This window comes from Cnephaeus nilssonii (genome assembly GCF_951640355.1).
Source record: "Cnephaeus nilssonii genome assembly, chromosome: 21".
NCBI classification, from domain to species: domain Eukaryota; kingdom Metazoa; phylum Chordata; class Mammalia; order Chiroptera; family Vespertilionidae; genus Cnephaeus; species Cnephaeus nilssonii.
In genome coordinates, this window is record NC_137092.1 from 13,289,919 (window position 1) to 13,412,659 (window position 122,741).

Below are 122,741 nucleotides of genomic sequence, written 5' to 3' on the forward strand. Positions count from 1 at the left end.
GCATAGGGCCCAGCTGGCATGGCTCAGTGGTTGAGCGTTGACCTATGAACCAGGAGCTCACAGTTCGATTCCCAGTCAAGGCACATGCCCGGGCTGCGGGCTCAATACCCAGTGTGGGGCGTGCAGGAGGCAGCCCATCAATGATTCTCTCTCATCATTGATGTTTCTATCTCTCGCTCCCTCTTCCTTCCTCTCTAAAGTCAATAAAAAATATATTAAAAAAAAAAAAAAAGGCAGAGGGCCCTGGCCAGTGTGGCTCGGTTGTAGCGTCAGCCTGTGTATCAAAAGGTTGTGGGTTTAATTCCCTGTCAGAGCATGTAAGGAAGGCGACCAATCGATGTTCTCTCACATCTGTTTCTCTTCCTTCCCTCTAAAATCAGTAAGCATATCCTTGGGTGAGGATTTAAAAAAAAAAAAAAGGCATAGGTATGTGGCAAGGAAATATTCTAGCTCTTAAATTTGAGTGGCTTCAGAGATGTTCAGTTTGTTCTTATGTTTCATGATTTATCCCTAAGTATTTCATGTGTCAAATACTATTTACCGCTTTAATAAAATACAGTGGGGTGGGGGTAATTTGAATCCTGCATTCTTTCTCCTACCTTACAAAAAACTTTCCTCTAAACGTGGTGCTCCGAGCTTCACAGACCCCTGTGTGAGTCAGGCCTGAAGGACCCTGATCTTTGGTGCTGGCTGCTGCCTACTTCTCCATCTCTGTCCCTGCCACTCACCCAACCAGTCCTGAGCTCCTCAATTCCTCCAAAGCACCTCTGCAGCATCAGCACATACTGGAAACACCCCCATGTTCCTCGAGGAAGAAAAACGTTTCCCCGTTAGAGGGCTCAAATGATACCTCAGGAGCCTTCCCAGAGGCTGCAAGAGTTTGGCCCTTTCTTCTTGCTGACTCCAGAGTGCCTTGCTCCGCGCTTTGGGTACACGGCGGGCGTGTCTAATCGCTCATTTCTGCGCCAGCCCTGCCCTAGACTCAGAGTCCCCAAAGGCCAGTCCTGTTTTCTGTTCACCTCTGCGGCCCTAGGGCCTAACACAGCGACTCTCAGCAAAGCTTCTCCTAACGCACGTAAAACAGTCCCAGGGCAGGAGGAATGTGAGGAGACGGTCAAGGACGGAGATGGGAAGGGGAGCAAGTCAGGATTTAGAGACCCCATATTGAAGACACAAGAGAACGCAACAGGGAACGCGCTCCTTCATGCCATATACTCCTCTCTCACACTCAGAGAACCACTATTTGAAGCGAAAAAAAAAAAGTTGCCAAGCTTTATTTAGGTTGTATTGGTTAACATATCTAGCCCTATATCCCACCCACCCTGTGCAGCCCCCGAGTAAACTCAGCTACCCTCCCCTCCAGTCTCATTTCTTGTCCTCCTCCTTCTTTTCCTTCTTGCCGTCCTTGGTGGCCTGGGAGGCCAGGGAGCCCATGGCATTTCGAATGGCCTCATTGTTGGGGTCCACACCTGGAAGGTTCTCTAGGACACTCTGCAGGAATTCAGGGTCCTGCATCACGTCGTAATCATCCTCCTCCTGAAAAAGGGCAGTGTCAGCTTGGGGCGGGGGTGGCGGGGAGCACGCTGCTGCCTGTGCCCGTCTCTCCACAGTCTGGGGGTGGGGGCCACCTCTGGCCGAAGGTAGGAGGGAGGATTCAGGAAAACACCCAGTATCTACATATAGTATGAACGCAAACACATGTCACCGGCCAAACAGAGGAGAAACCTGAGAGCTTTGCTTCCTGAGCTCGAAGGGTAAAAACATGCAATCACTTTTAGGTTTCCTGCTACCACACACCCATTCCTCCATTTTCTTTTTCCTAGACCTTCTTTTCACTCTCCTGGGAAGATAACATCCTAGAGAACTGTCCGGCCTGCTCCCACCAGCAGGGAGGAAAATTACAGAGTGCTAGGACCCTTCTCCAACCCCGACCACTAGCATGCCTTAGCAAGGTTACACGCAAGAAATGCTTATCCATGTATTTGTTTCCGTGTGCTCCTCAAAGAGCTCACCTCTAAGCCCAAAAAGAGGAACTGTCCCAGGCCTAGAGAGCCGAGGATCTGAGCACGGGGGGTGTTCAACGTGATGAGCTCACCTTGGCGGGCTCAGATGTGTCCATGGCTGAACTGGCATCAATGTCAGATGATTCTGCCTGGCCAAACTCTGAGGAAAAGAGGTCAGTCTGTTCAGTTCCATTTCCCCACCCCAACCTCTCCATCCGAAAACCACCGCCCAGGCCTGGCTCACCTGCGCCCTGCAGGGACATCTGCATGGCATAAGCGATCTGCTCTTCCTCAGTCATGCTGCTTAGGTCAGGGAGCCCGGTGCGGCTGAACTCCTGCTGGCCGATGGTCATTTTCAGCAGGGCGTCGTCTGAGTCTGGGAAGGGAAGACAGTGGCAGGATGGAACTGGTGCCATATACCACACAGACCCACCCCCAAAGCACTCCCTCAGCCCACATATTCCCATATGGCCCGACCCCTCACTCCCATGGGGCACCCCGCAGTCCCGGGACTTCAGATTCCACCTCTTTCACCTTCAGTCCCAGTCGGAGTAATCCCAGCCTCAGCAGCGGAGGCTGCGGCTGCCCGACGGGCCTCCTCCTCCTGCCGTTGCCGCTGCTCTTCCATAGACACGCGAAGGGCCTGGCGGAGGACAGGGCAAGGTCAGATGTCCTCCCACCTCCCTCCCTCGTGGGGAAGTCAGCTGAGGGGGGGCAAAGGAGCACGAGGGGCACCTTCTGGTTTATGCCTATGGAAAAGCCGGAGAGGTGATACAGGAAACAAGGGCTTGGGAGAAGCCTGGGTGTGATCAGGAGAAGCGAACACAGTCTGACACTGTTGCCCTTAGAGGTCAGACAGAATTATGCAGCAGAGGGACAAAAAGGGGGTCTGGGAAAAGGAGCAGGTGCTTAGGACTGTTAGCCCTCCAGGAGCTATGTGGCGTGTGGGTGTGTCAGTAGAGGACAAAGGAGGACCCCTGGGCTCTACCTGAGGTCAACGTTTGCTCACCAGGGCCAGCTCAGGATCAGCACTGGGATCCACTCCAAATTCAAAGTCACTGGCACCAAGACCCAGCATGGCACCGCCTTCCCCAGCCAGAATCGGAGAACTGATGAGGGCATCAGCAAGGCTGGGCCCAGGGGGCACTGTCACCAGGTGAGAACCAGTTCCATCTTTGCCATTCAACGTGTTCACAAAGGCTGTCAGCTTTTCCGTGTTCACTTCCTGGGGAGGAGAGAACAGGAGACTCTCCTTGCTGCCCGCTTGCTCCCCATTCCCCGCCATCTCAGTCCTCGTCTGCAGCTACTCTCCCACAGCACAGGCACCCTCTGGGGAAGACTCTTCTCAGTCTACAACCAAATCAAGTCGATGCCCCCCAACTAGTCCTTACTCACCTCTTCCCCAAAATTGATAATGTCGACATTTACTTTCTCCTTCTTGAGGCGTTTTGCCAGTTTCACCAGCTGGGAAGAAGGGGAGATACATGAGGAAATCCGTCCCGCACCAAGAGGGGAAGTGACACCCCTCACAAAAGCACACAGAACTCTGCTGACCTCCCCAAGGCCCCCAGTAGAAACACTGAATTCTGCATATCCACCTTTCCCCCAAGTGATGAGCCCACCGCCTCTCCAGGCTCCAAAGGCTGAAAGACCCATTCCAAACACTGTCCACCCAATCCCCCCTGCCACTTGGACTCACATCCTTCTCGTTGTCCTCCACAGGGCTCCCCACAAAGGCAATGATGCGCATCTTGTGATTCTTGCCCTGTCGGTGCTTCAAAGCCAACTTGTAAAGGAAGAGGAAGTTCTGTCAGCCAGAGCAATCACGGAGCTCTGTCCTCTGTCACTCGGTTGTTTTTTTCTTACGGTTCCTACGTACCTCAAGTTTACCATCATGCTCCCACAAGGTCTACACCCTTTCCTTCACTCTCCCATTCTTGTGATTCATCCCACCATATCCTTCCTACTCCTTTCTCTAGGCCAGCTCTCTTCCCCTGCTCTGATTCTGGCTCAAGCTTCCAGGGGCGAAGTGAACAACGCTGGAGGCAGAACCTCAGAGCAAGGAGGAAATCAAAGGGATCCAGGACTCACATGGGCCACTCGGATGCCAGTGCAGAAGGTGATCTTGCCCTTGGGTTGGACAGTATGAAGCTTGGACAGGATGCGGCCGGTGTCAGGGGTGAGTGTGGTCAGTACTTCACAGTCACTGGGATATGGGGAAAGCATTTCCATGATTTCAGGTCAAAACAAGTGTCTCTAAACTATGTTTGACCCCTCTTTTCTTTAGAGAACTTGAAAAATAACTGTAATCTCTATTTTTCTTTAACATCTAAAAGTTGTCAAGGCAAGGAATAACAAGTTATAATTATATGAGATGTGAATGTTATCTTATTGCTACAAAAGGGTAGCAACCTGGACACCATAGTGGGTGACATGTGGGAACTCCCACCCACCTGCCAAACCCCCCCCTCCTCTGTCCACGTACTTGGCCAGTGTGATGAGGCCCACGTTGTTCTCAGGGTTGCTGCGGGTCTTGGAATGACATACTATGTTGACAGCGTCCTGTTGGGCCTGCAGCCGGGTGGGTAAGAAGTCCCCATTCCGCATATACTCGCTGTTGTCCACGCTACCGATTAGGAGTGAAGGAGAGAAAAGACATTGTATAGGATCCCAGGCATCCTCTCCAGTTTCCGGGACCTCCACCTCCTCCCTCCTTCAATACATCTCCTGTGAGAGGAATTGTGGGGTATAAGAGTAGCTCTCAGTCTCTGTGGAACTCAAAATCACCTCCAGCCTTTTCTTTTAATATATAGCTGACCCGGCCAAAACTCAAACTTAATGACTCAAAATGAGAAAAAAAGGGAGAAAAAAAATTTAAATCTATACTCCACAAGTGATTCTGATAAGCACCAAAGGTTGCAATCTACTGATATATCACAATCGCCTTTTTATAAGGTGCACGTTAAGTGTTATTGAATATTGTCAAGAATGAATATTCTAAGTCTGCCATTAAAATGGGAGTATTCTAAAGGTAAGAAATGAAGAAGGCAACTTAAAAATACTTATAAAATAACACACTCGGCAGCACTGAGTGCAGGAAAGTACAATGTAGTCATATGATTCGATGTGTAACACCTGGACTGAACTGCAAAAATGACGTCTCATGAATTTGGAGTGTCACCTCTTTTATCCCAACAACTTTTCATAATCTACCAGAATCCAGATCATATGAACTACAAGCTCCAACTTCCTAGAGACCAGGGGTCCTCAAACATTTTAAACAGGGGGGCCAGTTCACTGTCCCTCAGACCGTTGGAGGGCCGGACTATAGTTTAAAAAAAACTATGAACAAATTTCTATGCACACTGCACATATCTTATTTTGAAGTAAAAAAACAAAACGGCAAAAACACCCGCATGTGGCCCGCGGGCCATAGTTTGAGGATGCCTGCTAGAGACCAAAAGAAGGCAGATAAGGGAAGCAAGCCCCAGAACAGCATCAATTCTTAGAACTCTAACAATCGCCCGGGTGGAGTGGCTCAGTGGTTGAGCATCGACCTACGAACCAGCAGATTACAGTTCGATTCCCAGTAGGGGCATATGCCTGGATTATGGGCTCGATCCCCAGTATGGGGTGTGCAGGAGGCAGCTGATCCATGATTCTCATCATTGATGTTTCTATCTCTCTCTCCCTTCCTCTCTGAAATCAATAAAATTAAAAATAAAATAACTCTAACAATCAACGATCCCATCCGTGTTAATGAAGGAAGCTGTGTCCTAGATAAGACACCTCATTTCTATTGCTGAGCAAAATATGGACTAGGCAATTTTCTTCTTTAGTATCCTTTGCCTGGCAATATATACAAACAAAAAATGATGAAGAGAGGTAATTAAGTAGCTACTGGAAGGTTAAGTGGAACAGAAGTAAAGGGCAGTCAGTGTTCTTCAGGCACAGGTTCAAATCCCCATTCTGCTACTTGCTAATTCTGTGATCCTGAAGAAGTTACTTAATTTCTCTAAGGTCCACTTATTTCATGTATAAAATGGGTTTTATTGTACCAACCCTATAGGACTGCTATGAGGATTAAATGCATGGAAAGAATTAGCACAATACCCAACAGTAAGCATGAAACACAGACTCAATCTTATACTGGAAACTCAATCTATATAAAGGACGTCAAGGGCTGACTCTACTGACCATGTATTATTATTCCTTTTATTATTCCCCAATACACTGTTTCTGGTTATTCCCCCAACAGGGAAGTAACTGCCTCTCTAGCTTAAAGTACAGTGATGAGTCCAAATATAAAATAAAAAAACCATGCCAAAACCGGTTTGGCTCAGTGGATAGAGCGTTGGCCTGCGGACTCAAGGGTCCCAGGTTCGATTCCGGTCAAGGGCATCTACCTTGGTTGCGGGCACATACCCAGTGCGGGGTGTGCAAGAGGCAGCTGATCGATGTTTCTCATCGATGTTTCTAACTCTCTATCCCTCTCTCTTCCTCTCTGTAAAAAATCAATAAAATATAAAAAAATAATAATAATAATAAAATAAAATAAAAAAAGCAAACAAACAATGAAGGCTTTGAGGATCATCCAGATGGAATAGTTACTAAGTATAAGGACTGTGGGCAAGACCAACAAATGGATGAAAGCTGGAAGAAAGGCGTCAAAATAAGAAAAGGGCGTTTGAGGGGTAGTGAAGAACATGGTAGCAGTTCTCACACTTTGTTGTGTATCAGAACCACTGGAAGGGTGATGGCAGTGGGGTGGTGTTAAAAACACAGATGCCTTAACATCTAGCTATGTATGCATTCCAAAAAATCACATTGCTTAGTTTTCCCAATTTTGAACTTTATATGAATGGGATAATATATGTGCTTCTTGTGACTACTTTTGCTCAACAGTAATTTTTCCCATCAAAAATTCATATCAAAATAGTATTATCCAGCTATTCCATAAAAGTTTTCAAAAAAAAAAAAAAAAAGAATACACATGCCTGGACTTTCCTGGCAGATTGAGAATAGAGTCAAACAGTAGCAATTTTAAATAAACTCCTCCTGAGAATTCTTAGAAAGCAAAGCATGAGGGGCCCCCCCACACACACACAAACAAAAGGAGTAGGGGTGGCTCTCATCATTATTCTGTGACTGAGCTATTTCAATGGGCCACCAATAAGCCAAATCTTTTCTCCTGTACCAAACCGGGTCATTATTAAATGACATTTTGTGTACTTCTCTGCCTCCACCATCCTCAGAACTCTTCCAACAGTCCTCTATGGAAGGGTACAGGACAGAGTTCAAGCACCCTCAATCTGACATTTGTGGTCTTCTACGTGGGCCCAGCTACCTTTCAAAAAGAAAAGGAGCTACTTCACACCAACAACCTGATAAGGAAGTCACACTAGTCAATTTCCTAATCCCTAAACCAGGAGCATTTACATCTCTGCAGCTTTATGCCCTGCCCCCCTCTTCTTCCCAGCATTTATCTAAGTCCCTTCAGGGTCCCTCTTCCTTAAGGACTCCTCAAGTACCAGTGCTTTACTTTTTACAGAAAACCAGCACCTACATTTTACCTAACTGTGCTCTATTATCCCCATTTTATAGATAGATTTACTACATTCTCAAGAACATGCAGCTTGTAAATAACAAAGCAGCTTGTAAATAACATCCACCTTTTTTTTTTTTTTTAACACTGAGAAGTACTATTGATCTGAAATTCTACTTTAACTGGGCATCCTACATTTTATCTGGCAATGCTATCCTCTCCCCCAAAAGAAAACCCTGTCTCATCCAAGTGACGATCTGTGCGTGTTTATGTGCTATTCTGTATTCTATTCTATGCTCACACTTAGGAGAAACTCTTGAAACCTTGCAAAAGTGTGTCCTGGCTTCTAATCCAACGCAATACATACTGGGACTGGCTCACCTTTAAATCTTGGCTGCACCACTAAGTTAGCTGCGTGACTGTGGGTAAATCATTCAAAAGTGCTGAGACTGAGTCTCCTCACCTGTAACTCCAAGTGTTTGAGGTGTAAGTGAGATAAAGTCTGTTAATGCCTGCCACATAGAAAGCACTCTACCAACAGCACCCCTGAAGACGACACAGGGGAAGGTCACGGAGTTACAGACGCGTGAACGGGCCGGGGAAGGGACCTATCACCTCTTCCTCACATCTGCCAGGAGGAGAAGGGGAGAGGAGGGCAGAAGACGACCACGAAGAGTCTGAGCAGCATGACTCTGACCAGAGACAGACCAGGGGCTGGTCTAGAGACGACGACGCTGGGATAGAGAAAGGCAGCAGGGACCGGGCGGTCAATGGCTCTCCGCGGGGTGAGGGTTAGCCTGGGGTACCCAGGCCCGTCCTCCTTTCCGGGGCCCGGGATGACTCAGGGAGTCCATGAGCGCCTTCCCTCCCGGCCCACGGTCGCGTCTCGCCCACCAGCCCCGCGCCCCTATCCCCGGCCCCCCCGGCCTCCACGCGCCCCGACCCAGCCCCGCCCCTCGCGAAGCCCCTAAGTTGTTACTCACCAAACCATAGTGCTTTCCAACACCATCTTGCCACCTTCCTCCCTCCCAGACCCGGTCTCCTGGACCTCCTAGCACCGACTCCTCCAATTGGCCCAGCACTCACAACCAATCCCAGACCGCGGCTCGGCCAGCTGGTTCCGCCTCCACCCCGCGCGGCGTTCTGGGAGTTGTAGGCGCAGCCAAAATAAAAGGGATGTGAGCGAGGCGGGGTGGCTGAAGTAACACAGAAAAGGTTACTACCCACCATTCGAGTTCTCTGGTGGAGTTCCCTGCTGGGGGGAGTCTAAGAGAAGCTGTGGAGGAACCTTTGAAAGTGCTCGTGGATGTGTAGGCTCCAGCGCCCGTCATTTTCAAAAAGGGGTGGGATCACTTTTTTTCAGCTTCCACTGTTTCCCACAGCACTTTGTTCATCTAACTATTAAACCCTTATCCCTCTGAATTGCATTTATTTGTGATTTCTCTCTCTCCCATTTTAAGATAACTCTTTTTTTAAAAAATATACGTTATTGATTTTTTACAGAGAGGAATAGAGAGTTAGAAACATCAATCAGCTGCCTCCTGCACACCCCCTACTGGGGATGTGCCCCCAACCAAGGTACATGCCCTTGACTGGAATCCCCCAGGCCGACGCTCTAACCACTGAGCCAAATCAGTCAGGAAATCTGTCTCTCCCATTTTATTAGGGCAGGAAACATGTCAATCATTGCAATCTCTGAGCCCAGTACAGAGCCTGACACATGGTAGGAGCCCAGGAAAAGTTTGACAAATCAGTAATTTTAACAAATCTCCCAAAGAATAGGAGACAAAACCAGTAAACCATTTTGATTTGTTAATCAAGAGTAACATTTAAAAATGTTTTGGATTGCCTTCCACCACTCACACACGTCTGGAAATCCCAGGTGTCTATCTCGGAGGGAAGAGGGAAAGAAGGAAGGGACCAATCATGGCAACAGAACACCAAACTTGGAAACAGGCGAGAGGAGTGTTGTAGATATTACCTAGATATTGGTAAAGTTTCAATGGATATGTTCAAAAGTTTACTGGTAACCATCACAGATTGTATAAGAGTAAAATCTCCATATCACTAGAGGAGGGGAAAGACAGACAGTAAACTAATAAGTAAATATAGTTAAATAATGGTAAGCACTGCAGAGAAAAATAAACTGGGGTGGTTCTAAGCGTATAAATAGGATATTAGGGAGCCTTACATTTGAATAGACACCTGAAGGGTACCTGGGAGAAAGCGCAAGTGCAAATGCCCTGAATCAGGAGTGTCCTTTAAGCTCAAGGAGACCAGTAGAGGCTGGAGGAGAGGGAGAGGCAGAACGAGGATAAATAAAGCCAGAAAATATAGGGAGTTCAGAGGCTAGCTCACGTATAGCCTCATGGATCAAGGACTCTGAGCTAAGGAGCTGTTGGAAAGTTTTCAGCAGAGGATTGATAGACTCTGACTTAATGTTTTAACAGGACAGCTGTGGCTGTTAATGCATTGAGAAAAGATTACAGAAGGAGATAGATCAGTTAGGAGACTACAATAATCTGATGATATGATGGTGGCTTATTGGGATGTGGAAATTGTGACATATAGTTGGAGTTGGAGTATATTGTGAGATACAAAACTGATAGAATTTCCCAATGGGTTTGATGAAGGATATAAGGGAAGGGATTATCAAGTAAGACACCAGAATTGTTTCTAAGCATGTTATTGTACAAAACAACATGAGATTAAATCAAGCGTAAGAAAAAATGGTGCAATCAAAAGACTCAGTAAACAGGAGATGTATGAGGCTGCTGCTAGCATAACACAGAATACTGTTTTATTTTATTTTTATTTTTAAACATATTTTTATTGATTTCAGAGAAGAAGGGAGAGGGAGAGAGAGATAGAAACATCAATGATAAGAATCATTGATCGGCTGCCTCCTGCACACCCCCTACTAGGGATCGAGCCTGCAACCCAGGCATATGCCCTTGACCGGGATGGAACCTGGGACCCTTTAGTCCATAGGCTGTCACTCTATCCCCTGAGCCAAACAGCCAGGGCCAGAATACTGTTTTATAGCAAACTTTTTTTTTTTATATAATTCTGGCAATTTCTTTTTTTTTAAATATATTTTTATTGATTTTTTTTACAGAGAGGAAGGGAGAGGGATATAGTGTTAGAAACATCAATGAGAAACATTGATCAGCTGCCTCCTGCACACCCCCTACTGGGGATGTGCCTACAACCAAGGTATATGCACTTGACCGGAATTGAACCTGGGACCCTTCAGTCTGCAGGCCAATGCTCTATCCACTGAGCCAAACCTGTTAGGGCTATAGCAAACTTTTTGTTGTTGTTAATCCTCACCCAAGGATATTTTTTCCATTAATTTTTTAAAAAGAGAGTGGAAGGGAGTGGGAGAGTTGGGAGAGAAAGAGAAACATTAATGAGAGAGAGAGAGAGAGAGAGAGAGAGAGAGAGAGAGAGAGAGAGAAAGAGATTGATTGCCTCCCTCACATAGCCTACCAAGGCTGGGTATCAAACCTGCAACCCTTCAGTGCTCGGGCTGATGCTCTAACCACTTAGCAACACAAGCCAGGGCTATCTCAAACTTTTTTGAATAAGTACAGTACACTCTAAAATAACAATACAAAGTATACTAAGTACATAAGCCAATAACAGCTGTTTATCACTATCCAACATTATGGAATGTACATAATTGTATGTGCTATACTTTTACCCGACAGCACAGGTTTGTTTATACCAGCATCACCACAAACATGTGAGTAATGTGTTGCACTATGGCATTATGATGGCTATGATGTCACTAGGCAATAGGAATTTTTAGCTCCATTATAATCCATCCCATGGGGCCACCTTTATTTATGCAGTCTGTCATTGACTGAAAATGTTATGTGGCACAGGACTGTATTTATAAAAATTCATTTGTAAGACCACTGGCTAACTTTGACCACTAACTGGATATTTTTATTAAGAAGTTATTAATATTTTAAGGTGTAATAATGTTGTTTTTAAAAAGTCCTTATCTCTTGAGTTATATGTTGAAATATTTATGGATGAAAATATATGATGTCTTGGATTTATTTTTAACTTAGTTCTTTGGAGTTGCAGAGATAAAGTTGGGAAGGGCTAGGTGGAAAGTATAGATGAGACAGATTGGTCTTATACCGATATTGATGGAAGTTGGGTGATGGGAACATGATAGTTCATCATCATTTTTATTTGGAAATTTCCATAATAAAAATAATTGTACAGCCCTAGCCAGTTTGGCTCAATGGACAAAGCGTTGGCCTGTGGACTGAAGGGTCCCAGGTTCAATTTTGGTCAAGGGCACATGCCTGGGTTGTGGGTTCGATTGACTCCCAGTGTGGAGCGTGCAGGAGGCAGCCGATCAAATATTCTCTCTCGTCATTGATGTGTGTTTCTCTCTCTCTCCCTCTCCCTTCCTCTCTGAAATCAATAAAAAGGTATTTTAAAAAATAAAAAATAATAATTTTACAGGAGATATTGACCTGCTTCTTGTGTCCTTGAAAAACTAAAGGATAAACAGTTTAATTTGGAATCTATTTTAACTGGCAAATCTTTTACTTAAAAAAAGTGAATGAGCCCTAGCCTGTTTGGCTCACTGGATAGAGCATCGGCCTGCAGACTGAAGGGTCCCAAGATCGATTCTGATCAAGGACACATGCCCGGGTTGCGGGCTCGATCCCCAGTAGGGGGGCGTTCAGGAGGCAGTCAAGCAATAATTCCCTCTCATCATTGATGTTTCTATCTCTCCCTCGCCCTTCCTCTCTGAATGAGACTACTCCGGTGAATAGTTTTCAGAATAGCTGAGATAGTTTAAGAGTAAAACATTAGACCATGATTTCGTGTTTTTTTATATACATATTTTATTGATTTTTACAGAGAGGAAGGGAGAGGGATAGAGTCAGAAACATCGATGAGAGAGAAACATCGATCAGCTGCCTCCTGCACACTCCCTACTGGAGATGTGCCCGCAACCAAGGTACATGCCCTTGACCGGAATCGAACCTGGGACCTTTCAGTCCGCAGGCCGACGCTCTATCCACTGAGCCAAACCGATTTCGGCTGATTTCGTTTTTTATTTCCCTTTTAGTTGTAGACGTTTTAATTAGTAGGCCCTGCTTGAATCTGAATAGATTGCAGCGGACAGCTATAGAATTAGTAGTAGCTGCCGCTCACCACTAGAGGCACATGCTGATCATAAGAGGGTTCCTTCTGCACTCACCAGCTGCATGAACATGAGGAGGAGGGAATGGCAAGGCTAGCAGAAAGACCATTTGTGCCTAAAATATGTTCGGATTCAATTCCTATTAGGGAAAGTTTTCTCCTTATCCAGCTTAAAGGAGGGCTCAGTCTGGGGCTTAGACTCCAAGAATCCCACCGCCCAGCCTCACAGGCACAGCAGGTCAATGAGTTTGGGGGTCCTGAGTTGACTTGACAGTAATCTCAACTTTCTGCATCCTAAATATAGATAAGCCTGGCCGGTGTGGCTCAGTGGTTGAGCCTCGACCTATGAACCAGGAGGTCATGATTTCATTCCTATCAGGGCATATGCTGGGGTTGCAGGCACCACGGGCTCTACCTTGTTCTCTAAAACAGACCCTTCTCATACCTTCAGGCCCTTGTGTTCCAGTGAACCTTGCCCAACACTTCTAGCCCACAGTAACCTCTAATTGTCTCCCATCTTTATGCTCTGTATCATTCAGAGTACTGAAACCCTTAACTAGATCATATCTAACATGTTTTGGTGTACGTGTGTGTGCGCTCTCCTCCTGGACACTGTCAACTCTTGAAGGTCAATTACTTCTTTTGACTTCCAACTGCCCATGCATTGCTCAATAGCTGCATAAATATTTGTAGAATAAGATAGATTGTGGTATGAAAAAGAGCAATATTTAGTTAACTTGATTTTCTCTAAAACTACGCCACCAATATGCCCTGGAATGAACACTCCCCCTTTTTGTCTAGTTCCCATGACAGTAAAAGAGCCTGGCCTGGCTAACATGGCTCAGTGGTTGAGCGTCAACCTATGAACCAGGTCACAGTTGAATTACCAGGTTACAGGTGATCCCATGTGGGGCGTGCAGGAGGCAGCCAATCAATGATTCTCTCTCATTGATATTTCTCTCTCCCTCTTTGAAATCAATAAAAATATATTTTAAAACAAGCTTAAGCACAACAGGAAAACAGAGGTGAGGGAAGCAGTCTTTATGTTTTTCTAAGACTGACAACCTAAGGCAGTGATTTTTTTCAACTGGTGTGCTGCAAGAATTTTTAAAACATGCCCTGGCTGGTGTTGCACGGTGGTTAGAGCACCACCGAAGGGTCATGGGTTGATTCCCAGTCAAGGGCATGTCCCGAGATTGCAGGTTCCCAGGCCCCAATAGGAGCCCATAGGGAAAGGCACCAATTGATGTCTCTCTCATCGATGTTTCTCTCTCCACCCCGCCTCCCTTTCATTCTCTAAAAAAAAATAAAAAATAATAATAAATGGAAAATTATCCTTTGAAGATTAACAAAAAAAAAAAAAAAGAATTTTTAAAACATGTAGTACCTGACTAGTCAGGGCACTGACCTCTTTTCCCTTAGATTGTCAAATAAAAAAATGACAACAGCCAACACAATAGTCACCCAGTGTGAATGCCCTGTCTTGAACTATATATATAGGCCTTATAATAGAGTTGCATCGTATTGGTCATATCACATAATAAGGCTGTGTCTGATTGGTTAGTTCTTGGTACCATAAACCCTGCTTATATACAAGTAAGTATAAGCACCTGATTTTTTAAAGTCACTTTGGAGCAAAAAGGGTAGGTAAATAATATTTTTTTGTGTGTAAATCAATAAAAATTATTCCTAATTTTTGTCAGATCAGCAAAAAAAGTAGAATGTATTTTTGATATGCCACAGATTTTAGTAATTAACTTATATGTGCCAGGAGATGAAAAGGTTGAAAATTGCTGCTCTAGGGCCATGTCGAGGGAAAGGGGGGAATCCTAGGACCAACCAATCTCAAGCTGGCTTTTCCCAATGTCCCTCTTATTTCCTCGGAAACCTGAGGAAGATTTTGAGCTTTGGATTCCCAATTCCCTCAGTTAAAGTGGGTTGCAAACAAGGCAACAGACCTACATAATTCCCTTCAGATTCATTCACAGCTTTTCCTTGTCAAGTTTAAATTAAGATGAAGGGGGCTCTAACTGGTCTGGCTCAGTGGATAGAGCGTTGGCCTTCGGACTGAAGAGTCCCGGGTTCAATCCTGGTCAAGGGCACATGCCTGGGTTGTGGGCTCGATCCCCAGTGGGGGGTGTGCAGGAGGCAGCCAATCAATGATTCTCTCATCATAGATGTTTCTCTCTTTCCTTCTCCCTTCCTCTCTGAAATCAATAAAAATATATTTATATTTAAAGGAAAAAGATGAAGGGGTGGCTGGAAGGGAGTGAAGCCATTTCTCTCAGCCTGAGTTAGACTGAGGCTGGAAAGGATGCAGCATTTGTTCAAGGCAACATGAACAGAACTTGAGCTTGCGTGGGGGGCTCAAGTTTTGAGCAGATGGTATACAAAGAAGAAACAACAGATCTAAATAAGTGTTGAAAGTTTAATACATTAAAACCATAGTTATCACTTACATTGCATTTGCCATTTCTGAACAATACAAAGTAGAGGCAAATAGTGACACTTCATAAAAATGTTCATTCCCATTCCCTTCCCTAAGACTCAGCCTCCCTTGAATATTCCCTCCCACCCCCTACAGAACTTTGTCCTGAATAAAACATTTAAATACATCATAAATAGTAAATTATGAAAAAACAAACAAACAGGAAGAATTCTTTCTTTCCTTCTTGTAAAAAAGAACATGGCAGCAAAGAGAGGCAGCCAGAATCTGGCTGAGGGTGTCTAATATAGACAGTTATTCGGGGTGTGGGCTAACCTACTATCAAGGTGGGGTGGGATGAAGAGGATAGTCTGGGAATTCAACAATCTGCCTGAGATGCCAGGCCCCTTCTCCTCACAGGAGTAGGAGGATCAGATGGAGAACTGCAACTCTTGGAGATGGGGAGGAGAGGGATTACACAGCCCCCATTCCCAACTTTTCTGCATGAAGAGAGGGGCAGGCCACGTGGCACAGCAGTGGCCTCACCGAGGCAAGAATCTGCTGGCTCCCATGAGTTTGAGATATTCCCTAGCTTCATAGATATGGGCTGCCTGTTACACAGACACAGGTGACCCTCTCTCCACCTCAGCCCCACAAACAGCATAATACTGTGAGAAAAGGTGGGAAGAATAAGGAAGAAATCTCCTTTGGAGAAGGATCTAAAATTCATTTGATGTCTTCATATTTAGAAAAAACAACCAGAATACATTTCAAATTACAAAACAGTAATAATCATTATGGCCCGGCAGTGAGTAGGATCATGCCTAAGAAGAGCCCTGATCTCCTAGCCCATGACTGCCCCACTGTTTTAACAAAAGGGGTAAAGATTACCCCAGGCCCCACTCTCTCCATTCCTTTAGCCTTAAGAAATTCATCAAGAGAGGAGGAGTTAAAGAGGAGCTGCTCCAGGCAGAGCAATCACCACTCTTCTGTTTCTCAAACACCAAGGCTCTCCAGAGGGAACCCTATGAATAGGCATCTCTCCAACACTTTTGGAGTTTTGATCTGAACTGTCTGGCTAAAAATTGTGTGCTGTGCGTTATTTTTTCTTTCCCTTTTTAAGGAAAAAAAAGAAGGTTGGAAGGTGGTTAAACATCCTCACTCCCCCAAAAACCTTTACAAAGCTTACAGGGGTCTCCTTATAGAGAGAAGGAGCTATGATAAGGATAATGTGCCAGCCAGTCTGTCCTGAGGAAATTGCGAGTCCAGCTCCTGGTGAAAGGTAGATGAGAGGGAAGAAAACCACCAAGTCCAGCAACCCCACCTGCAGCAGGAAGAACGGGTGTTTGAAAACAATTCAATTGTAGAAGCCAAAGTTGGCCAGCTAAAAACTCGTGCCACCCAACTCGGGAGTGGAGAGGAAGCTGGTTCCTCAATTGTCCAAGGCAATAATGCCCATTCATGAGGAAGGGGAAGGAGAAGCTGTTCTTCAGAAAGGAGCTGGAGAGCTACCCTGGCCTCCATTATACTCCTTTTTTGATGACCAAGAAGAAAACTCAGCATTACTGGGGCAATGGCTGACATCTTGATATCAGAGAGACAGAATCTTGTTCCAGGTCTTCTGAGGTTTTCTGCTCACTGAAAGAGAAAGGATGTCAAGTTAAGAATGAGGAGTATGAAATAAGGAGGAAGGAAAGAAACTCAAGATAAGTTCAACCTGCCTGGCAGAGTTAGTAAGTTTTCTTCTATTTCAGCCTCCATTTCCAAGTACAGGGTACCAAAATCAAAATTTTAAAAAGCAAGGTTTAGGGGGCACCCAGTCCTTCTAACTTTGCCAATTAACACCTTGCTCCACACTCCATCAGTACATCCTCTTTATACCCTTCAAAGCATTCACCTCCCCCACATCCCAGACACTCACATGGGTGAACTCTGACTCTTCAATTTCAAGCTTTTCCAAGAGGGTTGCACTAACAGGTGGGGAAAAAACAGAGGTAGAGAGGAGAAGAATTAGAAGATAAAAAAGAAAAAGAACTGTCCTCTCAAGCCTATTCTCCATAATGTACTTCACAATTAATTCAGGATTCAGAAAGAAGGGGCTAAAAAGCTACTAGATTTAGAAACATTATTTTAATTAACTATTTAGTTTCTGGAAACTATGAAATATTTCCTAATACCCTCTTCTTCTGTCTTCAATACCCAGGTATGGTAGGCACCCAAAGATCACTGCTGCCTGATATTCATGCCATTGTGTAACTCTCTCCTCTTGAGTGTGGGCTGGATTTGGTGATTTTCTCCTAGTGAACAGAATCTAGCACAGGTGATAGGATGCCGATTCGGAGGTTAGGTTACAAAAAGTCTATATAGCTTCCTTTTGGGTACATGCTCTCTGACTTGTTTGCTCTGGGGAAAACCAGTTGCCATGCTGTGGAGCTGTCCTATGAAGAGGACCATGTGATAAGATACTGAATCCTGCAAACAACTACATAAGCTTGGAAACTGATCCTCCCCTGAGTAAGCCTTCAGATGAGACCACTGCCCTGGCTAACAGCTTGACTATAACATCCTGAGAGACCTTAAGCCAGACACCCAGCCAAGCCACACCTAGATTCTTAAGCTACATAAGATATGAGACAATAAATCTTTGTTGTTTTTAGCTGCTAAGTTTTGGGGTAATTTGTCATACAACAATAGATAATAATACACCTAGAAATGAAGTGCTGCTGTAAGAAAAATCTAAAATGTGGAAGTGGTTTTGGAAGAAGGAAGTGAGCTTCAAGGAGAGTTTTAGTGAAAGTTTAAAAGTGCCCTAAATATACTATAGAATTTTGGATTTTAAGTGAGTTGCCAGTGACAGCTGAAAGGAAAGTGAGAAAAAATACTCGTATTAGAAAATGAAAGGGGATCCTTATAATATAATGTAACCAAGTTTAGCAACAATGTCATCTGCAGTTATATGGAAAGTAGAATATGTGCCTAATACTGGATGATCTTGTTATGAGATTTCTAAAGCATAGTGCTACCTGATTTCTACTCTTTTGTTGTTGTTTTTTTGTTAATCCTCACTCGAGGAATTTTTCCATTGCTTTTTAGAGACAGTGGAAGGGAGGGAGGGAAAGAGGGAGACATGGATTGGAGACACAAGCCTTGAGTCCCAACGGGGCAAGGGATCAAACCTGCAACCCAGGTACATGCGTTTGACCGGGAATCAAACCTGAGACCCTTCCACGTGCGGCTGATGCTCTAACCCAGGGCCTGATTTCTTCTCAATGCTTATAGTAAAATCTGAGAGAATAATAATAAATTAAGGGAAGGATTATTAAACAAAAAGCCAGGACTTGACGATCGTTTTGAAAAGTCTGAGCCTCTCTAGATAGTAAACACTGCTAAAATTAAGATGCGTCTACAGCCCTGGACGGTGTGATCAGTGGTTAGAGTGTCAGCCTGTGCATGGAAGGGTTACAGGTTCAATCCCCAGCCCCTGGTCACCTGGGGAGCATGGAGGAGGCAACCAACTGATCGGTGTCTCTCTCTCTCTCTCTCCCCTTTTCCCTTTCTCCCTTATACTGTCTCTAAAAATCAATGGAAAAAATACCCTCCAGAGAGGATTAAAAAAAAAAAAGAAATGGTTTCAGAGTAAAGCTAAAATCCAAGGCAATATCAGGAAAAAGTGGTCTAAAGTTGAAGCCAAGGGTATGGACTACAAAATAATTTTTTAAATTAATTTATTTTTAATCCTCACCCAGTGATATGTTTTTATTGATTTCGGAGGGAGGGAGAGGGAAGGAGAGGGAGAGAGATAATGAAAAACACTGATGTGAAAAACAGTGACTGGTTGCCTCCGATACAGGCCCCAACCAGGTATGTGCCCTGACCGGAAATTGAACCTGTGACCCCTGCAGTGCACGGGATGCTCCAACCAACTGAACCACAGTGGGCAGGGTTGTAAAATGTTTTTTTAAGGCCACAGAAAAATCAAAGTTGATGCTTCAGAGCACTATTCAGTCATAAATAAAAGGCCATTCAAAACATTCAAAAAGATTAAGGGTATACCTTACAGATCCTCTCAACAACAAGATCTCTAAGAAGCAAAGGGGTTATCTCAGTTCATTTATTTGTAGCCTGGCTGATGTGGCTCAGTGGTTGAGCGTTGACCTATGAACCAGGAAGTTGTGGTTCAATTCCCAGTCAGGGCACATACCCAGGTTGCGGGCTAGATCCCCAGTACGGGGCATGCAGAGGCAGCTGATCAATGATTTTTTTTTCTCTTCATCACTGATGTTTCTCCCTCCCCCCACCCCCCCTCTCTCCCCCCTCCTTCCTCTCTGAAATCAATAAATATATGTATATAAAAGAAGGTACTTATAGGTGAGGTTTTTGTCTAATGGAGTAAACCCAAATGACATTCACAGGAAGCCCACATAATCTTTGAGAGAATTATCAGTAGAAACATCACCAGCTGAGACTGAAAACAACAAAAAGCAATGCAAAATGGAAAAGGACCACTGGATCCCCCAAATTCTACTGGCAAGGAGGAGGCTGAGAAAACTAACTCAGCTGCAAACACATTCTAGTGTTTAGGAACACTCAGAAGGCAAAACCGAGAGTCCAAAAGATAGAGCCGAAAATCATGGAGGATTATTCCCAAGCTTTGAGACCTGACAAAGAAACTCCAATATTTGCTGTATTTTAGGTAGCTATGAATCAGTGATTCCTCTGTGCCTCAAATCCTCAATCTGTTTGTACAGGAATGTGTATATGGGTCACCTAACATCTGTCTCACCACTGTACACTGGGTGGGTGGTGAGATGATAGCTTGTCTCTTAATTTCACAGGTCCACAGATTGGGAGGGTCAGCACACAAGGAGCAATACCTGGGAAGCTCATTCAAACATGGAGCGAATTTAGATAACAAAATTCTGGACTTTGAGCTGATGCTATAATGGGATGAAACTTTTGGAGACCAGGAGGGGTAATGAATTTTGCACTGGAGGGATTTGAGTCACTAGAGATCAGAGGGTGGACTGTAATAGGTGACTTTTTTTTTTTTTAAATATGTTTTATTGATTTTTTTACAGAGAGGAAAGGAGAGGGATAGAGAGTTAGAAACATCGATGAGAGAGAAACATCGATCAGCTGCCTCCTGCACACCCTCTACTGGGGATGTGCCTGCAACCAAGGTACATGCCCTTAACTGGAATCAAACCTGGGACCCTTCAGTCCGCAGGCCGACACTCTATCCACTGAGCCAAACCGGTTAGGGCAATAGGTGACTCTTAAGATGGCTCCCAGTGAGTCCTGCCTTCCTGGTATTCACGCTCTTGTGTTATTCTTTCCTCGAGTACGGGTTAGATTTAGTGAACAGAATGGAGTGCAGGTAGGAGGATGTCAATTCTGAGATTAGATGACAGAAAGAATGTGGCTTCTGCTTAGGTGCATGCACTCTGAGGGAAGCCAGATATCTGAGTTGTCCTATGAAGAAGCCCATGTGATCAAGAACCGAGGGAGGCCCTAGCCAACAGCCAACAACTAAGGCTCTCAGTCCAGCAACCCACAAAGAACTGAATCCTGCCCCAAACCATATAAATGAACTTAGAAGTGAGCCTTCAGAAGAGACCCTAGCCCTAGCCAACAGCTTGACCACCACCTCATGAAAAACCTATAGCCAGAGGACACAGCTAAGCTGCACCTAAATTCCAGACCCCCAGAAACTGTAACATACATTTTTTTATTTTAAGCCACTAAGTTTTGGGATAATTTATTATGTTGTAACAGATAATTAACACACCAGGTAACAAAATTGAATGACAATCTTTACACTGGATTATTCTGAAAGATTGTTCACCGTCTTCACTGTCCAGGAATCTCTCCAACCTTACATCCTACGCGGAGAACTCACTTATCTCACCAGGAGATGCAGGGCTCGCTGGGGTATTCTTACTGATTATCAGAAAAGCCTGCACACAGCTTTCCCCGCCCACAAAGATACAGAGATGTTGGCACACGTTTCCAAATCCTAACGATGAACACTAAGGAAGGTGAACCTGAAAAAACCTAGTGAAGAGCAAAAGACAATGATCTTTGTAAAAAACAGTTATGGAAGTTCCCAAGGACCTGAAGAGAGAGATAAGATTACAGAGAAAGGGGCCAAGGAACCAACCTTGTAGATAACATTTGCAAAGTCTCTCCAACTACAGGTGAAAAGCAGGGGTCAGGAATAGTCGAGACCTCACTGATTTTCTCCAAAGGTGGAGTCTGAGGTAAAACATCAGGACGACCGAAGTGGACGCCTGGAAAAAAGAAAGGGGAAGAAAATCAATAAATAAAAAAGAAGAAAAAATGGGGTGGGGGAAATACAGGGAAAATTATGTAGCAACTTGGCTTTTCCTGGACAGGAATAGGAAGCAAAGGTCCTAAGCAAACAAGGACTCGGAAGGAAGGGAAGGAGTGCCCAATCACATGGGAACCCCAGCCCTGGCGCTGACCTGGCTCCACTTCCGCCTTTGTTGTCACTTGTGCCTTGTGTTCCCCAGAGACCGATGGCTGGTAAGTAACGCAGGAGTTGCCGCTGGGGCCTCCTCGCCGAGAGAAAGATGAGCCAGATCGAAACTTTTTGGAAGGAGAGGGCTTCACTTCAAAAGGGAAAGAGAGAGCCTACTTAGCACCCCCCCTCAGAAACCATCACCAAGACATAGGCACAAATTGCTAGCATCCCCAACACAAACACAAAGTTGTTTTTCTGCAAAGCAGGAAGAAGGGTTAATATCAACAAAGATGGGCTCCATGAACTACTTTTTAGAGGAAGGGGCATCTCAGTTCACTTCACTTTGGAAACAAGAGGGGAACCTAGAAAAAGGAGACACATACATCTCTCACCCCCTCCTACAAGTGACCTCAATGGCTTAGCTTTCACCTGATGAGATGTTCTTTATTCCAGCGGTCGCCAACTGGTGGTCCATGGACCACTGGTGATCCGTGAGGTCTGAAAGGTTGGCGACCGCTGCTGTATTCTGTAACACCATTCTTTAATAGTATCCTTCAGTTAAAGCTGGCAAAGATGACCCTTCACTCTATATCCTTGAAGTACTTATGCACACGGCACTATGATCACACTCGACACTTGTTTATGCATCCCTTTGAAAAGACTGTAAAAGGATTTCCCCATATTTCTTAAGCTCTGACTCACTGAGGGATGCCTGTGATGAGGAGGTGGGAAGGAGGAGCTGGAATTTACCAGTGGCAGCAGCATGAAAGGTTTGAAAAGAACATTGGTACTTCCCTATCAAAAAAGTTGAGGGAAGAAAGTAAGAACACCCGTTAAGCGACATCAGTAAATGCTTCTCCAACCATTTGAATTCAGTCTGAGAACTCCGTGGCATTGGATTTATAAACAGAAAATAGAACACTGGTAATATCCTTGCCTACCTCTGTGCCATAGAAGTCTGACTCTGCCTAGCTCGGCCTGTGACATGGACCCTACACCCACACTACATATTTTTTGAAATCCCGCCAATTTCCAAAAAAATGCCCCTCACCTCAATGACACATGTAGGGAGAGCCAGGGGGAAAGCAGCGAGCAACTTGGAAACGACTGGAACAGACAGAGTGACTGACATAAAGACAGGCAGCAGCTATCATGGAATGTGGGAAGAGCAGGAGGCCTCTGGCTTTGGCAGTTCCCTGACAGAAGTGTCCTGCCCCTCATCTCTTGAAGGGAGCCACTGGGGGTTCATCTGGTAGAAGCCACTTACAGGGGATCTTCTTGAACACTGTGTTGCACATGAAGCGCTGGAACCGTTCAGCGTAGAAGCCTGGGCGATGCACCGATACGGTGTCCTGCAGAGCAGAAGAGATGGCTGCAGAGTTAAGAGACGGAGGAGGTCCAGAAAAAGAACCTCTAGTCCAAGGGCCACTTTCCCTAGGCTCAGACCCTAGTAGAAGGGTAAAACCCACAAATAAAATGAGATAAGAAACTGAGGGGGGTGAATCAGAAATGAGGGAGGCAGAAGGAGAGCCTTTAGCTAATTGCTACTCACCCCATCATGTACCAGTGCTTTCCAAGAGTGCTCCAATTTCTTAACAAACCTGCCAAAGAAAATGTGTATTATGTATACATGACCTTATACTTTTTTATTTTAGGGAGTTCGAGTCAATGGTAATAGAAAAACTTAAAAAGACAGAGGCTGGGAAAGCAGTCCCACTAATATACTGGCTTTCCAAAAACATAGACACAGTAGTACTTATTCAGTATGGAGATCAAAGATGTTTCTAGGTGGTCAATTATCCCAAGAGAAAGGGTAGCTAATATGTCTCTGGCAAGTCAGGGACAAGAATATTTATTGTAAAAGAACAGCTAGAAAAATAAATGGGCAAGCCTTTGAGAGGGGTTAAAATTGGATAATATTCTGAATCTGTAAAGCAAGCACTGTCCAGTCCTTACTAGTACCTGAAACCTTACAGAAGCAAAATTGGGGTATCATACAGGGTGTCCCAAAAAGACGTATGTACACTTTAACAGCTGATAGCTCAATTTTGAAAATGAAATATCCTATCTAATAAAATAGTAATATGCAAATTAACCATCACTCTGCTATACCCACAAGCCACGCCCACCAGCCAATCAGGAGCGAATATGCAAATTAACACAACCAAGATGGCTGCGGCCATGGAGAGAGCAGGAGGGAGGCTTGGGTTTCCCCGGCAAAGGAGGAAGCCAAGCTTTCCGCACACCCTGGTCGGCCCAGGCCTCCACTTAAGGCTACAAAGTTTTAATTATAGAAGATAAATAAATCCCAACAGAAATGGCTGCTGCCACGGAGCGAGCAGAAGGCTTGGTTCCGCTCCAGGCTACAAAGTTTCAATTGTAGAAGATAAATAAATCCCAGATACCAGGGCCTCTGCTTGGGTCGCTGGGGGGCGTGGCTGGCCTGCAAACCACCACAGGCCCCTCACCCAAGCCTCCCCACGCCCCAAGGGAACCCCCACCCTGATCCGGGACACCCTTCAGGGAAAACCAGCTGGGCCCCACCCATGCACCAGGCCTCTATCCTATCTAATAAAAGAGTAATATGCAGATTGACCATCACTCCAACACACAAAATGGCTGCCCCCATGTGGTCAAAGATCCTGCCCCCATGTGGACACAAGATGACCACCACAAGATGGCCAGCAAGGGAGGGCAGTTGGGAGGGACCAGGCCTGCAAGGGAGGGCAGTTGGGGGTGATCAAGCCTGCAGGGGAGGGCAGTTAGGGGTGACCAGGCCGGCAGAGGAGGGAAGTTGGGGGCAAACAGGCTGGCAGGGGAGCAGTTAGACATCAATCAGGCTGGCAGGGGAGTGGTTAGGGGGTGATCAGGCTGGCAGGCAGAAGCGGTTAGGGGCAATCAGGAAGGCAGGCAGGCGAGCAGTTGGGAGCCAGCAGTCCTGGATTGTGAGAGGGATGTCCGACTGCCCGTTTAGGCCCGATCCCAGTGGGCAGTCGGACATCCCTCGAGGGGTCCCAGATTGGAGAGGGTGCAGGCTGGGCTGAGGGACACCCCCCCATGCACGAATTTCGTGCACCGGGCCTCTAGTATTTTAATAAACACTGTCTTTGTAATTCAAAATATGTGTATATATATATATATTTTTGGACACACTGTATTTCTAGCATTTCCCTCTCCATCACTTCACTGCCTCTTAGTTCCACAGACCAATTAATAGTTTTCACAGAACACAGTGACCCTCTTGTTATTCCTCCATGGAAAGGGGGAACATGTTTCCTGCTGTAACCCAATGTGGAGCATGACTCACCTCACAGGTTTTTCACAGAGTCAGACAAATGGTATATTTTACCCTGGTGCTTCCCAGAACTGACTCAGCTTTCCACAGAGGTGGTGGGTAAAGAAGCCAAAAAGACAGGCAAAAATCAAGAAAATAAATCACTACTTGACACCCAATGAGATAAGCAGCCAGATTATAACTCGATGCTCTTGTGTCAGGAAGAATTTAGTGAAAAACCCATCTTCAAAAGAAATGAGGGGTTATCTGCATCCACTTTGCCCCCTAATTTGGAATTCTTGTGTTTCTCACCTGTAAGACTGCAGAATGTCAATGATCCCGATATAAAGCAGCAGCCTTTCCCCTTTACTATTCCGGGCAGGGATGCCACCCATACTGAGGAAGACAAAAGGGAAAGAGAAAGAAAATCCTTTGGCTAGCAGGTAACTAAACATAACTGTCCTATCTTCCACAAACTGGGAAAGAGTAAGAGATTTCCTCTGACCCGACCTCTGGAGTATGTATTGTAACCTCATCCTCTCCAAATCTCGCTAGCCTGCCTCTCCCACCCCAATTCTACCAAAGAGAATCTAAAATCACCTACAATTTTGGAAATATTTACCCAATTAACTCTAAACTCCTTCCATCAGTACTTTCATAGTTACTAGTAAATCTATGCCCACTGAGACACTCTTCTTGAATGATATAAAAGGATACCTCAAAACCAAAACCAACTAAAAAACATCTCTGGTCCCTTCAGTAACTACACATCCTTGACAGATACATTATGGTAAGAAGATGGAAATAAGTCTAATAAATTGCTTTTTATGAAATTCCAGTATCATTTGCAGATGTGTCTAAGACTCTGAATGAACTTTTAAAAAAGAAGTCTTTTAATTTTGAATAGCTTTCCTTCCCAAGTGTACTACAAATCCCAAATTCAAGATATCATCCTTTCCTTATAGATTCTTAAGAAAGCTCATTGTAGGCCCTGGCTAGGTAGCACAGTTGGTTAAAGCATCATCCCAATACGCCAAGGTTCGATCCCTGGTAGGGCACATATAAGAATCAAACAATGAATACATGAATAAGTGGAACAACAAATTGATGTCCTTCTCTTTTCTTTCTTTAAAATCAATAAATTTAAAATATATTTTTATTGATTTTAGACAGAGAAGAAGGAAGAGGGAGGGAGGGAAGGAGAAGGAGAAAGAGAGAGAGAGAGAGAAACACTGATTCGGCTGCCTCTTGCATACCCCCTACAGAAGATTGCAACCCAGGCACATGCTCTGACCAGGAATCGAACCAGCAACCACTTGGTGCATAGGACAACACCCAACCAACTTCGCCACGGGGCCAGGGCTAAAATCAGTAAATTAAAAAAAAAAAAGCCGTAGCTGGTTTTGCTCAGTGGATAGAGCAATGGCCTTCGGACTGGAGGGTCCAGGTTCGATTCTCAGTTAAGGGCCCATGCCTAGGTTGCAGGACGGATCCACAGTTGGGGTGTGCAGGAGGTAGCCAACCAGTGATTCTCTCTCATCATCGATGTTTCTCTCTCTCTCCCCCTCTCCAAAATCAATAAAAATATATTTTACAAAATTTAAAACAAAAAGAAAGCTCATTCTATAGTCTGTAAACATTAACGTTGTTGGCTTAACTGCTGAATCAAGGCTACTCCTTCGCAGAAGCTGCATCCCTTCCTGAAGAAGAAATGCTATTAGCCTATGCTCTCCTTCCTGATGACCCTGAGCCCACTCACTGGTCTTCAGTCTCCATGGTGCCGCCTCGCCGAGCCTCGCCCTGGATAGATTCCATGGCTGTGGAATAGAGAGCCTTTTGGGGAGCTGGTTTGCGTGTATCAATTGAGTATAGTGTTTCATGGCCTGAGGGTTCTCGTTGTGCGTGATCTATGTTATGGATTGACATCAGGAGGCTATAATCCATTATCTTGAAACTCTGCAGCACCTAATGGAAGGAAATAACATGATCTGAGCCTTGGGTGGCATGAGAAGTTTTTTCAGGATCTCACAGCTTTTCTGGTCCAATTATTCTTGATAGTGAACCTCTAGGGCTAACCATAGAATTATTCTTTCCTTCTCCTCATCCTTGGAGAAAAGCATATCAGCCTCCTCTTGGTTGCTCTTCATTTGTATCCCCTCAGCTTTCTTTCATTTGAGTAAACACAAAACAGGCAACTGCCTAGCTCACAAGACACTCTTTCTTCTTTCCTTTTTTCTCTTCACACAAACAACATTATATTCTCAAGGGAATAAGAAATACATATTTTTGCTGTAAAGAATCCACAAGGAGGGTCTGGTAAAAGTATACTTTGTGAAAGAGCAGATCTGTTGCAGGACCTAATACAGTCAGCTTCAATTCAGTTCAATATTTACTGAATACCTACCATCTGTAGGCACTGTGCTTGCTTATGGGGAATACAAAGATACTTAAGAGAATTTCTGTCCTCTAGAATATTATAATTTAGGAAGAGAAACAAAAGTGAAAATAAATACAATACAGTCTAATGTGTACAATGGAAGTGCTTACAAGATTGAGGAGCAGTCTACAGGACAGGAAGTAATACATACATAGGGCTATGAAAGATAAATTACAGAGAAAATAAGTCTAAGTACATAAAGGAAATACTGCGAGGCATGAAACAGCATGTTATGTACAGGGATGTATAGTTTGGCATTTCTAAAACATAAAATACAAAGGCTAGGTGAGGCAGATTAGAGAGGCTGGCAGGGGTAAGACAATGACAGGTCTGATATGTCACATTAAGGGGCTGGGATCATATCCTATAGTTCTCATCCCTCTTTCCCCACCAGAACAGGGTGGAAAAGGGTTTATTCACACCTGTCCAGGAGCTCACTTTGGTGCTGCACCTCAACCACTTAGGTAGGTGAATGCAGTAAGGGATGAAGAGAACAGGACTGACGCTTATGTAGAGTTTGAAAAAAAAACAAAAAAACACATTTGTTTCACATGTTTCTAGTCCTTACAACAAAAGAAGTCAAACTAAAATAGGTATTACCCTGAAACAGATGCAGAATAAGCAAAGCCAGTTCGAGAAAAAACTACCATAGATGTAGAAAAATCAACAGGGAAAGATGTCACCAAAATCAAAAGAAAATATGTTTAAAAAGTGGAAATAGTTAACTGTCAAATGCTTCAGAAAATTCAACAAAGGACCGAGAAGTCCTTTCTATTTGGCATTTCTGTAGTCAATGGGGAGAGTGGTTCAACTGAAGTGATGAGAACAAAAGCCAGGACACAGTGAGTTGAGGCAGAAATAGGAAGAGAAAGAAAAAGAAGAAATATAAGCATCATTAAATGGAGACATTGAAAAAAACCCTCCTCACTTTAACAGAAGAGGTAAGCTTGTTTGTGTATAGAAAGAAAATAGTCAGTAGAGGCTGAAGCCAGAGGTGGAAAAAGGAAGCAAGTTATGAAGCATGATCTTAAATAGGAGGAAATGGATCTAGAGGACAAAAGGGGTTGACCTGGAATAAGCCACCAAGTTGGTTAAGAAAGAAGATTAAGGATGGTTTATAAATTAGTGATGGGGCAGGACAAAGGGATGGAATGGAATAGAAAGTTGAGGTGGTTTGTTGAGAAACAAGGCTGGGAAATGGAAGTTAAAAAGTGGTTTGACAGCCCTGGCCGGTTTCGCTCAGTGGATAGAGCATCAGCCTTCGGACTCAAGGGTCCCAGGTTCGATTGCGGTCAAGGGCATGTACCTTGGTTGCAGGCACCTCCCCAGTAGGGGGTGTGCATGAGGCAGCTGATTGATGTTTCTCTCTCATCCATGTTTCTAACTCTCTATGCCTCTCCCTTCCTCTCTGTAAAAAATCAATAAAATATACTTTTAAAAAAAGTGGTTTGACAAAATAAACATACAACAAAAACAAACTCATAGATACAGCATGGTGGTTACCAGCGGGAAAGGGGGTTCGGGGGGAGAGCAAAGTAGGGAAAGGGGGTCAGATACACGGTGACAGGAGACTAGACTTCAGGTGGTATGCACATAATAGACTGTATAGATGTCGTATTATAAAGTTATACATCTGAAATTTACATACTATTAACTGTTACCTCAATAAATTTAATTTTAATTCGTTTTAAATTACAAAAAAAGTGGTTTAGTCTGGCTGATGTGGCTCAGTAGTTGAGCATCGACCTATGAACCAAGTTCTCATGGTTTGATTCCTGGTTTCCGGCTAGATCCCCAGTAGGGGACCTGCTGGAGGCAGCCAATCTATGATTCTCTCTTATCATTGATGTTTCTATCTCTCTCTCTCCCTCTCACTTCCTCTCTGAAATCAAAAAAATATATATATATTTGTAAAGGTGGTTTGAAGAGAGTGCCAATTTTCTGAACTCTCTGCTGAGAGAAACAGAAAATGGATTGATGAGGGAAACTGAAGGCCCAGGTGGAGATGGATAGCATACATCTAGAGAGATGCCAGTACACACAGTTGTGTGATAGTAGCCAGCTTCCAAGATATAAATTTAGATTTGGCAGACAGGACCTGAGGAATGATGGTGCTGGTATGAAAATAAGACTGTATAATTATGAAGCCCAGGGTAGGCAGAGAAGGAAATAAAGCGAGGTGGGGAGGATACACAGAAAGGAAGTAAAAATGTAAAGTGGTTAACAATGAGGCAGGTAAAAATTATTTTAAATGAAGTCTAGGAAATATGAAGAGAAGGAACAGTCAAATCTCCCACAGATTTGAAGCCCAAGGACAACCGAGCTGTTTTAGTGATAGAGATTTTTGGTGTCTGTGAGAGAAGGAAATCTGACAAACTCACCAAACAGTCACGCTGCAGGGTCTTACATAGAGCATTGTACATATCAGCATCCAAAAAGAGACCATCAGGGATGTCCTGTAAGAAGTCCAGGTCTTTAAGGGTGGGGAGAGGCTTTTCTCGCTCTTTTTGGGAAGCCCGCCGTTTGTAGGTTGAGCCCTTGAGGTCGTATTTGATATGCATCTTGACGGACCGTGGTAAGAGGTTATTCATTACCACAATTCGAATATTCTTACCACCTGCCTGCACACAGTACAGTCCATAGAATTTAGGCAGCAAAGTCCGAGGATTCTGATTGAGGTTCTAAGGGCACAAAAACAAAAAGTAGGAGAGGAACTTAGATGATTTTCAGTGAAATTCAAGGGCAAAAGCTGCCATCCACCTTCATTCATCTAATACTTGGGATTCAAGTACAATCTGTCTGCCCATAACCACACGCCATGTAACATATTTGTTTGCAATTTTCCAATGCATCTAATGATGGGATCATTATCAAGCTGAGCCACAGACTCTCCAATATAGTAATAAGTCAGGATACTGAATGTATGATGAGTATATTCCTTTAGGGAGGTTTAAGAGAAGACAGCGTTGAAAAAGTCTTAACTCTTAGCCCTTGGTATAGTATATTCTTGTGTATGATGGGAGGCAATTTCTCCAGAACCCCCAAGAGCAGTCAGGCAGAGTAAGATCAGATAGAGTACTGTCAAGGGAAGTAAGCAACCCCATTCCCCAATGTAGGAGCTGAGCTAAGAATAGAAAACAAAATCATCATTGCATCCTTTTTAAAAAAATTTTTAACATTATTTTATTTATTTTGAGAGAGGAGAGAGGGGGGTGGGGGGAAGAAGGGAAAGAGAGAGATTTGTTGTTCCAGTTTGTCCCAGTTATTTATGCATTCACTGGTTGATTCTTGTATGCGCCCTGATTGGGGATAGAACCCTCAACCTTAACATATCAGTACAACACTCTAAGCAACTGAGCTACCTGTCCAGGGCCATCATTAAATCTTGCCTTTGGATAGGACAGTCTAAGCCAAGTAACACTTAAAATACGACAGCCTGGCTGGCATGGCTCAGCCATGGAGTGTCAACCTATGAACCAGAAGGTCACAGTTTAATTCCGGGTCAGGGCACATGCCTGGGTTGGGAGCTCGATCCCCAGTGTGGGGCGTGCAGGAGGCAGCCTATTAATGATTATCTCATCTTTGATGTTTCTATCTCTCTCTCTTCTTCTCTGAAATCAATAATAATATATATATATTTTTAAAAGAATAATATATTTTTAGAAGCGCTGACATTGTTTTGCCCCACAGAAGACAGCCTCCCCAGCCTTGTCCAGGAGTAAAGAGGGCAGCACAGGTAGCCAGTGCTCCTCTTCCCCTCACCATGTAGTATCCTGGAAGCAGCTTCTGCAGAAACTCCGCCTCTTTATGCTGGACTGTTTTAATGATGAATTCGTCATCGCTGGACACGTAGAAGAGGGAACCACTAGCCCCAGAGTTGCACAGTTCAATCAGCGGCTCACTGCAGAGGGAATACTGAGCCCCAAAGAGAAGAGAACAAGAAGTTCAGAAATACCAGGACCTGCTCAACCAGAAATCAACTGCAGATGCAATTCTGCTCCAAAAGAAAACTAGAGTAAAGCAATGGAGAGAGAGGGCCTTCCGTTAGGAGTATTGCTCTGATATAAGAGTCACAGGGTCATGAGATCCGGAAGCTTACCAAGTAATCATCAGGCCGGATACCAAATAATTCTCGAAAGTAGCGGAAAGCAACAGGTGCGTAGGTCTTGAACCGAAAGTCATTGTAGTGATGAGCAGGGGTCAGGTTGCTCCCTTCACTGTGGGGTTAAAGAGAAGAAGCCATAAATTACCAGTCCCTGTTATCCAGGGAGTTCACCCTGGGACTCACCCAGAGGCAGTCAATACATCCCTTCTGATAGAACCAGAGGAATTAGATGAGTCAGTTACTTAGTGGGACCAAAGCACAATGTGGGGTGCTAGCCGGCTTGGCTTACTGGATAGAGCATCAGTCTGCGGACTGAAGGGTCCCAGGTTTGATTCCAGTAAAGGGCGCATGTCGGGGTTGCAGGCTTGGTCCCCAGTGTGGGGCAAGCAGGAGACAGCTGATCCATGATCCTCTCTCATCACTGATGTTTCTATTTTTCTCTCTCCCTCTCCCTTCCTCTCTGAAATCAATAAAAAAATTTTTAGAAAGCACAACATGGGGATGAAAACATGAGCACATGCATAGAATTGTTTTTGTTTTTTTTTAGGGCTCACTCTTTAGGCCAGAGGCTCATGGAAACATCCAAAGGACAGCATCTACTCTCCACATTCTAGGGTCCCATATCACCCTGATTAAAATCAGGTTAAGAACTGGACACATGCCTAAATTAGACCCAAACCCCTAAAACTGTCTTAAGGTTAATATGAAAAGGCACACTTTCCAGGACATTATCCTGAATATTAACCTCTTTACCTGGGGAAGAAGATACTCTCCACCACGTAAAAGTCTTGCATGAGGACATCCCGCTCTGGTTTGGTACTCAGGCTCCCCACAGTGTGAGTAATGCCTAACTGAATGGCACCTTTCAAGGCTGATGAGGTTGTCTGAAAACAGAAAGGAAATAAGGGCAAAATTTCTAGGATTAAATCTGATCATAGCAATACAAACTCAGGAGGGAGAGCCAGAGGGAGCACTTACAGCAAATGCCCTTCTAAGTAGTTCATCCTAACCCAGTTTCGCCATCCCCATGTTTTACATTGCAGTTTAGGTGGCAAAGAATGGAAGGGCCTAAAGATACAGAGTAGCAAAGGTGGGACTGTCCTGCCAGTCTAAGCTAGGCAAGATGTTCCCTCCTATCCATATTTATATTTGGAAGATACATTGTATTGAGAGAACAATCTTAGGTCTCACTCCAAAAATTCCTTCCCCCGAGTATCTGGGGCCCTTCAAACATTTTATTCATCTGAATAAAATTAACTAATTAACTAATATTCTGATTATCTACCCAGCTATAGAAGCTTCAGTCCTCTAAGGCAGGGCTTGATTGGTGTTCTAAGGACAATAGAGTAGAAAAAACCAAAAATAACAAAAAATTCCTAACTGAAAAAACTCAATATTAAATCTAAAAACTTCTCTCAGAAATTATCACACTATGGTTAAAACACAAATGCAAGAGCCCCACTCTTACAATCTAGGATTCCAATCCCATGGAAATATATCACATCACCTACATATGTGCTGTCCAGTACAGTAGCCTCTAGCCACACATGGCTACTTAATTTTAAGTTAATTAAAAATTTGCTTCTTCAGTCTTACTAGCCACATTCAAGTATGACTAGTGGCTACCATAATGGGTAACAAACAGAACATTTCAATCACTGTAGAAAGTACTATGAGACAGTTTTGTTCTATATGATTTTCCTCATCCCTAACTCTCACCAGATATTACTTGTATTTCTACTTAGTCCTCACTGGGCATTAAAATTATAACTAGCGTTTTTAAGTGTCTGCCTCTCTAATTAGACTAGAAACTCACCCTTTTGTCTCAATGTTCAGCATATAAAAAAAGCTCAATAAAAAATAAATAAATAAAATAAAAATAAAAAAAGCTCAATAAATGTCAGTTAACATGGACCTCAGTACCCATTCCTAGGGATTCAGGTCCCTGACTGAAAATGAGTCAGTCCACCTCTATTACTTGGAACAATGCAATAAAGGCAGAAAACAGACACAAGAAAATTTTATGTGAGCCAGAAACAGAACTCTAAGAAATCTGCATGCCCTATATCAGACAACGTACAGCTGCTAAATGGGAGGTTGAATACTGTCCCTTGGGGAGGCTAGGCATCTCCTAATTAGTCCAGAACTGAAGACCTGATCACCACAAGATGCTTTTCTCCAAGTTTTCCCTTCATCAGCTCAATTTTCTATTCTTAGCTAGTACTACTATCTTTCCAATCCATTAGAAAGCTCAAAAAGCACGCCGGAACCGGTTTGGCTCAGTGGAGAGAGCCTGCGGACTCAAGGGTCCCGGGTTCGATTCCGGTCAAGGGCATGTACTTTGGTTGCGGGCACATCCCCAGTGGGGGGTGTGCAAGAGGCAGCTGATCGATGTTTCTCTCTCATCGATGTTTCTAACTCTCTATCCCTCCTCTCTCTTCCTCTCTGTAAAAAATCAATAAAATATATTTAAAAAAAAAAAAAAAAGCAGGTATTCTAGGCCCTCTTCACCAGCTGAAACTACATTCTTTAAAAAAACACATGCGCCAAAACCGGTTTGGCTCAGTGGATAGAGCGTCGGCCTGCGGACTCAAGGGTCCCGGGTTCGATTCCGGTCAAGGGCATGTACCTTGGTTGCGGGCACATCCCCAGTGGGGGGTGTGTAGGAGGCAGCTGATCGATGTTTCTCTCCCATCGATGTTTCTAACTCTCTATCCCTCTCTCTTCCTCTCTGTAAAAACTCAATAAAATATATTTAAAAAAAAAAACAAAAAAAAAACACATGCCCTGCCCAGTGTGGCTCAGTAGGTTGGAGCTTGGTCCCATACACAGAAAGGTTGTGGGTTCGATGCCTACAGGAGGCAACTGATGGATGTTTCTCTCTCACATTGATGTTTCTCTCTCCCTCTCTCTCTTTCTCTCCCTCTCCCTCCCTTTCTCCCTCTCTCTTCTCGCTCTAAAATCATTAAAAATATCCTCGGGTGAGGATTAAAAAAATAAAACAATTAAAGTGAAGAAAATCTTTTAAAAAAACGCACACACTTAAGAAGAAACAAAGAAGGAGAACACCTACCCGCTGTCAATCTATATCACCAGGCTGGGTGAGATATGGCCTTGATTTTATGTACATCCAGCACCAGAGGAAAGATCGAAAGACTTAAAGAGACATGACTCCACCCAGCTGGCATGGCTCAGTGGTTGAGCGTCGACCTATGAACCAGGAGGTCATTGTCAGGGCACATGCCCCAGTTGTGGGCTCAATCCTCAGTGTAGGGTGTATAGAAGGCAGCCAATCAATGGTTCTCTCTCATCAGTGATGTTTCTCTCTCTCTCTCCCCCTCTCCCTTCCTCTCTGAAATCAGTAAAAACACTTTTTTAAAAAAAGAGAAACATGGTTTCCTGAAGCAAGGGAAGAATGACATTCGGGGCTTGAAAGTTGTTTATACCTAACAGGGAAACCCTGTTTCTTCAGCTCAGTGAACTAGCAACCGCCACCAGATTTGTCCATGAACAACATTCTCATTTAGTCATACCTATACAGATGAAAGATATCTCACTTCACCCTTTGTGAAGTAAACTCTAAAGTCCAAGTTGTATAATAGCTATTGTGCAAAGGCTTAGGATATCAAGAAATGGGACAGAATAAGGAGAATAGCAAGGGCACAGGACTATCCCTTCCTGGAGTAAGATGAAAGGGCTCCACCCAGACACACCTTTTTATATGTCGTCTCTCCTGAGGAATCAACACCTCTGTGGCCTATTTTCTTGATGGACATGCCAGGGGCATAAGGCACCTAGAAAAGGAAGAGTCAATATATAATTCCCACATAATACACCAAACAGCTACCATGATGACAAACCAAAACATTCAACATACCCTTTATAGGTTATGAACAAGACCCACCCTGTGCAAACACAGCTATAGTGTTGCTTCCCAGTGAATTAACTGGCTGAAAGAACAGAGAAGAAAACCCGAGGGATCCATATTTCACCTTTGGTCCTCAGAATATAACATAGAAAGTATAAATGAGTATAATTAAAGAAAAGTGGAAACAGAAGTTCAAAAAAGCAAGACAGGTTACAAGTAGAGTTCCCCAGTTCCCTCTTTTTTTCACCAGCTTCCTTTCAGAAATCACTACCCCTCTAACCTTCAACCCAATCTGGATACTAACTGCTCAAACTGAATTTACCATGAGAAATTATCTTGCCACTGGCAAATGCAAGTACTGCGAAGCGAGGAATGAAAAGGCCGAGGCAATAAGATGACTCCTCTGAGACAGCGTATGGGCCTCAGTGCCTTGAAGAGATTCCTGAGAACATAATAAGCCTTTGTTTTCCACCCATATATCAGCCCCTGAAATAAGGAAGAGGTAAAACCAGTAGAGCAGAGCCTAGAAGGCTATTTCCCACAGCCAAAATGCCAGCACAACAGACAGGAAGGTATTCTTCATGATGTCAATACTAATTAAATTAATAAGCCAGAAGGCTAGTGAAAATACGATGTCATCGCCGAAACCGGTTTGGCTCAGTGGATGGAGCGTCGGCCTGCGGACTCAAGGGTCCCAGGTTCGATTCCTGTCAAGGGCATGTGCCTTGGTTGCGGGCACATCCCCAGTGGGGGGTGTGCAGGAGGCAGCTGATCGATGTTTCTCTCTCATCGATGTTTCTAGCTCTCTATCCCTCTCTCTTCCTCTCTGTGAAAAATCAATTAAAAAAAAAATAAATAAAATAAAATATGATGTCACGATCTTAGGACTTGATATTCAAGTTCTACTTCCTGCTAAGGTAAGGCTCTTAGTGCTAGAAAACCATCTACATATAACCTCACAGTTCTTAGAAGATATTCTAAGAGAAAAGCCTAAAATCCCAGGACAAAAGGGCCCACATTCTGAAGCCTCGTCATACAACCCAGGAGGGAGGGCTGAGAAGCAAGTTAAGCAAATGGAAAATATTCTGCACAGAAAATTTAGCTACTGTACAGTTAAACGAAGATATTCAAATTCACTGAAGCTGTGCAACCAGAGGCAATAACAGAAAAAAAAAAAAAAAAGAGAGTAGGCTTTAGTGTTGGATTGTCTGGGTTTGAATCCTACACTTATCAATCCCACTTACTAACTATGTGACTTTGGGCAAGTTACAGAACCTCTAATCCTCACTTTCTTCATAGGTAAGACATGAAATGAATTACACTACTTCCCTCATAGGAGTTGTTTGCAAGATTACAGGTCACTTAGGTACATTATTTACTCTTTGGTACATTAAAAATGTATTAAATTGCCCAGATGATGTGGCTCAGAGGTACAGCGTCAATCCATGCACCAGGAGGTTACTGGACAGAGCACCACATGCCTGGGTTTCAGGCTTGATCCCCAGGAGGGGGCATACAGGAGGAAGCCGATCAATGATTCTCTCTCATCATTGATATTTCTCTCTCTCCCTCTCCCTTCCTCTCTGAAATCAAGTGTGTGTGTGTGTGTGTGTGTGTGTGTGTGTGTGTATGTGTATAAAAGAATCAACCAATGAGTGCACAAATAAGTAGAACAACAAACTGATGTTTCTCTCTCTCCCTTCCTCTCTCTCTTTACAATTTATAAAAAATTAAAATAAACTTCAACAAAAATAAGAGTTGTATAATTTCTAGCTCACCAAACAGATATAAGAAACCTGTCTAGCTCCTGAGACTTAAAGGGGGGAAATAAAGATGCCAGAACCAGGTATCTTTCTGGTTTCAGAACCAATGTATCAATAAGAAACTTACCTCAGATGCCATGGCTCTCTTGTTTCCAGAAGCTGTTAAAAAAATAAAATAAACAAAACACAATTATAAGTGTGTGCACACACACACTCAGACATCTCTATCCTGCACACTGAAACAATCAGGGTTTGAGTCAAATTAAACCTAACAATGAGTTCCTGCCTCTTGCTCTGTGATACCTTTTGGACAGAGATTTTAAAAGTCCCTTCCTCTTTCTCCCTAATATTCACAGAGCCCTTGAGTACATTCCAATCCTGTTCTAGTCCCTTTCCTTACTCAAGTGTTCATATTTTCTCTGGGAAATAGACATGTTCTTGACACATTACCCATCAGAGTCAGAGGGTCTCATTTGATACCATGGCTGAAAGAGAAAGGGCATAAGAGATCCAAGACTAATTGGAAAGTCTGGGGCTTAATAATTTTTCCTGTAGAACTAAAAGGGTGAGAACTTTTAGAGCATATCTATGGTGATTTACTCCTCTCTAATTATTTCAGCTCTTCAGAAAGAACTGATCTGTGAAGAAAGAGGCTAAGGATGAGAAAATGCAAAATCGAAATACAGTAATGAAAAAGCATTCAGTGCTAGCAGAAACAGATTCTGCATCCCTACAGCCTCATCTTCATTTCTGCTGTAAACTCAACAGGGATTTGTTGGCATTTACTTACTAAAGTAAGTTTTACTTACTAAATATTTAATCAGTGCAGGTATGTGTGCAGTTAAATCTCATTATTACTTATGACTTTTATCCATTTAATTTTAGAAAAGATTTCAAGAATAAGTATGTTCAGAAAGTGACAAAAGACTATCTGTAGAAAAATGTACTCCGATTAAGTCAATTCTTCAGGGTTTGCCATCCCCATAACCTTCATCCATGATCACATCAGAGATACATCATCACTCAGGAAGGCAGACCTTCCTTCCCTTTTCATATTGGAGAATGTTGGCCTTTATCTTCATAGATTACTGATTATCACATCAATCTAGCTCTAAAGAATTCAAAAGGAATAAAGAATAGCCATATTAAAGAAAATTTAAAAAAGGAGTCCAAATGAGATGAATCTTCAATAACATAATACCTGAGTAGGAAGACCCTAGTTTTAGTCCATATATAAAGATTAATTGTGAGGCAGCAAGAGGGACACATGCAATCAGGTAACCTAGTTATAATTAAGACAAATGGTCAAGCGCACTGAGAATTTCAGAATATAGCTGGGCTCAGAGAGGTTAGAACAGCTCATAGTAGCACAGACCAAGTATTTCTGGTACCAATAAGCAGAGCAGCAAAATTTCCTTCTTCATGGTGAGTCGGAATGGCAAAAAATGAGGAACAAGACAGTTTTCATTTCTCTTCCAAAAAAGGGGGGCAAGGGAAATGTCACTTAGCTGTGAGGGAGACATACTGCATAAATAACCCCCCAAAAATGGGAGGAAAAAAATGTCAGTGCCCAATAATCTACATCTTTTGTAGGATGCTTCATCTTCAATAATGCTGACTTCAGCTGGGTGAAAGATTAGGCAAATTAGAACTGGAACCATAAGCTAAAGCCAGGACAACTCAGATTTATAATTAAAGCTCTACTGACTTACTACAAAATTTAAGGTGTCTACCAACAAAAACAATAGTCAACCCTTTTATATTTTACAACCTTTTAGCCAAGTGCAAGTCACCATGCTGAACTATTTAAAAATTCGAAGACCTGGGTTCAAACCCTTGTTATATCAGGCAAATTGCTCTATTTAACTAAAAGAAAAGAAACCTAAATTAGGTTATATAAAGATTACATAAGCTAAATTCAAAGTACTTTATGGACTATGAAGTGCTAAACAAATATGTTGCCAGATGTGATTTCTAATGCAAGAGCAAAGTTGAGTCCATAGTAAGGTTTAATGTTCAATTACCTAGACCATCATAAAATTTTAATTAGCATTTCAAAGTACTTGGCTCCTCCCAACCACCACCCCCACCGCCCAAACATACCCTCCTGAAAGCACACACACATAACCCTGGAATCAGTGATTCTCAATGAGGAAATCAGTATACTTTCAGTTGTGAAGACAAACACTGATTCTGGACTCCTTGATCAGTACCTGGCCGACCCTTCCACTTTTCCCCCCAAGGAAGGGGTTTGGAAGGGATCTGGAAGAACCAAGAAAAGCCAATATCTAGTCCTAGTCTGACATTCTCACCTACAAAATATGCAAGGAGTAATTGGACAAGTTAAATAATGGAGGGAAAAAAGCAGATAAATGATTTCAAGGCAGGGTCTAAGTTTGGGGCTTTCTAACTTCCAAAAGTTCTACTTTGCTCCCTTTCCTGGTTTTATGACACAAACATATAGTCTAGGGCTGCTAACTCTTGCAAAGTATTCAGAATGAGGGTGGGAGAACTTCACTCAATGGAATTTTGGTGCCAACTACTTAGCTATCTGTAACTGCAAAGCTGGGATTTACCCAAGAACACTATAGTTGAAGCAGTCAGAAAGATATTGGGGTTTAAATAATAATAGAACAAATAATAGGAAGGAGGAGAATCAGGACCCAAGACTCAGTCTCTTTCTTGCCTGAAGTTTTGCCCCTTGGGCACAGATCAGAGCTCCAACCTACCAAAGATGAATGTAAGGGAAGAGAAAAATGCTTAGAGAATTTTACCAGTGTTAATATAACACCCAGCTTTGTTCAGAAACCCAATGAAGAGCAGAGTGACATTTCAGGAAACCAGGTACCATCTGCTAAGGATTGACCAAATAGCCCAAAGCTCTGCCAATGAGAAATTGTCCACTGAGGAAGTGCATGAGACTAAATAGTTACCAGCACTGTACCTGTTCATCTCATAATCAAGCTCTCTTCTTTATGTACAGGGAAAGAAAGGAGGGGGGAGGAGGAGCCTCAGAGGGAAGGGGGGAGGAAGAGGAGAAGTGGGAGGAGGGGAGGAAAAAGAGAAAGAGTTTGTAAAAGACCAACTAAGCATGGCAGTACCCGGCTTGGTAATAATGCCAGCCAACCACTGAGATTCATCCCTATGAATAACACTAAATATTATTCAAAAGGAAGTTTGTTTTCTAGCATCTTTGTGGAAAATACTTTCTGATAAGGATACAGTACCACTTTATAATCCCTATCCACGATCCATATATATCATCCTCTTTTTGGGTAGGGAAACTGAGTGGAGAGAATTCCAATGTTTAACTTTTTTTCAAAGAAAAACTTTTTTCCTGAGTAATTTTGGAACCCGTCTCTCCCCTTCTAAGTCAAAACTCTGGAGGACTATTACAATATGGCTACATTATCATTAGTTCACTCTAGGAAATGTGGCATGTGCTATAAGGAGAGAGCATGTTACCCAACAGTGGGTTATAGAAGCTGATAGCTTAGCTATGAAAGCTGTTGAGAAGGTTCTAAACTAGCTTCTCCTCACTGGCTCAATTTTAACACATCTCAGCACCAGTTCGATGCAATTATTTCTGCTCCTCTCCATTCGTTTATTCAACAACTACTTATTGATCACCTGTTATTTGCCAGGAATTATGGTAGGTACTCTTGGAAGTTATGTTCCTGACCTGGAGGAGCTCATAATATTTCTACTTTTTCTCCCTCACTTGGGCATCTCCATATTATCCTATTTCACCTTAATGCTGACTATAAGACTAAAATGAAATGCTGACACATTTTTAGAAAGGCTATTTCTCTCCACTGACCAAACAATGTATATTTTTATAGCACTTTAAAAGTTTACAAACATATATCTTGTTTGGCCCTCAAAATAATATAACAGGGTGTGGGAATTGTTTTAATTAAGAGCTTAAGAGACGTATCCACCAAATATGATGTGTAAAAGTTGTTTGGATGCTTATTAGAAAATAAGCTAGATTTCTGAAACAGGGGCCTTGAGAGGAGAAATAACCTTTTTTAAATTTTGTATATGTGACAATTGCTACCATAGTAATATTACAACTCCCTCTTCCCTCAAAATAGTCCTTATCTGTAGAAATACATTCTGAAGTATTTATGGCTAAAATCACATGAAGACTGGGTTCACTTTAAAATATCCCAGGGGGTGGAGGTGGGAGACTGGAGAATAATAGATGCAAATTTGGCAAAATGTTGCTGTTGAAGCTAGCTGATGGGTAATGGAGGTTCATTACACTATTCTCTATACTTTGTGTATGACGGAAAAAAATTTACAATTAAAAGTTTAGGGGGAAAATACCATAGAAGAAAAGAAAGCAAGTCTAGATAGATAATTAAGCTTCTTCATCTGAGCTGGCTTCTTTCTGAGAGGTTTTCTCTAGTAAAAGCAAGCATCAAGGATGAAGTACTAACAGAAATTGCTTTTGTATTATACAGAATTCCCAATTCATGTCCATAGTTTATTTCCTTCATGACTATGGGACTCCTCCTTATTAACAGGCCCTGGACCAAGAAGCACTGTAAACAACTAGCTAACTTTGCTCTACTGGAAGCAAAAAATAAAGCCATGACAAACAAACTTCATCAGAAAGAATAATGGTTCAAGTAACTTATTTTTGAGTGGGCCAATAGACAATATAGAGCCAATCATAGTAATTTCAAGCCCTAGTTCCTCCACAGAAAGAAAAAAATGAAAAAGACCTAAAGAACCAGCAGTGTACTCACTTTGGGATTTTTTTTTTTTTAAACTCCAGCCTGGGTATGTTCAGTCTGGCTAAAAACTATAATTGTTAATGAAAGTTGATTTTTAAATAGAACAAGTTGAGAACGCAGTTTTTTCAGCCACCAAGTGAAGCTACTGTCCATTTTCAAGCTAACAAATCAATAACCATTTATATTAAGAAAAAATCATTCAGAAAGGGCCTTTATGACTTTTAGTCTAATTTTTAAAAAATAAATAAAAGCAGAGCATTAGGATGTGCTCAAAATCAGAAAGCAAAGGTGGTGACCAGGCCAAAACTGGAATCCACATTCCTAACCCCAATTCAATTCTTTTTCCTCAGCCATCTTTTTGTTTTCATTTCCTGGTGAACTTGAGTATAGGAGGAACAAGAAAGCACCTAGAGAACTAGAACGCTCTAACAATTAAATACATTTCAGAATTGCTAATGGACAAGATGAACACATATTTTCTTCCTTTGAGGTACCCCTTTCCCTTGGGACAAGAAAAATCTATTTTTCACATTCCCTGATAGGGGATTAAGAGCAGAGTCCTCCTCCAGTTCTTCTCAAGTAGGTTAACAATAACAACACTGTTCTCTGGTAAATCATGTCATTAGCACAAATAGATCTCCCTTCTCTTAGTGAGATTATCCTTGTTCTGAGCCACACAATGCCAGCGTTCTAAGAGGAGCAAATCTGTCTTTCAAGTGTGATACTTGAAAGAGCAGCCTCACACATATTAAGGTCCTCACTAGTAGTAGAAAGTACTTTTTTGTCTTCGCAGTAAGACCTCAACAACTTTAACGGGGGGGGGGGGGGGGGGGAGCGAGCTCCTTTCATTTCAGATTAGTTTTCCCCTTGGAGGGGACCTTGACTTGCTCTGATTAAAAGCATAAGGCTTATGATTACTGAATTTGCAATGGACAAAAAGAGGGCATCTGATAGGCAAACTCTGTTGTTTGTTTAGTTTCAGGGATCTTGGAATTTACTGTAGAATCAGTTACCAATCCTCGGCATAAATTCACACTAAAACTTAAAAAATATTTCCTGAAAGAATGATTAATAACTCCACATATTATGCAACAGGAGGTCAGAATTTTGTTGCTTTTTTAAAGACAGTTAAAGTCAGAAGGAGAAGTTCCCTTCTGTACTAGTCTCTCCTTCACTAAGGACTACTGGTTCAGTCAGTACTCATTCAACAACAAATATTTAATTTGTTTTAAAGTCAAGTTAGTTTGCACACAGACTTTCCAATTAGCGAGGGAGCAATTTTAGCATAGTGGGTAGGATTGTGGGCTCTGAAATCAGAACACCTAGGTTTGCTAGGTATGAATACGAGATCCACTCTTTACTAACTAGGTAACCTTGGACAAATTTATTAAAACTCTCTGGGCCTTGGTTACTTTATCTATAAAGTGGAGAAATAATAATATGTACCTCATAGGGCTGTTATGAGAATTAAAAGTCATGTATAGCACTTAACATATAACATATACTCTATAAATATAAGCAATTATTATCATTGTGAATTATGAAACCCCATCTACACGACAGGAAGAGTCAGGGGAAATGAGAGGTGCAACAGAGGGAAAAGAAAAAGAATTGAGACTTATTTACTGCCCAGCCGGTGTGGTTCAGTGGTTGAGCATCAACCCATGAACCAGGAGGTCACAGTTTGATTCCCGGAAGGGGCTGGGTTTCGGGCTTGATCCCGTGTGGGGCATGCAGAAGGCAGCCAATCAATGATTCTCTCTCATCACTGGTGTTTCTATCTATCTCTATGTCTCCCCTTCCTCTCTAAAATCAATAAAAATATTTTTTAAGGAAAAAAAAAGAGACTCATTTACTAAAACAAAAGGAAATGAAGTTATGGGAAGATTTTGAGGGAGACAAAAAGTTAGGGAGTTGACAGATTCATATTATACCGTGAAACTGGGAGAAATATATTTCTGTTAAGAGCAACTTTTTTTGGAGAGGGCAAGTAAATTATGTTTATAAGAAATACACAGCCTTCTCAGAAGAAGACCATGCACTACCACTACAGAAAATCTGCAATTGTTATGGGGAAGAGCGGTTGGCTGCTAGTTACTGCGGAGCTCATGCTTCTTCAGCACAGATACACATCAGATCTACCTCTCTTACTCCTGACCCCACAGCACAGAAAGTGGAAACCTAAATGAGGAAAAACAGAAAGTTATCACTTATTTCTAGGATTGTACTTACTTACAGCATAATAAGCATATCTTTTTGAAAACTCTAAAGTTTAAAATTATGAACAGGATCTGGCCTGACCCCCAACACCATACTGTGAAATGTGAGATGATTTTTTTGTAGTTCTAAGTACTAGTAAATGTCCAAAAAACAATAGAAAAAGAAGTTCTGGCAAAAAAAATTCCAAGAGTGGTCACAAAACTTGTAACCCAAATCATTTCTCTCTGGAGTGATTTCAGATTGGCAATAAATTTTGCAGGCTTCTGCCGAAACCGGTTTGGCTCAGTGGATAGAGCGTCGGTCTGCGGACTGGGGGTCCCAGGTTCGATTCCAGTCAGGGGCATGTACATTGGTTGCGGGCATGTCCCCAGTGGGGGATGTGCAGGAGGCAGCTGGTCGATGTTTCTCTCTCATCGATGTTTCTAGCTTTCTATCCTTCTCCCTTCCTCTCTGTAAAATATCAATAAAATATATTTTTTTTAAAAAATTTGCAGGCTTCTGATCTTTTAAGAAAGAATAGTAGCCCTGGCTGTTTTTGCTCAGTGGTTAGAGCATCAGCCCTCCAACCAAAGGGTCACAGGTTCAAGTACCAGTCAAGGGTGCGTACCTCACTGCAGGTTACCCAGCCCTGGTAGGGGCACCTGCAGGAGGCAACCAATCGATGTGTCTCTCTCACTTAGATCTCTATCTCTCTCTCTTCCTCCCTCCCTCCCTCCCACCTCCTTTCCACTTTCTCTAGAAATCAATGGAAAAAGTGTCCTCTGGTGAAACAACAACAAAAGAATATGCATACATTTTACTTGAGGATCTTCCTTTCATTCTTAGAGGGCAATCTGGCAATATCTAGGCAAATATGTATAAATTGACCTAGAAGTGGGAATTTATCCTAAGGAAACAGTCAAGTGGACAAAGATGGATATACAAAGATATCTAATGCAGCACTGTATATAATAACTATAATTGGAAAGATACCATAATTGGAAAGACTCTAAATGAACAACAGGGGATTCGTGATATAAATAGTGGTGAAATCATAAAATGGAATAGTATATAACAATTATTTTATTGTATACTTATAGATACGATGTCATAGTAAGTTGTTGAAAAAGGTAAAAAAAAATTATATAGTACCATATTTTGAAAACATACTTATCTATAAATTCACATGTACTTAGAGACATAAAAAAGGTCCAGAAGAGCATATAACAAAATGTTAAAATATGACTATCTTGGATAGTGGGGTTAGGTTAATTTTGTAAATTTAAATTTTCTCATCTATATAAATTTTCTATATAGGTGGCTTTATTGTAATTCTCTTTACTTCATCACCCATTTTTCCCAGTAAATCACAACTCAACAGTCCCGCACATACAGACTCACATCACTCCCTGCCCGACACATTAACTCAAGCTCATTACAATTACATTATACTGCTGCAGAGACAGACTAGAAGGAAAATGTGAAGAGAAAATACCTCAAATGCTAACAATCCCAAGCTACAAATAAGCATGACTTTTAAAAAAAAAAATGTTTTCTTTAAAAGGGCAATAAATGTTTTAGGGGAAAAAAAAATTTTTTTTAAATTATTTTACTTAAAAGCATGACTCCTAGCCCTGGCCAGTATAGCTCAGGTGGTTCCGTGTCCCAATACACTGAAAGGTTGCAGGTTTGACTCCCAGTCAGGGCATATACCTAGGTTGTGGGTTTGATCCCCAGTTGGGGAAGTATGGGAGGCAACTGACTAATGTTTGATGTTTCTTTCTCTTTCTACCCCCTCCCTCTCTCCCTCTTCTCCCCTCTCTAAAGATCAATGAACATATCCTTGGGTGAGGATTTTTTAAAAAGCATGACTCCAGCCGAAACTGGTTTGGCTCAGTGGATAGAGCGTCGGCCTGCGGACTCAAGGGTCCCAGGTTCAATTCCGGTCAAGGGCATGTACCTTGGTTGCAGGCACATCCCCAGTAGGGGGTGTGCAAGAGGCAGCTGATCGATGTTTCTCTCTCATCAATGTTTCTAACTCTCTCTCCGTCTCTCTTCCTCTCTGTAAAAAATCAATAAAATATATTTTTTTAAAAAAAAGCATGACTCCTATATACTCACCTTCTCCACTACATATTACTGTTAGATGCCTATTCAACCTGAAACAAACCCATATCAGCATATATGAGGTTCCTTCTGAGGCTTATTTTTTATATCCTTCAGAATATCATTTCTCCTATAAAACAGGGATACCTGATTTCAACATATCTCCTGATGACAAGACTTAAAAAAAATACCAAAGATCTAGCCTTTAAATTATGAAATCTTTAATGTTGCTAAAATAATTTCAAAATAGCTGGACCAGTCAAGTGCCAAAGTGGAAACCAATAAACTCTTGCTAAAATACAAAGGTGAACCATCACATCATGTCAGAAAATTTTTCTGAGTAACCCTGGACTAGTCTTAAGGAAACACTCCATGTTGGTTCTTGGTCTAACCCTAAATTGTGTTTATGGTGAAAAGGTACTGGAGGGCCTGGTTTCTAGTCACTAGTTAAAACATCACTGTGGCTCTCCATAAATTTGCTTGCTACTACTAACCCACTGGAGACTAAGATCCAAAATGGAGAGGAAGAGAAAAACCATCAATATGATTCTGCAAAATGTGAAAAAGGCAAACTTCAGAGGGAAGAATAAGTTGGGAATGAGAGAGATCATTGAAACAAAGGTCTTTTCAGATAATAAATAGCTCCAAAAAGAGAGTCCCCCACCCAGTGTGTGGAACAAAACAGAGTTGGCCTTAATACCAGAGCCTCTCCCAGCACTTTCAGAGCAGAAATATTTCCGTCAGAGATGAGATGACATCATCCACCAGATGAGAAACTAAGAGGCAGTACGTGACTGACTTCAGTGTTTGAGGTACACATATAAATTGGGGACACTACAGGCTGGCCGGATGTGCATTCCTCAGACAACTGGAATTGTGCCTGCACAGGTCATAGAGAAGCAGTCTCAGACACCCAACTCAATGACCTGCCAATACTACTACATAAATATGTCAATAATTTCTACATAGAGCACAAAGAGACAAGCAGGCTTTTCAGAAGCAAATTTTTAACTCTTAGGGGATGTCTTGGTTGCTAAGATTGAGAGAGACACACACACAATCAGTCAGCTTGTTTGCTGGACTACCTGAAGCAATCTCTCTAGTCCTCTTAACTTGAAATACTGAAAGCCATTTTAACTACTATATAGTCTAGCAAGTGGGAGACACAATGTATTCTGCAAATTAAAATACCGAGAAATCGTCTAAAATGTCAGCCTGCCTCATGAGAAGTATTGCTGAGCACACAACTATAAGAGATAATGTGGTTGTTTTTTTTAAAAAAAGTACTATTACTATACCCTCAATAAGGACTGAACCAAGCCAATTAAGAAGCCAAGCCACACTGCCCTGGCCGGTTTGGTTCAGTGGATAGGGCGTTGGCCTGTTGACTGAAGGGTCCGGGGTTAGATTCCAGTCAAGAGCAGATGCCTAGGTGGTGGGCTAGATCCCCCATAGGGGGGGTGCGGGAGTCAGCCAATCAGTGATTCCTTCTCATCACGGATGTTTCTGTCTCTCCCTCTCTGAAATCAATAAAAATATATATAAAAAAAGAAACCAAGCCACATCTCAGAGAAAAGTAAATTTTGCTTCCTAGCAAATGTCAATTTTTCCTAAGGATCTTCTAGGAAAAAGTCAGAAAGGCAAGGATGTTCCTAGAAACTAAAAGCTGGAAAGCAGTTCGATCTACCAGTCCTGGAGTCACCTTGTATAAGAACCAACTAAGTAGTGAGGAATGAGCCACAAATTTACTAATTCAGCCTTAATACAAGATCTTTGCATCGAGTAACAATCCTCTGAACTTTAGTTTTCTCATTGGAAAAATGAGGTTAAATTATAATATCTCTCTGTTTTCCTCTAATAAAAAAATTTTGCTTCTCCTTCCACAAGGCACATTTTATGGCTCTCAGGTCTCAAAATGTATCTCTTGGCACAAATTTTGGCTGAAAATATGAAAAAAAAATCCAAGTTCTTCTTTAAAAGACCAAAGTCTCGCCCTAACCGGTTTGGCTCAGTGGATAGAACATCGGCCTGCGGACTCAAGGGTCCCAGGTTCCATTCCGGTCAAGGGCATGTACCTTGGTTGCGGGCACATACCCAGTAGGGAGTGTGCAGGAGGCAGCTGATCGATGTTTCTAACTCTCTATCCCTCTCCCTTCCTCTCTGTAAAAAAATCAATAAAATATATATATTTTAAAAAAAGACCAGAGTCTCCTGGATAGGCCACCTATGACAGAGAGGTATCTGAGATTGCTGACAGACTGCCACCTCCTAATTCTGTTTCCAAACCTGGCTCTATCTTGAAAAAAATAAAAAAACCACACAAAAAAAAGTCTTGCTGAATTGGAATATACATGTTTCAGCAGAGAAAGTCCAACTTTAATAATATAATGAGCATTAATTGCCTCCAAAATGCACCCATTCCCCACCACCACCCCCGCCAAATGCAAGGAAATCATCTGTCATCCCTTTTCTACAGGGTCTTGTCAATGAAAACTTGAAGTTTCCTAGGCTTGTTTACCTACACTGTGCACAGGTAAGCTAATACACTCTACTCTAGTTAATTATATGTATATCCTAAAAAATAAACAAACAAAAAAACCTCTTCCCATTCTCTCCCAACTTCTCATACTTACCTTCCTTTAGCCTAATCAACATCACTGAACCTTTGGGGCAGTGTTTATTCTGGATTAATTCCATATTGTCCTGGACAGTGTGGCTCAGTATTTACAGCATCAGTCTGCACACCGGAGTGGTTAAGTGTCGACCTATGACCCAGGAGGTCACGGTTCGATTCCTGACCAGGGCACATGCCCAGGTTGCGGGCTTGATCCCCAATGTGGGGTGTGCAGGAGGCAACTGGTCAATGATTTTCTCTCATCATTGATGTTTCTATCTCTCCTTCTCCCTTCTTCTCTGAAATCAATAACAATATATTTTTTAAAAAGTAAAAAATAGAGCCCTAACCGGTTTGGCTCAGTGGATAGAGCATCGGCCTGTGGACTGAAAGGTCCCAGGTTCGATTCCGGTCAAGGGCATGTACCTTGGTTGCAGGCACATCCCCAGTAGGGGGTGTGCAGAAGGCAGCTGATCGATGATTCTCTCTCATCTATGTGTCTAACTCTCTATCCTTCTCCCTTCCTCTCTGTAAAAAAAAAAAAAATCAACAAGAAGTAAAAAATAACCGGTTTGGCTCAGTGGATGGAGTGTCGGCCTGCAGACTGAAAGGTCCCAGGTTCGATTCCGGTCAAGGGCATGTACCTTGGTTGCAGGCACATCCCCAGTAGGAGGTGCGCAGGAGGCAGCTGATCGATGTTTCTCTCTCATCGATGTTTCTAACTCTCTCTCCCTCTCCCTTCCTCCCTATAAAAAAATCAATAAAATATTTTTTTTTAAAAAGAAAGAAAATATGTCCAGTAAAAGGAAAATGACAACTTTGGTCTTGTTGCTTTCTTTATGTCAAGTAAGAATATCCCCAAATCTTAGGAAATATACAAAAAAGATGATAAAATAACCACCTTCCTTCTCTCCAGTTCTGTCTTTGGCCTAATGTTATCTCTGTTTTTCACTTCACAGGCTATAACTTCCATTATATTATCAAAGAAAAACAGGCTTTATGTAATAGCTAGTAGCTAGCACATATCTGAGCAAAGTTATTAATCAGAAGAGTTTTATATCAACCCAGAACAGCACACAGAAAGTAACAAGCAAACATACTATTTTGATAATCAAAAGCTTAAGCAACCATGGCAGAAATAAATGACTGATCAAAAGCAATGACATTCCACCTTGGCCATGTGGCTCATCTATGTCCCATACACCAAAAGGTTGCAGGTTCAATTCCAGCGTCAGGGCACATGCTGAGGTAGAAGGCTAAATCCTCCACCCAGGTCCCTGGCCCAGTTGGGGTGCATGGGGGAGGCAACATCTCACACCAATGTTTCTCTCTCTCTCTCTCACTCCCCACTCTCTAAAAATCAATGAATATGTTCTTGGGTGAGGATTTAAAAAAAAAAAAAAGACAAAACAATGACATTCTGATGTCAGAATCTACCAAGGGGACAAAAGAAAAAAGGAGGGGATGGGGTGGTCAAAACCCCCTAAAAAGAAAGCAAACAGAAAAATCTCTTCCTCCTTATAAAATATCAACCAAATAGAACTTAGAGATATTCTGACCACATGACAGTCTGTTTTATCTTTACATTCCCAAATTTCAGTGTACTCACTCCTGTAAACTGGTTTAAGATCATTATTTTTCACCAGTACAGAAGAGTTGAAGGGAAAGGGATCAGCGTACAAACAGCTTACACTGTATACAAAGAAAACAGACCAAAAAAAAAAACCCTCAACAAAAATCCCTACCATTTGGAGTTCTCAGATTACAGCATAATTTACTGGTGGGGTCCTGCTTAGGAAGAACAAACTCACCAGAATCAAGATCCTAAGCAAAAATGCTTCGATCCTGTGTCCTCTGAGGTTTCCCTCAGTAGTTAAGAAAAAGTCAGGAAAGAAGCTGTAAAGTTTCCTCCAAATCATTGTGCTTATGATAAAATCATATCATAAGGATGATAATTTCAGAAATGCTCTGGTGTGAAGCAAAAGGAGTTAGAAGTTCATGATCTTCTAAGGTTTCAAGTTATTTTTCTTGGAGAGTCACGTGATTTTATCACACAGCTCTTATTTCAGGGGAGCAGTGTACACCTTAGTGTTCTAACTTTACTTTCTAACTCCTCCACTGACTTCATTTCTCAAAAACAGAAATACTTTACTGCCTTCACGGCCGTAAAAAAGGGACTCGGTGGCTGAATTTCAAGTTTTTGATGGACTAGTCAAATTAGATGGTCAAACTGTCAACAGCACTTTATCAGGGCTGATTTTATTTTTTAAGTGGTGCCGCCACTGTCCAAATAATGAGTATTGGGACAAAGGAAGAGAAGGAATAAATTTCCTTACTCACCAAACAGCTGAGACTAGATGGCAAACAGCATCACCTTTTATTAACAAAGTTTAAGAACAAGAATACGATGATGGCTACTGCAAGCAGATATTCATTTATATAACTGCTTCCCCCAAAATCCAAACATGGTAATTACTCCAATGGGAAAAGATGTCAAACCTCCCTCAGAGCTTATGGTTTGCTCTATCCTTGGCATTTCACTTGTCATCAGCATCAAAGACCAGCTCTGACTTAATGGCAAAATAATCAAGACAGGGGTTAATAATGGCAGGGAACAACTGTTTTAAATCACCTGTCCGTCCTAATTTGAATGCCAACAGATTTTGAGCCTCCAAAGGTTGTAAGTGGCTTATTTAAAACATCAGTCATTCTGCCCTGAATCCTGACATTCTTATTTTGTATCCATTTTCAACATTGCCAATCAATCTTACTTTTAGTTTTAGAATTCAGAGTTTCACCAAAATTTAAGTGAATTCAACTAAGCATCTAGAAAAATAAATTGGTTTTAGGATAGCTAAAACACACACATCCTTTCTTTGAATTTCTAGCTTTTAACAATTTAGGAAATCATAAACCGTCACTTATTTCTGCCAATATCCTATTATTTCTCCAGGTACCATCCAGAGCACCACTCACCTCTAATCACAAATAAAACTGATTCTTATAGCCTCTTTTGCATCAGGATCAAACATCCTATACTTTTCAAAAACATATCCTTGAGATGAAATCTTGTATTACATTAAATTTACTAAGCCAAAACCCAAGTGAAAATGCAAATACACAAAAGGCAACGTCGCAGAACAAAAAGTCAACATTGCGAATTTGCGCACAATAACCCATGTTTTCAAGAATGTTTATAAACATAATTTTTCTTAATTTCTTAATCCAACTGTATCAATATTTGCCAAAGAAGCAGAGAAGGTGGGTGTAAAAAACATAAGTACAAAAAAGGACTCTAAAGTTATTTATTTTGGACATTTTTACATCTTGACTTCAAATATCAACATAGTAGTCAAGGTTCTGAAACCTAGTATTTGACTTTCTGCTGAAAGCACAATAGGAAAAAACATTTATACGATCTGAATTACTAACTGCAAACCTTAGGATCTGACAAAAAACATACAAAAATATCAAATAGTGACATTAAAAAAGACAGGACTGCCCTGGCCAGGTAGAGTGCCATCCTGATACGCCAAGGTTTTGGGTTTGATTCATGGTTAGGGTTCAAACATGAATCAACCAATGAATGTATAAACAAGTGAAACAACAAATTGATGTTTTTCTCTTTCTCCCTTCCTCGCTCTCTCTAAAATCAATTAATAAGTAAATAAACAATAAATAAAAAAGACAGGACTATCTGAAGTTGTAGAGATGAAAGAGGAGGAAGATGTGTCAGTAAGAGACAAAGAAATACTTTCTTTTACTCCTAAATCTGTCCACCTGGCCAATACTTCCATGAGCTGGAGGCTGAGTCAAATTTTGGGATATACTGCCCTAGCCGGTTTGGCTCAGTGGATAGAGCATCGGCCTGGGGACTGAAGGGTCCCAGGTTTGATTCTGGTCAAGGGCATGTACCTTGGTTGCAAGCACATCCCCAGTGGGGGGTGTGCAGGAGGCAGCTGATCGATGCTTCTCTCTCATCGATGCTTCTCTCTCATCGATGTTTCTAACTCTCTATCCCTCTCCCTTTCTCTCTGTAAAAAATCAATAAAATATATTAAAAAAATTTTTTTGGGATATAAACACATGGCTTTTAAGTTTAACCTAGTTTTTTTAAAAAAAAGATTTAACCCAGTTTCTAAAAAAGAAAATACCTGACTGAATAGTTAAGTTTAAGGACCACACATGACTATTCTTTCTTGGATTGGAGGGGGAAAAGAGGTTTTAAATTAACGACCTACTATATTAAAACAAAACAAAACCAAAAACTTGTAATTTTTACTTTCTCCTTCTTCATACTTAGATGCAACATGAGTTGTTTTGGCTCTCTAATGCTTTTACAAGAAAGGCAAAAATTACCTCTCAATAAACTAACAATAGATGTGCAACCAATGGACGCAAAACTCTGGGGGGTGAGGGCATGTATGGGTGTGGGGTGGCGGGACAATGGTAAGATATGTACACATATAATACCTTAATAAATAAATAAATAAATGGGAAAAAATAAAAATAGATGTGCATAAATAAAACTGCAGCTTATGGAGAAGATATCTGTGACCAGTATTAACTCAACTGAGCTGGAATATGAAAGGTGGAACCCTCTACTTAGCCAATGCAAAATGGCAAGAATTCGATCTCAGGTCTAAGGAAATGTCAGCATCTCAAGTAAAGCATCCAACATCTGGCAGCCCATCCTGTTCAGTGTGGAGGCAACAGTCACTGTGGAACACCAGACGTTTCTGATGGAAGCTCTAGAACAGTTTCTGACTCAAACTCCCCACACACATTACAACACCACGCACTTTCCCTCCCACACACAATCTGTCGCTTTTCTGGTGGGCTCCTCAGACTTCCCTCAATCTTCAATCGTTGCTAACTGTTCTGAGCTATAGTGCCTGGCTCTATTCTCCAAGTGCCACTTTCCCGGTACCACCTAAGATTCTAGTCCATTTCCTATTATGCAATGTTCCCCAGCACTCAGAGCCTCCCCCCTAAGTACCAACATCACCCCTCTCAGCCTCTACTGCAACTCCAGACGTCATCATTCCACCTTCTCCATCTATTTTGGGGGTCTTTTAACCCTAATTTTCCACATTCTTTAGTCTTCCTTCAATACTGCCCATTCCTTCCAAAATTGGTCAGTCTAGAGATAGAAGTCACCAAGGGAGGATGTTTGATAAAATATGTGCCAGCGCACGCGGGGAAGGGGGAGGGGAGGCGGAGGGGGAGGGGAGGGCGGAGGCACCAAGTGAGAAGGAATGACGCATTAGGGGGAGTCTCCAAGGAAAAAGACGTTTCCATCAACTCCCACCGCCAAAAAAACCTCCCAATTCCCTCAATTCCCCAGCTATCGAAAGCACCCCATCACTCAATTCCAAGGCTTCTCGTCTACATTTTCAATTAACTCCAGAACCAACTTGGATTCTACCTGCCTCTCACACTAAGTAATTCCTATTTGTAAGGCCTCCATTTACTTTACTTTTCTCCGCTCCCTTCGATTTCCCTGCTGTTTCCTTCCTATCCCCACTGTCCATCTCCACCCCTCCTGCCCCTATTTCTTCTCCAAGACAGACAACGTTTTTGATAGCTTCCCTTTCCTCAATTAAACCACCTTTTCCTCAGAATCCCCTGCCCACTCAGAAAGCCTATTTAGAACCCTCTGTTTTCCTTACCGGCAACTCGTCAGACATCCCCAGCTACAGGTGCCCTCCCAGGTCTCGCTCCTGCTCCCACCGCACAGCCGCCATCAGCCCCCCGTCCACGCCCCGCCCTGCTTACCTGAGGACGAGGTGCAGGAAGGAACCCCGGGATCCATGGATGAAAACCCGGCCGCCGACGGCCCAGAGGCCGACGCCATCTTGGCAGCCCCCTCCCCCTCAGCGGCCTCACTCCCTTTCAATCCGGCTCTTTCTCTTCTCCGAGTCGAATCTTCCCGTCTCTTCACAAAAACTGCGTTCCGACGGCCACCTTCCCGCCCCCTCCGAGGCCTTTCTCAGACACGTCGGGCAGGCTCCGGGACCAGCTCAGCGCCGCACCACTGGGCTGGCATGGGGACAATCCACGTCTCGTACCCTCTCTGCAACTTGAACCGCTTTCCGCGGGAGCTGCTTTTCCCTTTCACAAGGGAATAGGCTCCAGCTGGCTGCCGGGACCCGCGTCCGCACCAAACCACACCTAAAGCAATAAGGGGGCGTGAGAAGTCCCGGCAGAGCGAACGCCCCCTCCCCCTACTCCTAGCCACAGCCTGTTTATCGCCCAGCCCCGCCGTTCCACTCCCGGCAGCCAGCGAACTCCAGGCACTGCGCATGCGCCCAGCCTCTGGTTCCATCCCACTCAATGGGGGTGGGGGTAGCCCAGAGAGGAGCAAAGCCAATCGGGAGGCTATTACTGGTCACATGATGCAGATCCCTCACGGCCTAACGACTCCACGCCGCGGCAGACAGGCCCTATGGTGGCTCGGTGGGGTCAATTTAGTTCGGCTCTTTTAAAGAACTGGGTTGCGTTGCCTACGCTCATTAGGAGTTGGTTCGACGGGTCCTCTCAATTTTACAGCTTAGGGAAGAATCCCCGATAGACTCGCTGGTGTCAAGTAAGAGACTTTAAGCAGTCAAATTCGCAAAACATCACATGCCACCAAGTATCCTTCCGGCTCTACTGCCTTGTTTACTATTTAGTTTAACGTGCATACATGTCTTGTCTTCCTCCGAATGTACATTTGAAACAGATCTACACTTTGCCTCAAGCCAAAGGCTGGGCACAGTGACAGAGTTCAGGGAATATTTTATAAGTGAATGAAGACCTGTCAAAAAGGAAGGTGATCAAACCATATTATAGTCTTCCCGTGATCCAAGCCCTCAGCCTCTCTGTTATCTATACTCCAAAGGGCATGGAGACACATAGAAGCTCTCCATTCTAGTCTAGTCTTCATTCTAGTCTAGTCTTCGTACTAACCCTGCTCATTTTTAACAAAGTACCCTGGAGGCTGTGAACTCTGAAGACCTCTTTCTCTGAGGAGACTGAACTGGAGAGCAACCACTGTGTTTGGTTCACTCATGTATCCTCAAGCTACTCAGGTGATGTGACTCTGTACGTCGTAGGATCTCAACAATTATTTGTGGAATGAATAAGTGAAGAGGAATGGAAAAAATCCTAGGTTCGGTAGCCCCAAAATGGCCTGGTTATTCTCTACCCGATTCTTTCTGGGTCCTCAAAAAGGAATCTAGGACCTCACTGGCCAGAAAATAGCCCTAGACACTGACTACTGCCTTCTACCTTTCCTTCATTGAGATTTATAATAATTGTTTCCCTGCTGCCACCTGCTGGATTATTCATCCTCCTTTGGGTAGTGAAGGGTAGACAAACTTCCAATGATCGGATTGCATTTGTAATTCCATAGCAATGGAAATGTGCAGCACTGAAGTATTTTATGATTGCCTATACCAACACCCCCTTTACCACCAAACTAAATAGTACAAAAACTAGACAGCTGGGCCCACACTGTCTAGCATAGGATTTGGCTCCTAGATATCCAATAAATATTTGTTGAAAAATTACTTTTGTTTCCATAAAAGGCATGGAGTTGCTACCATTTCCTGAGTGATTTTAGAAATTAGCTTTAGAGTCCTGGCTGGGTAGCTCAGTTGGTTAGAGCAAATCCTGATATGCCAAGGTTTGGGGTTCCATCACCCGACCGAACACATGCAAGAATCAACCAATGAATGCACAAATAGGTGTAACAAATCGATGTTTTTCTCCCCCGCCCTTCTTCTCTCTTTAAAATCAATAAATTTTTTAAAAGAAAGAAAGAAATCAGCTGTAGAGGTAAAGTTGTTTCTGATTTAAAAACTGGAAATGGACCAATAATGGACTCACTATGGCAGTAGGTCAAACAGGGGGGTTTCTCCCTGGGATTTGATCTATGAATCATCCCAAAAGAAGAGATCCGTATTTTGCAGCTTCTTTCGGGTCTTTGTTTCTATTTTATGGACCCAAAATGGCTACGTGTATTATGTCAGTGTGTTTACTTGTCTCCCTCATAACACTGTGAACACATAGGGCAAAGATTACATCTTATCCATTTTTATATCTCAAGGATCTAGAATAGCCCTAACCGGTTTGGCTCAGTGGATAGAGCGTCAGCCTATGGACTGAAGGGTCCCAGGTTCGATTCTGGTCAAGGGCATGTACTGTGGTTGCGGGCACATCCCCAGTAGGGGGGTGTGCAGGAGGCAGCTGATCGATGTTTCTCTCTCAACGATGTTTCTAACTCTCTATCCCTCTCCCTTCCTCTCTGTAAAAAACAATAAAATACATTTTTTTAAAAAAGGACTGAAAATAGTGCCTGGCACAGAGTAAATGCTTCCTGAGTATATGAATGGATAAAGGTAAAATTCAAAAAATTGGGCTAGTGGTGCCTCCCATCTTTTTTCCCTAAACCTTGTCTCTGCTCCCACTCCCACTCAATTGCTGATGTGCTCTGAGTCATGGAGCCACTCTTGCCCAGTAACATTCCTGGCATAGCAGAACCTCATGATGTCACAGGGTGTGGAAGTAGGGGCAGAGCAGGACATGTTGGCTTGGTGACTCCAAGGAAATGGAAAAGGGAGTTCACCAACATAGACTTTGGAAAAGGGGGGCAATCCAGTTATCTCAAAATAGGGACACACACACACAGTCTTATTAAAGTGAACTTCATGTCTTAAAATGGTTCCTAAGGTCAGAATGGAGGGGCTAGGGGCTGCCAAGATCAACAAAGAGGCTAAATAAGAGAATGGGTACCTAATCATTAAATTAGTCATTCATTAATTCATTCACTGAATTAACATTATTTAGCCCCAACAAATGTCCCACACACTATGAGAGTTCTTGGTATACACAGATAAAGTCCCTGCCCTCAAAAAGACCACAGACTAATGAGAAAGACAGACACATAAATCATTAGAAGAAAATGCAATAGGTGCCATCATAGAGTATGTACAAGTGCTATGGTTTGACAACCATATTTTCTGAATAAAAAAAAAAAAGGGAAGAGCGCTGGCCACTGTGCTCAGTTGGCTGGGTGTAGTTCGTGCATGGAAAGGTTGCCAGTTCAATTCCTGGTAGGGGCACAACCCCAGGTTTAGGCTTGATCCCCCATGGGGGCATGCAGGAGGTGGCCGATTGGTTTTCCACTCTCACATGGATGTTTCTTTCTCTCCTTTTCCTCTCTCTAAAAATCAATTAAAAAATATCTTTTAAATTGGAATAAACATTAACATAGAGGCTTGACAATACCACAGACTATTTCAGATTGGAACTATTCTAGAGAATCAAGGAGGCGTGATTTCCGTGACTATGAAAAAAAGAACCGAAGGGTTGTGCAGGAAGAGAAGAATGGGTGTGCAGGAAGACTTCATTGTCCTATGGAATTATAATTTTCCCAGGTAGATAAGAAAGGAAAGGGGTTCTCAGGAGAAGGAACAGCATGGAAGCACGACAGAAAATTGGGTGTTAGGGAAGTGATACTAGAATAGAATGATGTGGCATAGGTGAGGCTAAAAAGGCAGGGAGAGGCTAACCTATGAAGGTTGCTGAGTGCCATGTTAATTACTATTAGTAATCACCTATTAAATATCTATGTGTGTACTCAATACAATGTGAAGCAGTTTATTAGGATTATATCTCTTAATCTTCTCAACAACCTTCAGAGGAGAAAACAGATTCAGAGAGGTAAAGCAACTTGTCCAAAATCACACAGCTGGACTCTCTAAGTTCAAACTCCAACTCAGGTCTAGCTGGCTCTATGCCTGCCCTTAACCAACACTACTATTTTACCTCAAGGATTTTGGACTTCATCCTGCAGATGATAGGAAGCCATTCAAGATTTTTAAGCAGAAGAGTGGGAAAGTCTGGGTTCTTAGAAAGATTCCTATGGGTAGCAGAGTGAAAAACAGACGGGAGCAGAGGGAGACTGGCCTCTTCTAAACGAAAATTTGTAGTCCTAAATTCTGGACTTAAGGTAGTAGAGCAGCGTCACCGTGTGGAATTATTCCCCAACCCAGGTGTGCACGAGTTAGGGCTGGGAGCCTGAGGCTGGGAGCGGCGCAGGAGTGGGCGGGGCTGGAGAGCAAAGCCGGCCTAGGGGGCGGGGCCAGGAGCCCCTCGGTGCTCTGCTGCTTCTGCCTGGAGACGACCGGCTTCCGCCTGCAGGCGGTGGTGTCGAGCGCCGAGCCCCTCGTGTTGGTTGAGGGCCGTTGATGGCGGCGCAGTCTCGGTAGGCGGTATGAGTTTGGCTGGGGGCCGGGCCCCACGGAAGACCGCGGGAAACCGGCTTTCCGGGCTTCTGGAGGCAGAGGAGGAAGATGAGTTCTACCAGACGACTTATGGGGGTTTCACGGAGGCAAGACCTGGGCCCAGGAAGGGGGAGGGAGAAAGCTAAGGGGAGTCCTACGGGAGAAACCTCGGACAAAGAAGGGGGCGGGGAATAGAGAGGAGCCCTGGCCGTTGACACTTGAGACGGGGTGGGCGAGTCGGAAGTGGCGCGGGGAGATACACCGGAGTCCTAAAAGGGAGAGAGCCCTGGACGGGGCAGGAATAAAGAAGCTCTCTGGGCCTCCCAGAGCATGATGGAAACCTGCTGAATGTCTAGTTGCATTTTACTTCTGACGTCTAACACGCACGTCGTAGTCACGTAATATATACTCGTTGGCCCACTCCCTTAAATAGAGGGACTTAGCCTATTCCCTTTTCAGATTTAAAATCTCAATGTAAACTTCTCCTTAGATAACCCTTTCTTGACTGTCTTAAAAAGTGTCCTCGTTTATTTTCTTCATAGAACATTTTCACTGTAATTAGATTTGGTTTGCTTACTTGTTTATATTTGGGTAGGCATTTGTTAAATTTGTGTTGATTGAATCTGTCCATTCTTTAAGTATGTGGAGCACCTAGAGCAAGCCATGCACTGTGATAGGCTCTAGGAAAACAATATTAAAAATACTGCTTTGCCCTGGCTGGGTGGCTTAGTTGGTCAATCCTGCACACCAAAAGATTGTGGGGTTCCATCCCAGGAGGCACCAATCCATGTTTCTCTCTCGCATCAATGTTTCTCTCTTTCTCTCCCTCCGTCCTTCTCTCCCTTCCTCTCTCTCTAAAATCAATAAACAGATTCTCAGGTGAGGATTTAAAAAAAGTAAACATTTAAAAAATAAAATACACTGCTTCCTCCTTATACATTTCAGATCCCATTGAGGAACGAGCTGGATTAACAGTTAAAATACTGTGTGATAAGGAGTAAAATAAGTGGTAAGCTTAGGGTGCTATAGTAACGCATGGGAGCCAGAGTTGGTCAGGATGGGTATCTCTGGGGGAGGAGATGTTTAAGCCGAGGACAGACAGTATGAAACATTGGCCTTGGCTAGGTAAAGAGCAATAGGACTGGGAACTGGGGTAGGAGAAAAGTTAGTCCATGGAGGGGGCAGGGCAGAATGTGTAAAGGCACTGAGGTCCTGGTCCTCAACCTGCACATCTCCTTCTCCAGACCTGAAGGAGAATAAAGATTGGTAAGGATGGAGGTGGTAGGCATGGGCCAGAACATGTCGGGCCTTGTGAGTTATTTTAGGGTTAAGGAGTTTTGCTCTTCACCGAGAGGATTGGAAAGATGATCACATTTGTACTTTAGGAAGCTCACTCTAATGAAGGAATGTTTTGAGGAGAGCATTGGGAGTAGAGAAACATGGACAGGAAGGTTCGAGAGAAATTAAGGCAGTAGAATCCACAGGACTTGGTGACTGATAGGAAGTCATTACTTATACGGTCCTAACCAGCTATTTTAAAATAGAACTTTCTCATCTCTCTTCCAAAAGCCATTATCCTATTCCTGTCATTTTATGAGTCGTTATTTAATATGTACCCATCATGCTTCCAAAAAGGATTTAAGGAGGCTTATGATATAAACAAAAAGTAAGAACAGTAAAAATAGAGAGATCAGAAGTAATTGTACCAGGAGCCTCTGCTGAAATGGTAATAGCAATTAATATTAAATTTAGCTGTGAGCTTCCGGGCAGTGAAATTCTGAATTTCTTTTTTTAGTAAGAAAGAAGCATGTAATTTTTTGAGAGAGAAAATTGGTCAGCATTCAATCCTAGGGAGAATCTCCTCCTTATATAAGATATATAAAGTAACAGGGGTTTGGTATGTGATGTAAAACATTCTCTTATCTAGTCATGTTTATTAATGACCCTTAATAAAAGCCAAAGGGCCCTGGCTGGTGTGTATCAGTGGTTAGAGCATCGGCCCGCACATCGAAGGCCAGGGCTGTGTGGGAGGTAACCAGTTGATGTGTGTCTCTCACATCGATGTCCTCACCCCCCTTCATCTTGCTCCCTTCACCTCTCTCTAAAAATCAATGTAAGAAACATCTTCGGGTGAGGATTAACAACAAAAAAGCCAAAGGATGGTAGTAAATCGGTAACTTTCTTTTCTTATCCTTACCTGAGGACATATTTTTCATTGATTCTAGAGAGAGAGGAAAGGAGAGGAGAATAGGTGGGGGGGTGGAGGGGAGAGAGGAAAAAAAACCACATTGATCGGTTGCCTTCCATACGTGCCCTAACTGGGAATCAAACCCGTGACTCTTCGATGCTCCAGAGAATGCTCTAACTGAGCCACACCAGCCAAGGCTGAAAGCATTTTGCCTGGGCACTAACCTAATGTGTAGTAGAACTACAGCCCTCTGGTGATATGACTAATACCAGGTTAGAGCTGAGGGGATTAATGTGTTCCCAGGCTGTCTTTCACATCATTTGGGAGGAAATGATGGTCATCAGTGCAAGATAGAACTCTGACAGGCTTTGGAGTGTCAACTGTCTCTTATTTGCTTATTTTGGCAGCCTGCATCATTGATTGAAGACAGAGCCACATGTGTGAGGTGCAGTGCCCACCCAGTCAACTCCTTTGCCCCCAGTGTTTTTTTCCCTTTTCCAATGTGGCTGCCAGCCTAGCCCTAATCTGCATCACCTCAGGTTTAGGCTGAACTCCATGTTCTCTACTCCAGCCCGTCTAATCTCCTCCAGAGCGTTCTATGATATCCCTTGTACACAATTTTCCTCTTCCATCAAATCTTCAATGGCTCCCTGCAGTACATAGTCGTAATACCCAACTGGTTTCCTATCCGAACACACCTGAGGAATGAGACATTTCTCAGTAACTTAGTTTACTTCAACAATGATTGTCAATGCTGGGACCAGTAAGGAGAGGACTGAGAGCACTGACCTGCAAGTTAAAGCCATAACTTTATTAACCTGACATTTATTATTTATTTTATAAGAGAACATTTATTTGGAAAGTCACAGGTAGAAGCAGTTCCTAGAAGAAAGGGGCTTAGGAAACAAGTTATGGAGGTAAAGGAAGGGCCCCTGGAGCTTCGGAGTGAGGAGGCTGATGGTAACTACTGAAGGGAGGGCGGGGGACGGGAAAGGCAGGGGTGTGCTCTGGGGAAGGGAAGTGCACAGGGTCCTGCGTCCTAAGGGCTTTAAGGTGGAGTTTTTAGGGGAGGCCCCGGGGGAAGATAGCAGTAAAATATTCAGCAGCTTTCCCCGTGTGCCCTTTCAGGGTTGTGGTCTCCACTGATGGATTGGCTAGCACCAGGGCTGGGGGGTCATTATCTAGTGCAGCTGGGCCTGAGGTCAGCTGGGGCTGGTTTTGTTGCTTATTGCTGACATTTAAATTTCTCTATAGACTGAGTACAACCTTTTCAAATCTTACAGTCTCAATTGATGTTGAAAGGAGGGTGTGCTGGGGCCAAAGGCAGGCAGCTAGGAAGACTTCTTGCCAGAGATAAAGCTTCTGTTTTACTTAGGTTTAGATCCTTATTCCATAAATATGCTATACACCAGCGGTCGCCAACCTTTCGGACCTCACGGACCACTGATCTGTGGACCACTGGTTGGTGACCGCTGCTATACACAGTTCTATTTTGTTCCTGCTAGTTTATCCACTATGCCCTCTTTCCTCTTGGCTGTATAAATACTACCAGTATTTTGTTTTATTTAGTTATTAGAGGCCTGGTGCACGAAATTCATGCACAGGTAGGGTCCCTAGGGCTGGCCAGCGATCAGGGTCAATTGGGACCTTCCAGCTGCTGATGGGGCCTTCCTTCATTCCGTGCCACCCCCTGGTGGTCAGCACACATCATAGCAAGCGATCGAACTCCCGAGGGGACATTTTGCATATTAGCCTTTTATATATATAGATTTTTTAAATATTTTTTTTATTTCAGAGAGGAAGGGAGATGTAGAGAGAAAGAGAGAGAAACATCAGTGATGACAGAGACTCATTGATTGGCTGCCTCCTGCATACCCCCTACTGGGAATCGAGCCTGCAACATGGGCATGTGCCCTGACTGGGAATTGAACCATGACCTCCTGGTTCATGGATTGATGCTCAACCACTGAGCCACACTAGCCAGGCAATACTACCAGTATTTTAAATCGTGGCTCAAGTTCTCTTCATTCTCTAGTCTAAAGCAGGATTCTGCAAACTACAAATCACTGGATAAATCTGACACATTACCTGTTTTAATCTGGTCCTTTACAGGAAAAGTTTGCCAACCGCTGGTCTAAAGGAATAAAGTCCAACATTTAAACCTTTCTAGGCCACCAGTCCATAGCACGTGTTGCTTCCTCTGACCACCTGTAACATTTTATTACCATCTGGTACTTTATATGTTGCCTCACATTATAACTTCCTTTTATAATTATGTCCTGCCCTCTACTAGACTGTAAGACCCCTGAAGGTAGGGACCAAAACATACCCTTTTATACCCTAGCACTTAACGTGGTGTGCTACAGGTAAAGAGCAGTCAATTAATGTGGAAAGGGTGGTGCTGGAGCTAAGGGCCATCAGCTAGGAAGGTTTCTTGCCTAAGAAAAGTGAATGCCTGGGTAGGGAAGGAGAAGGGGACAGCTCTTATCAAGAAAGCAAAAAGATCTGTTCTTCCTGGAGGGGCATTAATGACTCTTGCCAGCAAGAACCTCCTCTCCCTATGTCCTCAGGAATCGGGAGATGATGAGTATCAAGGGGACCAGTCAGACACAGAGGATGAGGTGGACTCTGACTTTGACATCGACGAAGGAGATGAACCATCCAGTGATGGAGAAGCAGAAGAGCCCAGAAGGAAGCGCCGAATAGTCACCAAAGCCTATAAGGTGCAGGGGAAGTCCTGGTTTTCTTGGACTTCCTTAATTCCTATCCTCCCTTCATCAGGTCCTGTACTCCTCGTACCCGCCCCGTTTCCTACAGTGCTAGTTTTCTCATATGATTCTCATCTTCTTTCTCCTTATCTCTCTGTTCCTTGGTGTCTGATTCCAATCTGTCCCCAGGAACCTCTCAAGAGCTTGAGGCCTCGAAAGGTCAGTACCCCAGCTGGTAGCTCTCAGAAGACCCGAGAAGAGAAGACACTGCTACCACTGGAACTACAGGATGATGGTTCTGACAGTGAGTGAGGATGTTTGGGGCAATTGACAAAACTGGAATATGCTGATAAAAGTATTGAATCGGTGTCAAATTTACTGAAGTTGATAACTGTACTATGGTTATGTAAGCAAAGTCCTTGTTCTTAGGAAATATACACTGAAGTATTTAGGCATGGAGAGCCATGATGTGTGCAACTTACCTCTGATTATTCAGAAATAATAAAATACAAGCACACATACAGAATGCAAATGGGCAAAATGTTAATAGTAGGTGATCTGAGTAAAGGATACATGGGTGTTCTTTGTACTATTCTTGCAACTTTTTTTGTAAGTTTGAAATTATTTTCAAGTAAAAAGTTTTAAAATTAAAAAGAAATAATAAAGGAGGTGGACATGAATTCAAAGATTTCTCTCTGACTTCCTTCCCAGGTCGGAAGTCCATGCGTCAGTCTACAGCTGAACATACACGACAAACATTCCTGCGGGTACAGGAAAGGCAGGGCCAGTCACGGCGGCGAAAGGGACCCCACTGTGAGCGGCCACTGACCCAGGAGGAGCTGCTCAGGGAGGCCAAGATCACAGAAGAGCTCAACTTACGTTCACTGGGTCAGTGTGTGGTTTTGAGAACAGTGGGTACAAGGGCTGAGGAGCATGGGAAAAGCTAAGACCTGGAGGACCCAAAGACCTGGAAAGATGGAGATTTGGAACAAGGGCATCTGAAGGAAAAAATGGGGATAGTAAATGATTAGGAGCAAAGAACTGGGCAGTTATGAAAGCTCTGAGGAGCAAGTATTATTGAAGAACTTTGGTGTAAAGTAAGAGTTGTATAGAATGGAGTTCAAATCTTAGTTCTGCTGTTGACTTGTATAAGACTGTAAGCAAATTAATCTATTTGAATCTTGCTTTCTTTGTTCACAAAATAGGGTTGTAATGACTAGTTTAATCAGGAGAATTAGAAATTCAGTAGAATCATGGGATAAAATGCTTTAAAGTAAGAAAATTTTAAAAATCTCCTCAGTTGAGAAGAGAATGACTGAAATGATAGATAGAGGAACCTGAGCTCAATTTAAGAAGGAGAGTGAAGGCTGGAAGGAGCTGATAGAATGAGGAGATATCCATGTATGACAGGTACTGAAGTAGAACAGAGATATCTCCGGGGTAGTGGAGCAAACAGGTTGTGGTCAGAACCTGGATGTAGATGATTTTGAATATTTCAGAGCTGGGGCATTTCAGGCAATGACAGAGTCTAGGCTGTAGCTATAGTGGAATGGAGGAACTAACATGCCATGGACAGGAAGGTTGAGAGATGTGGTAAAGCAGCTGGAGATATGGTGTTGAAGGGGCTATCTGTGTGCACTTTGAAGTTACCAAGGCGGCTTGAGGTGATGGGAGTTGGGGTGGAGATGAAGAGTAGAAACCATTGCCAAAGTCTTCCATGAGTGAGGGCGTGACCGTGATGAAGAAGGAGAGAAGATAAACTAGATTGTGGGCAAAGGTCTCAAAGGAAAAGCAAGTGTGCAGGTGGGCAGAGGACTAGTGACCTGAAAGCTGCAGTGTGGGGCTCAGTAGGGTGTGCTGTGTGGGAAGTGAGAGGATGAGCCCCCTCTAAAGAGGGCTGCAGGGAGAGTGGTGGCCTCAGTGGGCGACAGGTTTCCAGTCAGGCAAGTTGAATGAGGGCAGCTATAGATGAGTTGGCTGATTATAGAGCAGGAGTTCCAGAAAATCCAGGGAAGTGTTCAAGAGAAGGGTTGGAAGGTTGGCTCAAGGGAAAGAAAGCAATATTATCAACCAGAATTTAAGGACGCAAGAGGTTAAAGTACTTGAGTGGTTTCTTGAGGACTCTTCTGGTTAGATTTTTATCCAGAGGATGTGTTCACAGTCCCCACGTTTAACAAGGAAGCAGAATTTTGGAGTTATTTCAGAGGACAGGGACCGGGAATATTTTGATCTCTCTATGCATCAACGAATATTTAGCGAGTGCCTGTGAAGTGTGGAATGCTGCGTGACCTATATTTTGTAGGTAATATGAGCCACAGTCACTGCCCTTAAGGAGGAGACATATATACCAACAGTGAGCTGCCATGGAGCACTGTCACAGGGTCCGGCCAGGGGACTGGTGTGTAGAGGGATGTGCCTGAAAGGAAGGGCAATTATTCAGCTCAGCTACGTGTGAAAATGCAGACCCATGGTTGCCAGGTTTTCTTACTATTTTTTAAGAGAGACTAGAAGTCCCTATTTAAATGTAATTGTCTAATTTTTAAATGTCAGTAACTAATTCAAATTTTTCTTTAAAAGACAACACAGATCAATCAAAATACTTAAGTGGGCTGCCAGCTTGCAACCTCTGCCATAGCCTGTGATAAGTACAGTAATAGAAGAGTGTCCTAGGCTCCGGGGTGGCACAGGAGGGAGTGACTCAAAGCCGTGTTGTATGAGGAATAGGTCAATGGGATGGGTGTTGCAATCAGCCTGGAAACACATGGACACTATTTAAAGGACTGTCTGTGGAAGACTGATTAGACTTCCATCCTCTATGATCTTAAAAGGTAAAAGTATCATCAGAAAGTGTATTTCAATTCAAAATAGGAGACAACTATGTAATGCCTAAAGATGTAATGTGCTGCCATGGATGGGAGCGAGTTGACAGGGCAAATGTGGGGAGTATTTGGGGAATTGAGACGGCTCCTCAAAGGGTTCCTTCCAGCTCTGAAGTCCTACAGTTCTGAGTGGCTGAGGAGCCAAGTGGACTTAAGAAATGGTGAGCAAAGAGGATGTCACGAGGGGCAAGCAGAAACCTTGTAAGATGGGAGATGCTAGAGGGCTTAGAGGACTTCCATAATTGCTGGTTAGGCAGTGACTGACAGCCACAAAGATAATTGAGAGCTTGTAGGGCAGAACTGGGGCGTGGGAAGAGGGGGAACTGACCATCCTCTCATTCCTTTTTGTACCCCAAAGAGACATATGAGCGACTTGAGGCTGACAAAAAGAAGCAGGTTCATAAGAAGCGGAAGTGCCCTGGGCCTGTAATCACCTACCATTCAGTGACAGTGCCGCTGCTGGGGGAGCCGGGCCCTAAGGAAGAGAATGTCGACGTGGAAGGGTGAGTGACTCGGGGGAAAGACAGCTGTTTCTCCCTTCTTTTAGCTGTATTCTCCCAGCCCCATTTCACTACTTTGCTCCCACAGTTCTCACAGACGCTTGGGTATCTTTCAGACTCCTCTTCCCTTCCGCTCCTCTTTCTTTCCCTTTAGCCTCTCTTTTCTTCCTCTCTTCTGTTTTCCCATCCAGCCCAGCTTTCTTTTCCCATCTGCCACTTAATATTCTCAGAATGTTGCCATCACTCTGCCTCCTCCTCCTCTTTCCTCAGCTCTCTGATCTCTCTCAGCTCTTTATCTCTGTCTTTTCCCTCAGACTTGATCCTGCTCCCACGGCTTCTGCACCGACTCCCCAGGCTGGGACTGGAACTGGGACTGGAATCGAGACTGGAACTGGGACTGGAACCGAGACTGGAACCGGGACTGGAACTGGGACTGGAACCACAACTAAACCCGTCATCCCTCCTCCTCCTCGCTGCTCACGTACCTTCATTACTTTTAGTGATGATGCAACATTTGAGGAATGGTTTCCCCAAGTGCGGCCCCCAAAGGTCCCTGTTCGGGAGGTATGTCCAGTGACCCATCGTCCAGCCCTATACCGGGACCCTGTTACAGACATACCCTACGCCACTGCACGAGCTTTCAAGATTATCCGTGAGGCCTACAAGAAGTACATCACTGCCCACGGACTGCCACCCACTGCCTCAGCCCTGGGCCCTGGCCCACCACCTCCTGAGCCCCTCCCTGGCTCTGGGCCTCGAGCCTTGCGCCAGAAAATCGTCATCAAATGAAGAGATGTTTAGTCCTTGAAAACCTCTTTCTGGCCCTGACTTGGGCTCTCAGTGTTCCCCCCTCCTCTCCCTGTTTCTCTCTTTATCATCTCTAATCTTTGCCCAGCCCTTTTTTATATCTCTTTCACCATCTTTTTCCCCTAGTTCCTACTGGTTTTGTGTGTTTTTTTTTAATCTAATAAAATAGAAAGATCCCTTTGCCTGATCTCTAATCTAGGGTTGGGAGCAAGAAGTATTTGTGAATGTCTGCACATATATGGGTCTTTATATTTGTTTAACAATTTATTATGAGCTGCCCTTTTATTGATTGACTAGAGGCCCGGTACACGAAATTTGTGCACGGGGGTCCCTAGTCATGGCCAGTGATCAGGGTCAATGGGGGAGGGTGCCGCAGGCACCTGCCTTGGCTGGCCTGGGGCCTGCGGGCTGGGGGCAGCTCCTGCATTGAGCGCTTGCCCCCTGGTGATCAGTATGCATCATAGCTACCAGTTGTTCCGCTGTTTGGTTGATTTGGATATTAGGCTTTTATTATATAGGATTTTTAGAGATAGAGAAAGGGAAAGAGAGAGACATCGATGTGAGACCAGAACATCAATCAACTGCCTCCAGCACACCCCCTACTGGGGATTGAGCCTGAAACCCCGACGTGCCCTAACCAAGAATCTAACTGGCAACTCCTCAGTGCACAGGATGATGACCAACCAACTGAGCCACACTGACCAGGGCAATGAGCTGCCTTGTTTGTGTGTTTGTTTGCTTTTTAAATATTTTATTGATTTTTGACAGAGGAAGGGAGAGGGATAGAGAGTTAGAAACATCAATGAGAGAGAAACATCAATCGGCTGCCTCCTGCACTCCCCCTACAGAGGATGTGCCCTCAACCAAGGTACATGCCCTTGACGGGAATCGAACCTGGGACCCTTCAGTCCGCAGGCTGACACTCCATCCACTGAGCCAAACCAGTCAGGACATTGTGTGTTTGTTTTAATTTGTTGTTCCACTTATTTATGCATTTGTTAGTTGATTCTTTTTTTCTTTTATTCTGATAAAGTTCATTTGTTTTTATTTATTTTACTTTTTGTTCACTTTTCAATAGTGGACCTTTAGTTGATTCTTGGGATCTAGCCTGCAACCTTGGTGTATCAGGACAACGCTCTAACCACCTGAGCTACCCAGCCAGGGAGCTGCCCTTTTTAAATTGTATTCATTCCTCCAGTTAGATTATAAACATCTTAAAATTAGATACAAAGTCGTAGCTGGTGGCTCAGTGGATAGAGCGTTGGCCTGCAGACTGAAGGGTCCCAGGTTCGATTCTGGCCAAGGGCACATGCCCGGGTTGTGGGCTCGATCCCCCCAGTAGGGGGCGTGCAGGAGGCAGCCAATCAATGATTCTCTCATTGATGTTTCTATCTCCCTCTCTGAAATCAATAAAAATTAGACACCAAAACAAAATCCTTATACTCACCTTTATGTCACCTTATAGTCACTGCTTTGAATATTGCAGGCACCAAATAAGTAGGAACTATATGATTCTCTTAGAACTCCAGTTTCTAGGACCTAGGCTTGTAGGAGAGGAGGAAGTGTCATGGCTGTTAGTGGCCACTAGAGGCTCTCAGGGCTGGGCAGAGTATGGGGGCTGTGTATATGTGATCTCCCACTACCCCCCACCTGGCCAGAGCTAAAATAATAAAATGCTGAGCTCACTGTTCCCCCACCCTTTCCCCCGGCACCCGGGCACTGGACTCCTGCACTCCTCCTGCCGCAGGGACAGTGCTCCAGTAGAACACAGCCTGACGGACAGAAGGGGAGGTGAGGGAAGTGGCCTTCAGGACTGGTAGGTGGGGAACGCAGAGGCTTACGGATCAGAGCCTGGTGGGAGATGGGAAGAGTGGCTCCTATTGGGAATAATACAAAGTGTATCTCTGTCTCTGTCACTCAGTGTATGTTTCTGCCACTGTCCGTCATATTCCCTAACTGTAGTTTACATTGTCAATGTAAGTACCATACTCTTTCTGGCTCCTTCATATTAAGCATGGTGTGTATGTGTAGCTTTTGTGTAATTTTATATTGAAAAGACTGCAAGTTTAACCCTTCCATTGTTTTTAAAGAAACTCCCATTTAGAAAGCATTTCCCACCCACTGGTCTGGTGTCACCTTCCTGTCCAAAGCCAGGGACAAATTATGGGGACTCAGCCCCTCCTCCGAGGACATACCACCCTTCCCCCAACCTGGAAGTACGTGCTCCTGCCCCCCCAGCTTCTCCGCACCCCTGCTTTCTCTTAGGATTTAGAGTTTTAGCAAACAGTGAAATCTTGATCCCCTACAATAAAAGAAGAAATGAGGGTGGGGTAAGAGAACTGTCCCCCAAAAAAACCTTGCTTTCTTAAACCAGTTTAGGAAAAAGACTGCATTATAGGGAAGAGAGGAGAAATATCCCTGAAGCTTTCTGCCCCCCAACTCCTTTCAATAGGAACTGGGCCTGGAGCCAACTGTTGAGCAGCTGTAGTAGGTCAAGAGGCCCAATGGGCGAGGTAATAAGGGAGGGGTGCTGCCAGGATTTTCCATCAGCCTGGAAGCCTGGATCCTCATCCAGAGTGGCTGGAAGCTGAGGAAGCAGCAAGAAGGAGGCTCTGGTTCTAACTAAACAACCTAACCTTCCCCCATCTTTCCATGCTCAACTAGATTTCTAACCTTAAGGCATCCAGTTCATTGTTTTGCTCCCTAGCTGGTCTCTCTATGTCCCTACTGTGTTTGTCCATGTGGGTCTTTCCACTGTCCAACCACTTTCCTCATGTTCCCCAGGCTCTGTGAGTGCCACACTGTGGGGAGGGGGTGGGGGCCATCATGTCATCGTATCTGAAGGAACTGGAGAAATACAGAGACATCGATGAAGATGAGATCCTAAGGACCTTGAGCCCCGAGGAGCTAGAGCAGCTGGACTGCGAGCTACAGGAGATGGACCCTGAGGTAGGGGCTCTAGCACAAGGAACCAGGGTCAATCCCCAGGCATTTGGGGAAGGCTACAGGGCCCTGGGTGGCTGAGACTAGACCTACCTTTGGGAAGTCCCAGGAAGGCCAGGGAAAATGTGTCTGGAGATGTTTTAGGGAGCCCTGGAGGTGCCCCAGGTCAGAGGGGAAGTCTGACTTGCCCCCCAAAACTCATCCCTAAGAACCTGCTCCTGCCAGCTGGACTAAGACAACGTGACCAGACGAAGAAGAGCCCAACAGGGCCACTGGACCGAGAGGCCCTTTTGCAGTACCTGGAGCAGCAGGCACTAGAGGTCAAAGAGCGTGATGACTTGGTGCCCTTCACAGGCGAGAAGAAGGGTATGGAGACCCTAACATCCATGCCTCCCGGAACCCAAATGGCTGTCTCTCACATGTCCCCCTTCCAGCTTCCCTCTCACCTGCCAGCTCCTAGCTGCTTGGGGACTCTACTGCCCTGATACCTGCATGCCAGTTTGCCCGCTTCCGCTGTTATAAAAGACGCAGGAGTCCTGAGCTTGAAGAGAACTCAGGCTTTCCAGTGTCCCCTAGTGACCCAACATTCTGAAATCTCCTGGAGAAAAAAAGGAAGCTGGAGGCCTGGATCTTAGCCCTCTAATGAACCATCCTTCCTCTTCCCATCAGGGAAACCATATATTCAACCCAAAAGGGAAATTCCAGCACAGGAGCAGATCACTCTGGAGCCTGAGCTGGAGCAGGCACTGGCCAATGCCACAGATGCTGAAATGTGTGATATTGCAGGTAGGTAACTGTGGGAAGTTGAGGAGAGTGGGAAGATCAGGGGCTGGGGGTCCTATTCATGGCATGGGATTAATGGGGAAGGCCCGGAACCAGGACATGGATGTTTGAAAAACCTCAGGTAGTGGTTTTTAATTTTTCTTGCTTGTTTACATTATTCATTCATTTTTTAATTTAATATGCTAAATTAAAATATCTCAAGGGCGCCGAAACCGGTTTGGCTCAGTGGATAGAGCATCGGCCTGCGGACTGAAAGGTCCCAGGTTCGATTCCGGTCAAGGGCATGTACCTTGGTTGCGGGCATATCCCCAGTGGGGGGTGTGCAAGAGGCAGCTGATCGATGTTTCTCTCTCATCGATATTTCTCTCTATGTGTCTCCCTTCCTCTCTGTAAAAAATCAATAAAATATATATAAAAAAATATCTCAAGGGCAATTTTACAGGGATTATAAAGCAAATAAAAGTGGAACTATTCTAGCCCTAACCGGTTTGGCTCAGTGGATAGAGTGTCGGCCTGCAGACTGAAAGGTCCCAGGTTCGATTCCGGTCAAGGGCATGTACCTTGGTTGCAGGCACATCCCCAGTGGGAGGTGTGCAGGAGGCAGCTGATCGATGTTTCTCTCTCATTGATGTTTCTAACTCTCTATCCCTCTCCCTTCCTCTCTGTAAAAAATCAATAAAATATATTTTAAAAAAATGGAACTATTCTAGCTGAAAACAGGCAGAAGTCTGACAGACTCCCTCAACCTCTAGTGGCTCCTTAGGGACCTTCGTTAGCTCAGTCTCAATATTTTAAAAACTACTGCCTCAAGCAATTTATGGAAGGGACCCCTGGGGCCAAGGGAGGGGGAACCTCTTTGGAAGAGTGGAAGAAGTCAGGCTTAAAAAATTCAACAGATTCAGAATGAGATGAGAGGGGTGGCTTGGAAACATCCCTTCTCATTCCTTATCCCCCCTCTGTTTCCTCTTTCCAGCAATTCTGGGCATGTACACACTGATGAGCAACAAGCAATACTATGATGCCATCTGTAGTGGAGAAATCTGCAACACCGAAGGCATTAGTAGTGAGTATGTCGGGGAGCATGGCTCCCAGGGCTCTTGGCAGGCAGTCCCAGAGTCTGAGGAAAGGTAGCAAAGGACGAGACAGGTGAATTGGGAAGAAGACATGTGCATAAGTGGTAAGAGAACCAACAGGGAGGCGGTTGCAGGGTATAAAGGTTTCCTTCCTGCCTTCACCCACAGGTGTAGTGCAGCCTGACAAGTATAAGCCAGTGCCAGATGAGCCCCCAAATCCCACAAATATCGAGGAGATATTAAAGAGTGTTCGAAGCAATGACAAGGAGCTGGAGGAGGTGAACCTCAATAATATAAAGGTAATTGACCCCCATCCTCCAAATAATAAAACTGGGATAACTGCTGACATGGGAGTTCCTTAGCCCACCATCTTCTCCTGTTCCCCTCTGACAGGACATCCCAATACCCATGCTAACTGAACTGTGTGAGGCCATGAAGACAAATACCCATGTCCGGAGCTTCAGTCTGGTGGCCACGAAGAGTGGTGACCCCATTGCCAATGTAAGGCTGGTTGACATCCCTAGCCCTCTCCCCATAACTTGACATGCATTCCTGGCAAGGCTGTCATAAAGCGTTGTGCTGGGGATGCTATTCCCATCACGCTCTCTTAGGGTAGCCCTGATGGAGACTCCTACCCTCAGTCCTACAGCTCACAGTCTGAAATCCTTAGATCATCTTCCCAAAGAGCCAAACCCTCTCTACTACCCCCAACTCCACTGCACACTTAATCTCCCTTACTTCTGTCACCCCCTAGCCCCACCTACAGCTCCTCAAGGACTTGTCTCAAAGAGCTGTGTTTCCCTCTTGCTCCTGTTCTCTCTCCTCAGTCATCTGTGAAACTGTCCCCTAATCCTAACCCAAGTCCCTACTACCCAGGCGGTGGCTGACATGTTGCGTGAGAATCGTAGCCTCCAGAGCCTGAACATTGAATCCAACTTCATTAGCAGCACAGGGCTCATGGCTGTGCTGAAGGCAGTTCGGGAAAATGCCACGCTCACTGAGCTCCGTGTAGACAACCAGGTCAGCATTCCCTTCCCTTGGGCTTTGCATTCAGCTAATACTCACTAAGTCTCCTCCCTGAGGCAGCCACTGGGTCAGGATCTCACCTGATCTTGTTTGATTTCTCTTCATTGTCTCTATGAAGGGAGCCAAACCAGCACCTCTCCCACGCTGGAGAAACAAGCCCCCTTGACCTCCCAAAGGGTGGGTGATCTGGAACAGTGAACCACCCAGAGAGGGTGCTGACAACTGTCATCTCTCCTGCCCCCAGCGCCAGTGGCCTGGTGATGCAGTGGAGATGGAGATGGCCACCGTGCTCGAACAGTGTCCCTCCATCGTCCGCTTTGGCTACCATTTTACACAGCAAGGGCCACGAGCTCGGGCAGCCCAAGCCGTGACCCGGAACAATGAACTACGTGAGTAACTACAGACATGGTGTTGGGGGGGAGGGTCAATAGGTAAAAAAGCTAGCGGATAGTCCTAAAAGCTGACTTAGTGACTAACAGTCGGGGATGCTGCCAAAGTGATATTCACATATGAAGTGCAAATCCCATAAGAGGTCAGAAAGTAGATAGAGAAGTCCCCCTGCCCCAAATATATACCTGTAGAGAAGGAGAAAGGAAGGTAGACATACCTCTGTGGAAACATAGTATTTTTGTTGTCATTTTTTATTTTGTTTTATTAATATGATATGGGCATGTTTGGTGGCCTAAGGCATTACCTCTTTACAAGTGTAGTCAAGAAGCTGGAAGGGAGACCACCTTTGCAAAAAGCAAGAGGTGGAACAAACCTTGTGTTTAGCCCTGGCTGGTTTGGCTCAGTGGATAGAGCGTCGGCCTGTGGACGGAAAGGTCCCAGGTACGATTCCGGTCAAGGGCATGTACCTTGGTTGCGGGCACATCCCCAGTGGGAGGTGTGCAGGAGGCAGCTGATCGATGTTTCTCTCTCATTGATATTTCTCTCTATCCCTCTCCCTTCCTCTCTGTAAAAAATCAATAAAATATATTTAAAAAAACAAACAAAAAAAACAACACTTGTGTTTACTCTTCCTCCTTTACAGGTCGCCAGCAAAAAAAGAGATAACACTACCTTTGACTTTACCATCAAGAGCTGGGAGCCCTGAATGCTAAAATCCTCATCTGTTCCCTTTTCCTGTAAATAAAGGTCCTTCTGTCCACTCTGCCTGCCTCCTTCCTTGGGCTTTGGGGTGGAAATCTTGGCGCTAACCCCCAAGGGTTACTGCCAGTTCATCTGGGGATTATTTATACTCTGGGGATCAACAGGCAGAGAGGTTAAGTTACTAGGAAGAGGTGGGGGAGCTCCCTCCCTTGGTGTTCCCCATCACCCTGCTAATGCTGTTAGTCTCTTCTACTTTCACAGGATACTTAGCCTCAGCCCTGTTTCCAGATGTGGCCAGACGCCCCCCCCCCCCCCCCCCCCCCAGTTTCTACCCACAACCCTCATGTGATTTGAAGAAGGAAAAGATTTTGAGTGGAGGTAGTGAAGAAGGCAGACAACATGAAGGGCAAAGACCTCTTCTGACAGACTTATTAATAGGGCACCGGGCTGTGTGCAGCTGACGCTTGGCATGACTTTGGTAGAAGGTGGGGGAGGGGTTAGAAGTATGGGCAGCTGTGTACATTGCAGGGAAGGATTGGCTGGACTGAGAACGAACACCTCTGAAATCCTGAAGTGGGACAAGGAACCAGACATGAGGAAAGTTAGGCTCCCAGCGCCTGCTATAGTTTATTTGTGAATTAAATGGGGAAAGAGAGTATCAGTCTAAGGGGAGATCAGGAGGTTCCTCCTCATCAGAATCAAACTCAACATTCTCATCTTTTACCCATCCACCTCGTCCATCTGGAATCCATCCAGAGCTAGAAACATCAGAGAAAACAGAATTGGTCAGGAAAGGTTTATTAAGTCAGTGGGGTAGGAAAAAACAATTCAGAAGGTTTGAAAAGAGGAGGGTCATAGGAAAAAGGGAAGAGTGATTCTGCATACTCACCTTCGAAGAGTGAGGTAATGATCCAGGGCTCGTCTTCTCGTGGGGCTCATAGGTGCAGGGGATGACACAGCTGCTGACTCCTTAGTCTGTGGGCCTGCCCCCGGCTCAGGGTCCCCACTGGGCTTCCCACTTTGGAGTTCAACCTCTGGGGGTAGCAGAGGGAAAGGTGAGACAGAGGGACGAGGAGCTTCCGGCCTGGATAGAGAAAAATCAAAATCTGTCAAAGCAGTCAAGGGAAGGGCCATTTCTCCTGTGACTCCCAACCCCTTGGAGCAGTGCTTCCTAAATTGTGTTCATCAAGACATTCACGTGGCTCTTGTCTGTCTGGCTCAGTTGATAGAGCATTGGCCTGTGGAATGAAGGGTCCCGGGTTCCATTCCAGTCAAGGGCATGTACCTCAGTTGCAGGCTCCATCCCTGGCCCTGGTCAGGGCACATGTGGGAGGCAACCAGTTGATGTGTCCTTGCATCGATGTTTCTCTGTGTCTCTCCCCGTCCCTTCCACTCTTTCTAAAAATCAATGGAAAAATATCCTCTAGTGGGGATTAAAAAAAAAGAAAAGAAAAAGATATTATGTCCTTCATAGAAAGGCTTTTGCAATCAAATGAATTTAGGAAAGGCTAGATTAAAAATTTTTTATCTTAAGACTTTGTAGATCCCTATTCTTCAAAAGTATCCTACTTTGGATAAGGACAACGGGGGGGAGGGAACCGGGTGATGGGGAGATATGGGGGGAAAAAAGGAGAAACAATTGTAATAATCTGAACAATAAAGATTTATTTAAAAAAAAAAAGTATCCTACTTTGGGGTGGGAAGAGATCAACCACATAATGTGTATACATATATGCATAACCCATGGACACAGACAATAGGGTAGTGAAGGCCTGGGGCAAGGGGCAGAGGTGGGCTAGATGGAGCCAATGGGGTAGAAAAGGGGACATATGTAATATTTTCAACAATAAAGTTTTAATTTTTTAAAAAGTATCCTACTTTGGCCCTAGCTGGTTTGGCTCACTGGATAGAGCATCGGCCTTTGGACTGAAGGGTCCCAGGTTCGATTCCGGTCAAGGGCATGTACCTTGGTTGCAGGCACATCCCCAGTAAGGGGTATGCAGGAGGCAGCTGATCGATGCTTCTCTCTCATCGATGTTTCTAACTCTCTATCCTTCTCCCTTCCTCTCTGAAAAAAGTCAATAAAATATATATTTTTTTATTCTTTTTAAAAAATATATTTTATTGATTTTAGAGAGGAAGGGAGAGGGAGAGATGGATAGAAACATCAATGATGAGAGAGAATCATTGATTGGCTGCCTCTTGCACGCCCCCTACTGGGGATCAAGGCCGCAACCCAGGCATGTGCCCTTGGCAGGAATCGAACCTGGGAGACCTTTCAGTCCGCAGACTGACGCTCTATCCATTGAGCCAAACCAGCTAGGGCTAAAATATATTTTTTTAAAAAGTATCCTACTTTGTAATTTGACAAAGTGTGATATCCCAAACTTTTTTATAAATCACAAAATTCTTTCCCCTGAAATACCAGTTAACATCTCCTGAACACTACAATTGCTCCTGAGAATACAATTTGGAAAACCATCTTACCTTATAATAGACAAATATGCAAATTGACCGCACCTTCGCTATGCCCAAGCCACGCCCACCAACCACGCCACTCCCACCAACCACGCCCACCAGGAAACCGTTGCAATGACGTTGGGGTATGGCGGAGCCCAAGGCCGGGAAAGCCTCGGGTGGAGGCTTTCCCGGCTTTGGGCACCAGCGGGAAGCCTGCACGGATAGAAGGCAACGACCAGGGGGTCGGCTCCTGCGATCCTTAGCAGGGATGCTGGGTGCGGCTGAGCCCAAGGCCGGGAAAGCCGCCCGAGGCTTTCCCAGCCTTGGGCACCAGCGGGGAGCCTGCACGGATCGCAGGAAACCACTGGGGGTCGGCTCCTGCGATCCTTAGCAGGGATGTTGGGTGCCGCCGAGCCCAAGGCCACCGCCCGGGGCCAAGCCCCGACCCTGAAAGAAGGCAGAAGGCGGTGGCCACAGCCAAGGCCTGGGTCCCCGGTGCCGGCAGAAAACTGGTGCAGGCAGCCAGGTGAATGAAGGTCTATTGCACGAATCTTCGTGCAAACGGGCTACTAGTCACTTAAGAACCATCTATGGGGGTTTGAAGGGTGGTGGGCTGCGGTGGGGCGGGGAGGGTGACTGAGCACAAAAGAAAAAAAGAGAACTCATTGACATGGACAACAGCGTGGTGACAGCAGGGGGTGGAGGTGCAAGAGGGTATATAGGGATAAATGGTGATAAAAATTAAAAAGAAAAAAGAACCATCTATCTCCTTTTATCCCTCCCTATCGGGCTTTCCCACCCCACAGACCTGTACTTTCGGCGACAGCAACTGTTATAGTGAGGAGCTCTGTGCAGAGCATTCTGGGTGATAAGTCGAGTCTGGGTTAACAGAGGAGCCTGGTATGGAGATGAAAAACAGAGTCAGAGCTTCTTTCTAGAAGCCAAAAAGCCCTTCAAGCCTAAGTTATGCAGTATGGTGCTCCCTGGGAACACACACTTCCATCGCTTGATTACCTCTCCTTTGGTCTCTTCCCTCTCCAATTCATTCTGCTGTCTTGGACTCTGCTCTACTCCTTTTCCTGACTGCTTCTTGCCATAGAAAAGCTGCAGGCCTGAGGATAAAAGCAAGAGAATTAAAAGCAAAGCACCTTGAGTGATCTGCACACATTTTATTATTTTATTACTTTTAAATATATATATATACTAGTAGCCCGTTTGCACGAAGATTCGTGCAATAGACCTTCATTCACCTGGCTGCCTGCACCAGTTTTCTGCCGGCACCAGGGACCCAGGCCTTGGCTGTGGCCACCGCCTTCTGCCTTTTTCAGGGTCGGGGCTTGGCCCCGGGCGGTGGCCTTGGGCTCGGCGGCACCCAACATCCTTGCTAAGGATCGCAGGAGCCGACCCCCAGTGGTTTCCTGCGATCGGTGCAGGCTCCCCGCTGGTGCCCAAGGCCCGGAAAGCCTCGGCCCCTGGGACCCCCGGGAGGGGCGGGAGGGGCCGGGCCACGCCCCGCCAGGTGGCCGATCGACCCGGACCCCGGGAGGGGCGGGAGGGGCAGGGCCACGCCCTCCCAGGTGGAGATCAACCCTGGGACGCCCAGGAGGGGCCAGACACGCCCCCCCGGGTGGCCGATCGCCCCCCGGGACCCCCGGGAGGGGCGGGAGGGGCAGGGCCACGCCCTCCCAGGTGGATGATCAACCCCCGGGAGGGGCGGGAGGGGCCTGGACACGCCCCCCTACGTGGCCGATCGCCCCAGGCACCCCCGGGAGTGGCGGCATGGGCCCGGCCACTTGGCACCGCCATCTTGAACTTCTCAACGGCGGATATGCCACCCGGAGTCCCGCCCCCAGCCTCCTGCCGGCCCAATCGTGGGCATAGCAGAGGTGCGGTCAATTTGCATGTTTCTCTATTATAAGGTAAGATTTTTTAATCCTTACTGGAGGATCTGACCTTCCTTTAGGGAAAAAAAAAAGAGAGAGAGAGAGACAGACAGAGGAAGGGAGAGAGAGAGGAAAACAAAAACAGAAACATTGGTGTGAGAGAGAAACACAGATCAGTTGCCTCACAAACTCACACCTGGGATCAAACCTGAAACCTACTAGGTATGACCAGGAATGGAACCCAGAACCTTTTGGTATACGGGGGACATTCCAACCAACAGAGCCACCTGGCCAGGGCTTAAGGGTTTATTCTCCATCCCCTGTCTTCTGACAAACTTACTGGATAGATGTTTCTTGCCTGCACGGTGGGCAGTCAGCATGGTCAGGGTGTCCAGTACAGGTCGGTGGGGACATATGGCACAAGCAAAGCTGGAGAGGAGAGAGAACGTAAATAGTCCTCGGGGAGTGGGTCTCTGCCGGAGGTCCCACCCTGTCCTACCAGTCCTTTCCAAAGCCCAACTCCCAACTATCCTAATCTCCACCACCCACATCCCTGCTCTCACTCCCCACCAAAAAACCCTAGATCCTTCCGCTCTCCTCAATAACAAACGTTTATTTAGCCTCTAATCGCAGAACCCTCAGGCCTGATCTACTCTCGCCCTCCCTCACCGTCCATCCCGTAGCATCAGCGCCTCGTCCTCTGGTATATAACTGGCCAGCAGGTCCCCAACTCTTCGCTTCTGCAAAGAGAAGGGAAAGAAGTCCGGAAAGATCAGCGGGATAGGAGGTGTGTGTGTGTGGTGGTGGTGGGAATGACAGGGACAAGGACAGGGACTCAAACGGACTAAAGACCATGGAGAGAACAGAGATCACAGAGCGAAGAAGGGGTCACAACCCAGGACTAGTAACCCAAGACTAGTAACCCTGACTCCCCGCCCCCCAACCCCCAACTCACAACCCCCATCCCCCATCTGTTGCCAGAGCAACAAAACAACCCCTTCACGGCCTTCAGAGGGCAGCGGAAGCTGCTCTCGACGCTCCCCTCTCGCGCTTACTTTGAGCACATTGAGTTGACTCCAGTCATCCCCCTCTCGCTTGAAAGACATCACAACTGTGAGCCCCAGAAATAATAAATTCTATTGCACAGACTTCGCCACTCCTTTCAGGCCACCGTAGCAAGAGTGGGGCGTCTCCTTTCCGTCCGGTCTCTTCCCGTTCGGCCTCCTTACTTCCGGGGACGGCTTCCGGGCACGCACTGCGCGATCCCGAAAGCCCGCCTCCAGCCCACCGAGGGGCACCGCATTTCCGACGGTCCCCTGCCAGCCCGCAGACGCGGAGCCTTTTGGGAAATGAAGTCTTTTGTCCAAGAGCTTGCCTTCCAGCTGGGTCCGGGCCCTTGCATCTGGTCGTATTCGAGGCATTGGGAGAGATAGATGTGGAGCCCGAATTTGAGGGGGTGGCTCACCTGATGCGGAGTGGGCCTTTGGGGATCTCTGAGGTGTAAAGTGTCCTCCAAACTCTCCCAGTCATCACGCGCTTTGTCGGCGGCGGCGACAGCCCACCTGGGGGGCCTGATTTGTCCCCGACCCTAGCGGACCAACCTAGAGACGGGGGCGGAGCCGGGGTATCAGGGGCCCCCCGGAGAACGGGCTGCCAGACCTGGAGGCAAACTGACCGGAACATGGAGGAAAGTGCCTAGGGGTCAAGGGTCAAAGGTCAACGTCGCGATTTGTGGAGGGTCGAAAGTCGGAGGGGCGTGTAAGGAGAGAGACTCAGAGACTGAGTACGCGAGAGTACAGATCTGTGGGAAAGGCGCCTGGAGGGAGGGTAAGCGGCAGTGGAGCGGGGTGCGTCGTGCCAGGGAGACGGGTGACCCGGGAGAGAAGACAGAAAGGGAAAGGGACCTCCTGGTTATCCGTGCCCAGTCCCCGGGCCTGTCACTGTCGGTCACTTAGCCGGGCGTCCGTCCGGCAGTTGCAACCCCAGCTGCCGGCAGGTGGAGGAGATGGCGTCTCCCTCTAGACAGGACCCCCTCGGGGGGTCAGGGCTGCTTCAAGGGAGCCGGGCTCGTTCTTACGGAAGCCTGGTGCAGTCTACCTGCTCCCCGGTGAGGGAGAGACGCCTGGAGCATCAGCTGGCGCCCGGAGACACCCTGGCTGGACTGGCACTCAAATACGGGGTGACGGTGAGTCTTCCAGGATTGGGACTGGACAGCCAGTCGGAAGAGATTTATTCCTCAGGACAATGTAGTGGCCCTTCTAGGCTATTTCCTCTGAAATTTCCCTAATTGTGTTGTGTTGTGTTGTGTTGCGTTGTGTTGCCTGGTCCACCTTTGAGTTTTTGTTTGTTTTCCCATTTGCACTGTCTGGTTGGGACAAATCCTGTCCACACTATCTTAGCGGAGAGGAGCAGCTCCCTCTTATTGTGCGAGTCATCATGCCAGGGGCCTTATATACATTAGCCCATTTGAGCCTCACATCCCTGTGAGCGGACAGCTGTTGTCCCCTTTTCACAGATGAAGAAACTGAGGCTTAGATTGGTTCACCAGTTGGACTAAGGTCAGAGAACGAATGAGCATTAGAGTGGAAATTCAAACTTCTGTCTGATTACAGAGTCTGATAGAAACTCTTTGAGAGTGATTAAAAATTTACAGCAAATCGTGGAGAGCTGGTTTTTAGTTCTAAGTTCCTAAAGTGCCAATCTCTCCTTGTTCTTTTTTCCTCCTCAGTGCTCTACCTTCTTCTTTCCAAGGTACTCTCTACACCAAGCATTTCAGGTCATGCATAGGATATATACGACAGGTGTAAAAATACACTGCACTAAAGTTGATGAGGGTTTTATTATTTTTCCACATCCTGTTGAATTTAGGCAACATTTTTATGCTTGGTAGGTTTAAAGCACTCTGGTAGCCATTCTGGGAGGTACAAACATAAATAAAATGTATAGTTGTTGCCCTCATATAATTTACAGTCTAGTGAGAAATGAACAGGGACAAATAATGATAGTAGATGAGAATGTAGTGAGTTTGTAAAGGTATTAACAAAAAATAAATAAAAATAAAAATAATAAAATAAAGGTATTAACAAAGGATGGAAAATTAGAAAAAAAATTTTATCTGGAAGGGAGTAAGACATCAGTGCAGATTTCAAGGGAGCCATCATGAAAGGCCTTGAAAGACTTACAAATTCCTTCCTCTATGCTTCTCTTTACAAACCCACGTAATCCAATTGTTTATATCTTTTACATCTTTTTCTTTCCAATAGCCTACATTCACCTTTAAGAATGATTTTTCCTTCAAAAAAATTGTTTATTTGTTTGTTTTAGAGAGAGAGAGGAAAGGAGAGAGAGAGAGAAAAACATCAATTTTGTTGTTCCACTTATTTATGCATTCATTGGTTGATTGTTTTATGTGCCCTGACTGGGTTTGAACCCATGACTTTGGTGTATCGAGATGATGCTCTAACCAACTGAGTTACCCAGCCAGGGCCTTCTTTCAGTTTTATATCTCTATCTGGCACAGTCCCCAACACATAAAGCTTAATAGATTGTTTTTTGTTTATTTGTTTGATGTTTTTATTGACTTTAGAGAGAGAGAGAGAGAGGAAGGGAGATGGAAAGAGAGAGAGAAATATCGATGAGAGAGAAACATCAATTGGCTGCCTCCTGCACACACCCTACCAGGGATAGAGCCCACAACCCGGGCATGTGCCCTGACCAGGAATCAAACCGGCCACCTCTTGGTACATGGGTCAATGCTCAACCACTGAGCCACACCAGCCAGGCAGATTGTTTTTTAATAAATGAAAGTATGGCTAAGATTTCCACATGTGGAGACTGGGAGTTCAGGAAAGTGAACATTTCGAGTAGACATCATGGTCTAAACAAAGGAAGTCGATATGAAAGTACTGAGCAGCCCCTCTCTACCATCAAAGACGCAGAAGCTGTGCAGAGAGGGGAACTGTGCCACTATTGTTATCAACAATTATTTATTTATTGAGGTTTTCTTACAGGCCTGTACCTTTTTGAGTTCAGAAAAGCCTTTTAGTCTACTGAAGAAGTCCAGGTTCTGGCCTCATTCTGCTGCTTACTAGCTGAGTGACTGCATAAGTCACTTCCTCTGTCTGGGTCCTCAGTTTCCTCACCATTTGTAAAATGAGGAAGATGTATTAAATAATGATAATCAGCTCTAACCAGTTTGGCTCAGTGGATAGAGCGTCGGCCTGCGGACTTAAGGGTCCCAAGTTCGATTCCGGTCATGGGCATGTACCTTGGTTGCAAGCACATCCCCAGTAGGGGGTGTGCAGGAGGCAGCTAATTGATGTTTCTCTTCCATTGATGTTTCTAACTCTCTATCCCTCTCCCTTCCTCTCTGTAAAAAATCAATAAAATATATTAAGAAAATAATAATGATAATCAACTAAGTTGTTACCTATGTACTGTATCATGTAAAGAACATGTAGTATGTACCAACCTTTAAAAGTTATCTTGTATGATCGTCATAAGACTTTATTAAGTAGATAGGTGTAACTATTTCCATTTAAAGACAAGGAAACTGAGGCTTAGGGAGATAACTTGCCATAGATTACACAGTTAGTCTAATGAGTAGAGCTAGAATTAGGACTGGGGTCTCTCATTCCAAAACGCTCACTCTGTACTGCTCTGTTAAACTAAGTAGATTCTAATGGCCTTTCTAGCTTGAAAAGACTGGCTTTGATGGCTTAGGACTCCTCTGGGCTTTGGCCTTGGCTGCATCCTTTTTTTTTTTTTTTAATATATTTGTATTGATTTCAGAAAGGAAGAGAGAGAGATAGAAACATCAATGATGAGAGAGAATCTTCTATCGGCTGCCACTTACACACCCCACACTGGGGAATCGAGCCCAAAACCTGGGCTTGTGCCCTGACCGGGAATCGAACCATGACCTCCTGGTTCATAGGTCAATGCTCAACCACTGAGCCATGCCAGCTGGGTGGTTACATCCATTTTTAAGAATGGCTCATGGCTCAGTGATTGAGCATTGACCTATGAACCAGCAGGTTACAGTTCAGGGCACATGCCTGGGTTGTGGGCTCGATCCTCAGTGTGGGATATGCGGGAGGCAGCCTATCAATAATTCTTTCTTACCATTGATGTTTCTCTCTCTCTCTCCCTCTCCCTTCCTCTCTGAAATCAATAAAAAAGATATATATTTTTTAATAAAATAAAAAATAATGGCATATGTTACCCGGCCCAGAGGAGTCCTGAGCCATCATGTGCCCTGACTGGGAATCGAATCTTGATCTCCTGGGTCATAGGTTGATGCTCAGCCACTGAGCCACACCAGTTGAGCTGATGCTATTAATTTTTATTTTTTCTAAATAATATCATAGGTCCCTTCTAGCTCTAAGATATTATATTACTGTAAATTTTCTGTGGCCTTTGTTATTTCCTAAAAGTACCATATACGAGGACATATTCCGTTCTTTTGTTTTTGTTTTTTAAAATATATTGATTATTATGCCCAGGTTGCGGGCTTGATACCCAGTAGGGGGCATGCAGGAGGCAGCTGATAAATGAATCTCTCTCATCATTGATATTTCTTTTTTTTTCTTCTCATCATTGATATTTCTATCTCTTCCTCTCTGAAATAAATAAAAATATTTTTTTAAAAATTAATGTCATCAAAGCACTTGGCAAAGTAAAAGTACAGAACTGTAAGCCAATTTTAACTTTTTTTATTGTTCAGATTAATCTGGTTTTATTTTTAAGCACATCATAGCATAAGATTTTATTAGTCAAGTTTTTATAATAGTTTTCCCCCAGGGTGGAAACAGCTTAGATATTTGACAGACATGAGAAATATGATTTCCTAAACTGATGCCAATATGGGATGAATTTTTAGTACAACTGGCTGCCTGGCCTCTGATGATAAAATACTGACTTACTGTATCTGTGATTTCTCTATTTTATGATCTAGTTTGTTTAATCATAAAGCATTAATGAGCCTCTGCTGTGTGCCAAGTTTATGTGATGTTGAGGAGCACCTTAGAGATACAGAGACAGCAAGTCACCATTCCTACCTTTAAAGGACTCACAGAGTTTGAGCAATATGCAAAGAGGTGAATAACAATATAATAGGGCAGGCATTATTACAACAATACTTACAGTATGGGAGCCCTAAGGAAGGTAATGCAAAGGAAGTGAGAGTTGATAAGTAGAAATTTTTCAGGCAGAGAAGGGGATAGTGGAGAAGCCTTTCAGGCAGATAAAGACACAAAAGTGTGAAAGATCATGATATACTAAAGGCCTGATACACGAAACGTGCTAGGGGCTCGGCCCTCGCAGCCCCGGCTGCCTTGTGGCCTTGCCCACTGGTTGTTCTGGAAGGTCGTTCCGCCATCTGGTCTAATTAGCTTATTAGCTCTTTATTATATAGGATTCAAAGAAAAATGAGAAGTTCAGGATGGCAAAATATATAGGTGGCAGAAGAAGAGAGATGAAGCTAGATGTTATGGGGGCTAGATTGAGGATGCCCTTGAATGCTAATTTGTATTTTAACTGAGCCAATGAGGAGCCAGAGGAAGTTTATAAGTAGGGTAATGAATTTATCAGATTAATTTTTTGAGAAAGATAGATTCGCCCTGGCTGATGTGGCTCTGTTGATTGGAGTGCCATCCTGTGCACCAGAAGGTCTCTGGTTTGATTCCCAGTCAGGGCACATACCTGATCCCTGGTGGAGGCACCTGTGGGAGGCAACCCATCGATGTATCTCTCTCACATTGATATTTCTGTCTCTCCCTTCCACCCTCTCTTAAAAAAAAAAAAGAAGAAGAAAGATAGATGTCAGCAAGGTGAAGGATGAGTAGAAAGACCAATTAAACTTTCAGTACTCAGATGAGAAGTATTAAGAGTTGTTCTAAAGTGATGGCAGAAGACTGAAGATTAGACCAGATATGAGAGAGTTTTGCAGCACTTTTGTTGACCACGTGGGTATGGGTGATGAAAGAAAAGTATGAATTAAGGGTGACATTGATATTTCTATCTTGGGAGGCAGATAGAGGGTGATGCCAGTCACCATGTTCAGTGATAAATAAGTAGGTACTAAGTAAATATTTGGTCAGGGAAATTAATATTGTAGTGTGGAATAGTCCCAGAAGGAGTAAAAGGGCCCTAGCTCTGTCATTAGCTTTCTAGATAATCTTAGGCAAGTAACTTAATCTCCCTGAGCCTCAGTTCCTTCATCTTTAATAGAAGTTCTCAAAGTGAGATCCAGGGACCCCTAGGGGTCCCTGAAACCCTTCAGGGATCCACAAGGTCAAAACTGTTTTCATAGTAATAATGAGATTTTATTTGCCTTTTTCATTCTCATTCTCATGAGTGTACGTTTTCAAGAGGTTACATCACATGTGAATCAGGGGAATTTCATTTTATTGTAATCAGCTAGGAACAGTATCTACAACTAGCTGAAACTGTTGAGATACAGTTTTAATTAAATTTAAAAACTGAGTTAAAAAAAAGAGGCTACATCATGTGATATTTAAAGAGATTGAATGTAGAGACAGATATGAGAATCCTGTTGTATTCTATTAAATCAGATATTAAGGTGATTTGCAAAAATGTAAAACAGTGCCTCTCCTTCAACATTTTTGTTGTTTTGGAAAATATAGTTATTTTTCTTAAAATATTTATGTTAACATGTAATGGATTTATTATTTTTAAATAAATACATGTTCTTAAATGTTTTCAGTTTTTCTTTTTAGAGAGTGGAAGGGAAGGGAGAGACAAAGAGAAACACTGATGTGAGAAAGACACATCAATTGGTTGCCTCCCATATGCCCCCAACCAGGGCCAGGATCCTGCAACCGAGGTACGTGCCCTTGACCGGAATTGAACCTGGGACCCTTCAGTCCACAAGCTGATGCTCTATCCACTGAGCCAAACCTGCTAGGGCATAAACTTTTTCAGTTTTAATTTAAAATACCTTAAATATTGATAGCTATCATCCACATAAAGAAAAGCTTTTTTCCTCAATAATTTTTTTAAATCCTCACCCAAGGATATATTTATTGAGGGAGAGAGAGAAACACTGATGGACTGCGTCCGGTATGCGCCCCAATCCAGGGTTGAACTCGCAACCTAGGTATGTTCCCTGACCTGAAATTGAACCCGCAACATTTTGGTGAACAGGACGATGCTCCAGCCAACAGAGCCACTCAGGCAGGGCTTTCCTCAATAATTTTTAAAAATGTAAAAGGGTCCAATGAGCCCTAGCTGGTCTGGCTCGGTGGATGGAGCGGCGGCCTTTGGACTGAAGGGTCCCAGGATCAATTCCGGTCGGGGGCACATGCCTGGTTGCGGGCTCGGTCCCCAGTGGGGTGCGTGCAGGAGGCAGCCAACCGGTGATTCTCTCTCATCATTGATGTTTCTATCTCTCTCTCCCTCTTCCTTCCTCTCTGAAATCAATAAAAATATATTTTAAAAAAAGGGGTCCAATGACCAAAAGGCATGAAAACCACTGATCAATAAAATGGGACTAAGATCAGCCCCTTGTACTTTAGCTTGGTTGCTATAGGGTCTCTTGATAAGAGATAAGACTTGGAGTGCCATCCTGTGCACCAAAAAATATATGTAATCCTTTCCCGAGAATATGTTTTTCATTGATTTTAGAGAGAGAGGAAGGGAGAGGAGGAGAAGTGGGGAGAGAAACGTTGGTGTGAGAGAAACATTGATGGGCTGCCTACTGTATGTGCCCCGACCGGGGATTGAACCTGTGACCCTCCAACCAACTGAGCCACACCCGCCACGGCTACACAATCACTTTTAAAGGCATTAAATGCTATACAAATATAACATTTATCTTTATTACTGTCATTAATTGTGGTGACTATTTTTTTTAAGATGGAACAGATTAAACGTGCAAACCGCCTTTATACTAATGACTCCATCTTCCTGAAGAAAACCCTCTACATCCCCATCCTGACAGAGCCCAGAGACCTGTTCAATGGTTTGGATTCTGAGGAAGAGGAAGAGATGCAGCCAAGTAAGGCTGAAGTTTGGCCACACTCAGCTGAGAGGAAGAAACAGGAGACAGGTTCAGGACGGGCCAATGGCGAAGTCCTTTCCACACCTGGCCAGGAACCCCCCACTCCCATCCATGACCTCTCTGCCTCTGATTTCCTTAAGAAGCTTGATTCACAGATCAGCCTGTCAAAGAAGGCTGCTGCCCGGAAGCTGAGAAAAGGGGAAAGTGGGTGAGTCTGAATGGTTCCTTTTAAGCCCCTTCACAGACTTCTCCGCTCCTCTAGCCTTACCTTACCTGATACACAAGGAAGGAAGCACAGTGCCCGCCGAAGCAAGGGGAATCCTTCCCTCCAGTGGCCCCAAGACAATGAGCAGAGCCGATGGCTGCTGGCATGGGCAGAGGCAGTGGGAAAGGTTTTGTGTTCTCACTGGAGTAAAATAGTTGACTGTTCTTACTGCGTTGATGATCCATGAAGGAGCAGTAGGAGTAGGATTTATCCAGAAGGCATTGAGACTCCATCTAGACCAGCTTGGAAGTATTAGGAAAGCACAGCTTCCCACGTACCTCATCACTTGGCCTATTCTCAGGTTCTTCCCTGGACCTGTCACTCTTTCTCCCCTTTCCTCGTTTGCAGGGTACCCGGGGAGGAGTCAGGTCATCACCGCAGCTCCCCTCGGATGCAGCAGCGAGCAGTCCTAGGTCCCGTGCCACTGACCCGCACCTCTCGAATCCAGACACTTCGGGACCAGGAGGATGAAATCTTCAAACTCTGATGTCTCCGGAACTGATTGAGAGAAGCAAGATGGTGAAGGAGCAACTTGAGGGGGAGAGGAGCCTGAGGTGAGGCTCAAGAACATGGCTTCCCAGCCCACCTCCCTCCCTCCCGCCCAGCCTCATGTCTCATCAAGAGCTCCTTGGCCTGAGGCAGTTTTATTGGCAAGAGTAGGGGGTGGGGAATAGACCCCTTCTCAGTTCTTGGGTTGAATCTAGAGTTGTCCTTTAGATTCAAAGGTTCTTTTTACATCCCTGCTGCCTTTCCCTTTCACCATTCCTTGGCCTTAGAACAGGAGGCGGGTGACTCCCTCAGGCCCTAACTTCTTCCCCATCTCCAACTATGTTACCTAATTTATTTGGTGCTATACCGAAGTAATATTTATTTGCTGTATTTTGTTCTTTCCCACTCTTAGCTGAAAAATGGGATTTTTATAGCCATGGTGTGAGGGAAACCCAGGAACAGTGAGCCAGTAGCTGCTGGCTGCCCACCTTTTTAGCCAAGCATGTTATTGAGGATGGGGCAATCAGTGATCTGACCCTCAAAGTAAAGAATCTGGGTTTAGTCTTGACTAACCAGTTCACTACAACTCTTTCACAACTCTCTCTGAGGAAAAAAACAGTGATGTAGGTACCGGAACTATTCAATTCACCTTCTAACCTGCACCTCTATTCAGCCTGTGTGCGGCTAAGGGATGGAAGAATTGCCTTGGAGTTCGAAGAGGAGAACAGTTGTGGGAGTATAACAGACAGTTCCTATTTGTTATAATCCCTCCCCATCAGAGCCTGTCGCTGTATGCCTTGCTCCTCACTGAATATTTATTTGCAATTTGTAGCACTGATCTGTGGTACAGTTTTTAAACAGACGTAAGCAAGGGAGCCCCAATGATACTGAAATACGCCTGAGTCTCCTGGGGGGAAAGGCGAGTGGTGAGATAAGTGGTGTTTATATACCATCCTGATGATCATAAGATACAAGAAACTGAAACTGGAGAGATTAAACACTGAGCCCTGTGCATGTTTCAGTAGTTTTATTTCCCCTGTGAGACTCCCCTGCCCTCTTCCTGTACTCTGGAACAGAGCCTCTGGTGTCTGTCCTGGCTCTGCCTAGAACTGCAGGTCTAGGATGTCTCAAAGCGACCCCTCCCCCCTCTGTCTTTAGTGTCCCCAGAGGGGTTCCCAGGGGAAGGGGCTTCCCTGTTTCAAACATCCCTTATGGAGGAAATAGATCCAAATTTCACTTCCTCTTTTCAGGCAGCTGTGTTTCCTGCCCGGGGGCTGGAGTGGGAGAGAGGCCCCATTGCTTCTCCTCCAGTCGTTTGGGGGTGGGGGTTGGAGGCCAAAGCACTCTTGAGGAAGACTGAAGCCTGAGGACTGAAAAGCGTTAGCGCAGATGAGCAGAGTTAGAAAGCCCATTCACTGTCTGTTGCGTCCTCAGCCAGCCCTTTAGTCAAGATCAAGGTGGAATGTGCTGGGTTCAGAGTTTTCCCTCATCCAGCAGCTTCCTGAGCCCATCACAGATCTTGCCGAGGTGCTGAGTGAAGTCAGGCCCGTAGAGGGCCGTGAGCAGGCCTGGGTCAGAGAAGTGATCGAACACGTGGCGGATGCGGCCGTGTGACTTGGGCGTGAGGTGGTGCTGCACCAGCGCCAGCAGTATGTCCCGGCACTCGGTCAGCAGGCTGGCCAGCACCGCGGCCTCGAAAGTGAAGTCCACCTCACCAAAGCTGAGCGCCGTCATGGCGCCCTGCCGCAGTTTTTGGCGAAAGCTGGCAGCCAGGGCCAGCTCACTGGGGCCAAAGCACCCACTGCGGTGCAGCACGGCCACCTTGACGGCCACCTTGATGAGGTCCTTGATGACCCGCTGGGCCTGGGGCCGGCTTTGCGTGTACTCTTTGGACACACGGTAGAGCTCATCTAGCACCTCGCTGCTTGTCTCGTCGATGAAGAGATGAGCCACAGACCGACCTGCCATCTTACTCAGTAGCTTCTTCTCCGCTTGCAGTGCCAGACTCTTTGAGCTGAAGGACTCCATGGCTCCTGGAGAAGGAGGTGGGGGCGGGGGTATGCGGTCAGTCAGAAGACAGGCCACAGGCTTCCTTAGAAAGAGAGAAATAGCCTTTCCCCTTTCTGTCTCTTGTTTGGTTTCTATCTCATCAGCATCTTTGCTGGTCAGATTCCCCCTCCCCCCCATGCCTTGTTCCTATTTTTTTCTTTACTACTGTAAGAAATATTTTTTTTGTTTTTAAATATATTTTTATTGATTTCAGAGAGGGGGAGAGATAGAAACATCAATGATGAGAAAGAATCATTGATAGGCTACTCCCTGCACACCCCAGACTGGGGATCGAGTCCACAACCCAGGCATGTGCCCTTGACTGGAATCGAACCCGGGACCCTTCAGTCCGCAGGCTGATACACTATCCACTGAGCCAAACCAGCCAGGGCTGTAAGAAATCTTGATCTCTAAGGCAGCCTAGAGGAGCAGAATAGCTTTGGCTGGAGGAATGAGGGCGCGCACACGAGGTTAGCCCACCTCAAGTTAAGTTTTAAGGAGAAGCAGGCTATTTCTGCTACAGTGGAGAAGGTAAGGCTTACCTGGCAAAGAATTCTCCCAGCTACCATTTTGGACACTGACCATGTGCCATATATCTGTGAGGTGTAGGTATTTCTATCCTTGTTTATAGCTGAACAAACGGAGGCTTAATTAAATCATTTACCCAAGGTCAAACACTACTGTTTCTCTGACTTCAAAAGCCCATGTCAACCAGTGTGATATACTGCCTTTAAATAAGTGAGAAATATGGGGCCCCAGGAGTCTTGATAAAAATAATAACTAACATGTATTGAGAACCTACTATGTGCCAAGTGCTTTATGTGAATTATCTCAGTCTTCCCAACCCTTTGTAAGATAGACATCCCCATTTTACAATGAGAAAACTGAAGCTAAGTGAAATTAAGCAACTTGGCCAAAGTCACTAGCAAATGATAAAAGGGGGCTTCAAACCAAATAATCCATTCCCTAACCGGTTTGGCTCAGTGGATAGAGCGTTGCCCTTTGGCCTGAAGGGTCCTAGGTTCGATTCCGGTCAAGGGCATGTACCTTGGTTGCGGGCACATCCCCAGTGGGAGGTGTGCAGAAGGCAGCTAATCAATGTTCATCTCTCATTGATGTTTCTTTTTTTTCTAATATATTTTATTGATTTTTTTTACAGAGAGGAAGGGAGAGGAAGAGAGAGTTAGAAACATCGATGAGAGAGAAACATCGATCAGCTGCCTCCTGCACACCTCCCACTGGGGATGTGCCTGCAACCAAGGCACATGCCCTTGACCGGAATCGAACCCGGTACCCTTCAGTCCGCAGGCCGACGCTCTATCCACTGAGCCAAACCGGTTTCGGCTCATTGATGTTTCTAACTCTCTATCCCTCTCCCTTCCTCTCTGTAAAAAATCAATAAAATATATTAAAAAATAATAATACAAAGAAAATTCCTCCCCTGGAATACTGTCAAGGCTGTTGAAGCACACCGAGGAAGCATGAGAAGCAAGCATCTCAGCGGGGCAGGCAGTACTAGAGGTCTAAGTCTTCTGCTGGGCCCGAGCTGGGACCCTCCGGTGACCCATCAGCTGCAAATGTCCAGGGTGCTCTCGCCATGGTCTTTGCCTATGGTTGTTCTGGTTGTTTTGCTTCTTACTTCCCCCTCCCCTGTTCTGCAGGATGTGGCTGTGACCGCAGTGAGGAGCAGCCTCACCCTCTCCCCCAAACCAATATGGGAGTCTGAAGAGTCAGGCAAGATGGGTACCTAGGGGGTGGGGGGTCCTTCCCAGCCGAGTTAGTCCAAGGGGAACCTGGAACCTCGCTTTGTTCCTGCCTTTGTTGGGGGTTTTCTGAACCATGTTCCGCGGCCGGGAGAGTAGATTGCTCCATTTGGGCCTTCCTTCCTCCTTGGCCTTCCTGTTACCCAGCTCTCAGTTGCCCCCGTTGCCATCTCACATTTGGTCCACTGTCCTCTCCCTCTCTCCCTGTTTCTGTCTCACTTTTTCTCTTGCCTGGGACCTGCCCTATGATCCTCCGGCCATGCTCTTCCTCTGGCCCTTACATTTACCTCCATGTCTCCCAAGATTGCCTTGCATCTCTCAGTACTCTGTCAGACACACACACCTCCACTCCCAGGCCTCAGCCCTGCCCCAAACCATCCCAAACCATGTCTGTCTTGCCCCAGGGAAAACTGAGCGGGACCCCTCCCCTGAAGACCCAAGAATACTATCGGGTTAGTCTCACAATCTGGAAAGATCAGGCTGACAGAGCCAGGACTCTTCTGTCACCTTCACCCCCCAAAGCCTACCAGTCCCTTGCCAGTCATTGCCAGTCCCTCACCTGCTGTGCACTGGGTGCCAGTCTTGCCTTGGATGTTCCGGAAGAGCTGACTGAATGGAGAAGCTCCAAAGTGAGAGGCCCTTTGGCCTGGCCCCACCCCTCAAGCCCCGCCTACCTACTCTCGGCTCAACCTCCGGTTCTTCATACAGTCACCAAGAAAGTTTATGGCCCAAGAGCCTCCTAGAAGTGTGACATAGGTCAAAAGGAATAGCACTCTGTAGGAAATAGTCTTGATTCTTGTTTGTTTTTTTCTAATATATTTTTATTGATTTTAGAGAAGAAGGGAGAAAGAGATGGAAACATCAATGATGAGAGATAATCTTTGATTGGCTGCCTCCTGCATGTCCCCACACTTGGGATCAAGCCCACAACTCAAGCATGTGCCCTTGACCAGAATCAAACCTGGAACCCTTCAACCTGCAAACCGATGCTCTATCCACAGAGCCAAACTGGCTAGTCTTGATTCTTTGAGGTGATAAGGAGGGATTACATAAACCCTGTTCTCAAATTGTTCACTTGTTTCTTTGCTTGCTGCCCAATTCCTTGAAATCTTGTACAAATGGCTGGGGTGTGTGGTCAATGGAGAATGTTCTGAAGATTGAACTGAACTTAAGCTGGAGATTCCAGAGGTAAGCCAGAGACCAACAGACTTGAGTGTGTTCCTGGGTGGAACCGAGGAGCAATGTTATCTTGAGCATACGCTTCCAGCGTCTGGCACAGACTGTCCCCACCCTTAATACTTGAGAGGAAGGTGCTAGGGCCAGGGCTGCCAAACCAGATCTGACCAGCAGGTGTCAGCACAGGATTGAACCACTGGAAGAAACAAGCCTACCATGTCCTTTGTAGCTGCTGAAGAAATTTTTAAAATGAAGGGCCCAGCCGGCATTGCTCAGTGGTTGAGCATTGACCCATGAAGCAGGAGGTCACTGTTTGATTCCAGGTCAGGGCACAGGCCTGGGTTGCAGGCTTGATCCCCAGTGTGGGGCGTGGAGGAGGCACCCAGTCAATGATTCTTTCCCATCATTGATGTTTCTATCGCTCCCTCTCCCTCTCTGAAATCAATAAAAATATATTTTTTTAAATGAAGGGAAGTCAGAGTTCCTAAATGAGGCAAAACTATTTACCATCAAAAATCATGCAGCCATCCCTAACCGGTTTGGCTCAGTGGATAGAGCGTCGGCCTGTAGACTGAAGGGTCCCAGGTTCAATTCCAGTCAAGGGCATGTACCTTGGTTGCAGGCATATCCCCAGTGGGGAGTGTGCAGGAGGCAGCTGATCAATGTTTCTCTCTCATCGATGTTTCTAACTCTATCCCTCTCCCTTCCTTTCTGTTAAAAAAAAAAAAAAATCATACAGCCCTAGTCATGTAGCTCAGTTGGTTAGAGCATTGTCCCAATATGCCAAGGTTGCAGGTTCGATCACATACAAGAAGCAATCAACAAATGCATAAATAAGTGGAACAAGAAATTTCTCTCACTCTCTTCCTTTCTCTCAAATCAGTAAGAAATTATGAGAGTAAAGAGAAATTTAGGGTATTTTTTATAGGGCAAAAGAAGCAGACTTAGAAGGAGGGATGCTATTTAATAGGCAGATATGAGGAAGAAGTGCTTCCCAGATGGTGGGGATAAGTATAAGTCATACAGCAAATACCAGGTAAAGATAACATGAGGCATACTCAGGAAGCGGTGATTTATTCTGTATGCTTGGAGCATAGGTTTTGAGAGAGACATGAAGAAGGAAAAAGACCAGATTATGGAAGGTCTTAAAGCACTTGCCCAAGACTTCAGACTTTTCCCATAGGCAGTAGAGAGGCATTACAGATTTTCAATCAGGGAAATGAAATCATTAGCTCAGTGGGATTGGGTTAGAGCCGTGGTCGGCAAACTGTGGCTCGCGAGCCACATGCGGCTCTTTGGCCCCTTGAGTGTGGCTCTTCCACAAAATACCATGGCCTGGGCGAGTCTATTTTGAAGAAGTGGCATTAGAAGAAGTTTAAGTTTAAAAAATTTGGCTCTCAAAAGAAATTTCAATCATTGTCCTGTTGATATTTGGCTCTGTTGACTAATGAGTTTGCCGACCACTGGGTTAGAGGCTTCAATAAACTTTTAGCTGAGAAAGGGGTATGCTGGAAAAGAAGTGATCAATGGTATAGCTTGCTTAAGCACAGGATGAGTTCTATGAGAGACCTTGGGATTTGGTGATTTTCCCAGAAAGGAGTTCTTGAAGAAGGGGAAGAATCAGGAAGTTAGCTGATTGTGAAAAGTTAAAGAGTAAATTGAAGTTCAGAAGTTGAGGCAGTCAGCATACTGACTCCCAAAACATTGGTCTTCCTCCTTGGAGACAGTGGCCGGGGTCTTGACTTCTTTTTCACTCCTGCCTCTCTGAGCCCAGGGTCCAGAGCTGAGGGTCCTTGATACAGCCTGGATGGGGAGTGTGAACTCCTTTAAGGAGTGTGGTGGTAAAGGGATGAAGAGAAATGGAAAGGTAGCTTAAGGGGATGGAAGCTGGACTGAGAGAAGAACTAGTTTTAGCTGAGAGTTGAGGACCTTTGTAGGTGGAGAGGAGGGAGCAGGAGAGAGGGAGGCTTAGAAAATGCAAAGGAGAGGGAATGCATATGGAGCAAGGTGTGGGGGCAGATGGAAGAGAATGGACTAAGAGTTCAGAGGAGGGAGGTGAGAGGAGAGAATGGGAACTAGCATTTATTGGTTGAACTTTGCTAGATGTTATGTAAATATCTCATTTAATCCTCTGATACCCATATGAATTAAATGTGGAGATATCCTTCTTACTAATGAAAAAGACTGAGGCTTAAAGAGGTTAAATAACCTGTCTCCAAATTAGAGGGCTAATAAATGGCAGACTGAGGACTTTGTATGACTCTCAAGCCTATGCCTTTTCTGATAATTGCTTTACAAGGTGATGAGGTAATAACTTCAACCTCATAATGAATGTGGTAGCATTCTATTCTGATTGCTCTAGCAATTGACTGACCACACCACACTCTGGGGACAAGAGTAGGTGGCACTACTCAAATCATCGGAATAGTAAAAGTCCTTTTTAATTAAAAGAAATGTATGATCGGCCTAGCCGGTGTGGCTCAGTGGTTGAGCATTGACCCATGAACCAGGAGGTCGCTGGTTCAATTTCTGGTCAGGGCACACGCCTGGGTTGTGGGCTTGATCCCTAGTGCAAGGCGTTCAGGAGGCAGCCAATTGATGTGTCTTTCTCACATGTTTCTCTTTCTCTGTCCCTCCCCTACCCTTCCACTCTCACTAAGAATCAATGGAAAAATACCTTCAGGTGAGGATTAACAATAACAACAACAACAACAAAAACCAAACCACACACACACACACACATACACACACGACCAGACATAACAACAGTCACATGAAATAATGTTCATTTATCTCACTCATGTGGAAGTCTTTATTTTCTCTTAATCTATACCCATTTCTAGTAATCATCTCTGAACCCACAGCATATAATGAATAGCAAATTAAAAGAGTAAAGAGAAGCTTTCAAAAGCAACACTGATAACAATGAGCATTACAATAGCAAGGGAATGCCCTAACCGGTTTGGCTCAGTGGATAAGGCATCGGCTTTCGGACTGAAAGGTCCCAGGTTCGATTCTGGTCAAGGGCATGTACCGTGGTTGCGGGCACATCCCCAGTTGGAGGTGTGCAAGAGGCAGCTGATCGATGTTTCTCTCTCATCGATGTTTCTAACTCTCTATCCCTCTCCCTTCCTCTCTGTAAAAAATCAATAAAAATAAAATAAAATAAAAAATAGCAAGGGAAGACTAAGAAAACAAGGTAGACAATTGAAAATTGTAGCATTTTGGCCATGTGAAGGAGGAGCAAACAGTATTAAGTACATATATTATAGACTTTGGAGTCCTCACTGTTTTCCTGGACAATTAAGTTCCCAGTACTTCTGAATAAGTGAAAAACTGGTTAAATGATGGTATTATGTATATTTTTTTTATTAATCCTCACCTAAGGACATTTCTTCCATTAATTTTTAGAGAGAGTGGAAGCGAGAGAGGGAAGGAGGGAAAGAGAGAGAGACATGGATGTGAGAGAGACACATCGATTAGTTGGATCCCGCACATAGAGATCAACTCTGCAACCCAGGTATGTGCCCTTGACCGGGAATCAAACCCGCCACCCTTTGGTGCTCGGGCCAACACTCTAACCACTGAGCACACTGGCCAGGGCTAAGTGATGGTATCTTAAATGTGTGAACCACTTTGTTTACAAAGCATTTTACCTACATTATCTTATTTGATCCTATGACATAGGCAGGAAGGTAAAGTGTCCACTCACAAATGACAGACCAATCCAGAGATCAATCTAGGTCTTAATATCTCCTAATCATGCTCTTTCCACTATATAACCCAAAGGAAATTAATATCTTTTAAAATAACCCCTAATTTGCCCTGGCCGTTTGTTCAGTGGTTAGAGCTTCGGCCAGCACACCAAAGGATCACAGATGGGTTTCCAGTAAAAAACATATCAATGTTTCTCTCTCTCTCTCTCTCTCTCTCTCTCTCTCTCTCTCTCTCTCTCTCTTCTCCCTCTCTTTCTCCCCCTTCTACTCTCTCTAAAAATCAATAGCCTGGCCAGTGTCACTCAGTGGTTGAGTGCAGACCTATGAACCAGGAGGTCACGGTTTGATTCCGGGTCAGGGCACATTCTCAGGTTTCGGGCTCTGTCCCTATTGGGGGGTGTGCAGGAGGCAGCTGATCAATGATTCTCTCGCATCAATGTTTCTATCTCTCTCTCCCTCTCCCTTCCTCTCTAAAATAAATAAAAATGTATTTTTAAAAATCAATGAAAAATTGTCCTTGGGTGAGGATTAACAAGAAAATACTGGTAAAAATAAAATAACCCCTAATTTGAAACAGTTAAAATGAAAATGTTTTGCACTTAATTGGATAAACTTCAGTTATCTGAGGAAATATTCAGAATGGAACATTCCTCTGTGCTCAGCTAAGGTTTTACCATAGTTAGGATCAGTACTCACATCAGTTCAGGAAGAGAAAGTTCACTATGATTTGAAGCAGTCAGGCAAGACTTCAGCCTGACACCGGGAGGTAGTTCAGATCTTTGATGCATTTCTTTCTTTCTCTACTTACTAGTACTATTTGTCAGGCATTATGACTGAGTGCTGGGGATACAAAGATAAGAGTCAAGCTTCCTATCTTTAGACTAAGTGGTAAATACCTATGAAAAATCCAAATGGAACTATCCAGTAAGTAATTGTATATGGTAGTTTAAAGCTTAGGCAAAAGACCCAGCTCGAATAACTAGATTTTATGGTGAGCAGCACATAAGAAGTTATTAAAACTGTTGGTGTGGATTATCTTGACCAATGAATGAAATGTGTAGAGCAAGAAGAGATGACTAAGGATGTGACCCTAGGAAACACCAACATTTAAGGAGAAGTCAGAGAAGGCTGAGAGAGGTTATATTAATAGAAGTGAAGCCATTCATTCATTTAATATATATATATAAATAAAGTCCCTAGTCTCTGTTAAGAGAAAGAAGGACCCAGAAGCCAAAAAAGGGAGAGCATTTGAAGGAAGGAGTGGTTGTTAACAGGTTCAAATGACATAATGAGGGCAAAAGAATGAAGACAGAAGAGCTGTTCATTTCCTGTGACAAGGAGGTCAATCGTGGCCTTGATGAAAACAATCTCAGTAGATTGATTTGGGCAAAAACTAAAATGATTGAGAAGTGGATGAGAAGGGGAAAATGAGTACAGAAAAGAGTAGCTGTGATGGGGAGAAAGAAGTTGATGGCTAAATACAGACAAAATCAAGGAAAATGTTAGGATTTTTAAAAAATATATATTTTATTGATTTTTTACAGAGAGGAAGGGAGAGGGATAGAGAGTTAGAAACATCGATGAGAGAGAAACATCCATCAGCTGCCTCCTGCACACCCCCTACTGGGGATGCGCCCGCAACCAAGGCACATGCCCATGACCGGAATCGAACCCGGGACCTTTCAGTCTGCAGGCCGACGCTCTATCCACTGAGCCAAACCAGCCAGGGCAGAATTTTTGTTTTTAAATTATGGGAGATACTTGAGGGGAAAATGTCAGTAGAAAAGGAGTGCTTAAAAATAAAGAAAGGAGCTGGGCTTGAGTGGTTCAGTTGGTTGAGCATCATCCTGTGCACCGAAAGGTTGCTGGTTTGATTCCCAGTCAGGGCACATACCTGGGTTGTGGATTCAATCCCTGGTTGGGGCATGTACAAAAGGCAACCGATTGATGTTTCTTTCTCACATTGGTGTTTCTCTCTCTCTCCCTCCCTCTCTAACCATGTCCTCAGGTGAGAATTTAAAAATAAATGAAGAAAGGAAGGAAGGACAAAGGATTTGAAGACATGAGGCATAAAGCCCCTAAGTAGGAGAAGGAGATACAGAGTACAGATTTATTCAACCAATGGGTTAATCGTTAATACCTGCTATGTGCCAGGCACTGTGCTAAAGCAAAGGCTACAGTGGTGAGCAAGACAGACATAGCTGGCTCCCAAGTACACAGAGCTTACAGTAAAGTGAAAAGGTGAGCCTTGGACATGTAATAGGGTTACATCTATGGATGAGAGAGGTGTGAGGACACAGCTAAGTGTATGTAAAGAGGGCAAAAAGTTGGTGGAATTCTCATTTTATTCTGTTTTCTCTGAAGATGGCTGTGGATTCTGTTAAGATAAGCAAGGAGATGGTGAAGAAAGGTTCTTGAAAAAAGAGGCAGTTGTTTGCCCTAGCTGGTTTGGCTCAGTAGATAGAGTGTTGGCCTGTGGACTGAAGGATCTCAGGTTCGATTCCAGTCAATGGCAGATGCCCAGGTTGTGGGCTCCATCCCCAGTAAGGGGTGTGCAGGAAGCAGCTGATCAATGATTTTCTCAAATCATTGATGTTTCTATCTCTCCCTCTCCCTTCCTCTCTGAAATCAATAAGGATATATATATTTTAAAAAGAGGCAGTTGTTTGAAATAACTAGTTATAGGGCCTGGCAGACAGTGATTTTCCAAGCTTGGAGATCCTGAATTTATTAAAGAGTCAATCTGTGGGACTGTGTGATTTTCTCCAGAAGACTCCAGGGAGTAGGAACAGCGTCATTTGGACTTTGAAATAACTCTCCTTTGTAATAACTCTCAGATTCATCCATTTCATCCCAATGGCAACATCTTTGTCTGACCGTCTCTCTCCCTTCATCCTTGAACTTTCCTATCTTCTTGCTAGAAGGTCTCCCTGTCTTCTTGCTACAATAAAGCATTTTGACAAGTAACAAACACCCTTATTCAAGAACTTAAAATGACATCTTATTCCTATCAAATTATTTTAACCTACTCACCTTGGCATATCAAGCCTTCCATAATTTGTCTCCCTCTTCCCTTTTCCTCTACTTCTAAATAGTATCTTACACATCGGTCAGACAGGACTTTTTGCTACCTATGCTTCAGGCCCCGTGCTCACCAAATAGCTTTTGCTTATGTTTCTCTTTGGAACATTTTCTCTTTTCTTTTGCACCAACCCAACTCCTACCAAGGTTTTCCCAAGATGTATCCACCATCTTTTTCTGTAGGCATCACAAAAAAAATTTTATTATCTTTTCTTTCATTTAGGAATTATGTTCAATGTAACTTTTGGGTGTTTTGTGTTTTTAAGACTTGGTATTGCTTTTTATTCATTTAGTACATGTAAGTCTTTTTAAAAATATATTTTTATTGATTTCAGAGAGGAAAGAAGAGGGAGAGAGAGATAGAAACATTAATAATGAGAGAGACTCATTGATTGGCTGCCTCCTGCACACCCCACACTGGGGATTGAGCCCACAACCCGGGGTGCCCTGACCAGGAATCGAACGGTGACCTCCTGATTCATAGGTCAATGCTCAATCACTGAGCCATGCCAGCTGGGCTAACTGTAAATTTTGTTTGTATTTTTGTTGTTGTTATTAATCCTCACTGGAGGATATTTTTTTCCATTGCTTTTCAGAGAGAATGGAAGGGAGAAAGGGGGAGAGAGAGAGAGAGAAAGAGAGAGGAACATCCATGTGAGAGAGAGACATTGATTGGTTGCCTTCTGCATGTGCCCTGACCAGGGCTGGGGATGGAACCTGCAATCCAGGTACATGCCCTTGACCGGGAATCAAACCCGAGAATGACACTCTAACCACTGAGCACCACTGACCAGGTTGGTAAGTCTTGTTTTAATTCAAATAGATGGCCATTTTCTTAAAGACCAGGACCACATCCCAAGATGAATTGTACCTGAAATAAGTACTTCATACTTATTGGATTGAATTGAAATTTTAGTTGGGCTGTAAAACTTTAAATGAGTTACACCTTGATCCCCGTTCATTAATCTATTCAATGAGCACATATTTGAGTACTTAAGCCCTGTGCTGGGATCTGGGGAGATTTCAACCTTTCTCTATATTTTTTCAATTTTTTAAAAAAATTTATATTTTATTGATTTTTTACAGAGAGGAAGGGAGAGAGATAGATAATTAGAAACATCCATCAGCTGCCTCCTGCATACCCCTCACTGGGGATGTGCCTGCAACCAAGGTACATGCCCTTGACCAGAATCGAACCTGGGACCCTTCAGTCCGCAGGCCAACACTCTATCCACTGAGCCAGACCGGTTAGGGCTCAACCTCTATATTTTGAGGTGTCTTTCTCCCAAAACCTCTTTCCAGGCTTTAAAACAGCCCCACTGGCCACTGAATTGCCCTAGACCCAAGACCCTTGGCATTTAACCTTGTATATGTATTTTTCCATTATTTCTGATTCTTTTTATCTCACTGGTTTACCTGGCCTTCCATCTGTGTCTCTGTTTCTGTGTTGTGTGTGGGTGTGAGTGTATGTATGTTTATGTTTCTTGTTTCTTCATAGTGAGGTTCAGCCCAGTTGGTGATGCTTTGCACCCTGATCGCAGTCCAGTAAAGACTAGCTAGATGTAGCAAACTCTTCTCTCCTTTCCTTCAGTCCAGGGAAGAGGATGTGGGGGCATGGAGGAAGGAGGTGCTCATTCAGATAAAACTACCCAAGAATGCCAATGTCTCCCAGGCCACCCACTATCCTGGGAATTTTGAGAACGTTTGTCTTGTGTCCCGGCCCCCACGCAGGGGATAATCTTAGCAGGCAATACCAAGGTGGAAGCCAATCAGTGCTGTCTGAAGTAGCCTATTCTTCCTTCCCACTGACAGTCCCAGAATCAAAGGGTCATTTGTTTGTTTGTTTGTTTATTTAATTTTAAACAGAGTGAGAGAGAGAGAGGAAATGGGGAGAGAGAGAGGGAGAGAAACATCAATTTGTTGCTCCATTTATTTATGCATTCATTGATTGATTCTTTTTTTAAATATATATATTTTAAATATATTTTTAATTAATTTCAGAGAGAGAGACACATCAATGATGAGAGAGAATCATTGATCAGCTGCCTCCTCCACATCCCCCACTGGGGATCGAGCCCACAACCCGGGCATGTGCCCTTGGCCTGAATCGAACCTGGGACCCTTTAGTCTGCAGGCCGATGCTCTATCCACTGACCCAAACCGGCTAGGGCCATTGGTTGAATCTTGTACGTGCCCCGACGGGAAATCAAACCCACAGCCTTGGCATACCAGGAGGATGCTCTGGTTAGAGCATCCCAGCCAGGGCCAGAATCAAAGGATCTTTATGGAAGGTGAGGATGGGGAAGGAGCAGTTTTCAGTTTTGCTGTTTGGAGGGACGTCCAGGGTTCTCTGAGGAAAGATGGGACATAACTAACCCTGTATTTGGGGACAGTGAGGCTATGTGGAATTGGGACAGCTGGTCACTTTTCCTCTGATTCTCTGAGTCAGTTTGTCCTGATCTCCACATCTCTCTTTTGGCTTTAGCCTGACTCACCTGTTTTCTTCCATCAACTAGTAGCCTGACTACCAGCCACTCTGACATCCTGGCTCCTTAGGTCCTGGCTTAATAGTAGTGCCCAAGCTAGTCCTGCTGTGGCAGTAGAGGTGGGAGGGGGGGAGATGTTAGGGACTAGGAAGACCTCCTTCCTTTCCCAGGCCTCAAGCCTTAAGTGCATGCAGGCCTCTCTTATTGGGGTCAGGAGGAACCAGAGGAGACACATGAGGGGAAATAAGCGGGTTGAGGTAAAAAGACTAGAGAAGACGAACAGAAAATTGGGGGCAGAGTGGGCGGCGGGAGACTCCCCAGGGAGCAGAGTGGCCAAAGCCAGTGTAGAGGAAAGGAGGGGAGGGAGGGTCCCGCCGGCTCTGACAGCCTAGCCCAGCTGAGGTCCCTGGGTTTCTTGTCTCCTCCCAGCTGCTCTTTCTTTCCAGGCCTCTCCGTGTTAAAACGTGTGACCCCCTCCTCTGTCAGGCTCTCAGCAGTAGTCCGGGGTCTCTTCAGCTCGAGCTTGGCTTGGGTCTCCAGCTCAGCTCCCGGCCTGGCCTCTCAGTGGGCGGTGCTCCAGGCGCCCCGCCCTCGAGGAGGACTATTGGTGGAAAGGTGTCGAGGAGGCGGGGTCTAGCCAGCCTGCGAGAGCCGGATTAGTTGCGGCGACCTCGAGGCGGGCCGAAGGCGGGTCCGACCGGGAGGCGGGAGGGGCTGCTGGGGCCCGGCCCAGACCTCCCGGCGGTCGCATTGTTTTCCTCCGCGGACCCGCGGCGGGATTGGGGGCTGCGACTGGGCTTGCGGGACTGGACAGCGCCCGGGAACCCAGATTCAAGCTCGGTCCAACTCGTACGCTCATCACACCTCGCCAGAGCCCCAACCACGGATTGCGAAGTCGTCGCGGTGCGGGGCCGCTGCCCGCCCGCTGCCCTCTCGATCCCGCTAGCTCGGATCTCGGAGCAAGTACCCGGAGCTGGGACCGGGCTGCAGGGAGGCCGGGAGGACTGGGCGCGGCAGGCTGGAGTCCAGATTCCTAAGTGCGAGAGGGACCCGGGAGATGCCAGTGCGCGGTGTGCCTGGCTGGCGGAGAGGGTCGATGGAGTTGGGGTGCGCGGAGGGGGCTGTAGCCGAGCGCGTCACTGTACTGTAGGCGCAGGGTCTGGGCGCCTCTGCCGACCGAGCTTCTCTGAGTCTTGTCTCCTGAATTGGGGAGCGCGAAGATGGATGCTTTGAGGCGCGCACTGTGCGGAGGGTGGAAAACCTGGTCCCTTGCCTCCCCATCAGGGAAACTAAGGCTCCGATACCCGCGTAAAACCAGATCCTCTTGATGCCCCTGCGAGAATGGGAAGGGGGGGGGGGCGCGTCGTTTCGGACTTTGGTGTCACGGCTGCACCTCTGTCCTTGGGCTTGCACCTCCCAAGGGATTGGCTCCGGCACAGTGTCGGGGAATGGGGTCCTCAAGAAACATCAGTCCCAGAGTCCATCTCCTTCCCGCACCCCACTCTGTCCGGGGCTTTGTTAGACCTAGGTCTCCCGAGGAGGAGACGAGCTGGCGACTGCCTCCGAGCCTGCCGACCCGGGTCGGCGCTGGCCCCGGACCCGCCCTCGTCGGTTCCCAGCCTCTGACCCTGTTTTCCTGGCCTCGGAGACCCGCCTCTGCTCCCCGCCCCCCGCTTCCATCCCTACTTGGTCTGTGCTTGCAGGCCCCTCCAGCCCCTCCTCCCGCTAACGTGGCTCTGGGACCCGGTCCCGGCCCAGACTCTGCTACCCGCCCCTCTCGGAGCCTCGGATCCAGTGAGGGGGAGACACGTCGAGCCCCTGGCCCCGGGCCCACCCGAAGCGAGGCTATAGACACCTGGATTATCCTTGTTGGGGGCTGGGTGGAAGGGAGGGTAGGTGTGAGCTGGGGGTTGAGAGCTAAGGGTGGGGGAAATGTCTTGGAGGTGCGAACGCATCTGTTCCGCGCGGCTCCTCAGCGCGCCCCCCGCTCCCTCAGAGGAAGGTGGACTGGGGCGGGCGACGAGCCGGAGGGCTTCCTGCTATTGTCCCCAGCCCGGTCTCCCCTTCTCCATCTCGTCCCCAGCCCCCGCCAGACTCTGGCTTTGACCTCGGCCACTCCCCAGAGGTGGCTTCGGGGCCAGGAGAGGAGAGAAAGGCTGTTTCCTCTTTCCAGCAGGGAAGAGGAGGGGGAGAAAGGCGGCCAGGCCTCCCCCATTTGTTTCAGAGGCGGTATGAAGCAGCTGGGATTGGTCCCAGCAGGATAAGCCTGTCCCCAGGCTGCTCAGATGCTGCTCCCCCAAAACAGCGAAGGAAAGCCCTCTTAAAGCTATATCATAGTTAAGTCTAGGGGCCCATGCAAAGGCCAACCAAGTGTTTTTAGAGGCTGGACCTAGGTGGGGGATGGGGTGGAAGGAGATTGGGTGAGAGGGAGGCAAGGCCTGCTCACTCAGGGAAGAAGGAAGGGGCCAGGGATGCCTGATATCAACATTTTGCCTAGAAATGAAGAGCATGTAAATGAGATGCAAATTAGCCTCTATTGTCCCCAGCTAGGGCGCTTTTGCTAAGAAGGCTGCTGGATTCTGAGGGTTTTAACGTGGGAGTGGTCATCCTGCCCCACAAACTCTCCCAGTTACCTCTTTCCCAAGACTGACCCTGCAGTTTCAGCAGTTTCTGGCTAGGAGCCAGCCCCAGCCCCTGCCCTCACATCTCTGGGCATGAAGCAGCCAGCACCTTCCTAACCAAGCTCAATGTCAACACACACACACACACACACACACACACTCAGGGCAGCATCTCCTCTACCTAGTCTCACTAGACTTCTGAATATTCACATTTACTTTTAAGGGATGTGGTAAGGAGGTGTAGTAACACAGTCTCTTCCCTCCTCTGTCCCTCCTTCCATCAGGTCAAAGGTCTTCTATCCTCAAACCCCAACAGCAGTCATCACCCAGGTAAGGAAAGGGCAGCAGATCCTGAGGGCGGGGATGGAAGCTGGCATGGCCTGGGAGCAGGGAGCGAGGCTGGATGTTCTCCCCACTTGCCACAGATCAAAGTTGTTTCCTGGGTGAAGATACTCGTTGCCCAGGGCAACTGGGGGGGGGCAGGAGGAGAAGGATAGGAGATAATCTGTGTCCCTACCTCTTCCCCTGGGAGTCCCAGCATCCAGAAACATGGTGGAAGTGTGAGGGAGGGAGACTTGGCTTTTTAGCACCAGAGGGTCGTTAGCTAGCTGACTGCTCTGCCTCCAGGGAGGGGGGGTCATCGTTAGGTATTACTACCCCTTCCCCTCCTCTAGCTCTCTTGAGACCCCATCTGACGTCAATCTCCCCATCAGTGACGCTGGAGTGGGGGTGGGTACACTTGGGTCCTGGCTCCAAGAGTGGAATTGTTGGGGAGATGGAATGGGCTGGGTCAGGAAGCCCAGGGTCTCTTCTTTAGGGGGCATGGCAGGATGGGCAACTGAGGACTGGTAAAAGGTAGCTGTCTGTTCACAAAAAGAAAGGATTCTCACTCTTTCTGGCCTGATTTCTGGAACCTGCTCAGACCCTTACTTCAATTTCAGGGGAAGGCAGGGAGTTGGTGTACACCTCCCACTGTGGGTCCCAGCCAGAGCGGGGAGGCTGATGGGTGGGAAGGAGGGTTGTCTCACCATCCCTCCCACCCTGCCCTTCTTTTCCTGGACTATGATTGCCTGCCTGTCATTGAATTATTTATATTTCCATTTCGAGGTAGCCCGAAGAGGGAAGGAAGAGAAAGAGGGACATATGCAGCCATTTCTCCTCACCAGTGTAGCCCCTTCTATCCCTGGCTCCTCAGAGGGGGTGGGCCTGCACTTCCCCCTCCCCCCATTAAGTGGAAGCGCTGGTTCTTAGGAGCCGGGGAGGGAGCAGGGGGATAGAGAGGCTGGGAAGGGGCACAGTGGTCGGGCAGACAGCTGCAGCCAGAGCTAAATTTAGCCTCTGATCTGGCTTTGATGCAGATTCATTTTTGGCGAAGACAGCAGCAACTCCCCTCGCCCCTCCCTCCTCCGCCCTCTCCCCCCAGCTTCTCCCTAGCAATGGGGAGGGCCCCTGAAGCATGAGTTTAGACCAGGACAATGACCCTTAGGCTGCCTTCCCCAACTGTGTTCTTCCTCAACCCTAAAGAGGATAGTGGCTATCTCACAGCTGCCTCTGCCTGGGCTCAGTGCCTGTGGTGCTTCCAGGGTGCCCTGGGGGTCTGAAATGTAGGGGGAGTCAGACATGGTGCCCTCTGCCTCCTCCCAGTGCCAAGGAGTCACTATTTATAATGTTAAGGCTTCAGTGTCTAATTATAGCCGAGAAGGGGTTAGCAAGAGGGGGGCCAGGAGGTGTCACCTATTGAATGTCCCAGGCCCAGTCTGGAGAGGGGAGGATAGGCTGAGTGAGAAGGCTGGGAGGGGGAGCAGGTGTGTCCTGTCCTTACCTGGGGTCATGCAGGCAGGCCTCACACCAGCCAGTCTGGGCCAGTTGGAGAGGGTAGGGCCTTGAGTGACAGGGACAGTTGGTTGGACTAAGGCAGTGCCAGAGAGGGTTCTTTTCCCCATTCCCTAGGGTCTTCTGGGGATACACCAGGGGAGGAGCCTGCCTGCTTCAAGGGTGGAGAGAATTTGGCCCCTCCCCCCACTTTTCTGTGTCCTCTTTCAGGGCCAGCATATGGGTGAGGGGGCACCCCCTGGGGCCTGAGCTGCCCCGCACAGGATGCTCCGTGCCCCCTACTTCATGCCCTTGCTGCTACTGCTGCTGCTGCTCTCACTTCCCCACACCCAGGCCACCTTTCCCCGGGATCCCCTCCCTCTGCTGATCTCTGACCTGCAAGGTGAGTGCCCAGTACCACTCTTGGGGTGTGAGCTTAGAAATTAGACACTGAGGCCCGGCCGGCCGGCATAGCTCAGTGGTTGAGTGTCGACCTATGAACCTGGAGATCACAGTTTGATTCCCAGTCAAGCCATATGCCCGGGTTGTGGACTAGATCCCCAGTGTGGGGCGTGCAGAAGGAAGCCGATCAATGATTCTCTCTCATTGTTAATGTTTCTATTTCTCTCTCCCTTCCTCTCTGAACTCAATAAAAAATAAAAATAAAAAATAAAACACTTGAGACCTATGTGTGGGAGGCAAGGTGCAGGAAGGCTCCCAGCCTCAATGAAGCTCCGAGCCTGACCAGCAAAGGGGAGCAGACAGATAAAGAGAGCTGGCACCTCACTGCAGTCACTTCTCATCCCTGGGCCAACTTCCTTCACTTTGAGGCAGCATCGTATGGTGGTCAAGAGCATGACTCTCAGCCAGGCCAAAGTTGCTCACTAGCTATGTGACTTTGGTCTAGTACTTTACCCTTTCTTTGCCTCAGACTCCTCATCTGCAAAGTGCAGATAATAGTATTCCACCTCACAGAGTTACTTAGGGATTAAATTAGGTAATACATGTAAAGTGCATGCTTTCTGTGTGTTTACCATTATCATCAGCTGCAGAAGGAAGGCTTGGGACTAGTTCAGTGGTTCCCAGCACCTTTCACATCCCTCTCCACCGCTTGTGCCAATCCTATTACCATGTCCTACCGTGAGGGAAACCATTAACCCACTTTTTCTGAGAATGTTATCTATTTTCAGGTTCCTGTTATATATGTAGGATTTAGAGTAATTTTAAGGATGAAGGAACTGCACTCGGGTTATTGGGAGTAACTATTAGGGGATAGATAAGATAGCTACCACTTATCTGTGCCAGACGCAGATCTAAGCACTATGCAATGTTCAACCATCTACCCCTGCACTCTAGACTCCTTTGAGTACTGATGACTGGTTTCCATGCTCAGGTCAGGTGGGTGCTGGTTGGTCAGAGGAGGCAGAAACCTTGGAGTGCTGAGGTGGCCTGTGAAGGGCCTTGAGGGGAGGGTGCAAAGAGAGGGCTGGGAGAAATGGGGTGAGTAAAAGCTCCAGAATGGACAGAGTACATTGTGGGCACAAAAGAGAATCACTAGCCCTAAGGCAGCACCAAGAAGGGATTGGGCTCCGCTCTGGAGTCCGACAGCTGAATCCAGGTACCTGCTGCTTCCAAGCTAAATGAGCTATGCAAATTCCGTAATGGCTTTAAGCCTCAAGCTACTCATCTGTAAAATGGGACCACCATTAGTACCTACCTCATAGGGTTGTTGTATTGCGACAATGCACCTAAGGTGCTAACACAGAGCTTGGCAGAGGTTAAGTGCTCAGAGTTAGCTGGTATTATTTTTCTTCATAGGTTACTTAATTAATACCTCACAACTCATCTCACATATCCACTGTGTCCATGGCTGGGTTTCATCTGGTTGGAGAGGGTGTTGAGGGAGTGTGTAGTCTCTTGGCTGGCTCTCAGCACCCACCTCTCTGTGCCTTCCAGGTACTTCCCCATTATCCTGGTTCCGGGGCCTGGAGGAGGATGCTGTGGTTGCAGAACTTGGGCTGGACTTCCAGAAATTCCTGACCTTGAACCGGACCTTGCTAGTGGCTGCCCGGTAAACTAGCAGCAGCACAGTTGTGGGGCTGACACGCAAGCTCCTGGGACATGGACATGCTCGGACCCAGAGCACAAATGCCAAGGCATGGAGGAAGGGGAGGGCAGAGAGCAGGAGGTCCGCACTGTTGTCCCTGAGCAGCTGAACGTGGACAAGGGTAGGACTGAGGAGCTCAGGTGGGTGCCTTGGCTTGTCTCTGATCCCTCTTTACCTGTCTCCGCAGGGATCATGTTTTCTCCTTCGATCTACAAGCTCAAGAAGAAGGGGAGGGACTGGTGCCCAACAAGGTGAGGGGCTGGTTGGGAGGAGGTGCACATAGAGATGGGGCTGGGAAGGTCTAATGGGAGTCAAGGGGGTGGGAAAAAGAATCCAAAAGAAGCACTATGTAGGCGGGGTCCAGGTTGCCCCATGATTTTCCCTCTCCCGCTCTCCCTTCAGTATCTAACATGGAGGAGCCAAGACATGGAGAACTGCGCTGTGCGGGGGAAGCTGACGGTGAGGAGTGGAAGGAGAATTTTGAGGGAAGGAGATTACCCTGCCTCCAGGCTCTGTCCAAGCAGTCTTGTCCTGTGCCCAATTTCCTACCCGCTCCTCTCATCTCAGGACACAGAGGAAAATGTGCAGGAAAGAGAATGAATGGTTTTTAGCTGCTTTCACATGCTTCACAAAAAAGAAAAGTGAGGGTCCAATAAAGGACTTGCCCAAGGCCACAGGGCTAGTGAACAGCTTAGTTGGAACTTTACCCCACATTGTTCTGACTGTTCAAGGGGAGTGGACTTACTTCCTGTGACCCCTGTCCCAGTCCCAGGGACCCTGTCACTGACATCGAGTTTTGTGTTCTCTAGGACGAGTGCTACAACTACATCCGTGTTCTCGTTCCCTGGGACTCGCAGACACTCCTTGCTTGTGGAACGAACTCATTCAGCCCCGTGTGCCGCAGCTATGGGGTACAAAGGCGAGAGTGCGGGGGTCAGGATGGGTATGGGAGGAAAACTCAAGTGGACAGTTTGTTGCGGACAACCAGTGGGGGTGGGGGAATGGGAGTGCCCCGGGTTCAGGGGTCCAGTCCAGAAGGGGTGGGGGAAGGAAGCAAGGGGACATGAGGAAGTAGGCTATGGAGCCTGACTCTTAAGACCCCAAGGGTTCCAAGAACCTGTTCCCTCTGTTTCCAGATAACTTCGCTGCAGCAGGAGGGTGAAGAGCTGAGTGGGCAGGCTCGATGCCCCTTTGATGCCACCCAGTCCAATGTAGCTGTCTTTGCAGGTGAGCACCTGGGCATGTGAGAAGCAGGCATGTGGCTGGAGGGAGCTCCCACCTTAGCCCTTCTCCCAGTTTGGTCTTTCCCCCATGCTCCTGAATGGAGGGCTGAGCTAGAGGCCAGAGTCAGACTGAGGTAGGGGTGTGGGAGGCCCAAAAGAGCCAGAAAGCAGATCCCTTGACTCCACCCTCCCCATCCCTCCAGAGGGCAGCCTGTATTCAGCCACAGCTGCGGATTTCCAGGCCAGTGATGCTGTAGTTTACAGAAGCCTTGGCCCTCAGCCCCCACTCCGCTCAGCCAAGTACGACTCCAAGTGGCTCCGAGGTCAGGGCGGGCCTGGGGGAGGGAGGCTGCTCTTGGGGAGGAGGTGCATGGGGAGGACCGTGGCAGGGAGCAGGCAGTGTCCATGTATGCAGAGGGGAGAGGCTGTATGGGGCCAGGAGTTTCTGAGCAGGTACCGATACTCTTCCATACCCTTTCCTGTCACTCCCCCTCAGAGCCACACTTTGTCCATGCCTTGGAGCATGGAGACCATGTCTACTTCTTCTTCCGAGAGGTCTCTGTGGAGGACACCCGGCTGGGGAGGGTAAGGAGGTGGTGGGCAGCTGGGGTGGGTAGCTGAGGGTTTTGATGGATCCTGTGAAGGTAGTCCGAGTCAGGGGACAGCTCCTGACCCTGATCTCCACAATGCAATCCCCTAGACTCTGGACCCCCAAGTTGGAGTAACCCTAGCCCTCTGCCCCCATATCCTGCTGTATCCCTCATCCTTAACCAGAATGACCTCGTACAGCATACCCTTCCTTTGCTCCATCCCTAACATTTGTGTCCTGGTGCTCGAACTCACTGCATTCCTCTCATCTCGCTGGCCCTGAGGTTGTCTCTCACTGTTCTCCCCTTGTCCCCGATTTTCCCCTTCAGGTACAGTTCTCCCGTGTGGCCCGTGTGTGTAAGCGTGACATGGGCGGCTCACCTCGGGCCTTGGACCGTCATTGGACATCCTTCCTGAAGCTTCGGCTCAACTGCTCTGTCCCTGGGGATGCTGCCTTCTATTTCGACGTCTTACAGGCCTTGACTGGGCCTGTGAACTTGTATGGCCGCCCTGCTCTCTTTGGAGTCTTCAGCACCCAGACCAATAGGTTGGTATTAAACTGACCAATGTGGCCCAGTCTGTCCCCTGCCCCACCAGCATCCAAGCTCCTCTTTCACAGTTTACTGATGGCGTCAGTGAGGGGACGGTCCATTCAAAGCCAGTTGCTGTTTTGCCCATCTTTCTTCTCCTAGCATGGCATCCAGGGGCACCCCACCCTCTCAGGCTCTGCCCCCTAATATGGTGCATGAAGGGTAGCTGCCATGTCTTACCTGGGAGGAGCTGTGCTGTCTCTTCTAACACCTAGCCCGCATCCTTTTCTGGCTTCCTCAGCATCCCTGGCTCTGCAGTCTGTGCCTTCTACCTGGATGATATTGAACGTGGGTTTGAGGGCAAGTTCAAGGAGCAGAGGAGTTCGGATGGGGCCTGGACCCCTGTGTCTGAGGACAGGGTCCCCTCCCCCAGGTACTCAGGATGGGGGTGGGTTTTGTGGGTCAGATTCAAGCAGTGTCTGCTCTCAAAATGGGGTTGTAAGGAAAGGGAAAAGTGTCCAGTGCTTGGGGAGGAGGCTGTGGTGTGTTGGCAGTGGGACTGGCAAGCTGCACCTGGGGAGGGAAGCAGTAGTGTGAGTGTGTGGAGGGGAAGCAAGGGCTACCCACCATGTTTAGGAGCAGTGTGTGCGGGGAGCACAGAGCCTAAGTCCCAGCTCCCTGCCCTAAGGCTGCCCTTCCCATGTGCCCACCAGGCCAGGATCCTGTGCAGGAGTGGGTGTAGCTGCCTTATTCCCCTCTTCTCAAGATCTCCCTGATGATGTCCTGACTTTCATCAAGGCTCACCCACTGCTGGACCCCACTGTGCCACCTGCCACCCACCAGCCTCTCCTTACCCTCACCAGCAGGTATGGGGCTAAAAACACACTGACCACTACCCTCCCTTCTCAGTCACTCTCCTTCTCTGACCCCACAAGGTAAATCACAGTGGTGGGAGGAAGTTCCCATGGACGTGGAAGGGAAGGGAAACCCTGGGTTGGGGAAGGACCCAGGAGTGGGAACCAGGACACGTGGGCTGTCCGTGAGCACCAAGCTTCCACTAGCCGGGTTGCCCTGACCTAAGGCTTATTCCTCCAGGGCCCTACTGACCCAGGTAGCTGTGGATGGCACGGCTGGTCCCTATAGTAACACCACAGTCCTGTTCCTCGGCTCCAATGACGGGACAGTGCTGAAGGTGCTGCCCCCAGGGGGACCATCTGGAGGACGGGAGCCCATCCTGTTGGAAGAGATCAATGCCTACAGCCCCTCCCGGTGAGGACGAGGCCTTTGTCTGGCGGGCCGCCTGCAGAACAGGAATGGGATGCGAGATGGTAGATGGGGATGTGGGAATGGGGTGGGAGCTCCAACATTGGCTTCAATAGGGCAGAAGCTATGGCGTAGAGAGAGGGGCTCGGTGAGAAGCTGGACAGTGTGGTGGGGCAGGGGGGCACTCAGGAACATCAGCTCATGAGCCATACTTAGTTGCTTGTGCCTCTCACCACCTTCAGGGAAAAAAGAACCTCACCAGGCCTGCCCCTTCTTTGATTCCTTTTGGCCTCACCCTAGGTGCAGTGGGAAGCGGGCGGCCCAAACAGCACGGCAGGTGATAGGGCTGGAGCTGGACACTGAAGGTCACCGGCTCTTTGTGGCTTTTTCTGGCTGCATCATCTACCTCCCTCTCAGCCGGTGTGCCCGGCACGGGGCCTGTCGGAGGTGAGAGGGGCCTGAGGCTAGGCCCTGCCTGGGTGGGCTCCCTGGGCCAGCGGGAACTCTGGAATGCAGGCATTGGGGGAAATATAGGGGATGGTAGGTGGGGAGATGCCTCAAGCATTCTGCAGGGGCACAGGAACTAGGGTCTGGAACAGGGTTTGGGCTGGATAGGATGGGAATATTGGGCTAAAAGCCTTCGGTAGGCCAGGGTGAGCGTAGAAGAGGCAGGTGAATGGAATGTGATTAGAATGGAGAAGGTCCCAGCCTCACATGACTCAGTTTTCCCTAGGAGCTGTTTGGCTTCTCAGGACCCATACTGTGGATGGCATAGCTCCAGAGGCTGTGTGGATATCAGGGGACCTCGTGGGTAAGTGAGGGGCTCCCGGATCTCCTAAGGAGAAAGTTCCCCACCATAAGAGAGGAAGTTGAGGGCCAGGGTGGGGGATGGGGGCAAGATGTATAACTGCATTGAGTCATCTCCATGTCCTCCTAGGACTGATGTGGATCCAGCTGGGAACCAGGAATCCATGGAGCATGGTGACTGCCAAGGTAAACAGAAGGGGAGGCTGCAGCTGCAGCCATAGTTGCACATGGCTCTGAGGGCCAGATACTGTGCAGGCATGGGTTTTGTCTTTCTCCCCTTCTGTGGCACAGTCATCCCTATTCACGAAGCTTCCCCCTGCTCTCATCTTTGCCCTCTGTCCCTTCATAGACGGAGCTACCGGGAGTCAGTCTGGCACAGGGAACTCTGCTTATGGTGAGTCTTGTCCCAACTTCACTTCCCTCACTCATCCCACACTCACTCAAGTCTGTGCCCATGGCAGCAGCAGACCAGCACCCTGGACACCCCGAGTCATAGAACAGAGTTAGCATCTTCCAAATACCCAGCAAATAGCTCGGTGGTTGGCACGTAATAGGGTGCTTCATAGTTTTGAACACATCAATAAATGTCCTGCATGGTGAGCCCTTCCCCTCAGCCAAAGGAAAACAGAGACTGGAGTTCTGGGCCTTCGGGTTCCAGCTGGGGGTGGGAGGGAGAGAACTGCTCAATGGGTGTCAGAGGTGGAGAGCAGGAGCCTCACTGGCTCTGACCTGGTCTCTGTCACCAGTGCTTCTGGGTCCTGGCCCTTCCCCTGAGACCCCCAGCCCCCCCAGTGAAGCCCACCCCCGGCCCCAGTCTTCCACTCTTGGAGCTCACACTCAGGGTAAGGGGGCCGGCTGGGAGGGACAGGAGTGAAGTGTGGGCTGCTGGTTCTTGAAGAATTCTAAGCCCTTTACCGTCCTGTGTTTGGTGCTCACTAATGCCTGTTTGGAACCTCCCCTCCCCAAAGGCGGGCACCCCAGCCTCGCCTCCTTCTGCTGGGGCAGTTTGGCAGTTGCTCTTGTCTTGGCTTCAGGGGCCAGAGCTGGGATGGGGACTCCCCAGGCCCAAGCTCTAGCTTGTGTTTGAGGGGTGGTGTGCGTGGGAGGGTCAAAAAAGTGTTGGAGTGAAGCTGAGCAGCAGCAGGAGTGATGAAACTTTGCAACTTGCCATCCAGCCCTCCTGCTCTCGCTAAGCCTCCTCCCTCTTGGTTGGCAGGCGTGCGCAGTGACCTCCCCGCAGCCTCAGCCTCCCGCTCGGTCCCCATCCCACTGCTCCTGGCCTGTGTGGCCGCAGCCTTCGCCCTGGGCGCCTTAGTCTCCGGCCTTCTGGTCTCCTGCGCTTGTCGCCGCGCCCACCGACATCGGAGCAAGGACATGGAGACCCCGGGGCTCCCGCGCCCCCTCTCCCTCCGCAGCTTGGCCCGGTTGCACGGGCCGGGCCCCGAGCCGCCGCCGCCGCCCTCCAAGGAGGGAGACCCCGCGCTGACGCCCCAGCTCTACACCACTTTCCTGCCTCCTCCCGAGGCCGGGTCCCCGCCGGACCTGGCCTGCCTGCCCACCCCGGAGTCCACGCCCGAGCTGCCCGTCAAGCACCTCCGCCACGCAGGGGGCCCCTGGGAGTGGAACCAGAATGGGAACAACGCCAAGGAGGCCCCAGGCCCCGCGCGTGGCAACGCGGCCGGCGGCTCGGCGCCCCGCGTGCTGGTGAGGCCGCCGCCGCGCGGCTGCCCGGGGCAGGCGGTGGAGGTGACCACCCTGGAGGAACTGCTGCGCTACCTGCACGCCCCGCAGCCAGCCCGGAGGGGTGCCGAGCCCCTAGGCCCCCTGACCCCGCGGGCGCTCCCCCTAGAGCCCGCCCCGGCCCCCACCCTTTTGGCCGGCTCCAGCCTTCTGCCCCGGGAACGCGCCCCCCCACTGCGGCTGGACGTGCCCCCAGACGGGCAGGGCCCGCTGCCCCCTGGCCGGCCGGTCCCCGCTCCCCGGCTGGGGGTGGGCGGCAGCCGGAGGCTGCCCTTCTCCTCCCACCGGGCGCCCCCCACCCTGCTCACTCGTGTCCCCTCTGGAGGCCCTTCTCGGTACTCCGGGAGACACCTGTACCTGGGCCGCCCCGAGGGCTACCGGGGCCGCACCCTGAAGCGAGTGGACATGGAGAAGCCCCAGCTGCCCCCGGTCGCGCCCTCCGCCCCGCTGGCCGTCCCCGGCGGCAGCCATTTTAACTTGTAAAGGAAGCCGCTCCGCGCGCGGACTGGTCTCCGAGGCTAGGCCACCCCTCCCGGGTCCCACACCTCCGGCCTTCCCGGACTCAGCCCCCGGGGCCCGGCCCGCCTCGGGCTTATTTATTGACTGTCTTCCCCGCTGTCCCCTCAGGAGAGGAGTGGAAGGCGAGAAGCCTGCCCCTCAGTGAGCCAGCCTTTTTGGAGGGGCTGGGCTCTCCCACTCCCCCACCTCAGCCAAGCTGCCTTAACTCGCCCCTCGGGGCTTCCTCCCTGGACTGGGCCCCGGGCGGGCCGCAGGCGGACGGACGGACGGACGGGGCTGGGGCCACGCACGTTGTGTACTGATCCTCGGACCTCCTGGGAGGTGCCTCCTACCGTGTAGGAGCCTTCGCTCCCCAATACAGCCGTGTCCCCGATACAGCCGCGTCCCCGAGCCGCCGCCTCATTCACGCGCCGGGGGGCGGGGCGGGGCGGGATCGGCTGGCTCCCTCCCAGCGCCTTTGCCCCCGAATCTTTGGCCTCCCGAGTAATTGCGTGGCTGCAGTCCCCCCGGGGTTAATCAGGAAAGGTTTCCTGAAGATGAGCGCACACACACACGAGGCGTGGAGATAAATCCGGGCCCGGGAGGCCCAAGGTAACGGTGAGGTGGGCTTGGGGAGGGCACTAGGGGCCCGTTTCTGGATTGAGCTAAGGGGGACCTTTTCGTAGTCTGTCCCGTGGGGTGGGGGAGGTTATTTTTGGAGAAAGAAAAGGAAGCCGCCCCGTAAGTGATTTAACGTTCACCTCAGGAAATCTTGTCCTAAAGAGAATTCCAAGGGTCTAGGTTGCATGAGGGGGACGCTGCAAAAAGACAGCAAAGGACTCGGTCCGGTTGGAGTCCGGGGTCTGCCCCAGCTGTTCCCTGAGGCGCAGTTTCCCTTCGCGGAGCCCGAGGGGTGCCGAGCGCGGGGATCGTCGTGCGCACGCGCGGCGTCTCGCGACGCCTGAGGCCGCCCTCGATCGTCCTGATGTTCCTCCGGCTGGGACTGGCTGTAGATGCCTGTCAGTTACCCCCGGGGACCAATGGGAGGGGCGAACAGGACCGCCTGCTCCGCCCACTACCTCGCGCTGAGGCCACGGAAGGCCTCGCGCCAGCTGTGGCTACTTTTGCGGATTTACAAATCGTGTTTTTCGCCCGCGCGTGGCCTGAGTGTCCGCCCGGTTGGAGCCCTAGGCCGCCCCCCGCGCCGCTGGCGCCGCCTGGAGGCCGGATCAAGCCCTGCAGCTAAGGACGCCTCCCGGTTCGCTGCCTTCAGGCATTTATGCCTTCTGCGGGGAAACCGCTAAGAACAACTTGAAGAACCCTGGGATTGTTTCTACTTTGTGACCTGACAAGTCAAAACTCTGCCCTAAGTGGTTGTCCTCATGTAAAAAAAAATGGGGTTGTTTGAGAGGCTCAAGTACGATAATGTCTAAAAACCTTTCTAAAGGAGAAAGCCTGGTAGCTGTGACGTGGTTTCCTCCAAACTCAGGCGTAGGCTGTTCCTCATTTGTGATCTTCTACTGAGTAATGTTTCCCCTGGAGTCCTTACAACCTTCATTTACAGACTTTTCCCTCAAGGTTTTGAAATGCCTTCTGAACATTGCTCACACCTCAGCTTGTTGGGCCACATTCGGTGGTCCTCCAGAGGCCACGCTGCTCGGAGCTCGTTACACCGGGTTGGAGAGGGCCTCAGGTCTGTCTTCCCTTCAGTAGATGCCTTTCTTAAACCAAGATACTTGGAAGCCACTGCTAGTTTCCTAGATGGTGGAGGAGAGCAAGGACGGGGTGGAGAATCTTCCAATCACCTGACTTCATTATCCCCTTCAAACCAAGGTGGTAAGCCCAGCTGAAGTGGCTCAGTGGCTGAGCCTGGACCTATGAACCAGGAGGTCACTGGTCAGGGCGGCGGCTGCTCCGCTGGGGGTGTGCAGGAGGCAGCCGATCCATGATTCTCATCATTGATGTTTCTACCTCCCTCTCCCTCTCCATTCCTCTCTGAGATAAATAAAAATATATTTTTTAAAAACCCAAGGTGTTAAAGCCAGATCAAAGAAAAAAAAAATTTAAGGCTGCATGCAGCCTTTCACATGCCTCTGAGGGACAAGTCTCACAAATACTTTCGTTCTTGCCCTGAAGATGGCCACAGGGAAAGGGGTAAAAATGATCCTTTGTTTAAATATAGACCCAGCCCTGTCCACTGTGGCTCAGTGGATAGAGCGTCCGCCTGTGGACTGAAGGGTCCCGGGTTCGATTCCCGGTCAAGGGCACATGCCCGGGTTGCGGGCTCGATCCCCAGTGTGGGGCGTGCAGGAGGCAGCCGATCCATGATTCTCCATGATTCTCTCTCATCATGGATGTTTCTCTCTCTCTCTCTCTCTCTCTTCATCTCTCTGAAATCAATAAAAAATAAATATAGACCCAAAAGAGAAGTACAATAGAAATTTAACCTGTGCCTGCAGGCAGCAGCAATTTACAGGTTAAAGTCCTGGCTTCAGTTTAGTGGTGAAGGGCGTTCACTTATTATCTAGAAAGCAAGGAGAATTCTCTGAGAGTGCCTGAAGTGGACTCGCAGAACCTTCTCAAAGCTAGTGGAAGCAACTATGTTGCAGTGAGAGCAACAGTCCTTGGACTCTGCCAGTTAATATTTTTGTGTGTGGCCTTGGTCATTCTGCCATATCAAAGCCTCAATTTCTTTTGTAAAGCATGGAAAGAACATACGGCAATGGGTTTGTAAAGCAGCATATAAATATATGGGTTTGAATTAAGTGCTTTGTGGGAAATGGGTATTTGCCCCAAATAGACTACTACCAAGTATGCAATTCATTAATACTCATGATATACCTCATCCTGACAGATAGTAGTAAATAATAAATTAAGGGGATGAATTCAAAGAAAGTATTATCACTGACAATAGAGGGATAAACATGACCCCAATTAAGGAATTGGCTGATAGTCTTTTTTAAAAATTAAGATATTAGCTCAAACTTTGTCTTTAGAAAAACTAGAATGTGCCAAAAGGAGGATCAAGTTGTCATCCTGAGGGATTACTAAGCTGATTTCTCAGAGGTATCCTGGGAGGTTATGGAGAAACCAGGGCCCCAGTAGGCAGAGTTCATCAGCTTGTGGAAGGCTTTGGGGACCTGAACCACAGAAGGTTCCACAGTCACAAAGCTTGAAAAGCTGTTAAGCATCTTGGGTTCTTTGGGAGCTAAGTCACAGGGGTCCAAGCTATTATTGTCTCTCAGATTTATGTTTCCTTGAGGCCACTATCCCACACTTGGGAACCACACAGGTATGAGTCACTCTCTGCTACTTAATTCAGCAGCTGACCCTTTAGTACTGTTGACTCATAAAAATGTAAGGTTACATGTATGAGAGAAAGGTTCAAGTACATGGATGAAAAATATGGAGCCTATGAATCCAAAAGATCACCTACTTTTACCAGGTATATTAGGGTCCAAACAGGAAATAGATGGTATTCTCTAAATAATGAAGGGCTGTTTTTAATTTACTGGAGAGAGAGAAACATTGATGTGAGAAAGACCGATGGGTTGCCTCGTGTATGCACCCCGATCCCGCAACTGGCATATGTGCCCTGATAGGGAATTGAACTCTCTACCTTCTGGTGTATCAGATGATGCTCCAACCAACTGAGCCACACCAGCCAGGGCATGAAGGGCTATTTTTTAAAAAATGTGGGCAAGGGATGGATGGGTCAGTAACTGGAGGCTAGTAACAGCCTTAGGCCTGAAAAGACAAAGAAGGATAGTGGTTACTAGGACCTGAAAGGAGAGATTGCCCTGAGAAAAGCAGTGACCTTTAATCAAAGGCCCAGGTGACGGCAGGGGAGTGGTGTCTTCCCTCCCAGTCTTCTGCCGGAGTTCTCTATTGGCTGAACCCATCATGAAGCCAAAGTGCAGGGAGCCCATTAATGAAATTCATGCAGGTTAGTCTCCAAGGGTAGAGAATAAAATACACGAGAGAGGAGAGTAATCTGGAAGGAATGAGAAGATATCCAGCACACCTAGAGATGAAGACCTCATTCATTCCCCAAAGAAAGGTTATCTTTGATTGCCCTTGCTCAAGTACTGCTGGCCAGCAACTTTATGGAGATGGCTCCTGAATTAGTTTTGGAACAAAATTTACTTTGGGGAGTTTGAAGGAGAGGCAGCTTGGAGAATTTACATTTCCTCAGGCTCTACACTGCAACTGGAGATGAATTAAGCTGCCCAAAGTCAAGTAAGACAGTACTCTGATTAAAGGACAAACTATAGAGGGAAGGACACTACTGATTGAGACAGCATATGTATCTATATACTGAAGATAATACATAACTCGCAAAATAGGTACCTTTGTGTGTATGCAAAGTGCCTAACTCATTGCCAGACATGTAGCAAAAGCTTAAAGCATGGAAGCTGTTATTTCTATTGGCCTCTTTATATTTAAAAAAATATATATATACTAGCGTTCCCGTTGCAGGAAAAATCCTGCAATAGGGTTTCCTGCTGCACTCTACCCCGCCCCGCCTCCGCTCCTCCCTTGTCCCCCGCCCGCCTTCTCCGCCAGCCCGCCCCCTCCGCCAGCCCGCCCCGATCTCCTTCCTTCTCCCCTGGCCCCGCCTCTGCTCCTCCCTTCTCCTCCCCCCGTGGCTTGCTTGCTTCTCCGCAGCTTTGCTCCCTTCAGCATCTCTTGACTTCTTTCTACGCTGTCTTGATATGTAAAATAGCCGCCATCTTTGTTGGAGTAATTTGCATACTCGTCCTGATTGGTTGGTGGGTGTGGCTTGGGCTTAGCGAAGGTGCGGTCAATTTGCATATTTGTCTATTATAAGGTAGGATGTATTTATATATATATTTTTTATTGATTTCAGAGAGGAAGGGAGAGGGAGAGACAGAAACATCAATGATGAGAATCATTGATTGGCTGCCTCCTGCAGGCCCCTACTGGGATTGAGAGGGCAACCCAGGCATGTGCCCTGACCGGTAATGAACCATGACCTCCTGGTTCATACATCAACGTTCAAACACTGAGCCACGCCGGTTGGGCTATTGGCCTCTCTTTTAAACATCAATTTCCTTTACAATAAGACTTTCTTAAACTTCAGGACTAGTAGTTATAGTCTCTACTAACTTATTCTGTAAGACATCTTGCACAAATCTTCCATAGGTATAGTTATCACTAGCAATAACTAGGTTGCTCCCATTTCAACTTCTTTTGTGTTGAAAGAACTCTAGGTTCCTTCAACACAAGATAGAACTCTAGGTTCCTATCCAATTCCCTTTTAACTCACCCATATTCCTGATGATTTATCTCACTAGGATTTTAATTCAACAAGTCTCTTAGTTTTGTGTTTCTCAAGGCTCAAGTCCCTGCTCTTTTCCTCTCAGCAAAGACTGCACATACATTTATGGGCTACCTGCCAGACCAGACATACCTTATAAATAATATGTATACTATATTTGTTGCCTATATGTTATTTACCAAAAAGCAATTATCTATACACAGCCTAATCCATGGTAGGTGTTCAGTTCCCTAAATATTAACTTTGAAAGCTTGCCTAGAGATTCTAATTGTTGAACACAGATGCTTATAAATCCTTGACTTTGGTATTACCCTCCTGTGTTTAAGAAAGGCAACCTTATTGCCAATGGCGCAGCTTTTGCAAACACTAGTGTACACTAGATAGGGACACTCATTTTGCCAGCCAGATGGGTCTCTTCAGCCCTGGCTATCAATGGGATTTGTGCCACAACCAGACTGCTACTTGTATTTATTTAATAAATGTATGCTGAATTGGACTGAGATAGCAACAAGCACCTTATTAACTAAGAATAGCTGAGAAGCCAGCAGAGCAAATCCACTATTTTCAAGCCTCCCTGAACTTGATGTCTACTCCCACTCCCTCCGCCCCCATATCTCAGTATTGACTTTACTCCCACATCAGGCGCATAATCATTTCCTTCAGCTACTGTTCTCTCCTGGTTGATTGCTTTTAGGGAAAGGAGTGGGGTGGGGAGGGTGAGAGAAAGGAAGAAGATGTACATTTAACAAGCTAATCAAAAGCTCTCTCTAGTCTCACTTGTTTTTTTTCTTTTTACTTCATTTCTTACCTCAACTTGCTCTGCCTATTAAGAATACCAGCTGAG

General features: G+C 46.1%; 8 protein-coding genes across 18 annotated transcripts; 4 read left to right on the plus strand and 4 right to left on the minus strand.

The window, feature by feature from the left end:
* Window positions 1-1,313: 1,313 nt before the first annotated feature.
* On the minus strand, window positions 1,314-8,619 carry PSMD4 (proteasome 26S subunit ubiquitin receptor, non-ATPase 4). Of its 2 annotated transcripts, none has more exons than XM_079761697.1 (10): window positions 8,532-8,619; window positions 4,489-4,629; window positions 4,095-4,209; window positions 3,703-3,789; window positions 3,399-3,467; window positions 3,013-3,228; window positions 2,529-2,646; window positions 2,248-2,379; window positions 2,096-2,163; window positions 1,314-1,536 (listed from the first exon to the last, which is right to left on the minus strand). In XM_079761697.1, the coding sequence occupies exons 1-10, from the start codon at window positions 8,555-8,557 to the stop codon at window positions 1,366-1,368; spliced, it is 1,143 nt and encodes a 380-aa protein (XP_079617823.1). In that variant the 5' UTR covers window positions 8,558-8,619; the 3' UTR covers window positions 1,314-1,365. The 2 variants fall into 2 exon arrangements, with proteins under 2 accessions (XP_079617823.1, XP_079617824.1); XM_079761698.1 differs by having other exon boundaries at window positions 1,315-1,536; window positions 2,538-2,646.
* Window positions 8,620-15,136: 6,517 nt separating this feature from the next.
* Window positions 15,137-55,047, minus strand: PIP5K1A (phosphatidylinositol-4-phosphate 5-kinase type 1 alpha). Of its 5 annotated transcripts, XM_079760627.1 has the most exons (15): window positions 54,525-55,047; window positions 37,210-37,241; window positions 35,165-35,245; window positions 32,205-32,335; window positions 31,446-31,563; window positions 31,109-31,261; window positions 29,728-30,027; window positions 26,669-26,874; window positions 25,222-25,305; window positions 23,188-23,236; window positions 22,903-22,987; window positions 21,637-21,783; window positions 21,312-21,441; window positions 17,073-17,121; window positions 15,137-16,789 (listed from the first exon to the last, which is right to left on the minus strand). In XM_079760627.1, exons 1-15 carry the CDS (start codon window positions 54,601-54,603, stop codon window positions 16,787-16,789), a joined length of 1,647 nt encoding a protein of 548 aa, XP_079616753.1. In that variant the 5' UTR covers window positions 54,604-55,047; the 3' UTR covers window positions 15,137-16,786. The 5 variants fall into 5 exon arrangements, with proteins under 5 accessions (XP_079616753.1, XP_079616755.1, XP_079616752.1 ...); XM_079760629.1 differs by lacking the exon at window positions 21,637-21,783; XM_079760626.1 differs by lacking the exon at window positions 17,073-17,121.
* Window positions 55,048-58,953: 3,906 nt separating this feature from the next.
* Window positions 58,954-68,366, plus strand: VPS72 (vacuolar protein sorting 72 homolog). The gene is made up of 6 exons (XM_079761294.1): window positions 58,954-59,124; window positions 63,776-63,928; window positions 64,103-64,217; window positions 64,625-64,801; window positions 67,151-67,295; window positions 67,607-68,366. The coding sequence occupies exons 1-6, from the start codon at window positions 59,008-59,010 to the stop codon at window positions 68,079-68,081; spliced, it is 1,182 nt and encodes a 393-aa protein (XP_079617420.1). The 5' UTR covers window positions 58,954-59,007; the 3' UTR covers window positions 68,082-68,366.
* Window positions 68,367-70,910: 2,544 nt separating this feature from the next.
* On the plus strand, window positions 70,911-74,980 carry TMOD4 (tropomodulin 4; the record flags this gene model as incomplete). Its single annotated transcript, XM_079761490.1, has 9 exons — window positions 70,911-71,048; window positions 71,252-71,408; window positions 71,712-71,828; window positions 72,799-72,888; window positions 73,067-73,197; window positions 73,292-73,399; window positions 73,775-73,918; window positions 74,169-74,313; window positions 74,958-74,980. Exons 1-9 carry the CDS (start codon window positions 70,926-70,928, stop codon window positions 74,978-74,980), a joined length of 1,038 nt encoding a protein of 345 aa, XP_079617616.1. The 5' UTR covers window positions 70,911-70,925.
* A 390-nt stretch (window positions 74,981-75,370) lies between these two features.
* LOC307093412 (sodium channel modifier 1) lies at window positions 75,371-80,604 on the minus strand. The gene is made up of 7 exons (XM_079761492.1): window positions 80,415-80,604; window positions 80,029-80,099; window positions 79,700-79,788; window positions 78,491-78,588; window positions 78,285-78,373; window positions 75,906-76,100; window positions 75,371-75,774 (listed from the first exon to the last, which is right to left on the minus strand). Exons 1-7 carry the CDS (start codon window positions 80,463-80,465, stop codon window positions 75,675-75,677), a joined length of 693 nt encoding a protein of 230 aa, XP_079617618.1. The 5' UTR covers window positions 80,466-80,604; the 3' UTR covers window positions 75,371-75,674.
* An 11-nt stretch (window positions 80,605-80,615) lies between these two features.
* Window positions 80,616-89,143, plus strand: LYSMD1 (LysM domain containing 1). Its single transcript, XM_079761493.1, has 3 exons — window positions 80,616-81,544; window positions 88,237-88,589; window positions 88,995-89,143. Exons 1-3 carry the CDS (start codon window positions 81,365-81,367, stop codon window positions 89,131-89,133), a joined length of 672 nt encoding a protein of 223 aa, XP_079617619.1. The 5' UTR covers window positions 80,616-81,364; the 3' UTR covers window positions 89,134-89,143.
* Window positions 89,144-90,602: 1,459 nt separating this feature from the next.
* Window positions 90,603-94,406, minus strand: TNFAIP8L2 (TNF alpha induced protein 8 like 2). The gene is made up of 2 exons (XM_079761491.1): window positions 93,507-94,406; window positions 90,603-91,168 (listed from the first exon to the last, which is right to left on the minus strand). Exon 2 carries the CDS (start codon window positions 91,161-91,163, stop codon window positions 90,609-90,611), a length of 555 nt encoding a protein of 184 aa, XP_079617617.1. The 5' UTR covers window positions 91,164-91,168; window positions 93,507-94,406; the 3' UTR covers window positions 90,603-90,608.
* A 9,561-nt stretch (window positions 94,407-103,967) lies between these two features.
* On the plus strand, window positions 103,968-118,548 carry SEMA6C (semaphorin 6C). Of its 6 annotated transcripts, none has more exons than XM_079761414.1 (20): window positions 103,968-104,369; window positions 106,312-106,357; window positions 108,071-108,242; window positions 109,796-109,910; window positions 110,134-110,197; window positions 110,349-110,405; window positions 110,756-110,857; window positions 111,083-111,173; window positions 111,373-111,492; window positions 111,666-111,754; window positions 112,087-112,304; window positions 112,589-112,720; window positions 113,001-113,153; window positions 113,383-113,556; window positions 113,851-113,997; window positions 114,284-114,361; window positions 114,488-114,543; window positions 114,707-114,751; window positions 115,104-115,199; window positions 115,574-118,548. In XM_079761414.1, exons 3-20 carry the CDS (start codon window positions 108,125-108,127, stop codon window positions 116,578-116,580), a joined length of 2,862 nt encoding a protein of 953 aa, XP_079617540.1. In that variant the 5' UTR covers window positions 103,968-104,369; window positions 106,312-106,357; window positions 108,071-108,124; the 3' UTR covers window positions 116,581-118,548. The 6 variants fall into 6 exon arrangements, with proteins under 6 accessions (XP_079617540.1, XP_079617538.1, XP_079617542.1 ...); XM_079761412.1 differs by having other exon boundaries at window positions 103,968-104,365; XM_079761415.1 differs by lacking the exon at window positions 103,968-104,369 and adding an exon at window positions 104,592-105,298.
* The last annotated feature ends 4,193 nt before the right edge of the window (window positions 118,549-122,741 follow it).

Coding starts and splice junctions, on each gene's coding strand:
- PSMD4 (XM_079761697.1), bottom strand. CDS start 8,557: ATGGTGTTGGAAAGCACTATGGTTTG. Junction 3,468..3,702: donor TGGAGGACAACGAGAAGGAT/GTGAGTCCAAGT, acceptor CCTTCTTCCCAG/CTGGTGAAACTGGCAAAACG. Junction 2,164..2,247: donor GATGTCCCTGCAGGGCGCAG/GTGAGCCAGGCC, acceptor TCTTTTCCTCAG/AGTTTGGCCAGGCAGAATCA.
- PIP5K1A (XM_079760626.1), bottom strand. CDS start 54,603: ATGGCGTCGGCCTCTGGGCCGTCGGCGGCCGGGTTTTCATCCATGGAT. Junction 31,262..31,445: donor TCCGGCCTGATGATTACTTG/GTAAGCTTCCGG, acceptor TTTGGGGCTCAG/TATTCCCTCTGCAGTGAGCC. Junction 25,306..26,668: donor ACCATGGAGACTGAAGACCA/GTGAGTGGGCTC, acceptor TGTCTTCCTCAG/TATGGGTGGCATCCCTGCCC.
- VPS72 (XM_079761294.1), top strand. CDS start 59,008: ATGAGTTTGGCTGGGGGCCGGGCCCCACGGAAGACCGCGGGAAACCGG. Junction 59,125..63,775: donor CTTATGGGGGTTTCACGGAG/GCAAGACCTGGG, acceptor CTATGTCCTCAG/GAATCGGGAGATGATGAGTA. Junction 63,929..64,102: donor TAGTCACCAAAGCCTATAAG/GTGCAGGGGAAG, acceptor ATCTGTCCCCAG/GAACCTCTCAAGAGCTTGAG.
- LOC307093412 (XM_079761492.1), bottom strand. CDS start 80,465: ATGTCTTTCAAGCGAGAGGGGGATGACTGGAGTCAACTCAATGTGCTC. Junction 80,100..80,414: donor GTCAACTCAATGTGCTCAAA/GTAAGCGCGAGA, acceptor TTCTCTTTGCAG/AAGCGAAGAGTTGGGGACCT. Junction 78,374..78,490: donor GGGAAGAGACCAAAGGAGAG/GTAATCAAGCGA, acceptor TCTCCATACCAG/GCTCCTCTGTTAACCCAGAC.
- LYSMD1 (XM_079761493.1), top strand. CDS start 81,365: ATGGCGTCTCCCTCTAGACAGGACCCCCTCGGGGGGTCAGGGCTGCTT. Junction 81,545..88,236: donor CACTCAAATACGGGGTGACG/GTGAGTCTTCCA, acceptor ATTTTTTTTAAG/ATGGAACAGATTAAACGTGC. Junction 88,590..88,994: donor CTGAGAAAAGGGGAAAGTGG/GTGAGTCTGAAT, acceptor CCTCGTTTGCAG/GGTACCCGGGGAGGAGTCAG.
- TNFAIP8L2 (XM_079761491.1), bottom strand. CDS start 91,163: ATGGAGTCCTTCAGCTCAAAGAGTCTGGCACTGCAAGCGGAGAAGAAG.
- SEMA6C (XM_079761414.1), top strand. CDS start 108,125: ATGCTCCGTGCCCCCTACTTCATGCCCTTGCTGCTACTGCTGCTGCTG. Junction 110,858..111,082: donor CCGTGTGCCGCAGCTATGGG/GTACAAAGGCGA, acceptor CTCTGTTTCCAG/ATAACTTCGCTGCAGCAGGA. Junction 115,200..115,573: donor TCTTGGAGCTCACACTCAGG/GTAAGGGGGCCG, acceptor CTTGGTTGGCAG/GCGTGCGCAGTGACCTCCCC.